At 38.0% G+C, this 144,179-nt stretch overlaps 3 protein-coding genes and 1 long non-coding RNA gene across 4 annotated transcripts; 2 read left to right on the top strand and 2 right to left on the bottom strand.

Moving 5' to 3' along the window:
• Positions 1-13,218: 13,218 nt before the first annotated feature.
• On the bottom strand, positions 13,219-35,182 carry LOC139730125 (sphingomyelin phosphodiesterase 4-like). The gene is made up of 15 exons (XM_071641027.1): positions 35,159-35,182; positions 34,287-34,502; positions 33,018-33,120; positions 32,188-32,249; positions 31,487-31,644; positions 23,042-23,378; positions 22,369-22,514; positions 21,375-21,465; positions 20,373-20,539; positions 18,853-19,013; positions 17,205-17,410; positions 16,583-16,804; positions 15,791-15,907; positions 14,740-14,868; positions 13,219-13,868 (listed from the first exon to the last, which is right to left on the bottom strand). The coding sequence occupies exons 1-15, from the start codon at positions 35,180-35,182 to the stop codon at positions 13,470-13,472; spliced, it is 2,538 nt and encodes an 845-aa protein (XP_071497128.1). The 3' UTR covers positions 13,219-13,469.
• Positions 35,183-41,182: 6,000 nt separating this feature from the next.
• Positions 41,183-44,938, top strand: LOC139730117 (uncharacterized). The gene is made up of 3 exons (XR_011710909.1): positions 41,183-41,259; positions 44,029-44,334; positions 44,682-44,938. It is a non-coding gene; the product is annotated as an uncharacterized lncRNA (long non-coding RNA).
• A 918-nt stretch (positions 44,939-45,856) lies between these two features.
• Positions 45,857-50,651, top strand: LOC139730123 (uncharacterized). The gene is made up of 7 exons (XM_071641026.1): positions 45,857-46,150; positions 46,426-46,473; positions 46,976-47,092; positions 48,179-48,374; positions 49,044-49,296; positions 49,620-49,764; positions 50,475-50,651. Exons 1-7 carry the CDS (start codon positions 45,956-45,958, stop codon positions 50,649-50,651), a joined length of 1,131 nt encoding a protein of 376 aa, XP_071497127.1. The 5' UTR covers positions 45,857-45,955.
• Positions 50,652-58,009: 7,358 nt separating this feature from the next.
• On the bottom strand, positions 58,010-124,402 carry LOC139730116 (rabphilin-3A-like). The gene is made up of 16 exons (XM_071641019.1): positions 124,280-124,402; positions 122,868-123,011; positions 78,615-78,744; positions 77,824-77,910; positions 75,754-75,889; positions 71,234-71,314; positions 70,308-70,532; positions 69,580-69,597; positions 67,057-67,488; positions 65,025-65,179; positions 63,679-63,788; positions 62,765-62,891; positions 61,690-61,844; positions 61,171-61,252; positions 60,397-60,493; positions 58,010-59,405 (listed from the first exon to the last, which is right to left on the bottom strand). Exons 1-16 carry the CDS (start codon positions 124,357-124,359, stop codon positions 59,278-59,280), a joined length of 2,187 nt encoding a protein of 728 aa, XP_071497120.1. The 5' UTR covers positions 124,360-124,402; the 3' UTR covers positions 58,010-59,277.
• Positions 124,403-144,179: the final 19,777 nt, after the last annotated feature.

Below are 144,179 nucleotides of genomic sequence, written 5' to 3'. Positions count from 1 at the left end.
TGTCTCCCTAAATAACTAAACCAACACGCATTAAACACACAACAAATATGCATATTGATAATATATTTTCCAATATTCTCACTGCTATCTTTTTTTAATGGTATAATTGTTCTGAAATATCTTACCATCTTCCTGTTTTTTTGCGATCTAGAAAAATGTCCCCATTTTACCTCCCGGCCGGCAAGTTGAAAGTCGAATGTGCAGAAAAGAAGCCAATGTCAGCATTGATTTATCAAATTTTAATTGAGCACAAGAGCAATGGTTAGATATTTACCAAGAAAAAATGACACCAATGCGGAATATGACAATTTATTCATAAATTCTTGTATTATATTATAATAAAAACATTCCTTTTGATCTAGTGAAATATCGTAAACGTGTAAAAAATCCTTGGATAATCAAAGGTATTATGATTTCCATTCAAAAGAGAAATCGTCGTTATGAAGAAAAAAAAAATCAATCAAACAGCAATCTTCAGAAAATTGTAATATTTACAGACGACACCGTAATACGATATCGTCATTGATTCGAGAATCCCCTAAACATTATTATATTTAAAAAATTAAGGCAATAAAGGTGATAAAAATTATCTTTGGCCCATTATTAATGAATTATTAGATAAGAAGACAGTTACAATTACTACAATCAAGAACAAGGGTCTACATATTAGAGATCCACAACAATTGCAGATATTTCTAATGCTTATCTTGTAAATATTGGTTTGAAATTGGATTCTGATATAGATATTACCAATGATAATTTCATTCAAACTCTTCCTGAATCCTCAGTTTGTTTGTTTTGTTTGTTTGTTTGTTTGTTTGTTTTTTTGTTGGGCAAACTAGCCCGTATGAGGATGTACATAAAATCTCTCAGAGATTTCAGCAAGTCAACTGGATACAATGGAATAAGTGTAAACCTTTTGAAAAAGGTTGTTCCTTTCATTTCATTTCCTTTGTGCTATGTATTCACGATTGTCTGCCCAAATTCCTTAAAAATAGCCAAAGTAGTACCAGTTTACAAGAAAAAAGATGATTCGTCAATTGTGTCTATACTATCGAAATCCAATCGGTTATACCAGCCATATCAATTTTTTTGAGAAAAGAGTGTATTGCCGTCTTTATGATTTTGAAATTTACTAATAGCAATAATATATTCGTATTAAATCAGTATGGTTTTAGAAAATTTAATTCAACGGATCAAGCTATAATTCAACACTATGATAGGGAAAATTTTGTTTTCCACGTAAAGAATATGTAATCGGTATATCTTATGGACCTTTTTAGCAAAGCATTCTATACTATACAACTGATTTAAAAACTCCTTCAATATGGGGTGCATGGCAATACTTTATTGTTGTTTGTATATTGTTTGCATTTGAATGTTCAATATCGAGCTAAGATTCACAAAGACTCACAATCAAATGTGGTCTCCCGCAGTGGTCCATTTTGGATCCGTTATTATTCATTTTATATATTGATGATGTTGTTTGTCTCTTTATGTGCCGTGGTGCAAACCCCCTGTGTGCTACATTCTTTTGAGACAGGAACCAAGGGAACGTTGTCATGCTTTGGGAAAACATTCTGTTTTTCAGATCTATGTAACTTTTAAAGAATTTTGTTACTCTGGACAGGTAAGGGTCAAATTGTACAGAAATGCCAGGCTTTACTTTGATGTATAGAATGTATGACAAATCTATGATTGCTTTTCTTCTAAAGTACCAGTAGCTACATTATTGTAGAGAGATGACTTTTGCGCACAAAATAGTGACAGCAATTAAGAATTTACTTGCAAATCCAGTCGGGAGCACCCCTTGATAGTCAATCACAACATTAAATGCAAGCTGCATGTGACAGGAATTGAATCTTGAGAAACGATTTCATTGTACTGTGGCATTTGGCGATTTATTGATCAGTTTGGGTGGGTTTTTGCGTTTGGGCAGAATATGAGGAGTTGGCACGCCGGCAACTGAGTCGGGTGTGCAAACATAGCTCATAAAGAGTTATTAAGCTTCATTATTACATTTCACAAGTCACATATATTGAGTTTTCTCACAGAACTTTTGATACCGTTGTAAGCATAAAATATAAATTACTGAAAATGTAGTTAGGCCCCTATGGTTTAAATGGAATAGATTATAATTGAATATATTTTAAAAACAAATTATTTGTATTTCAACGGTTCACATTTTCAACCTGATGAATGTAATATTTGTACAGATGGAAAATTGTAATTAGACGAATATACCACAGCACGCACTCATATCATCTTTTTCCGTCAAAACTACATTACTATTGCAACAGAAAAAAAAAATCAAACTACTTTTCATGAGAGGCAAAATTGAGCTATATCCCCAATGAGGCCATCAGCCCAGTCAAGCTATGTTTATGCTGATGGTCCCCTGCTTCTTTGCTGAATCAAATGTACTGCCTTTATTACATTATACATATAATATGCAACTATAAATGTTTCACAATGATTTTGTTATGCATGTAGTACAAAATTTTGTGCACTTTTGTGCTGCTCCTTTGTAATTTGGTTATGTTTTGTTTGAATTCGTCAAACCCATGTAATTTGTTTTGATTTGAGAAGCAAAACAAATACGGATGAGTGAACATATTTGATGAATGTTTGATATGCTGATTGTGATACATACATTTAGGTAAATTTAGCGTTGACAACCTTGAGGAGAGTTGTGCTATGCAGTCAGAGGAGAGTAGAGCCATGGCTCAACTCTCCTCTATGACTACAATGACCAACTCATCGGGTATTGGGTAACCATTTTTGTGTCGTTATTTTTCATTTGTATAGTTCTATTCCCCTTTTTTTATTTACCAAAAATAGAAGGAAAAAAATAAAAAAATAAACTGCTTTGCACACAAATCTCACTTCTACCTCTTCAAGAATATTGATCGCAATACAATGTACCACCTTTTGGCAGAAATTGGGAAAATCCCACCGAAAGTTGGCTAAAACGGGTACCAATAGCATCAATGATACACATGATGTCATAGGTTACTGTGCTATACGTTTAACCTATGACATCATAGGTTAAACAGAAATTGGGAAAATCCCATCGATAGTTGTCTACAACGGGTACCAATAGTATCAATGACACATGTGATGCTATAGGTTGATGTACTATACGTTTAAAAGTGAGGGTCTTTTAAAAACATTTTCTCTTTTACTGATATTTTATAAAATTACGTTTGACATGATACATTGGAAGGGAAAACCCCTTCTGTAATGTTATATCAGTCTCATACTATAAACATTATCCAGAGTCGAGGCTCCTCCTGCCGCTGTAGGGGAGATCTAGGGCAGTAGTGTCACTAGGAGAGTGGTGCCAAAAAGGTGAAAGCTCTTTTTTCTTTCTGTTGAAAGTGCTTAAAGGGATGGTACAGTATTGGCTGAGGTGATAATTAAGCCTTTAACTTCTTGCGAGATACTTAGACATGCAATAAGTATCTTTATGAAATGTTAGAGAGCATATTTTTTATTATAATATTCTAAGAGGAATTCAATGTTTATTTGATGAAAATCAATTTTGATATGGCTGAGATACTAAAAAACAGAGTAAAACAAAGTAATCCAAATGAAAGGTGGATCCCACATTTCATCAAAATCCATTTGTTTAGGCTATCTCAGCCATTTCAAAACCAGTTTTCATTAGATAAGCTATGAATTCCTCTGTGCATACGCTTTCCATATTTTATAAGAGGTTTCTCATTTTCTCAACAAACATCTCAACAGAAACTGCTCTTTCCCTTTTAAAAGATCACTGTCACTCTAGTACAATGAAACAGAGGTGATACACCACAACCACAACACAAGTCACCACAAAAAAAAGGAAAAGAAAATAACAAATATTCTCAAAGAACAACAAATAGTGAATTTCTCAGATTGATGGATGAGCCTTTTTCAATACTAAGATGGTAACAAGTGGTTAGTCAGCGATTTATGTGTTATCTTGTTTCCATTAAAGTCTTTCATCTTGGCATTTTGATGCTTGGTATCCTGATTTTGATACGTACACGTCGGTAATAGATTTTACAATGACCACCTTGATTAGAGTTAAAGGTCCAGTTTACCTTTGGGAGCAGTGATTTCAAAAATGTTCAAGATATCACATTTGATATATATGTGTAGGTCTGTTGCATCACAAAACATCCGACCACATAAAATTTTCACAATAAAGCCTAAAATATAAGGAGATGTCACTGTTTTTCTCAATAAATGATAACTGCATATGGTTTAGTCTGGAATCATTCTTATCATAACTATTGATCACATTTTGTGTATTTAACAATACTTAATATTGATTATACGGATTCAATTTTTTACAGTGGTTGTTTCTATCCCTAACTCACATTTGAGAACTATTTAAAAGCACTAATGCTGGGTTTTTGTTTCATCTGCAAATGGTAAATTATGCCTTTAAGTGCCATGCAGTCAGAGGTGAGTGGAGCCATGGTTCAGGTCTCCTCTATGACTGCAAGGCTCAACTCTTCGGGTATTGAGGTAACCTTTTTTGTGATCTTGTTGTTTTTTTTTGTCATTTTATACCTTTATTTATTTTTTTATCTTTTTCATTTCAGACCACCATGCATGAACAAAATAATGACCGGGAAACACTACGAAGGAAATCCAAGGATGTACTGCATGTTTTTATTTTGAAGAACTAAAAGAAATAAGAACAGAAATGAGAGCATAGAAATCATTTTCACCGAAACACCCATTAAACATCAATAGCCCACCCAGTCAGAGAAGTGGCACCTGTGAATGTGAAAATATTGAATTATACTCTGCTTACCATTTACTCCAATACGTATGAACAGATTGTGTAGAATTACCTAACTTTACAGAAGTTAAAGGTACATCTTTACTTTTGGGAGCAGTGATTTAGAAAATGTTCGAGGTACCACACATTTGGATGCATAAGATCAGGTGTATCACAAAACATCCCACAAACAATTTCGCAATAAAGCCTAAGATTATATATAAGAAAATATCACTATTTTTAAAAATAAACAATAACTGTAAACTATTAATTCTAGAGCTGTATTCTATATCGAAAGTTTTGTATAATCAACAATACTCAATGTAAATATTATGGACATTTTCACACTGATTGTTTCTATCCCTAATTCACACTTTATAAATATTAAAAAGCACAATGTTGGGTTTTTGTTTCATCTGCACATGAGGAATAATGCCTTTAATTTTCGTACACAAATAGGCTGCATCACGCCAAGGGGAAAGTTGTATCATTTTAACGTTCATTTCACACTATCACTTTTCAACATTCCGGTACAAATGAATGTCATATCATATGAACATAAAACAAATACTAAGTAATACGATTTGACAGGCAGCCACAAATAGTCCAGATAGTATGAATACGATTTCAGTTGATATTGGATACAAAACCTTTATCTTTTAGACGTTAAATAGAACTTATGGGAGACTCACAAAGATAGACAAAATGAAAGTCATACCGACAGAAAGAATGCAAACAACAGAAGAAATTCGAGACAAAATTGGAAAAATGACAATATTATGTGGAGTTGTCTAAATAGTTATGTACTTTATATCGTTCCACTACTGTGACACCACCAACGATATGGGCACCAAATCTGTAAAAATGAATAACTTTTAAATGGATTTTCCGATTTTCCTTGAACTCCATTGGTGTGTTCTGTAAAAACATTAACTGAATCGACATTGATTTTAGATAAATTCCTCTTTGATGCACATGTTTTACTTGCAACCTTTTATTACTTTTTGAGTTGCTACATTGTTTATTATTTGTGATGCAATGATTACTGAAGACGCTCAATTAAAGAATTTTGTTCCTTCTTTATACAAACTACAGCAAGAAAACCGCTTGTCTGTGCGGGCGTGTGCATTATTTTGTGTGGAGGTATGTGTCGCGAAATATCGCGATGCGTCGACACAATAGCCTGTCAATCCACACACTATGGAAGTTCACACGAACTCGCCTGATTATATTGTGGAACGGCAAATAAAAAAAGTCTTTTGTGATAGACGAAAGATCACTGTCTAGCTGTATCCTGGATAAAAGGAATGACTGTACAAAACGATATGACAATGAACATTCTTTAGTTGTGGTTGTCTAGTTCTGGTGAAGAAGTCGAATATATTATACCATTTAATTCTTCTCATTTCTTTTATGACGTCAAACATGACACGCTCTTATGCGCGTAGGACATTATTGCTGTTTTTGTAATTTTGAGGGTGGACTGATGAAAGCTCTTCTCCACAGACACATGACTGTCTGCTTTTGACAGGATGCTCCGAGGCAATTTCATGGCAACCAGTGACATGAAGTCGTTTTGGTGGTTGGGTACGACCGTAGCATAAATTTTAACCGAATTATCTTAATTACATATACATTTGTATATATGACAATTTACACTTCAGTGGTCACACTAACTGATTCGAGTGGTATTAAGCCTACAAGGATGACAACCATCAATTTGATTTTTTTCCTTAACACGCTATATGCCAGAGTGCCTCACGTTTGTGCCATTTACATGCACACACACACACACACACACACGCACACACACACACACACACACACACACACACTTTTTGGTGTTTAATCCCCTTGGGTATCTCGCAGGCGTCTCATTTCGAATAAGAATATGTTGAGGTGGCATTTATCCGGTTCATGCAGAGTACATGTACCTCCTTCCACACCATAGGTTGCAAATACGCACTAAAGGTGCAAGTTGATATTTTATTGCTTGCTCCTTTTGTTTGGATTCACGGGGGGGGGGGGGGGGGGGAGGGGGGAGGAGTAGGGGGAGGGGGAGTGGAGGGTTGAACACACTTCTTTATTGCCTGTCGTACATGCTTACCCTCGTGTAGAACATAAACATAGTACAGGCGCAAACAATCCGCCTACGCAAGTGCAAAGACATAGAAAATTATCTCTTAATCAGATCTGAATAGAGAGAGATTAAAATATGATGTTCAAAAATGGCATCGCGATGATCTGTCACATAGATCACGCTGTATCTGTGCATCAGGGAATGATTGGGATATGGTACGCCTCATTGACTTTTATAATATCACCCATGTCACGCAAGTTTCCAAGTGTGCTGCAGCTTTAAACCTTTCAGGCTCACCAACACAAAATGCTACATAGACAGCCTTGCCGGCTGGTAATCTACAGGTATGACGGGACGAATTTGATGAATTATCTTTTAACCCGAAAAAGGCCGGGGGGGGGGGTTGAATCAACCCCCCCCCCCGACATTTTTCGCGACTACTCCGCCGCGCGAAATTTTTTGACAGCGCCGTTTGCTGACTTTTTACTTTCAAGTCTCGCACATCTTTTGACACCATTTTCGCGAAAATCGCGCATACTGTTACGACGCTGCGCGACCTTTTATACATGCCTGTCAGACCGAAAATGGCTCAAAAACGTGATTTTGTGTATAAAGTCTATGCAAATGGAGTTTTCTCTTCTTATTCATGAAGATATGATTATTTTCACTTTCATAGGCTGAAAATGATTATTTTAGCATAATTATGCTTGAAATAGGTTCTGTCATCAATTTTGAGAAAAAAAATGATAAAACAAAAGGTCGAAAAAACAAAGAAATACATAAGAAATTCATAAAACAATAACATACAAAACAAATTGATTTTGATACCAGATTTTTTTTTCATGTTCATTGTTAGGAATGCTACAAAGAATGTTATCACCAAAAATTAGGATTCTAGGAGCTTTAATTTCTGATTTAGAGCAAAAAGTATGATTTTATGCATATATTAACATAATGAATCATTATGATGAAAATTTCCATTTTTTTAAATAGTTTGGTAGATTACGCCACAGGTAATGTATGTGCCAATTTTCATGGCGATTGCATGAGTGACGGCAGAGATCTCGGGGGGGGGGGGGGGGGGGGGGGGGGGGGGGGGGGGGGGGGGGTTGAATCAACCCCTCCCCGGCCACAGAACACCCAAAAAAAGCCCGGCTTGGTTTAATAGGGTTAAACGGTTATGAATATCGTACCCCCTGACATTCGAACATTAATTGGCCTTTTCGATACACAGTATACGATCACAGCACATAAAATGCTCGAGGAGTAGGCCTATACTGGCGGTTTTGATACTTTGCCCAGTTTGGTTTCAAACTCAATTCTCTTTCATAGCGTAAAAGACACACACAAAAACACCTCCTTGTATTTCCCTGAATTTATTGAATGCGGTTTTTTTTTTGTTTTTTGTTTTTTTCAGAATTGTCAAATTTGAACATGAACTTGGGATTCGCCCTTCGTTAAATTGCGTGAGTCCCTATATTTGTCAATGACTTTCTGGTCATATGATACCCCAATACACTCTATCCAGTACATATCGTGCCGAGTGTCTCAAAAAGAGATATCGAGATATAAATCAAACAACGGATTTTGGCCTTAAACAGTGAACTAATGATCTTGCAGTAATGATACGAACCACAATAGTGCAAAGTTTACAATGTGACAACACTGTCAAACTGCGATAGATCATGTCAGAAAAATTATGATAAGGCAATGTTCCACTGAGTTATTGGGTGAAAAGAAACATTATATACACTAGATCCTCATAAAATTTTTCAGCAAATAAGACCGCTTAACTGCTTCCATGTACCATATTTTTATGACACTCAAATAAATACGTCTTGTATAATAGTATAATCTTTCTTCCCTCTTTTTTTTTCATATGCAAGACAAGACGCACACACAGCCATACACAAAATCATTGTTCAACATACACCAACCACCCTGCAACATTGTATGGCAGTTTTCTACCTAATTTCTACACTCCAGTAATGTTGCTAGATTTCCCCTGAACTTTGATTGTAATACATGTATGTCTTACAAGACATTGGTTCTGAAGTAGCATTTTGACCACAGGCCAGGAATAGATCATTAAACTGAGGTGATGATGCAGGACATTAACTTTTGCGTCAGCTGCTTGTATTTTTTGTTTCACGGTTGTTTCTCTTTGCTCTGTTCCACATGAAGATGTTAAATGTAATGTGCAGAAAATAAACTGGCTTTGACAAATTGTACAGATACTCATCTTAGCATAACGTTACTTCCCAGAGGCAGTAGACTGTATCAGAGTTGATGCCAGTTGTATCAGGTAGTGACAATTTGACCTGTAACACACAACCCCTCTTTTGCACTTCTTGCCTCCCTTTTGAACCGTACTTTACCATTCATGTTCAATACACATGTATTCTCCAACATTCATGCAAATCATCACTGATTGCAATTCTCATTCACCTCATGGCAATTTCAATACATTGTTCATGGAATGTAGTGACTCAAACTTAAAGGAAGCATCTGCCTCACATTTTTGCCTGTCATTGTTCTTTCATGTTTTTTAATTCTGCATCAAAGACAAAATATGATATCAATAACATTAAAAAATATATATGTAATTCACACAAACGGTCTTACAGACAGTCTGACACAAAACTCAATACACCTTTGCAAAGTTAGGTTTTTACAGAGACGGTGAGATATCTCTGTAGTGTGTGACACGCCACATCTAGATAATAACAAAGTTACTGACATATGCTTTATCTGGAACACTTTCAGGGGAATGCTGACTACAAAAGCAACTCTTCAAAACTAGTTATAAATGCCCAATAAGTCTCACCAAAAAATACATACATAAAAAACAAATTGAAGTTGAGACGTTCTGAAAGTGCCAGCATGAGCAATTCTGTGCTGGATTGGTTGGGATGTCAGGGGAGCAAAGTGGCATGACGAACAGAGTGAGCAAAACACATTTTCACATTTCTCTACATGTTCATACACGGATGGTCTTTGATATCAATGCTGTAATTTTGCCAAGCAACGGCACGAATGCAGACTGTAAACACATGATGTTTGTTCCCCCCCCCCATTACTTTCTTCTTCCTCTCATTCTTTTTTTTTTAGTTCAGGAAGAAAACAGTGCATGTCTTACTTTTCAGAGTTTACTCATGATTCCAGATATTTGCCATATCTCAGAGCAAACAGACCCTATTCAATAGGAATTCTAGGCAGTCCAGACAATACCATCATTACAAGGAGGCCACAATACAGCGAGCTGTTCCCAGAATGGCAAATGCATGCCGGCATATTGACAGTGACTTTTCAATTGACAGTGCTCAAGAAGTGCCACGGATGAACGCTGTGCAGTCATGTGAGATGCAACACCCATCAGGTAATGAAAAGGATGACAAGTTATTGTTTCAAGAAACAGCCTATTGTATTCAAAGAGCATTCCTTCCTTGCACACAACTACTCCTCTGCTTGTGATCAGAGGAAAAAAAAAAGATACCCCCAATAGTGGCTAGTCACAGAAAGGTTAATCAATTGTTAGTAGCATGTTTTCTAAAAAGACCAGTATAAATGTTTTGTCTATTCTGATTTACGAACTCCTTTTGTTCCTCTTTACAGATTCTTTGTTCTCTTTAAAAATTGAACTGAAAACTTGCGACTTTTTGACCCAAAGTGACCAAATATATTGACATACAAAGAATGGTGCATGTCATGACAATGGCAACTGTATTGCAGTACATGCTCCAAGGTAACCATAATATTGCACGCACAATATATTTTGTGGTGTTTTTGTGTCTATAGATTTGGCATCCCAACTGCTACTTGCAAAAATTACCAACTCGCAAAACTACTGTCTCCTGTAACACAAATACACTGTTTGTCATCTCTACTGTGGGATTTCACTAACCCTTCTCCTGTAACAGAAAAATGATCATTTCTTATTCTGTCGGTAGATCTCAATCACAAATTCAAGCACTCGCTTAATAATGATACAAGTCCAAATTCATAAGATACTACTCTTGGTAGATATACAGCATACAGTAGATGATTTACTGATGTCCATGGGTTTCAGAATTTTCTGTCACTAGTAAAAGTTTTCCTCAACTTGTTTGTCCATTGTTTATATTTCTATCTTCCTTCAAATACAACATTATACCCAGACTTCAGTTTTGCTTTTTCCAAGGGGCTTTGCTTTGTGAACAGACAACCCTTAAAGTCACAAGATGACAAGCCTGGGCTATTTGAGACCAAGTTTTTACTGGGGGGGTCAATTTGACCCCCCCCCTTCAGATCTCGGCCGCCGATCACGCGATCGCCGCAAAATTTTGCCCGAACATAGAGCCGGATGTCAACTACAAGATTACATGGTCATACAAAAGAAAATTTTGATTTTCTATTTTTAGTAAATTAATTATGCACATTTATGCATGAAATCATAGTTTCACCTATAACTCCATTAAAAAGACTGAATGATTGCTAAATTTTTGTGTAAGAGTTCCTCAAGACACATTGAACAATTTTCATGTAAAAAAATAGCACAATCAAAATCATTTTTTTTTGTTTTTTATTGTTTTGTTAATTTCTTATGTATTTCATTGTTTTTTTCCTTTTGTTTTCTATTGTTTTTTTGGCCAAAATTTGTTGCAGGCACTTTTTCAAGCTTATCTACATTAAAATTGATTAATTTCAATGATTAAAAGTTGAAATAATCTAATTTATATCAATTTAACTAAAAAACACAATTTGCATTGGATTTGCACACGATATCGTGAATTTGAGCCGTTTTCGGGTTGACATGCATACGCAAAACATTACATAACTTCAGAACGGTGTATCCGGACATCGCAAATTTGGTCTCAAAATATGCGGGAGACTTCAAAGAAAAAAGTCATGAAATGAAGCAGCAAAATCTTTGCGTGTTGCGGAATCGCGGCGCGAAATGTAGAGGGGGGTTCAAATTGACCCCCCCAGTTAGAATAGGGTTAACATCTTGGTTTTAGGTATTCAGTTTTCAAAGTCTACATCATCACTCTCTTGTCCTCTTTCACAGTGAAAAATTATTGCATCATGTGTAACATAGAGATAGAGAGAGAAAAAGAAACGAATAGCACAGTACTGTATACACTACATATTTTGCAGAGTTTTATTCTTTTTTAATTTTGCGAGTGGTGTGCTGTTTGTGTATTCTAAAACATGTGAAACTATACATTCTGATCCCGACATGAATGTGTCATGCACATATAAATTTCTCCATCCATTGCTGTAATCCACAATCACGAAAGTTCCAATTCGCAAAAACTGATACTCGCTAAATATGTAGTGTACACAGTACTCAATGTATCGGTGAATGAAGTCTCAATGCAATTTTATCAGCTGGTTTTAAATGTAAGCAATATTAAGGCAGGGAAGTGTAAAGAAGAAAAGTTTTGCATTGTGCAATGCCTGAAATGAAGCTTATCACTGCGGATCAAACAACTCGCAAAACTACTCAATAGATGCAAGGAATCATAACAAGTGGAATACATGCATGTCGTACTGCTTCTTTAATAAATAACACTGTACACTTTTATTGTAGTTCACAGTTCAGCAGCCTGCTCATTACTATGTGAAATTGTACACAGTAAACATGAGTTTATCTTACACAATTCACTGGGCATGTCATTATTGTCGCCTAATTATCGACTGCAGAAATGCAGAAAGACGCTTGGAGCTGTGACCAGGATTAAAAAACGAAAAGAAACCCTGAAAATTGTGTACACATACTTGCAATACAAAAAGAATATCAATGATCATGTTCTCTACACTTCACGTGGAATAAGCCATCATTCCGCTACATCAGAGCAGTGTTAATCCTTCAACTAACTTTTATCCAGAGTTCATTGCGTTGCATACCACTAGCATGGGGGGGGGGGGGGGGGGGGGGGGCGCATTCTGTTGACATCCTGGGTCTGGTTTTTTGGCTCATTTGCTCACTATGACAACCGAACCAATGTTCAAAAAAGTAAATACACGCTCCCAAATCTTGCGATGGTGGCAGCATAGAAAACAATTCAAGCGTATCAATGTAGTGGGTGATGCCACGAGGTGCGAACACAATAAACACTGAGATTTCCTCATTCATGCCTCACCCCACAATTTGGTCCCTATTGTGACATTAAACTTCAGTTCACAGGAACATGTATGATGAAAAAACTTCACTTGTAACAGAAACATATGACAAGACATTAGAAAAAAAAATGGGTCATGCAATGTCAATGTTTTTACATTATGAATTATACATGATGGATGGCTTCCCTCAATGAACAATATTCACACTGGAGTGTCTCTTTCGGCAATGTAAACATATGCAGCACTTATAAGACTGTAACAAAAGAATATTGTAACAAAAACCATTGCACGGCAACATACCAACTTACAAGTCAAATGTAAAGAAATGTAAGGAACAAGAAAAAAGACAAGTGTGATTGTGGCTCCAAACTATGAAGGTGAACATTAAAACAAGTTCCTTTTGCAGAGGGGTGAGCACCATTTCACAAGGAGGAAGCACTTTCCTCAATTCGCAGAAAAAGATCTAAATCTCAAAACAGTCACTGAGAATTCTTTGAAGATGGAGCACTAGTCTACATGTTGATGGTGAAGGTCTTGATGGTCATGGTGGTGCCGGGCGTACACGCGGACCTGTGGCGAAAACTCCCCACTCGTCTCCCCTCTCAGGTAGTTGAACGACGCCCCGACAAACCCGACAAAGAGCATGACGACGAGCAGGAGCAGGACGAAGCCCGTCGGTGTCACGTCCCAGACATACCAGAGGAGGAGGTAGAGCAGGGCCAGGTAGGTCAGCGTGCGGTAGTGGGCCAGGAAGCGCAGGCTCAGCCGCGGATGGGCCCACGAGGGCACCCTCTCCGTCTGGTCGTGCCACTGGGAGAGGGCCAAACCCCGAGGGGCAAAGTACCACCTGGCCATGGCGCCCAAGAGGCCCCCCTGGCTGCACATTTCCTGAATCCTGTCACCAAACTATTGATAAATCAGGACAAAAACAAAACAAAACACAACAACAATATTTACAAAACAAAATGTTTCAAATATCATTAGATATACATTGTACACATTGTTGATTTTTTTTTTTTTTTAAATGTGTGTGTCCACAGAAATTTACATCAAACTTTCATTTGCTGTTAAAAATCAATCATCATCAGCTGAAGCCAGCAGATAATTTGGCATGAAATTGCCTCCTGGTAAGGTTTTGTGAACAGTGTTTGGTGATATACAACTGTCATTCTTTCACTTATTGATTCATTCATGTCTTTTTTTTTACACTAACTGCATCCTGTACATTTCATGAAAATCAGAAGTCTGTACCAACAATAGTGGCAAGAAACAAGTCAACGCAGAGTGTGGAATCATACATGTAAATAACAGCCCTGAATCATAACTTTGACGCTCAACTTGCGTGAGGCTAAAACAAAGAATTCCCGTAGTAAGCTTGATATATTAACAGATCTGGATGTAACACAGAACCTAACTTAACAACTCTTTTTCTATGAGGCCAGTGGCACATGGTCCTCTCTATATATAACAAACTACTTGATAAGATAAACTCAACTCCCCACTCCCATGGCTCATATTATACTGAATTTCTATTGTGCACTCCAGTAACAAAGGCATTTTGGAGAGAGAGATAGAGAGGATGGGTATTGAAAGAGGAAATTTTTATCTTATTACAACATACCTGATTCAACATCAGGATGACATATAGCAGCATAAACTACTTGTTACGTGTTATGCTCACAAATATAACTCTATATACCATGGAAAACTTACTATGACATATTTCATGCATAGAAAACTAATGAGAAGATTGATGTCTAACATTGGCAAGACTTACATTCTCATTGAAATGGCAAGACAGTGCATGCAACACCCGGACCAGAGCTGCGTTCTCATAGGTTCTTATTGGTTGAAGATCAGGGTCTCCCTGGTAGCAAGCATCTGAACTCCTCAATCTGTTAATTAGCTGAAGGAAAGTAAGCAGATATAATATTATGCACAGAGAGTAATCACAGATTTGCAGATCAAGTGAAGCATTTAAAACTAATCCAGTGTCAGGAGTCATACGCCTCAAATAATGTCAATGCATGTCAAACTTTAGAGTTGAGGTCATCACTGAAAGAAATTTATGATAAAATAGTTGAATAAATGAAGGGAAGATTACAAGAAGTTCTGTAAAAGCCCAAGCTCATGTTAAATTTCCACATGTTCCATCTGAAGATGCCAAAGAGCATTGAAACTGCCTTCACGTCTAACATCGCACTCAACTCTGCATTTAGACATGTAAACATTGAAAGACCTTCATACCACTTTCTCCACAAGTTTGTAGGAATTTCTGATGTCTTTCAGATTAGAAACTGTTTAATTCCTCATTTAAGAGTCAGCACTTTCTATCACAATCATTTAGTCAAATCCTATCCATGGGAGTAGTCTACTACTTGGTACAACATTGTGCAGGATATAAATCTTGAATGGTTATGTGTGAAGCGCTGTGGAACACAATCTTGCATGAGATGAAAGACACAAGAATTTATTTAACTCAGGTCTACTTCATTACATTAAGCATGTCATCTTTCAGCAAGACCATGTGGGAGCAGTATGCATGGTAAGTAGCATTATTGCCTGCTCTCCAAAACAGCTCAAGGGCATTTGCTTGTGAGATAGCAGAAGAGTGCAAAAGTATGTTTTTAACAAATGTTATGCAATAAGTAATCAACCAATCAGGTACCAAGAATCTTTCTGGCTGTTGTAGTAAAGACAACTGTTTATCAAATAAGTCTTTCATTGAGGAAAAAGGGCATTATTGGCTGTCATGGCTGTGCTTGCAGTACAACCCTTCTGTCAGGAAAAGCATCATCCGGACTACTATCAGTAGTTCTTGTCCTCACCTGGTATCTGCCAAGTTGTGTGAGCTGACCGTCCATCTTGTCTGGCGGCAGGTGAAGGTCACGACCCATCTGACCCACATTCCAGTTCATCATGTCCTCAGGATGGGGCATGGGAACCTGTTTGGGGTGGACATACTCAGATGGTCATACTGGACAAAATGGACATTGTTCCTCAGTCTATTTCTTAACCCGTTGAGGACAGACTGATTTTGCTATAACACATGTTTTCCATAGACACCTGCCCGAGTATACTCCGGACTAGTCTTCAACAGGTTAAGACAATTAGACTATCAGCCAAGGTACAAAATGCTGTATGGTAACAGGCTAATCTTTCACAAACTTTTCAGAGTAAGCAATATTGCATACAAGCATTGCATGAAGATGATATGAGTAAGTTCAGTCTTTCATATTGTTATTCAAACTCGTACTCTTGGGAGCTTTTCCATTTCAGTTGCTGGAGGAAGCGAATATAGCCGTTAATACCAATGAACATGATGACTTACTGGTACTTCCATGTATACTGCAATTACTCAAGATTGTAACATCACAACAAATTACATCTTTCTGTGAGTGTTGTGAGCTGAATCATAAGCAATTGAAATGAGAAACTATCACTTTACATAGAATGTCCAACATGGGTGTATGCAGAAATAATCTTTGCGGCACACACTAGTGGTACATGCTCACATATTACATCATTCATAGTGATCACACTTTCATGCCAGGACAGGCTCACAGCTATAAACACATTTCACACAACAAAGCACAGTCATTGTAATGATTGTTTCTCACATCGAAGGTATCTGACAGGAACTCCGCAGTGCTCTGGAGGTAAGCCTCAGTCTTGCGGGCGTCGACTGGCCCGATGTCGTCAAAGAGGACACTGTGGTTGGCATGTCTGTTGCTTCTGGTGAAGAGGGATTTGATCATCTGCGTGATGTTGCCCAGGCCGGGACCCGCCATGGTCTTGGCCGTCACCTGGGCCTGGGTGACAAAGCCTAGCAGCTGCTGAATCTGACGGCAGCAAAAAATAAACAAACAGAAAACAAAAATAAAGGCAACCCACAACAATTACACTGCCCGTAATAATCAATGACCTATTTTCTATGATGATTGTGCGTATCTAGATGTTGTGTAAAGTCAGAAGGTACAAAATATCTGAATTATTTTCCACCACAATACAGATTTCAGATCATTCCACTAGTGGCGATCACTTACTAATATTCAGTTAACTGGTTTCACTTCATCCTACTAGTAGTAGTATCTGTTCTCTGCAACAAAATATTTGGGCATAACCCCAATTTTCTGAATGTTGAAGTCTTCATAATGTTTTTTTTTTTGTTCAAATAGTGAAAATCATAGCAGGTAGAGTTTAGATTATTAAGCATCAAATGCAAAGTTGTTCTGTATTCACCAATGCCTTGCCCTCGTTGGAGAAGAGCGGCCGATACACAAAGCCAGCTGCCTCCACCTCAAAGAGGTGCATGACAGCACGAGGGGTGAGGGATGAGGCGGAGGAGGAGGACATTGGTGACAGGAGGGGGGTGAAGCCAGGATTGGTGTTCAGACTGCTGTAGGGCTGGGACTGGTGGCAGAGTAAATCAACTAGCTGCTCTTCCTCTGTACAATTAAAGTAGGAAAGAGGATACAAGTAGATCAAAGATGTCTACTTTTGTTAACTATTCACAGCGCTGTCCTTTGCAACAGTGCTGTACCAACGGCTGATCTCTAGCTTGGTGACTGAGTGCGATTACACAGATTTTGTGTAAAGTACATAAATGTACATGCACGTTTGGCAATTCAGACCTAAATACATTTTAATCTAATCTTGGTCACTTTTGCTTTGTTTCGGCATTATCGATTTTGAATTACAACTTACAAAAAACAATGATTTACTGCTTTGTCTACACACCGTAAGTTCACTTCTCCTCACTTGGTCAAGGTAGAAGTGACTCAGATGGTTATTGCTGCACTAATGTTTGAATGGCGCAGACAAGAACAACAGCTACAGTATATAATGCGCAAAACCTGCATCATGCACGTAGCCATCTATTTTGAATTTGTGCAGTGATGGACAGACAGGTTTATGTTTTTATTCAGTCAAAAATAGAATTTGTGAGAGTTAAACATGTGATAGTTAAAGCTGAGGTAGAATGTAGAAATTTTTAATGTTTTCCATCAGTAGTTTGATTGTGTCATGGGGTATCTCGATGAATGTGGACTGGTCATTGTCAGAGGCCTGGCGAAACATGGCATACAGTCGGGTTATGAATAGTGCATATTCCTTTGTATTTTACTGTTACATGTTAAGGTTTACATCATTCCAATGCCTTCTGAAAGAGGCAAGACAAGTGCTCTTTCCTTAAGCTACAAAAATGAAAAATACGTTGAATTCTATTCATATTCTATTCATACTGTTGCCCTATATGTCACATCATGAATTGCCATAGTCTTCTGGTCCAGCATTAAAGGACAAGTTCACCTTCATAGACATGTGGGTTGAGTGAATACGGCAATAATAGTAGAAGACATCAGTGAGAGTTTGAGGAAAATCAGACAATCCGTTCAAAAGTTATGAATTTTTGAAGTTTCTGCTCAGTCACGGCTGGATGAAAAGACTACTATAGCTTGTGATGTCACATGAGTACAACGATATAAAGAAAGAATAAAGAAAATTCAACATATTTCTTTTTTTCTCGCATGACAAAAGAACACTCGACTTCTCTCTTTCAGAAGGCAGGGGGAATAATATTACCCTTAACATACATCAGTAATAAGTCAAAGAAATGTGCATTTTATTAAAAGAGTAAAGTTTTGTGAAATTCTCTTTATATTTTCCTTATATCATTGTACGTATGTGACATCATACACTGTAGTAGTCTTCTCATCCAGCAGTGTCTGCACAGATACTTAAAAAATTAATAACTTTCAAACAGTTTGTCCGATTTTCCTCAAACTTTCACTGATGTGTTCTACTAATATTGCTGCATTCTCTCAATCCTTATGTATATGAAGGTGGACTTGTCCTTTAATGATCATCAATGACACTATCCATCACGTACCGTCCTTCAAGACAGCTCCAAGGTGCTCCTGGCCAAAGACCTTGGCCACACGGTACACCATGAGGGCGTTGTTTGGGATGAGGTCCTGGTGAAAGATGCGGGGTAGGAGTTCTTGGAAGAGCACCGTGTAGAAAGGAAGATTCTCACGCACGAACCTCTGCCTGGCATGAAATATATCAGAGCAATAACTTTGATGAGAGTATAACCAATAGATAGAAACCTGTTCGGTTTTAAAACACTAACTTATGTTGGTAATAATTTGCGGGGGGGGGGGGGGGGGGGACTTCCAAAATGAGAAGAAAAAATGATTCAGTGGGTTATGCAATGGGTGCATAAAGCCTCCTATTGATAACTGAAAGAGACATTAACTTAAAAAAAAAGCACCCAAACTGGAAAGGTATATACATGTAAATACATGAGGAGTTCAGCTTCTCGTGTCAACAAGCTGCTACAGAACCAGTTGTATTGTAGTTGTCAACTAAATTGTAAGATTATCTTAATTTTAAGCATACGTTACACGTATCTTCAAGCGATTATCATCATTGTTTTGTCTTAACTTGCATTTTGTTGGAAAGCAATCATCCATGAAAGTCAAGACACACATTTTCATTCAAAAGATAACACAAACAATCACTTGACTGCACATTAGCATTTGTAGATCTGTAAGATACCAACTTTGCAATATCGGCTTCATTAGAAAATATTTGAACCGATCTTCTACTGAAAAATTAGTCCATGCTTTGATATCCTCTAGGCTCGATTTTGGAAACTCCGTCTTATTTAACTTACCACAAACTCAGCTCTCCATGTTACAGAGGCTTCAAAATGCGGCAGCACGCATCATTACACTATCCAAGAAGCACACTCACATCACCCCTATTTTGAGATCACTTCATTGGTTACCAGTCAAAGATCGCATTATTTTTAAGATTTTACTTCTGACTTTTCATTGCATTCAGGGCGCTGCTCCTCAGTATAACATTGACTTACTCCATAATTACATCCCTGCTAGATCTCTACGCTCATCCAACTCTGGTTCTCTGATAATTCCAAGATTCACTACAATATGGGGCACACGTGCCTTTGGCCATGCTGCTCCCACCTTATGGAATAACTTACCTTCAGCCGTAAAAAATTGTTCTTCATCAGACTCCTTTCAAAGCAGTCTAAAACTCATTTGTTTAAAGCCTCAATTTGATTACTCATTACATGTATTTGATATTTGTATGTCTTTTATCTCCTTCACTTTCTCTTCCTTCTGCGCCTAGAGCACTCTGCAGAGTGGATTTGGTGCTATATAAATCATATCAATTATTATTAATTATTATTATAATGCATGACATTTAGGCCAATTTAAGAAAAGCAAATGCAGTAGTTGTGATGTATTGGGTTTTTAGCTTTTTTTTTGGGGGGGGGGGAGGAGGTGGGGGTTATTTATTGTCCAAGTTAGGAGTTAGACTGTAAAAGTTCTGCTACTTTTGGGAGACAAGCAAACAGTTTGTGAGTACCAACTAGCTCACCATCTCTCATCATTGACCGGGAAGGTCCTGGGCTCTCTAGAGTAAGCCCTGTATGTGAGGGCCTGGCTCTGTGGCGACTGGCCCAAGTCACGCTGGAATGTGCCCGCCCTCTGGGCCTCATCCACGTAGCGCCACGGCTGGATGTAGCTCAGCCACAGTTCCAGGATCTGGGCACGAAGGAGTGAGGAGCGAGATACATTGTAATGTGTGTCAATCAGAAAGTCCCTTGTCAACATGGAGATATTCAAGTGGTGCTCCACTCAATTACACCAAACCAAACAGGCAGCCTAGGGCTGGCATCTACCCACAAATTCAACACCCCCACCCCCTCCAAGTATGTGCACAATACACCATGGAAAATTGCAAATCAATGGCTGCTACATGTATCACAATGATACACAGATTCCTCATAATGTATGTATGCCCTGTATGATGCCAGATAGATATAAGATCAATATTTCACTTAGGACCAGTTAAGAAGTGACAAGAAATGTGAATGCCATCTCACCATCTTTGTTCAACTTTCAGTTTCTCGGAATCCCCTCTGAAAACTGCCAAGAGTTGCGTTCTTTCATCTCATATACACTGTGCATTCTGTCAATGCAAAATACACCATTTCTAAGGTCTTGAGTCCATGATCTTCAAGTTTGTGATCTGCTTGAATGTTTCTAATGAATAATAAGTGTTTGCAAATGAACCCGTTGAGGATGAGTCCAGAGTATACTCGGGCGGGGGTCCATTGGAAATGTGTGTTGAAGCAAAATTAGCTTGTCCTCAATGGTTTAACTTTCATAAACATATAACTGTCTGGAAATCGATCACTGTCCACAGCCATACCTCTTCCTATCTAATAGAGTGTACATTGTACCTTCTTTCAGGGGGAGGGCAGATCATAAATTAAATTCAGAAGAAAAGGAGACAAAGGAAAGGGAAGAAAGAAAGCATAGTAAAGGATGGATAGGGATAAAAAGAACTGTTGATTTTTTCCCCCCATGTCACTACCTGTCTGAATGATGAGTCCAAGGGGAAGTTGTCAAAGCCATGCCGCAGGAACACATACAGGGGCTGCTGCACAAACAGGGGCAGGATGTGTCTGTTGATACAAACACACCAACATACATGTACCAGTAACCAACAAGCATGTATCGTCGATGGGGAGACAAGACCTTGTACCTCAAATTTTGACGCAAATCACTTTTTTGGATTAATCGTCAGACAGGCAATCAATTGAGTACTGTTCTGTGCAAACCCTAGTTGTCTTACTCCCAAAATGAAGCCACCACGACATGTCAAAGGATATAAGTATGAAGTGACCCAAATTGTTATAGCGCTTTGGTTGCCATATTTTTCTGCTCTCCGAAACATTCAAAATTTTTAGATAAGAGGTTTTGTCACCCCCGACAGTGACATGTCAATCATTTGGAGAAACTGTTGAGGCTTGGTGGATGGACAATGCAATGGTCTCTCAGTGCAATGAGGTTCCTGCTTCATGGCGACTGGGCAACAGAGGTGACGCATCGAATAGGCAATACACTTCATCTCCAATGCATTGTTCATTGGAGGAAACTCATTTAGCTGTCAGTACAGGTTGCATGCATATTATAAGCACTTCATCATTTCTTTGGTGGCAACATGACAAATCCAAACTAGGGCATCTGCAGGTCAAGCAAGTATCCAGATATGTTTAGTATGTTGTTTGCTCCAGTAGAAAAGTTTTCTACAATTCCTGTTTACATATAGCTAAGTTCTCTCTCTCTTGTGTGGCACTGGTTTTATGACCCAACAGAAATACAAAAAATATGTGTATCAAGTTAGGATGATCCTTGTCTATTAAATTCAGGACATGCTTTGCAGGAGAAGCAATAGCAAGTTATCTAAAAAAAAGAGATAATAATAATAATAATAGCAGTAATAATAATAATAATAATAATAATAATAATCATAATAATAATAATAATAATAATAATAAATAATTGTCATATACAATAAAAATCACCTTTTGAGTTGTTCCAAGGCAGAGTCTCCCCTTTGCTGATAGGCAGACTGGTGCAGGGCGGGCTGGGCACTGTTCACAAAGAAGTGCAGGCGTTTCACCAGGATGCGGACAACGCGCACGTGGTCCTGGCTGGGCACAAAGTTCTCCTGCGAGTGAGAAGGAGAGAGATTGACAAACATCAAATTTCCTTTGGAACCTCAGCATTGCATTATACTATCAACATATTACTAGAGTACCAAAGTAATGATGTTGCAGTCTTCTTGTTTGAGCATGTTTAAAAAACATTGTGCTCACACATGTACGCTGTATTTGGGCTAGATGAGGTTGTTTAGAACCAGTTTCCATGGCAATGAATGGCTATGACATCACACTTTGGTACTCTATCAAGGGGCTTGGTCTGTGTCAATGCCCTAATATTTTCACATCTGAGCTAGAACTCTACGGTTCAAACATACCTCAAAGCGCTTTATTTATTTGGAACTGTAGCACTTAAACAGACTACCAGATATGATAATATGAGAAAACCAGGACTGGTAAGACTGAAAAAAGAGAACTTTTTCACATGAAAACAAAAAAGAGCATTCACACTGTACCCAGTCTTTGGAATTAGTATCCTTCTGATTCTAAACCAATACAAAGGCCGATAAAAAGTTATAAAAGCATTCTGTTCTACCTTGACCTGGGCCAGAAAGCTCTTCTCTGTTAACATCTTCAGTGAGTTCTGGTTGAGCCAGAACTCCGTCAGGGCCTGGACCAGCACCTCGGAGCGCCAGGTCTCGCCCAGCGGATCGTCCTGGATGGACTGCTGGAAGCCGAGGCTGTGTGAGCTGCCACCAGCCATGCCGTCCCCACCCCCGGGACTTGGCCCCAGGCTTGACCGCAGGTGGTGGTGGTGCTGGTGGTGGATGTGGTGGTAGGGGTGTGGGGACTGGGGGTGCAGACCAAAGCTGGAGTCCCCATGATGCATGGGGTCGCGATGATGGTGATGGGGTGCAGTGGTATTTGTGTGCCTGAAAATCATGGACCAAGACAAAGGAAAGAAAATAGTGGTATTGGAGAAAGTATATTCTTGTTTTTTAATCTGTTCCCTTCACCATACTGCAAGCAACTGAGAAGGCATTACTTTTATACCTATTAAAATGTGACAAGAGTTTGTAAAAAGAGAAAATTTTCTTGGGTCTATTGAAAGGATGTGTCCAAATAATAAAAACACATAAATTAGCAATCAGTGACTCGTATGAATTATGTACCAGGGGGAGGTGTTGCTGGAAATATAATTCTACATGGTTGGTAAAACTTCCAGCAAAACACATGAGAGAGAGAAAGAAACAGGAGAGCAACACAACACGTACTGAAATTCTGTCATTACAAAGGATATTCCCAGAAATGAATTGTAAGCTATAAACTACAAGTGGTTTATCAAAAAATTCTAGGTATTTTATGTTGCACATGCACAATACTTCCCATGGCATGATATCATATGCATCAGGTGGTTATTAGAGCATAACATAAAAGTGCAAAATCAAACCCACTCTATCGTTTATCTTGTAATATAGTAGTCATGAGAGTAGAAGTAGTAGGAGTAGTAGTACAATGTAGTGTTGAAACATCTAACTTACATATAGTGAAAGTGTAGAAACGCACAGTATATTACAACATGTTGATACATCAAATAAAAGAAAATGTCTGTGTGTATAATTTGAATGACGTGGTATTACATTCTTCCACCATTGCATGGTCTGTGACAACCAAGAACATATAACTACATGTATTTAAATACTGCATATCAATCGTCATACATATATACATTGTATCTTTAAAAGGTTATAGGGATGAATGGTGCAATATACAGTAGGCATACCGAGCTTGGAGTACATTAATGTTGTGTATTGGTAGAATAATTGGCCTTCAGATCCACTGTAAAAGCATGGCACCAGTGCATGTGTGTGTTTGTGTGAATACATACATGTGCAATATAATCTCATCAGTGAAAAGTGTGGGGAAAACTGTAGTATACACTGTGCAAACCACTATGACATCACACATCTAATAGTATTCTGGGGCATTATGATATATAAATAGATATTGCCCGAGCCAAGACCATATTGCATGAACCAATAGATTTGTTGCTGTTCTGTCAGCACCAAAGAGGGAACTAATAACATTAAAGATAATAAAAAGTTTTGGTACCTCAAAAGCTTCCCTGAATTTCCTTGTCTTGGTTTGTGTTTCAGGTTAAAGTAAGTTTTCTGTGAGAATTACTCGCCCCAAAGTGCTCTCATGTCTTAGTAATCATGCAATAATGGTTTCGTACCAGAGCCAACGCTGTACAGCGTCGATAAATATTGTACGAAACCACTGACTGCGACCAGCAGCGTGCAGCCCATTGTACGCATAGCTAACTGCAACCAGCAGCCCCATACGCATAGCGTAATGGGGCTTCGCATTGTAGCATTCAGAATCATGACAGAATTAGTATCGCGGGTAAATGTCAACTTAAAATCCAAAAATTTCTTCGAGTTGAAGACTTACCAATTAAGTTGAAGTATTGAAAACAGGCTTCGAACAACGTTTGGTTCTGCCAATAGTCCCTTTCTGTTCGAATTGATGACTGAATGTGACTCGGTCGAGAGGACCTTGGGAGAGCTACATACACTGGATACCATGGCCAGCGCATGCGCACACAAACATCTTATCCGTTCATGGATTTGAAATGTGTGTGCATGTGATGTGTTCGCGTGCACTGGCTGTAGTATTCAGTGTACTGTATGTAGCTCTCCTAAGGTCCTGTCGACCGAGTCACATTCAGTCATCAATTCGAACAGAAAGGGACTATAGGCAGAACCAAACGTTGCCCGAAGCGTGTTTTCAATACTTCAACTTAATTGGTAAGTCTTCAAATTGAAGAATTTATGGGATTTTAAGTTGACATTTACCCTGCGATACTAAATCTGTCATGATCCTGAATGCTACAATGCGAAGCCCGATTACGCTATGCGTATGGGACTGCTGGTCGCTATGTGTATGGGGCTGCTGGTCGCAGTTAATTGCATGATTACTAAGACATGAGAGCACTTTGGGGCGAGTAAGTCTCACAGTGTTAGTTATATGAAAGGTACTTTAACCTGAAACACAAACTAAGACAAGGAAATTCAAGGACACTTTTGAGGTACCAAAACTTTTTATTATCTTTAATCTCTTACTTATAAAGTAACATACCAAAGACAGAAATTACAGTTTATCTATTTAGGTTTTAACACAGGACAACATGTATAATACATTGCAGTGAAAAGGTAGAAAAAATAATTGCGTTTTCAACTTTCTTTCAAAAATCTGGCGACTGTGTGAACAAAAATTTGTCTTGGGCAGCATACTGTACATGCATTTTAGTTCCCAATATACACATCTAAACTTTTGCTAGCACTGGAGTGAGCTTAATGACGTGAATATTTCTACCTTTATAACACATGGATATCAAGCAATACACTAAAAAAATGTACAATCACTGCCTGAAGATAAGAAAATAAAACAGAGGTATTTAAAAGTTTGGCTGACAGTTAAAACTATGAGAAAACACATGCATTCTCAAGGCTGCCAGCATTCACTCGAGCCATCAGGGAGGGGATATCCAATGTTTTTGCGTTACGTGCATATCAACAGGCAATGGTACACACATTGTACTAATTCCATAATCAGACAGGCATTCATACTCATTTGTTTAAAGGGGCGGTATAGTATTGGTTGTGGTCCTAATAAAAGGTTGGTCCCACTTTTTATTAGGACCACTTTGTTTTTGGATATCTCAGCCATTTCAATACCAAATTTCATCAAATAAACTTTAAATTCCTCTTAGAATTGTATGCTCTTTCATATCTTTTAAGTGGTTTTGAAATGGCCGAGATATTAAAAAAAAGACAAAAACATAACCAGGTGGTCGTAAGGTGGGTTTCACCTTTTATTCAGACCACAACCAAAACCATACCATTCCTTTAACATCTAAAGAATTAATTAATTTTTCAGGGAGCTTCCTGCAGAATCTGGCAGACATGGCTGACCACTGCATTATCTTCTCTTCCTTCTTCTGCATAGATACACTGTAGTCTTAGCTTGCTTCTAAACTATTAAACACTGATGAAACTACTGAAATATTCCATTTCTTTATTTGCATTGGGTATGAATATGGGTGTGAACACGAAAATGTGCGCAGAGGGCGGCAGCACATACTTGTTTGACGAGTCACAAATGCTGGTGATGACATGCAGATGAAGGGGTGGGAGCATGGGGACAGTGACGAGGCAAAATGAAGAACTGGCTGAATGCGAACACTACACAATGCATCACTAAACAATGCATCACTAAACCTGCAGCCACTGTTTAGAGCAGCATCACCAACATCCTTATAGCCATGACGTGGATTACATTCACACATAGATACATTTATTTTATTTCATTTTTTTTTGGGGGGGGGGGGTTCCTTGGGCAGGTATCAAGGGCTTCATTGTGAAGACAGATGGCATCTGATGAACCAATTGAAACTGATGCAGATCTGGGCAACTTCCTGCTTCTTTGTGACAGCTGCTCTCCATTCTAACCCCACCCACCCACCCCCCCCCCCCACCCCCTTCCCTCCCTTTCCTCCTACCATGTCAAATCTGAGGATTACATTAATTTAAATCCAGTAAACATGGGGACAACTTCTCACACTGCAATGGCCACTTGACTTGACCACTTCTTTCTCAACTGCGACCTTAAATCCCAACAGGAGCACTTCATGACTGTGGCCTTGGCAAAACAACACAATCAATGTATCCCCATTTCCATGCAGGCACCGAGACTTATAGAAGTATATCAGAATGCTGTTAACAGAACTTTTTCATAACCTTTTGCACATCCCTGACTGCTTTGGTGCACCTCAAATGAGAACCCAAATACCTGATCAAGATCATGCTAACCAACTGAATGTACTTTCAGCTTCCTTCAGACACACATGAAAATTTTGGACATTACTAGTTAGACAACCTCAGGTTCTCAGCATTCATCTCTTGTGAAAATACAAAACAACAAAAAATGGCAAATTGCATGATTAACAAATTTGAATGCACATGCACATTGACAAAGCAGTTGAACATACTGCATGGGTAGAACAGAGGTTACATACAAGTATCAAATAAAATGCAGAACTGAACAACAACAAAAATGAGTATATGAATACCATGTAAAAAGTAAAAAAGAAAAAAGATCTGAATGACTGAGTAATAAAAAAATCCCATGGACAGTTGATTTTTGCAGTTAATAGCTCCAAGCTATGATAAATAAAGTGAAATATGAAGGTGCAATATTACAAACTGCAGATGTTATAAAACACAAAATTAAACTTGCCACACTGGAGGTAGTGTTAGAATAGCAAGAATGAGCATCTGGTGGGATATGCAAACCAAATCAAAGCGTGAAATGTGAAATCTAGAGTCCAAGGAACCCAAGTTGCCATAGGGAAATGTGTGGAATTATTACTAGCTCTTTCTTTTTCTATACCATCTATTATTTGATAATAACAATAAAAGAGAAGATAAAATGACTAGATGAATCCTTGTGCTGAGAAACTTGTAGTATGGTGACATGTCTTCAGAATTTCCTTGAATCTACCGGCAATATAATTCCCATGACATAGCAGGACTCCTAACCAAACATGTTGCCACAGAAATTTCTCTCAATTTGCTCTTTCTCTCTGAAGCAGCATTAATCATTCAAAGAAAATCATAATATCATTCATCTGTCTGCATTTAACTACAATCTTGTTTTAGGGTAGACTCACTGTAATGTAATAAACAGATGGACTGGATTGACGGTTTTCTGTTCAAAGTTTAAGACACTATTCAAAAATACTGTAATCCGCTCCTTTCACAATATTAATTGCGGACAAATTCTGCTTTCATATGTTTTGTGAATACTTCTAAAACATTCTATCTGGGACGGCATATTAAGTGGTGGACTTCAGTATATCTTTGACTGAATTGAACACACATTTCCCCATAAATTAGCAAAAGATGGCTGGTGGAAGTGCATGGACAAAAACATGACATGAAGCTCAAATATTCTGGAACACTTAGTAGCAGTAGCAAGGATGTTTTTCATTGGAATGTTGCTTGGGATGACTTACAGATAGTGATACAGAACGCCATACTGTGGAAGTCTGCAAAGGGAAAATGGTTGAATCTTTGTTTTTTAGAAGAGACTAAAAACAAGAAACTTCAAGAGGATTATGATACAAACTTTACGCACAAAAAAAGACAAAAAGAGAAGCTGGTTTTTCAGTGATGCTTGCCAACACAACATTACATAAGCAGTGTCTGACATGGAAAGGAACACACAAAATGATCCATCCAAAGGGTTTGATAAGCTATTGAGAGAAGTTACGAGTCCAAAGATGAAGTCAAGGGATTTTTTACTCCCCAAAATAGAATTTCAAACACGGAGGTAAGAACTTTTTGTGTACTCGTTCTCAACAATAAAAGTCACCATACTGAATGTTATATTGTATGGGTTAGTCAAAGAATATTTGAGTAACACAGATCTTTAGCTTGAAGTTTTCGCTGTGGTTTTTGCAGCATCAACAAGAAGACCACAGCGCGCCAGTTAGCTGGCTAGGCACTGCTATATACACCTTCAGTGTCTTTGCACACAGTGCATACTTATTGTACCTATCCTAATTGAGAGCTCAACTTTTATCGTGTGCTGTTTCTGTTGTTTGCCATTTGTTAATACTTGATAATGCTCTCTGGCATTAATGATCTAACGAAATGTTCTGCCTACGGGAAAATCACAAATGGTCCACTATCATCTGATCATGGTTATCTAACATCCAACAGCTGACTGGTATTTGACTAACCCATAACATACTGCAATAGATGTAAAATCCCTCTAAAAATAATTGTGTATAACGAGTGTGATATGATATCATCTTGTAGGATTTAACAAAATAAGAATGCATGATGCATGTACAACCTTGAAGAACACAAATAAACCCCCAAAATGCATCATTACACCTTTTAAACCTAATGGATGTCAAATCACTATGACTGGTGAACCTTGGTGTAAATAATGCATCAAACCCATGTACTCTGATGAGTGTCCATGCTGACTTTACATGTGTAACTACATTTCCAGTGACGTGTCATGCTGTGAAATCATATCAAATGTTCCTCATGTTATCATGGAAAACTGTGATAATGGCAAATTCACCATTTACCTTTGAACCTTGGTATGTAAATCTACATTGATAATATCACTTCCAAATTACAAATTAAGAACATGCTGTTTCATGACTATGGGTCTAAATCTAGTCAAGGAATTCATTTTCAAGATTTTATGTCACTGATCTGCTTTAGTTTCTTTCTTTTCTTTTTTTTCTTGAATTTGGTATTGAAAGGAAACTAAATCTGTACCTGGTTTGTAAGATTACAAATCTGCAAATTACACAATCACAATTTTACTTGATACACAAATGTTTTAAGTAACTCAGTCTCATTTTGCAGATACATTTATGCTCCTTTTTTGTGTATTGATCTGGATGATGCCATCTTGACCTGCCTTTTTCATTAACAGGGTTTGTTTTCTTTCTGCAACAAGTCAAAATGAACTGTGATCACAGCTAGCTTGAGTTGACAAAACTAAAGCGTTACATAATTTTCTAAACTGAACTTAAGAGTTTGAAGAAATAAACAACAGACACACACAGACACACAAAAGATCTCACTCACAAAGTCATATATAAAAGAGTGTGTACAGATACATGAGAGCAAAAACATCCCATAAAACTATCCGTTTATCATAAACTTCATCATTTTCCCATATAATCCTGCACACCATTTTCTTTCGTCTGTATGTGTGTTAATATTGAATAAACGAACAGTAAAATATGATTTTTAATACAAGGGGTTCAGTAATTGGGGTAAACACACAAGGATCTGAAGCATTTTGGCAACACTGCAACTTAAGCTTTCTAAAAAAATGTATACTGCAGAAGGATTGCAAAGCAAGTTTATGTAATATGTGCCCAGGATAAATGTCATGTTTCAAATGTCAACTTTTAAATAAATGTGATGTGAGATACCATGGGCCTATCTTAGCAAGACAACACTTTGGGAAGATTACTTAGGGAATATGATAGAATCATATTACAGGAGTAGTACACCAGGCACGCTTCATGAACTGTTGAACCCAAGATTCCTTCAAGCAAAGGGGGAGCACTTCTCCTCGACCCAAAGTGAAACATTACCCCAACCCATGAAAAACACTATCCCCCCTCCAAAAAAAAAATTAAATGAATAAAAAATAAAAAATGTTCCACAGCCCTTACAATCAACCTTTGCTGCCGGTAGCAACCACTGCTGGGGGAGGTCATGGGGTGAAAAAGCACTGTGATCACCGACTGATTTGGTAAACCATATCACATTAAAATCGTAGGTTGGCAAAGAGCATCAAGTCTACACAGACATTTACCTTGCTACTCTTTCAGTCAATGAAGATGCAATTCTGTACTCATGAAAAACCTTTCAGAAGATAAAAGTCAACAAGTGATTCCAACCCTTACACAAAAATTAGAGACTGCCCTATCAGGCCAGGTACTTTGAGCATTATTTTACTTAGACAACAGAGCAGGCACCATAAACAAACAAAACAATACTGTTTTCATATTTGATGATCCTCTTCATGTGACTTTGACAAATTAAGTCAAAGTGGAGGAGTTTGAATCATCCAAGGTAATGGTACATAGATTCACTTTCTTTACCCTCACTGTGATTGGGTGCAGATGCTCATATCAGCTGGCTTACTTTCAACACCGATTAGCACTAATGACCAAAGACAAAAAGTCTGTCAAAATGAGAAATGTTATCTTCCAACAGGATACAGACTTTATGTCGTTACACTTGGTCAAATGCTAATGAAATACACAGCCTGGTAACTCATGGCCATTAACCCATTGAGGACGGGCTGATTTCGCTATATAACGTGCATTTCCCATAGACACCTGCCTGAGTATACTAGGGACTAGTCTTCAACGGGCAATATGGGCAGGTAAAGGCTTTAAAGGCCTTGAATAGCTGGGAGGAGTACTCACCTGTAGGGTGACAGATGACTGGCATTAGGGCTAGGGGTGCTGGTTGTGATGGGGACCGGGGGTATGGAGCGGCCATCGCTGCGCAGGAAATAGGACAGGTACTGGTCCAGCAGCACTGGGTAGAAGCAGTCCTGGGGCTGAGCCCAGGTATTCATGGACTACATTAAAAAAAAATTATTTGTCTTAGAGTACATGTTGAAAGAGTAAATTAATTTTTCAAAAACAGGTATATCTTCCCTACGCTAACTTTTAATTGGACTTGTGCTGTGTTCAAATTTTCCAACTTCCATAATTTTAAATTAACTGAGTTTGTCCCATGTTTACTTCAATTTTTCCTTTTTTTCTTAAATCCCTATATTTCAAACCCCTAAGATATTACCGAGTTGATGCTCATGTTCTATAGTATCCCATAAGAGCCCTAATAATTACATGTACCTACTCATACTTACAGTGTATAACATCCCAAGTAATGGCTTGTTTCTTTGATTCTGAAGAGAAATATATATATATATTGATATATATGCACTAACATTTTTTCGCCAAATCTTTGGCAAATTAGTAATAAGGCAGAGCTGCAGAAAATATCATAAATCTATTTGGACCTGTTGCACAATACATGATTACCCCATTACAGAGTGGAAAGTTTACAAGTACTTTTCTGCCTGTGCATTTCACAAAAATGGTATATACATAATACTCACCTGGTGCACTCTATCACTGACAAGGAAATATGCAAATATGTACATGTAGTATTCAAATGCATCTGAAATCAACAGAAGTCAAGGATAAAAAGTAAAATTTTTGTGAAGATTGAAACATACAGTTTCTCTCTCTCCCCCCCCCCCCCCCCAAGCTTTAAACACAACTCAATGTTTCCTCAACAAAGACAATTTTGGAACATTCTGAATGGAACTTCACAGTTAGTAGTCCTGTAAACCACTGCCAAGGAGTGAGGACAAATCTGGCAGAAATTTACTTCAGAATGAGAGCAGTGAAACAAAAACCATCGATCATTCAAAGTATTGTACCCCACTGGAATATTTATCAAGTCATCTATCATACCCTTCCATACTTAGCTGAAAACAGTTTATAATTGTCTTTGTAACAGTTCTTAATGTTACAGTATTTCATAATTGTGTGACAGCTTTATCTTTTTGTATACATCTCAGCTCAAGCTGTGTCAGATGTTACAATCACTCATATTCTCCTTCATGACAGAGAAATTTAATGTCTTTAAACACAGAAAAAAAAAAAACCTTTCCTTATGTGCTCTTTCAAGGAAAGGCACATGGGAATTTTACATAAAGCAAGCATAATGGTCACAGAACACTCACTCTAACTTAAAGATGCATCTTGGTCCAGGACGCAGCACTTAACGACACCACATTATAACTTTTCTTTTTGAAACAACTCTCCCATTCTGGTTCAAACTTCATCCCTAACTCGTTTGATTTGCCCTCTTTCTTTTTCTATAAAGGATTATCCTCCTGCAACATAGCATAGAGGCAGCAGATGTACAGTACAAGGATACTGAGCATAACAGCAGAGGGCGCCCTTCCATGAGACTGGTAAGCAACCTTGCCGTGGTAGAATGGAGGAATGATGCCTGCCATCAGAGACTGCCTTGTCGGTGCCTGGTGCGGTGAAGATATAAGCATCAGAAACATAGACACAGTCAGTTATAACAGTCTGTATTAGCCACACGAAGGAAGTGGCAAAAATGTTGGGCAAGTTGGTTGACATTTAGAAACTATTCAGCCACAGTAATGCTGACATCATGACTTGTGATGGGCCTTCAGTAAGCACAATATACATGTATACAGCACAAGTTTATGCCTGTGATATCTTGAGTTTGAACAGACCTGAGTTGTTCACAGTATACAAGCACTGCTTTTTAGTGGATGCCTCATTTTTTTCCCCCTCAAAACATGGATAATAAAATGAGTTTGGTTTGAAACAATGTAGTGTATGCTTTCAATTTGCTAATCACCTCTAATTTTCATCATACAGTGAATGAACATGTGTAATTTTCATACATTATGCTCTGTTCTATTAAAAAGAAATGAAAATACATGTACACTGAAAAAGATTAACGAATAAGACTAGATATGTCTGTGAAGACTGCATAGAGTCTCCGAGATAATGGGCAAAGAAAGACATCTTCTACTACTTCTGAAGAAAATATTCTCATCACCCAATCCCTCCAGCAACTCTACCATGATATCAACAACAGCAACAACAACAACAAAATTGCTGCACAACTTTACCAAACATAACAAATTTGTATGGATTATACAATTGCAGGGGGTCGCACTTAAAATGATGTACTCATATTTTGGCCTTCTGCAATGATGGAGGCCAGCGGACCATTTGAACCCTGACAGATGAAAACTATGCCATGCAGCACACATTAAAGGCATAATTTACCATTTGCAGATGAAACAAAAACCCAGCAGTAGTGCTTTAAATTGTTCTAAAATGTGAGTTAGGGATAGAAACAACCACTGTAAAAATTTGAATCCGTATAATCGATGTCAAATGTTGTTAAATACACAAAATATAAACAATAGTTATAATAAAAATGGTTCCAGACTAAAGCGTATACAGTTACGGTTTATTGAGAAAAACACTGATATCTCCTTATATTTTAGGCTTTATTGCAAAAATTTTATATGGTAGGATGTTTTATGACACAACAGACCTACACATATGAATCAAATGTGATACCTTGAACATTTTTGAAATAACTGATTCCAAAGGTAAACTGGACCTTTAATGAATTATACATTGATTTATTTACAGGCAATTTGTCCACAGGGAACTCATATCGCAGGTACTGGTCACTCTGGAGTTTGTAGACCATTGAAAAGACTGGTCCACTGGGGGAGAGGAAATCCTGCAGAGCCTTGAAGTCTTCCCGGGAGATGTAGTTGGATAGATCGTGAAGGTTCCAACCCTGATGTCCATTCAGGCCATAGATGGCATCTAGGATCAAAGGGTACACTCCATGGAGATCCTTTCAAGAGTAAATTGAGAGAGCAAATAGAGAGAAAAAAAAAATCCTCATTACTCTCTTTGCTTTGTTTTGTTTCTTTTTTCTTTTTACTAGCAAGCTTCTTGACCCCTTTCCTTTGAGTAAATATCAATCTCAATTGAAAAAAAGGGCTAGCTTGAATAAATAGATAAATAAAACAGAACCCAACTGAAAACACAGTTAGTTTTATAGGATCAGAAAGGTCTTTTATGATTGCCATTTCAATGCCAAGAATCTGAATCAAATTGGTTGTCAGAAAGCACCAATATCAACGTCAGCATCAAGGAAAATGTTTCTTCCCAAATAAACATACAATCACGTAGGTCCTTCATTCAAGTCTTCCTCAAAGTTTCATCAATAGATTTCTTTAATTCGAAATAGCTTTCCCTTCAAATTTACAGGCACTATACGACTGACAAACTTTTATCAAACATCTTTGCCGAGAGACAGAGCCAACAGGTCTGCCGTCTACAAATGTATGACTACTCTTACCTTGCTGGAAGAACGTTTGATGAGACTTTCCAACTCCAAACATCTTGTTTTGACAGGAAATATTGTCGAGCAGTACGACTGGACCTGGGACTGAAGACAAACAAAGTTCGCGTGTTCAGTATGGTACCTTGTTCAAAACAACTCACTCTTCGCAAGAGATCGCAGCGCATGCTGCTTGCACAATCTAGAAGTAAAGTTAGCTGTCCAATATTATGCAAATGGGGACTCAATGCAGGGTGGGAGCTAAAAATCAATCAACATTGGGGTGCTCCTACACAGTCATACTGTTTGGGCTGGTTGCAGTTAAAAGTCAATGTGCAACGATTGTAGCTACTCCAGTCATTGAAAGAAGTCGATGTGTCTGTCTGTGGTCACGTGCGGTCTAGGAACTGCATTTCTCATCCAACAACATCAACTCGCAATAAAATTCAGTCGTTTGCGTAATCTTCAAGCATGAAAAAATGCAATTATTGTCTATCATTCTAAAGGAAGAACAATGTTTTGCTCACATACAGTTACTGGATTAGTTGAGAGATCTGTTAGCGTTGAATAATGATGGCTAACTTCAGTTTCTTCAGATTATTCGGGCAGTGTATGCCCCTTAAAAACAACAAACAATAGGGTCTAATAGTAATAACAAAATAGATCCTAAATAAAATAAAAATAATAATAATAAAATACCTAGATTTAGATCTGGAGTTCTAACGTTACTAATAATATGTTAGACAGAACTGCAAATTATTCCATTAGTCTAACATGTTAGAGCTAGGCAGTAACATTTAGGCACAGGCCACTAGCCCACAGCAACCTTCGTCACAAATTTGTGAAATTAATTATCATGAAATTTAGAGAGCGATACACTGCTACACGTTGCGTTGGTACAAACAGAATGTTAACACTAGCTAGGTTTGGATCGAGATTCCAATTTCTAGTTTATCAAGCAAAACCGTGTCACTACAACCAGGGGCAGGGCTGCCAACACTGGAAACTAGTTGAGGACGAGACTCCCACATAGTAGCCTTCATCCTAAGAAAATCAGATTTTCACCGAACCATGAAATGAGATCAATTATCCGTAGATTGATATGTAACATACACATAAACAGTGTTATAAAATCAGTCCATCTTTTCATTTTCTTGGAAAAATCTCGCATTTTAATAACTTTTCGCATACACGTAGGCCTGTCGTAGCGTTGGCTTCGATTCGCCCATCATCATACAGTGTATTCATAAGTAGAGAGCTCGCTAGCGCCGAGCCAGTGCGCGGCCAGTCTGCGCGGCGTCCGTGGGCAGTCGTAAATCACACAACACCTATAGCGACTCCCGTGGGAGTAACCGCGAAGCTCTCCACGGGCTGCGCGATCGGGCAGCCAATTTCACTGAAACAGGCATTGTAAGGTCCATTTCGTGTACCGTTCTTACCACATGGGCTTACTTGGGGTCAATAAATCTTCCTTTCAAAAAATCAGAAAAAACTTCAATTTTGAAAAAAGTTAAGTTTCGACACTGCCATATTTTGTGCAATGTGGATGAAGTACAAAATATACCAAGGTCACGACAAATAAGTGCGAAATTTCGACTTAGCGTGCTAACAGATCGTCCTCCTCGGGCTACCTTAGCGGTTCGTAGAGGCTCAAACCAACGTACAAGGAAGGCAAAAGTAGTTGAGGTTTGTGATTCGAACATGTCGTTTGACATAGGGCTGTATTACTTTTGAAAAGAATGATATCAATGCACCCTGTCATAACTGCTACAGCTAGCGATCATCGCGAAGAGTTGAGCACTGCGTGTGTAGAAAACGATGTCCTTGCGCGAGAGCGCCATCTAGTGCTCAATGACGCTAGCTACATGGTATAGGCCAATGCTATTAGGACTCAAAATGAGTGAGATCAATAGAATTTAAGAAACCATGCATGCAAATGAAATAAAGTTTTAGAGTGAGAAAGGACCAAAATGAGTGAGTCTCACGCTCAATGCGTGAGAGTTGGCAGCCCTGCTACAACACTAACAGTTGTTGAGTTGGGTTGACAATAACCGCACCAGCGACCCCAACACGTAGAGTAACTGCGTCAGTAAGTGGCCGTGCAGCCGTTCGCGGCAGGTACAACATACACGGTAATATACAGCTAAACACAGCATTGCACTGTTACATGCACACTGCACATATACACACTAGCAATCAACAAAAACCAACCGATAAAATGGGCACGATCTCTGACGAAAGTGAAATTTTCTCACCTAAATGACAACATATCGCATCCAAAATGAAATTTTCGGTACTTCTTAACATAACAGTTAAGAAACAATGGTCCAAGAAACTGGATTTTTTGTCGTTTTCTCGATGTTCATGGATTTTGAAAACATATCCTCACATAAAATAGAATTTTCGCGAGCCGATGTGGGCCGCCATTTTTTTCAGAAAGTGGATGTTACCATCCCAAAAAAAAACAACACCGCCAGAAGTGCGATCTTGTTTGCGGCCAATGCATGTGCGCACGCTATTTTCACGGCTCTCGCAATGGGAATTGGCGCTTACGCAATTTTCGCGAGACATGTGAAGGCGTTCAGCTAAAGATCGCGGAGCACGCGCGTATTGCATAGGGATTGTACATCGTGCCGCAAGCAGAAATACTACGTCGCATATCGCCCTTATCGGCGAAAATTGTGCCAGGTTTTGCCCTGGTAAATCATGAAAACTGCGTTGGTCAATGGTAAATTTCTTTCATGAAAACAATTGCGTTAATGAATAATCTTGTCTATGATATATGAAATGGTTGAAAATAATTTGCCTGATTTGTTTACAAGTTGGACAATCTCTTAACAATGCTTTAACTGCCGCAAACGGGATATTTTACTCTATACCGAGTTACAGCGCCCCGCGCCGGGGTTACAATGTAGGTTAACAATTGATCTAGTAATACTACCTCAAACACAATGTTTGGGACTAAGTAAATTCAAGGCCTGCTCTAGCTCTAACGTTTCTTTACGTCGACCTAACATGACTTTTAATTATATATAGATAAATCAAAGATTAAAGTTAATTCGTTAAATTCAGCACAGCATGTTCTGAAGCAAACAAACCTTGAGAGTGCTCAATTCATCACTGTTTTTAGGCAAAGAAGCACTACCGCCGGCGAAACTCGTCCAACTCATGGTCGCCGCCATTTGTTCAGATTTTGTTTGAGTCGTCACACTGCTGGCGCTCTTCAAGTTCCGATCCTCGGCCTCAAGCTACGCTGGATACGCGCAAAATGTATCGCCGGGAAATGTAAAAATCTCGTAAAATTGCATCAACGGGGAACGTTAAAACGTCTCGCCGGGAGATGGAAAAATGTTCAGTTTTGCCGAGAAATGTAAAAACGCTGCCGGGAAATGAAAAAAGTATGTATTTTCACGGTATTACGGATACATGTAGATGATGAATATTCATGATGAAGCGGGACGGGTGCCCAGATAGTGCTTACCCTAATCTCGACGGATGATGGCAGGGCGGTCTCGAATTGGGTCATAACGAAAATAGATACAGTGTATTTAAAACAAGCTAAATGTGTTGTTTGAAATGATGTATTCATAATAGTTTTATTGGACTCGACATTTTCAACCATTCTATATTCCACACACAAACGTATAATATCTTCACAGACATTCTATATTCTACACACAAACATATAATATCTTCACAGACATGTCATTTCCATTCACCCGATTTTATTAATAGTATGATAGACACACACACAAAAAAAACCCTAGTATTTTCATTTCAACATTTGTTTTCACACAGCAAGATAAGTTCATTCATTCCATTGACAGCATTTACAAGCAAACTATTATTTCACATTTAGAGAAAGTTTCATTGACGGTCGAAAACAGAGTTTTCATATTTGGCAGACATTACATTCTTTCATCTCCGGAACACCGTCGACATTTCCAGTCTTATAAGACATCAACCCGAGGTCAGGATGATTATAAACAAATTCAAATTATTTTCCTCGACGATTCCAAGGCACAGTCCTTTGGAAAAAAAAAAGGCTGGCGTGAGTCCGGTTCCTCAAGATCGCAAACTCTTTCCATTTGGTTGAATAACTTCATTTCTCTATTTCACCCATTGACAATCTTATTGCAGCCTGCTGTATCTATTTTTCTCGCAATCGTCCAAATTCGCATTCAAATCCCTATCCCCTTAAATACAACAGGCATGATCCGTTTGGCTGGGCTAGTCTTCGATGCAACCTTCGCAATATTCCATTGCCAGAAGATGAAAGATTGGAAAAAAAAAAGGTTCTCGGCTTGGCGTCGGACATCAGTCACTAAGTTCTTTCGAGTCTCATGCTCCGCACTTCTTCTTCTTCTTCAGTCTTCTTCTAGCTCTTTCACCCCTTTCTCTTCATAAACTAATTGAAATAATAGGGCCTATAGGCCTTCATTGGAAATTAAATTCTTTTCAAAGCTCAGGCACACTTCACTGTAATTACACATAAACTCACAGTTATTTTATCAGGCTTGGTTTTATGACTTTGCTGGAAGAGCGGGCCAAGGGATAAGGAGAGTTTACTTTCCGCTTCGCGAATTGCTTTTCAAAAAGGCGAAATTGTCGTTTTCTTTCGTGTTCAGTCTGTGTCATCTCCCTATAGAGTTTGCCGAATCTGACCTGAATATGCATGAGTTTGCTGAATCGACCAAATCTTTCCACTCCTCATATACCGCAAATGTATCCCTCTCTCGTACAGTTTCCATTGCAAGACACCGGTCCATATAGCGTTAAATTTAATATTCGCGAATAGATCAAGAAGCGTATAGGCCCTATTCGTATTGAAACTCAATGTTTGAACGCTTACAAGACGAACCTTGCTCCTCAACGAGAATGGATCCTTGCCAGCAGGAAAAATGGACAAATCTTGAACACCATTCTCCAGCTTCAAATCACTCCCTTCTTACACCAATTTATTCACGATGTGTCCCCCTTCGCTCCCACTACTCTCTCCCGCATCTTCCCCGTTGTGTGTCGGTGATGATGATTGTGAAAGGTGGAGGAAGAAGAAATTCCGGGGACTCTTTTCCCTGCACAGTCAGTGGTGTCTTGGCAGAAATGTGCCATGATGGAAAATTCGTGCAAAATTGAATAAAATGTCCAATTATTGTTAAAAATGTAACCTTTTATATGTTTACGCAGTTGCGACTCAACCCTATCAATCAAAATTAATACAAAACCCCATACTGTAATAGACAATAAGTTATTGTAGTTTAAAAGAAAATGGTCAACACACATGTATTTTTAAACGTGGTGTTTAACAACATTGTGTTTACCAGTGATCACCAGATGCTTTGTTCAAACAAATTTGATTGTCGTGTTTATCAATATACCCACCAATGTTTTGTTTACATACCTCTTCCGTGTTGATGATCGAATGTTTTGGTTCACACACGTATAGTCCATTGTTTCTGTTCACACAATGGTGGCCAAAATGTTTCGGAGCACGTGATGTGTACTTTTTGTTTAAAACGCCTGTCCCCAGCATTGCTCTGGATGGCGGATACTAATACCACACAACTTCTACTACGATTAACTTTTTTGAATGCATGCACATGCTTCTGCCTGAGAAGTGTGACCGATACATAGGACGATATAAATATCACAAAGTCCAAGCATCTGTCAATCCCATATCACATACTACTCTAGCTAAACGTCCATAAAACATGCGCAGATTAATGGTCATTTATCTTGTAATATTATTTTGCAGTAAGTTGCTATAAAAGGCACCGACATAATTGTTGTTGTAGGTATACTATATATACACAAAATATATTATTTTCAGCTTAATCATAAACGTAACACACACACATACGCAAACACACACACGTCGATCAGGATAATGGGTGATTTTGCGATTTGGGGCACAGAAAGACATGAACGTTTTAGACTCTTTCATATATACATGACAGCACGAATGTCTGCCGAACTTATTAATATTTTGGTGTAGAAATGTTTGTCAAATAAAACTGACGTGTTTCACTGTATCACAGCGGACTGCAGTTTATTAAACCATGACCTTGTGACAAGCAATTCATGCAATTCTCGAATTGGACTTTGATATCAACTTCATAGTACATGACATTGTATATGCGTCATAATATGCTCGCGCACATAATAATACAATCACATGATACGTGTGGAGTAAACGTGGATAAGGTAGGCCAATGCGCCCGCGATCTTTTCCCATCGTTTACTGCTGGATTCTGCCACCAATATTGTGAGTGACTTTTGCTGTTACATTTTGCACTTTTAGTACTTATAGTTCTGTTATACACCGATATGCTGACGCATGTGTTTCCATTTTGATGCGAAACCTGGAGAAACGAGCTCTGCTGTACTGTTAAGCGTATGTACATCAATCTGGTGTAAGCGAGCGTCGAAGTCGCTACGTTGTGTTTCCCATGCATTTTGGGAGGGGGAATATGGATTGACAACGCAAAGGCCCGAGCAAATTTTGGACGCGTTAAAAATTTCGTATTTCCCGCTTCAGTCCTTTCCTCACCTCGAACTGGCATCGAACCGTGTACAGAAGTGACATCGTGATTGCAGAGGATTCAATCGAAAGAAGACTCAGTGTTCGCAACTACTATCTAGAAGACACTTCTAGAAGGCATCGAAATATGACATTGGTTGCCTGTTCGATAGCTGCGAGTTCACTATATCGATGTCGCATGATATTACGAGCTACTAGTATACTAGACGTCCCCTGTAAGACGCTCCAATTAAAAGAGTAGGCCTTTAGAAACGCATGGGAAACGTGTGTTTTTCAGATGTCGAAATCGAAATTGACATCGAGAAGAAAACATTTTGGTGTGACCTAGCTAGGCAAAACAAAATAGTAAATTTTACAGGTGATTAATAACTGTACGGCAGAATAATTGCATGTATAGCTGGTCGTCATAATCAAGAGAAAGAAAGTCAGTTGACACAAGGTTTTCGGGTACGTTGTTATTATGTTCGCCTGTATACCTGTATAGATATTCGTTATACAATGTAGTATGAAAACAAAGTAGGATTTGTTATGATCCGAACATTTGTGTTTGTGGCGTTATTCCGAAGCCTATCGTTAATGCGAATATAAATTTAATAAGGTTCTTTATTGTGAATGTTCAAAAAATATAATGTGATTCTTTATTTAGAACGTTAAGTATATACACTCAACAAAAACAGAAAGTAAACACTTTTTCAAGATCATATTTTTCATAGAAGATTTTGATGAAAATCAATTTATTATATACCATATTAAAGGTAATTTAATTGGCTATCAAGTTAGTATGTTCACACAAAAGGAAATTTTACGCATGAGTGAACACATTCATTTTGCCTGCCAAGACACGAAAGTAAAAATTGCAAAATTTGACAAGTTGTCTTTCATTTGGCAATGCCCTTCAAGATAACAATGACAACAAAAAGCCAGTTTAACACATTGAGAGACATTAATGAAATAGCATCAACAAGTTTTTGTTCTCTTTATTTCTTTATAACCTCAAACAAAATCAAAATGGGAAACTAAAGGGGGAAAATAAGAATTTCCTGTCAGCTTAAACTTCAAACGACATAGGGAGTAATGACATAGAGATGATTAAATAAACAGAATTTCTTTATTTTACTCTGTTTATATAGTAAGTCAAGGATTCAAAAGATAGATTTACCAACCAAATATTATTCACAATTCTCCTAATTTGAAAATAAATTGAAATTTCTACCATTTTTATTAACATTGCTTCGTCTCTTATTTCATTTGAGTTTGGGCTTGACCCAAGATTCTTAATTTTTCTCCCTTATTTTTTGCCTTTATTGATATTTTGGGCTTCAAAGATATTTCAGAGATCAAAGGTTCATTTTTGTAACTCAATTCATGTATCTAATTGTGCTAAATTTGTCTTTTGTTCTTATTGTGCTAAATTTGTCTTTTGTTCTTATTGTTATATGGAGGAGCACTTGCGCATGAATGACAACTTGTTCATTTTTGCAATTTTTGCTTTTGTGCCTTGGAAGAGAAAAACAAAGGTGTTCACTTATGCGTAAAGTTTTCCACTTTATTGACCTACTAGGCTGATAGCCAATTAAATAACCTTCAATATGGTATATAATACATTAACTTTTAGCCAAATATTCTATGAGAAATATGAACTTGAAAAAGTGTTTACTTTCTTTTTTTGCTGAGTGTAGTTCGAAAATTAACTATGGTTCATTATTCCGAAGGCAAGTTAGTCCGAAAATTATATAATTTTATAGGAGTACAAGGAACCGGCTGCTTCATTTTAGCCTCGATAAGTATAGACGAAACGAATTTAAAGGTCATCCGGTATTGAATACAGTTTATTTTAAAACTAGTTGTGATTGCTGGATAATTCCCCCTTATGGGGGTAAAGCTATACGAAGAAAAAAACCCAGCCCTATTACGTGCACAGGTCGCAATGTTATTAAGAAAATGATACTTATGATGGATGTGGTCCATTATGCTTTAATATTTTCATTTAAATAATACACGATGTTCATCTAATTAACTGAATAGTCCATAGCGCTACACCAGGCCTTAATTGTTAACAAAAGAGTGAAGTTATAAAAGAAAAAAAGGGGCAGAAATTTCCTCCAAGGTAATTTCCTCATGCAGGCATTTACTCAGTATTCAACAAGCCGGCAACTGCGATATTACGTGCGTTATTTATTTTTAATTTTTTATAATTATTATCTTTCTTTCTAATAGATACACGGTACAGGGGCTGCTTAACGTTTTTCAGGGTGGAGTCTGTGGGGGGGGGGGGGGGGGAAGTCAAGGTCAATGGTTCGAACCCCTTCCCCTTACACGGGAAGAATCTGATGACGAAACATTTGGAAATTCATGGATCTTGTAAATTTTTCCCCGTTCTTTTTTTGAGGAGCCGAAAAAAGTGTGTGTGTGTGTGTTGGGGGGGGGGGGAGTCCATACAGCCCATGTGGTACAGTAATCAGCTAGTTTTCTCCCGTTTGTCTTTATGGCAAGATTATCACCTTGTCATGGGTAAAGCCAAGAAGAAAAGAGCTACCACTTCCAAAGCGACCACAGCCAGCAGCAAACATAAAGTAACCAAACGAACCACTCCGGAGTCCGGTACTCTTTTCCGGGGACAGAGGAAGGATTTACCAGACCCGGATGTCGCTTCACTGAGAGAAGAAGAGAGATACCAGCTGAATGTTGTCCGTCTCAGTAACACACTCCAGTATACCCCCGCACACAAAGGGCTACCAAGAGTTGGGAAGACAGAACACCCTTTTAACAGAAACCTCCTCCACACCTACAACAGCAATAGTAAGTACAACATTTTAATATGGCCTCTATTTGTATCTGAAATTTTTTGAAGGAAAATCATACATATATCACTGGGAGCGTGTGAGGTATGACTGTATTTACAATAAAATCTATTTATTCAGGCCACATATTATTCAGGAATACTGTTTACAAAAATATGTTCACAGGAATAGACCGGGATGGATGTATAAAGACGGGAAATTCTTTAGAAATTTGGCAATAGGGGCAAGGCAATAGATGTATAATTTGAGGGACTCGACACATAAGATCTCACTCGTTTATTGTCTACAAATAATCGATTTTGTTATTATGTACTTCTATTTTCCGTTGCCCTTGCCCTCCAAAAGTCGGCGGATGGAGAAAATATGGGGGTAGGACGGAAGCCTCCTCAATGCCCGAAGAGCTCAAAGGTGACGTAAGATGGGAGTACGATCCAGACAGGTACTGTCGGTGGGGCAGCTCGGAACAGTTTGTTGACCTTTTAGCCGAAGGACTGACTGAGCAGATCCTTGATGAAGTTCAACCAGTCATCTTTTTCTCACTATGGTAAATCACATAGTGTTATCATTTTAATGTACTGAGGCGAAAAACAGAAAAATAAGAAGTATGGGTCATGTTCCATGAAAACTATGGTAATATTTGACAAGCAAAATTATTCACCTGCTTTTGTTTTCCGCTAGTTTCTTGTTGCGCGAAATGCACGAAAATTTCAACACGGCTAAAATTCCTGCAATACAGTTATTCTACAATAATGGCAACTCTTCAATAATAGTAACCGTCAGAGATTTCTTAGCTTTGATTGGCTATGGAAAACCATTGCTGTGGTAATTATCATTGATTGCAAAGATACTATTGATTGTACAGAAGAAATAGTTAATATGACATGGGGCCTGTATCCTTTGCTTGAGTTAACATGTTCTTTTTCTCTTCAAATCAATTGTTATATTAAGTGATATTCATAAAAAAAAAGCCAACAACAAACAGTATAATCTGTATCAGTTCCACGTGACTTAGATGTGAATTGCTCATCAAAACGAATCAGGCATCGAGTCTACGTGGTACTCTCTTCTGATTGGTCAATTATAGAAAAGTTATCAATCACACTTTGCTGTAGTCCGCTCTCAGTTTGATATCTTGCAGCCATGAAGGAAGTGCGTGTGAGAAAGGACATCAGTATAATGAAGTTAGTCACCAAAAACATTACTTTCTTTCATTGAATTTGCCACCTCATTTTTAGTATTTGTAGTACATGCCGATAATAATGCTTTCTATTCCATGTTTGTAAAATGATTATGTAAACAATGTTAAATAATATCACTTCATGTGAACCTTTACTAGATTATATTGCTGGGAAATGCACCTGTTATAACTGGTGGAAAATCATAACAAAAGAAACAACCACTGATTTAAACTTAATGGAATTGTGTGCCGAAGTGTATTAAACAGCTAGACTGAGAATTTGAAGCACGGACCTCAGGATTATTATCTGGTAGGCCTACCAAAGATACTAGAAAAGCGACAATTGCAAAAATCCAAGTTTTGTGATACACTGCCTTTTAGAATGTGTGTAACTATAATATGAACAATAACAAATTTGCACTTCAGAATATTAAGAAATTTTATGCTCTTCTGGTGGTCTGGGTTTGTATATCTGTTTGGATGTAGGGTCGAGTGCAGATGCGCAGACAGCTGCCTGGGTTTGTTCGCATCAAAGGTTGCATTGATGAAGGAAATAGATTGTCTCCAACCTTTCAGTGCAACTTACGACATACCTTGGCGTCCTGACCAAACCACTGGCATGGTGGAATGGACAAAGGTAAAAACAAAAACAAAAACAAAGAAATATGATATATAATTGTTTTGGTATTGCAACATGTCAGCAGCTGTTATTGTTCTTGCGCACTCGTGATATTGATTTTTTGAACGATCTCATTTATAATGACTTTGTTCAGTTAGTCTGCGTGCATGAAGTACAATACAATGAACAAACATAATGTGTAGATTGGTATGTAGGTATATGCATGGGCATGTATGTTTGCATGTATATGTTATATTCACCGCATATCTTATTGTTGTTGTTTTTTCTTGCAGCCACATCAGAACGTTGAAAGACCATACTGTAACAATAGATGGGAACAGGTACACGTATAATACTAGCCTATAAAATAACTTTCTGTGAACATTCTTGCACTATAGCTTATTGTAACAATTTCCTTTTGGAGGATATTGATGTTTCATGATGATATGTATTATATAATCTGTGCTATGCATACATACATGTATATGGTTGATATTTCCTTGTAAAGTAATGTTGATGTTGCTATAATGAAAAAGTCTGAAGTCCACTTCAAATGGATACATACATGCTTTTTACTTTCCTCTTTATTATGATCCAAAGAACTATTTACCAGCAATCATATGGCAATAACCAAAACTCAATATTTTTTTTTTCTCAGGACAAACAGATGCCACATAATCCATCAAGAGTATTCATCACTCTGTTAATAGATTATTACTATATACCCAATGGTACAAATTTGTATCTTATAATGAAAATGACCCCCTTTCTTTGGATCTATGCTTCAGTCACACTTATTGAAGACCTCGACTATTGTACTTTCTTTTTGCACTGAGAAAGTAGATCTGGTGTTACATCAAAGACTATGGACCTGGAATTCGCTATGTCAGAGTCTGGTTTGGGCAAAAAAGCGTGTGCTCAATACACGATTGCCAAATGTATCGTGTGGCCGGAGGCCAGGTGAGAACACATTAATCATGTCCAGCACAACTGTCATAAAAGTTAATGAGATATTGTGCTTTACCTGTATTGTTTGTTATGCTTGACATATTAAACAGAGTTGCATGCAGCTCTCCTTCGAGAAGTTGTATGAAGATATGATCACTATTTGAGATTTAAGTCACATGCACCAAAACTTGTTTTTGCTTCGAGTTCTTTTGCATCATTTGTGAGAATCACATATACTTGTTCAGATTCAGTCTCAAAATCCACAAAATACCAAGGTTCCATAACAGGTTTCAAATGATTACATGTCTGCAAAGCTGTCGAAACATCAGCCCGGAACATCAGCTCCGGGAGCTGCAAACATGCACGGTTTTGTTTTCATTTCGAATGATAATGACATTCAGTCATGGAAGAAGGCAGTAGGCTAATTTCATCTTCTCTGAAATTAAGATATTTTTATGCCTCCGCCACAAAGTGTCACTGGAAGCATTATGATTTTTGGAACTGACACAGAAATGTGCAAGGGAAAGCATGCAAAAAAAAATATCTTCAACATGCAAAGAGGCTGTATAGATCTTTCATGTGTTTGATAGCTCCTATGGTTTTCAAATCAAGGAGAACAGAATGAAGTGATTAGACAAACTCCAACTTTCTATCTTTAAGCAAAGCTACATTAGTTCATTTCAACTCAATATAATTAATGAATGCATTCAAACATTGCTCTATTGGATATTGACTAGTCTGATGGAAATGAATGTTTTAAACAAAGTCCCATTGAATCTAACTGACTTGATCTGAGTGACACAACATTTCCTCCAGCGACTTTTGCTCCGGTATTATCTTCTCCAAAGACTTAAGTGTTTAGGTTTAGGGGTAGGGTTTTCGGAATTGATGTGAGAATTAGGATCAGGATTAGGGTTATGTTTTTGGATACAATTTAAGTTTGGCTTAGCATGCAAATTCTTCCTGTGAGCAATTGTCGCGGGAGAAAATGTCATGGAACCTTGATCTGAATAAAATTGGAATTTACCTAAAATAATCATGTGGATTACATGATTTAGTCCATTGATTGGATCATTATCACTCTCTTGCCTCAAACAGGTTATGGCCCTTCTGAAAGAGGATGATGTACCTGATACCAAGTGCCTTCAACCAAGAGGCAAGACAGCGAAAAGGGGCAGGAAACGGAACGCTGGCCGGAAGCGAGCACCCACCCTGAAATTGCAAGAGTGGCCAAGTTCAGCGTTTGACCACCCATTTACTCACAGAAACCTGATCAAAAATGGCAGCGCTCAAGGTTAGCATGCTGCAGATCTGATACTTCTGGCATTATCATGTTTGATGTTGTGTTACAGCTCAGAACAAAAGATGCATTATGACGTCACTGTAGGCTTACATATATTGTATAATGTTAAATAATTGCATGCAATTGCTCAATGTGGCGTGAAGGCAGATGTATTAGCATTTCAGAGCTGTCTAGAATGAGTCTATTTTAATGATCTTTGGACAAACTCCATCCACTGAGGAGAAAATTTAAGATTTTCTAAACGTAGATGGACCCTCTGTACTTGGATGCACCATTACAGATATAGCAACAATCCAGGTTTTGCAGTCTCAAGGTGGCATAAGGATATTTTATAGTCTCTGGCAGTGGTCAATCTTTGATGCCGTGAAGTTCCATATTCAACACATTTCATTAGAGTGTTAGTGATATGAAACTGTACAACTTTATGGGTGTTCTCAATTAAAGCATGCATCAAACACAACCTTTTCCTCTCCACACTGCTTATAAAACATATATGTTACTACACAATAGTAATATTACCATATCACTACATAAAGTGACCATTTCAGCAATTAAGCACAGGTTAGGCTGCTTGCTGCAAGCACTGCATCTCTATCCAATAATCTCTCACTGTGTGTAGATGTCTTGTTAGGTTGCCATGGTAACTTTTGTGTCTTTTAGATAGCCATGGAAATCAGGAAATGCAGAACTGGGTAGTGACTGCTAATGGTGGGGAAGGCTGGACGGTGGGGAAGAAAAGCGAGGATGAGACTTACGTCCCTTCGCAGCTGGAGCAGACAGAGGGGAGAGGCGAAACATTCTTCTGCACGTCCTCGGAGTGGTGCGCTCGGGAGCAGGTCATTGACCTCTTGGCCGAGGGATTCACGGAGGACTTCTTGGACGAGGTCCAGCCTCCAATCTTCGTCTCCACATGGTGAGTGTTCCAGACTAATGAAAACAAGTTTACTGATTCACCCAATTGCATAATTTGGAACGTGATAGATCCTGTGTAAAGCCTTAATTGAAGATTTCAACATTTTACATGCTGACCTTCAACACAGGTTATCCATTGGAACCCAAGAAATATAAAGGAGATGATGATGCCATGAAATTATGAAAATCTGTTTTGACATGTTAAAAGTTTGGTAACCTTTCTTGAAAGGGAATTATAAAAGAAAAATTTCATGACTTTGAAACAAAAACGACTTGCAAATTTGTTCCAAATTGTATCAAAAATCTTGTCTGGTCATCATGTAGGTACGCTGGCCAGTTTGACTGTGGCACAGAATACCAGATGTCCGCAGAGCTCTTGCGCAATCCCTCCCCAGAGGGAAATTCCCTGATCGATAGCCGTCAGTCTGGAACCCTGTCCACAAAGGCTGGAGAGTGGAGGTGGAGGCGGGTGAGTATGCTCTGTTCTACTCCCAGTGCTGCAAGTCTTATGTTCTATCCTTAATTTTTGTTCTATTGTGAAATTAATTATATGCTCTATATCAAATCTGTGTTAAAAACTCACCTTTTTGATAATTGTTGATTACATGTTTGAATAGAGAAATATGTGATAGATTTTGTTTTCATTAATTTTGTACACATATACAGACTATCTTATGGTATTATGCATTCTAAGAACTGAATATTATTATTTCTATTATTATGTTATATAAACAATTAGCAAAGTGTCACCTGTAGTTTATGGTAATTACAATGAAATTTGGCAACTGACCTCTGCAGTGCTTACTAGTTGCGAGGATGTATAGAGGTCCAACTGGCCAGTGAGTGGGAAAATGCTTCAAGCTGGAGTGGTCAGTAGTGAGGAAATATCACATAGTTAAAAGTGCATGGAGACTGTGGTTGCAATATGACCTTGGCAGACAATCTTTTTCTTTATAGCTGAGAAATTAGATAGGGTATTGCTGATGTTGCTTGGTAAATTGTATATGCAATAGTTATATACATGTAGGTAAATATATACATTATATAATATATCATGTAAATATCTGTATGGATTTTTTTATGTATGTTGATACAAAGATGAATATTATGTATACTTATACATTCAAATACATATAGGAAGAATATGATGTGTGTAAGCCTCATTTGTACCCAACCCAGATCTTCTACTGCTTTGAGGACTACCAGCCAGGGTTACGTTTCATCCGCTTCTCCGACCGGGGCAGGGGGACTGATACTGAGGGTGGGGCGGGTCACCTCGGTGCCAAGGTTACTGGAGCAGAGGTACGCTTTGTCTCCCCCAAGACAGTCTACGAGTGTTACTCTGCGAGCCATTGACTGGCTGTGTGCCACCTGCCAAAGAATGGCTCTTAAAGTTGTTGGGATGAGTATATCTATCACATGATTGTCAAGAGTATATCACATGTGAAACATCTATCCTTTTACCCATGATGATTATGGTTCACAATTTCTGGCTCCTGTCAGTTTTGCTTTTAATTACCTTGGTATGGAGGTAACTAACAATAAATTAACGTCACCAAAGTATTTGCTGGTATTTCTGCGGTTGTGGTGCTTGCATCGTGCAAGAATTGATCCTTTCTTGATGAGTACTGGTACATAATTGACATACATGTGCAACATTGTACTAGAGTCGATTGGGGCTTCATCATGGAATGTACATAATGATACGATATTCAATCAAACTCAATGCCATATAACTGCTTGACTGCATACACAACTGTGTATGTGTGTGTGGGGTTGGGCTTAACTCACCCTTATGCTATTGATAAACACAGTAAGGGTCATAGGATATATTCGATAACATTCAAACTTGCCACACTCTCACAAAGTAAAGAATGCCCAGGGGGAAAGGAAAGAACAAAAATCCACTCAGAAATGTTCAGTACATACACCTGTTTGGTTCTTTTATTATAAATATTTGAGCACAAAATGCTAACAAGAGCACAGCTATTGTCTTTGTACCTAGCTTTAATCTATGTGATTCTCATATGACATTCAGAGTTAGATTTATTTTTCCATATAGACTATTTTATATATAGTGTGGATCATATTATACAGAAGACTTCTATATTGTATCATACAAGAGATCACATCACAAAGAGAGGAACACCACCTATGTAACGGAGTGCAAGGGTGACCAACCTGTTATCAATGGGTTAAGCACACGCTGATCACCTAAAGTGGCCTCCATTTGTTTAACCCCTCTGCTATCATACACTGCTGCACGATACATGCTAATGTGATATTTGGTGCTTTCATTCACAACAAGTAACAACTACTAACTGTGCTTGATCACATGGATAATGACTAATATTATGCAGGCAAATGAAGCTGGAGTACGTCTTACAGACACAATAGTACAATATATCGACTATGTTACTGCTTTTACTGTAACAATGCTACCATCAGGGCAATTAATCATACTAACCAGATTTTCATATGGGTAAAAAACTGCTTACACGAACAGAGAAGAGTGGCAGTACCTAACAGAATTCAGCAATATAGAAGGTAACCTGGGGCACATTTACACAACGATATCTCTACTTTCCACTACAGAAAGATGCACTCATTGGAAATCGTCTGGACTACACACCAACTTGGAAAGCTTCTCACTTTTTCACATGGAAATACACATTCTGTATCACGATTAGGGCGGGGTCATGTGTCACAATTCTATGACTTATTGTGACTAAAATGTATCAGATTTCCAGTGATTAAAAAAAGACCGCAGAGCATGTTGCTGCATACTATAGTCACACTCATACTCACACATGCACACACACACACACACTCACATACATGATGCCATGCACCAGATTTAGAGGGTAGCATTTTGGAGCTTTCTATTGTGAAGTTTACTACTGCCCCAGACATGAAATTATCATATGTACACAGAAAGTGCAAGTATCTAATAGCTATACATCACAGGTTGGACACCCTTGTGTGGCATCAAGGCACATGAAATGAATATTTAATATGATATTTTTTTTTGCTTCATTTTTTCCATTTTCCTTTCACAAAGATACAAATTCAGGTGAGAATTTCCTATAGTATATTTTGCACCTATATCTAGTTATTTACATTTTTCCCACAATATGTCACCAACAGATACTGATTTGCCACAGTGTTAGCACATAGGAATGTTAATTTTCATATAAAGTGTTTTTCTTACTACATTTCAGTCACATTGAATGCAGGTATACAATGGAAATGAGCACATATTGCATCAAAGAGATACACACATAAGTATACTGCATGTTTTGTAGAATATACAATCCACTGTTAAAATTTGCAGATGGAACAAAGTACGCAACAGACCTCTTGCTTTGCGGTAGATAACATTTCAATAGTGTAGCTGCCTATAAGTAATAATAAACTGGTTATTGTAGACTCGTTATTTCAATAGGGGAGACAGATTAACATTCTAAACTTTTAATACACTAATACGCTAAAATATGCATCATAGTGGAACTGAGTTGACACTAAAACACCATTGATACAGTTTCGACCATGCATTAAAGTAGGAGAGTGAACTAGCCTCAACAGCTCTACACAAGCATTGGAAGTCGGCTTTATTATCCCACATGAATCTGTACGTGTACACATTGACAAATGCTCACCAGTCTTTAAACAAATATCATACAAGAGTGCCAGTGTATGATTTGTATCCTTCAATCACTATGACACAATTAAGATCTGTTGGAAAATCAAAACATGTTTTCTGAAGGCTTTACAGGCCACTAACAGATATTGTTTTTGTTAGCTTTCAGAGTCTATATCAGGTGTGTATATGACTTGTATTTTCATATCACTATACACTGTAATACTATCACACTTTTTTTTTCTGAACCACTAAAAATATTTTGTGAACCCAGCATATTCCACCAAAAGGTATTTCCATTTTAGTTTTCAAGTAGAATACAATTATTGAGAGAATGCCTGACAAGTAATGATTATTTGTCCATCTTCAACAAGAATGCAGGAGCAAACTAGACAAGAGAGCTTCTGAACTGTGTAGTGTAGTGTAGTGTAGTGTAGTGTAGTGTAGTGTAGTGTAGTGTAGTGTAGTGTAGTGTAGTGTAGTGTAGTGCAGTGTAGTGTAGTGTAGTGTAGTGTTGTGTTGTGTAGTGTAGTGTAGTGTAGTGTAGTGTAGTGCAGTGTAGTGTAGTACAGTGCAGTGCAGTGTAGTGTAGTGTAGTTTAATGTAGTGCAGTGAAGTGTAGTGTAGTGTAGTGTAGGGTATAACTGCAGTGCAGGTTGTTGTACTGTGTGTGCGCAATCCTACCATCATCAGCAGCAGGCTTTGAAGGAACCGAAGGCAGTGTACAACAGTTTTAGTGTTCTGTATAGTTGCATATAAAGCAGAGAGCCAAAGCTTTGTGATCAAAATTTGAATTTTACATCCTTTTTCACTTGCATCAAATGTACTTATTACAGCAATTAAGTACAAGCTCCTTGATTTGAGCTCTATAATGCTATAGTCTTATCCATCAGTATAATATATATCTTCATATTGGACAACTAGAAATCCTGCAATGCCACTCATCATAATCAATAAAAAAAAACAGGATTTGGAAAAAACCCAGAAGTTATCATTATTACTATTATTATTATTTAATTGGAATTTCAACTTACAGGTTGACTTTTGCATGTGAGCTTTTAAAACTTGATTTGTTTGGAGATGGGCTTCAAATACTGAGTATGAATATTCAACTCAACCAACTTAAATCTGCACCCTTTGCTCTTCATACACACATGACCTGTGGGAATAAATTTATGAAAGCCTTTGGTTTGTTTTGTTTTAAGCAAAAGGTTGACAAGAAGAAAACCTGTAATTTTTAGTGTTTGGCATCAGTTTTGACTATAATGCATTTATACTGTAATTTTCTTTGATGAACTGAAAAGAAACTGAAAAGAAAATGTAAAAGTCATCGTTACATGACATAGCACTGTATCATAGGCATTATTTATGTATTTCCCATCTTGGATTTCCACAATCAATTAATCAAGTAGAATATTTCCCTCCTTTAATGGGATAAATGTATAATCATTCAATCAAATATAATGATTACAATTTCTGATAAAGCACACATTCTGCTAGAAATTAATATTTGCATCTTTGTGAAATACAAACACTAAGCTTAGAGCAGCTTCATTTCTTTTCTTCATTTAAGGGCAAACTGCCTTACATAATTACAAATATTTTCTGATTACCGGTATGTGCTCAAACAAATTATACATTAATTTGGCAACATTAGCATACCGATGCCAAATGGCAGCATTTTTTTTTTGTTATAGAAAATTTACACTAAAATGTTACATTTGTGTCTACATGCATGGTGTTATATACATGTGAGAGAAAGAATATGGGTACCCAGTACTCTGTAACATCTAAACTATACACATGTGCGATATAGCCTATGCCTCAACACCTATAAAAACCTACATTTTTAAACTACTTTTCTGTGATTGAACAACAAAAAGGGTTTCACTAATATAATTAACTAACTGGGTGGAACATATGCCATAAGTTATCAATAACCATATACATAGTAACTAACAACCTGCTGATATGGAAAATACCATATATCAAGTGAAGTATCACAGAGTCATGGGTTGTGGTTATGAGCTTTCTTTCTCTATTTCCAGGTGTTTTGGGAAAAAAAAACCCATTAACCATACCACAGTATAACCTACAGTTTCTGAAAGAATTTCACTGTAATGTTATTGGCGATTGACTGTGAACTCTCATGCTTCTAATACAGTTTAATACTACTGTAAACAGAACTTTGTGTTTATTTCCACATTGAGACAATTGTATATTCAGGTGAAGGTTTTACCTAATCTATACTTTGGAACTCTTGAGCTGTATAACTGTATTTTTTGTATATTTTCTTGAGAAAAATGAAAATAAATTGAAATTGAAATTGAAATTCCACTGTGAAGAGCGATGCTTTATGGGTAATGGCTGTTTTGATTTCAGTCAATTTCCATCCTCTGAAAGTCAAACTTGAAAGTGCCTCTCTGTTTTGACACTTAAGGTAAGTTTCAGAGTATGACTGAACACAATAAATTAATCAAGCACATGCATCCCCTTGGCTTTTATTGAATACCTAATAAGCCATGATTATTCAGCATTGTGATGTGTAAATTTCAATCCCTTCACTTCTTTCTGCTCTGAAAATCAAATGTAAAAGTTGAAATATTGAGACAACCAGTGTGTGTGTGTGTGTAATCATGTATATAGTGCTCATGTGCCTAGGTTTAGGTTCAGAAAATCCCCAAATTTAATTGAATGTCATTTATCTAAATGCACAATGTTCATGAATAGTACTCCTATCTCCGTCTTTGTAGTAAATTGCTAGAATTTCATATACTTATTTCCACCATATACTCACTATAATAATGCAATATACATTTTTGTCCTTTCCTAAACCAATGAAGCTGCAGAATCAAATAATGCTTCCACCACCACTTTGTGGCGGAGGCACAAAAAGTACCTGTAATGAATGAATTATTTGCTTCATTAATCACTTAATCAATTAATCAATAAGTGAAAGAATAAATGAATGAATTACCAAATAGATATACATACTCTTACTTCCACATTTCAATTGTATCAAATCAAGTCCCATATCAAAATATGTCTATCACAATTCAATCAACAAAATTTAGTGTTTCCCTCAGGTGATTTTTCACAGCATGAATTTAGCATGTTTTCAGCAAAGCATTTGTTCAATGTACCTCCATAAAAACTTATTAATGAATCAATAAATCAAATATTGATGAATCAAATAATTATGTTTTTAAATGAAATGAATGAAATATAAGAATATAAGAGTGTATATAAGAATTATTGAGATAAAAACAGGTATAAGAAATAAATCACTCATATCATGTAATTTTCAAAACAAATTGGCACCTACACCTGTATCTATCAAAAGAGGATGCAAAATAATCAAGACATCAATTCAATTCAACACATTTCATGAAATGTTTAGACTATTTTTGCCTTCTCGCATATAGTGATAATGTAAGTCAGACATGTTTGCTTACATCAGATATGGAAATTGGTGTTCTACAGAAGCATTGCAAATACATATGAGAGTAAACATAAGAATATCTGGAAAATCTGTGCTCTGGTATTTTTTGTGTCAAATTTCATGCCATAGAAATTGGTATACAGATGAAAATAAAATGTTGATTGATCACACCCTCCCTAAATAAACAAAAGTCTGGACATGAGGAAATGGGACAAAACTAAATTGACCAATTAAGAATTTTTTCAAATGTTAAAAATTTCTGCATGGGATGCTATGGGAAATGGCAATTTGAATTGGTTTTAACTGAACTGAATTGCTGGACTAGTTCTCTCTTCAAAATAAATAATTCATTTGATGCATTCCTATCGATGAAAAATAAATTATATAGATTACACCTTACAAATACCATAGAATGAGAAGATAAAATTCAAAGTCTGCATCATTCCTATTCAAATATAAACAATGAAGTATGAGAAAGCATAGATTGTTGTTCATTACCCAGACTATTTAAATATATATATATATATATATATATATATATATATATATATGTATATAATAATTAATTATATATGATATATATTAATATATATAATATATTAATCAATGAATTATCTCTGTCTACAAGAGAACAGAGGCTGATATCACTCAGTAATGTAATATTACAGATATCTATGAATGTTTGTATTCATAAGGAGAATTTATGACAAACAGCATGAGAGATATGTACATTCGTACTTGGTGACTAAAACTTCCAGGGGATTTTGGCTTTGATTTAACTCCGAACTAACTTTGCTCTGAACTGCTCTGGTTAATTAATGCCTCTGGTAATATGACTTGTCAGTGCATGTTTAGCAGTTCTGCTGCTGCAATCAGTCAAACAAACCAAACTTGACCATCTGAATTAATTGTGAGAGTTTTTAACAGAAGAGCTGTCCATTAAATAGGTTTGACTGCTTTCCTTCATAACTTATGCAAAATATTACTTGTATGTCATCTCCTGTTGTCAGTTTTTTCTTCCATCATTTTCATTTAGCATTTCATGACTTCAAAGTTTGGCAATGTTTTATGGAATTCCTACTGCTGAAGAAAACAAACAAACATACATCACAGGACTGACAACATCCTGTGGAAAGTCTTACTGGCCACAATAGCAAAATATTACCTGTATGTCATCTCCTGTTGTCAGTTTTTTCTTCCATCATTTTCATTTAGCATTTCATGACTTCATAGTTTGGCAATGTTTTATGGAATTCCTACAGCTGAAGAAAAACAAAACAACATACATCACAGGACTGACAACATCCTGTGGAAAGTCTTACTGGCCACAATAGCAAAATATTACTTGTATGTCATCTCCTGTTTTCAGTTTTTTTCTTCCATCATTTTCATTTAGCATTTCATGACTTCAAAGTTTGGCAATGTTTTATGGAATTCCTACAGCTGAAGAAAAAACAAACAAACAAACATCACAGGACTGACAACATCCTGTGGAAAGTCTTACTGGCCACAATAGCAAAATATTACTTGTATGTCATCTCCTGTTTTCAGCTTTTTCTTCCATCATTTTCATTTAGCATTTCATGACTTCAAAGTTTGGCAATGTTTTATGGAATTCCTACAGCTGAAGAAAAAAAAAAAACATATATCACTGGACTGATAACATCCTGTGGAAAGTCTTACTGGCTACAATAGACTGCTTTCCTTACTCACCCATCCTTCATTACATACAGAAATACCATTTTATGAGGCATAGCATCATTAATTGCAGCCTGAACCTAAACAAGATCGATTTGATAGCTTAATGTGCTCTTTGTGACTTTACGAGTCATCTGACCAATAAATCTTGGAAAATGATACAATGAATAATCCAATAAAAACTAAAAAAGATAAAATATGTGGTTGTTGTTTTTTTAGGAGATGAAACCGAATATTGAGAACGTTGGTTGGTGCAGCAAATACCGATATCTTCAGATGTAGAACTAAGTGACCACCCTTCAAGCAATGAAACAATATTGAAAAGGGAAGCTAAGTATCTGACATACTGTAAAACATGATATATTCGCGGCATGAATTTTTCGCGAATTGGAGCCGATGGCTTTTTTTGTGGCATGAAATTTTCGCGAAATGCCACTGGCATTCAATGCATATAGTGTAGACGAGAATTTTTGCGTGAATTTTGATTTCACGAATCTTGGCACTCGCGAAATTCACGAAATTAAGATGCACGCGAACATTCCTCGTTTTACAGTACTCTGGTATTGTCTGCTGGGATGTGCTGAAATTCAGCTGAGAGCAACGAGACTCATGCTGACATTGTAGACCTAATGACTGAGTCTGTACTGCAGTCATCATACTCAAAATATGTAAGTCAAATTGGCGCACTCTGGGATTTCTTGGTTTGAGAGTGGGTGCAGAGATTGTCATAATGTATTTTAAGCAGATATATCTGTAGCACAATTCGAAATGGAATGTAGACATAATGTGACGCTGAATGTGTTGATTGTTAATGCTGGGTTGAAAATGCCACAAGATAGCACGTCAAAAATTTTTACTATCTGGTACAAGTTGTAGATAGCACTATCCAGCATATTTTGATGTATCTACAGACACTTTGTATCTTTAGATGATAACATATTTGTCCTCAAGAGTTTCACTGAAATGCCTGTGATTGTTAGATTGCACTGATATTTACCTATAGCATGCTTTGACAAGGAGGAAATATTACACCTTCACATAAATGAAGATGCTTCTGATATAAGTATCCTATTTCATAAACATGAGTGCTTGAACATTCATATAAATATTTCACATACCAGGATTTTTCTTTAGAACATTGAATAGAGTTAACTAACACTATTTCTTTTGTTTCTCTGTGAGAAAAAAAGTTTTTTCCCTCTCTAATCTTCTGAGAAGATTTCGTCTGAGAGAGTGTGCCACCGTTCATACTTCTTGTCGACTCCCTTGAGGGTCTCAAACCAGTGGCGGAGTCTCTCTCCTTTGCTGTTGATTCCCAGCTGCACGCCTCCTGTGGTGATTTGAATAAAAAAAAGAGAAACTGTTTTAAAAGGACTTGAAACATGACAGAACTCATTAAAGGGCAGGCGTATGTCATTTACTCTTTGGTAAGCAAATGCACTTTGTATTTTCTGACTAAAGTACCCAGAAATGTTTGCAGTGTTATCCTTGCAACCAGGTGACTAGTAAAATGGTTTCCAATGGCAGCAGCTGCCTATGGTGACCCAAACTATTGGATAAGCTTATTTTGATCTAAGGCAAAATTTAATCCTTGTTGCAAGACTTTTGGGGCTAATTATCTTCAACAAAGCCCGTTTTTTTTTCCTTTTAATAAGTAACAATACATGGCTGTGGTACATGTATATCACTTAAAATAGTAGTTTTAAGCTCAAGCCAGCTACCATGCTTGACCCAATTTTTCCTGGGTACATCAATCAGAGCCTATATATGCACTAAACCAGTGAATTGGACTAAGACTAAGATTGTAGGCAATGTACAGAAATATGCAACCTCACCATCATCAAATCAAAGCAAGTTAGTTATCGAATTTAAGCCCTTCTTTGCCAACAATTCTGAATAAACCATTGTTAAGAAAACAAATATGATAGAACAAATGTTGAGGTACAAAGGCAATTCAGGTTTATATTGGGATAGAATTTCGCAGATAATCAGTGTTGATTTTCATTTTACTCATGAACTTTTCTAAAAACAAAATCACACACTAGCTTTGTCAGACAAATCAAAGCAAAATCACAAATAGATGCATTGAAACAAATCAGAACATTTTGAAGACACACAAAATTATCCAATCAGTGCATCAACAATGTGTGACTTTAGAGAGTGAACAACAAAAATATTTCATATTTGCTGATACAAGAGTGCATGACAGCATGGAACTTGAGCTCTCAACAAAACCAAGAGTAACACAAGACTTTGGTCTGCACACTGTTAATATTTCTTATCACTGGCAGTGTGTGCAAGTATTTCATAGTCCCACTCACCGATATAATCATTTGCCTTGCCGAGGTCTTTGTCCCACACTGTGATCTCAAGGGTCTTCTTAGCCAGTTCATTGTGTTTCACTTCATAGTAAAACTCCTGTATGTTGAATATGGTTTGTACATGTATATTGTTACAAAAAGACAAGTGAGTTCTTACTATGGATGGCACAAAATATAAACATGAAACAATTATCTCTATGCTTGTTTTTGGTATGTTTGAGTGTTTTGCATAAAAGGAAAGCATTGCACTTTTGTCCTGTGCAGTGGTCGAGCAATTTAATGTGAAAAACTATATCTGATTGCAAATACCTTTAACATATAACTTGTTTCAGACTAAATATTTCAAATGTTTGACCCATGGAATAGAGGGCATATAACTATAGAGGCTCTAGAGAGGTTCTGTCTTGGGACTAGGAAATATTCTATGTATGTCCTATCCATTTTCCCTCTTGCACATCGTTGAACAAGTTTTTCTTTTTCCACATAAAATCATGCCATGCATCGCAAGGTTTTGAACACTGTGGCACAGCATAATGAGCAATTATCCTGGTTTCTGGCTAACAGTAGGGCCTACCATGAAGCACTATGGGATTCTCTCTCAACCTTATCACCAGTAGGCCTATAGTTGTAGTATCTTTATGACTCATTATCACTTCAGTGCCCTTTGCCAACTTTACAATATTTCCCTGCATTTTTGCTATTCAATATGTTCTGGTGATCCCTCTTCATTTTTTTTTTCTCTGATTACTGCCCACATAACAAAAAATATCCCACCTCATTGAACTCAGGGTTCAACGTCCTCTTCTTCACCGCCGTCTTGTGCTTGGTGCGTTTTCCTGCATCAGGTTTCAGATACCTGTCAAAAAATAAAGGTGTTGATTGAAATTTCAGTTCCTACAGCTCCATCTTTCTTAGGTACAACACCTACCATGATTATGATTAAAAGCAAAGGAAAACAATATTGTTGGTTGAGAACTACAAGGGCCTTATGCAGTTTTTTTTTTTGGTATTGTTTATCGGTATCATGTTGTAGAGCTCGACCTTCTCTACAATATGGTGTCAATTTCAAATTATTTTCATTTTCAGTAGAATGTAAGAAATTAAAACTACAAGGGCACTACTTTACCCTATATTTCGAACCATGCCTATAAATCTACCCACTTTTGATTAAAGAAACTTTATTTCAAGAATTGATTGTTTAAAATGCTCAATTCTTAGAACGTGGTAGCGCCCTTCTGGTTCTCAGCTGATGATATGAGAATCGGAGGACTATGTTTCAGCTCTAATACTCACACTTTGACATAGGGGTCTGAGTAGCCGTTAGAGTCCATGGCAGCCAGCCCCGCCCCCCGGATGATGCTGACCACCAGTGTCTGCCGGACATTGATGTACTTCAGACCGATGAGGAGTTTGCCCCTCTCACCAGCAAGCTCATCATCCTTCTCCAGCTAGAATGAAAAACAAATCAAGAAATAGTTGTGATCATCAAAAGAGGTGTGGTCTTTTGGATTTCTGTAGCGCACTTCCAATGAGAGAATGATGATGATGATGATGATGATTGTCACTAGAAATCATTTTTTCCCCTTTTTATCATAAAGTAAATCAATATACTATCATCAACATACTGCAAAACAAACTTCAGTTTCGGCAGAAGAAAATGTTCTTCTCACAAGTTTGTTGTTGTAGCAAAATTCACCCATACAGTGAGGTGTTTTTAACCCACATGGCATTTTCACACCAAAATGAAAGTTATATCATGACTAGGAAGACATTAATGTCACCGCAGTTGAGCTCTCCATCTTTGAGCAATGTCTCATGGATATATATGACTCTATAAAGACACATCAGATATTCATTGAATTGAATTAAAATTGAGTGTTTGACTTTGTTTTATGTGGCCACTAGAAAAGTGATGAATGCTTGTATGCAAACAACCATGGGACCAATGGCTTTAGGTCACTTCCGAAGGACTATTAAAAGCAATGGGGATAAAGTGTCATGGCCTAGGGGCACAACCCCTGCAGCCAGGGGATTGAACCATGGACCTTGTGACTGATAGCTTGTGGTCTTCTCAACTGAATCACAATAGGCAGTTAATGTCATGTCACAGATTGATTTAAAACAATTAAAGAAATCAGACAAGTAGATTATTGGGTGATGGATTCTTTAGCAGATCCAAAACTTATCATCAAATAATATGTAGCTCTACCACTTTCACACTTGGCCTTTGAAATTGTTTCTTTACAAATGCATGGTACATATAGTGAATCAACACCCAATTTAATGTGTCAAACACATAGAGTGAAGTAAAGATTGGAGGATTAATAACTCATATTATGCACACACAACCTATGACCTGTGACCTTACAGGAAGTGGTTTCTCCAGGTAGACACTGAGCGACTTGGTCTGGTATGGTGTGAGCTTCCTCAGAGGCAGCCGGTATTCCCCGATGAAGTCATTGTGTCCGAACCGATCCTCGTCCAGCACCGACAATCTTGGACACCAAAGGAAGACATGATTTACAAGTTGATTCAAAATACACTTTCCACATATCAACATGGTCTGCTAATAGCTAGATTAGTCTGCATAAAGCTCTGCATTTTGAAAAAGAAGAACACTTAAAAAAAAAGAAATGCAGCAATCAAATTGGCAACATTAAATATTTGGTAAAAACATCATGCAAGTGTGCAGAGAGACAGTTGGGGAAACACACAATTCGATTGCAGAAAGCAAACTCCAATACACATGTGGTGTTTCAACAGAATGCATGCCACATTAAATAAACATCCAGAACTCTTGATTTTGCTTTGATTAAGTACACTCTAAACCTGCAATTCGTGGTTTGGCACAAAGTGTAGGTAACAGCCTCGTCTAACCCACAACCAATTTTTCCCAAGGATCTGTAAAATTATTAACAAAATGATGAGTAGTAGATGAGTACTCAGGACTGTCAAACATCACTAATGATTCTGCAAGAGTGCTAATAATTTCAATAAGTGTCAGTGTTCAATTCCAACAAAACCTGAATTACAAAACAGCACATTTCAGAACATTTTATGTCGCCATAAAAAATAGAAAAAAACATAACATTCTACATCAAACTTACACCAGGAGCTGACATGCCTGTAATGCAGCCTACAGGTAGATAATTTAATCTATAAAACAATCATATACACCAACAGATGTCAGAGGAATGCGTGCCCAACTTGCTCAATTTCAAACTAAATAAATTTTGTCTAATGTCAAGACAGGAACAACAACAACAACAACACGAAGCACACCTGAGTGTTTTTCTTGAAAGGTCATCCTCCGTGACCCCATAGTAGGTCAACGTCTCGTTGAAATCTGGATTCAGAGTCTTGGCAACGGTCTTGGTACGTAGCTTCGTGGACTGCAAGAGGGGACGTCAAGAAGGAGGCATCCAAAAGAAATTATTCATAGGTCATCATCTGCTTATATGGTACTTCATAGAAATATAGCAAATGGACCCTGGTATGCAAAACAGATTACTGGTACTTGCTTGTTAATATAGTATTTATTCCTTATTTCACTGACCTGAATTTTGATCTGATAGCTGAAGGTATTGGAGCACACAGCATCATATGGTCCACAATGATACCAACATATTCCATACTGTATCCAACATTTACTCATAGCAATGGACCTAACTATGCTTGGAATGAGTTGGTCCTGTATGAGGTCAACCGCATTCTTACAAGAAAACAAATAATATGCCTAAACTGATACTAGAGGCTGGATTGGAGGTCACTTTCTAAACAAGCAGAAAAGAAAATAGTCACCTGTGCTGTGTACCTTCGTAATGATGTCATTTCTGTATCAAACATAATGAATACATCTTATCAGTACTTACACTGTACCTCATCTCATGACCTTTGACTCTAAGTGTGAGACAACTTAAACTCAAGATTATGGCAGTAAACTGTTGTCATGCATAATAAGTTTCTCCTCATACAGAGTATGAGTAAATGTAACCAGTCCAAGAAAATTTGCATTTGACCACTACCCTTGGCATTTAACCATGAAGACTTCCCAGCCTACCTTTGTGTGTTGCAATACACATTCAAGTTGTCTCTCATTACGATACTTCTTATAATGGAAAGACTGGCATACATTGCAAAAACTATTAGAAAACACCTGAAGCATAGCTGTGAGGCAGATTCACCAAATATATTATCCCCACGATCCTACTTTCAAATGGAAACAAAATGGATAATGAAGATTAGACTCCCGAGTTAAGTGAAATGATATGTTATAGATTAATGCGTGACAAATAAACACATTGAGAGCATAGAGAGAAAATAATGTGCAGAATTTTAAAAAGATTTCAAAAAGACAAATACATTCTTAATAAATATATGGTATCCTCTAGAGATAGCTCTCTCAATATACACACTCGCCTTTCTGTTTGCCTCAAAAAAAAAAAAAAAATCTGTAAAAACTGAATCTATGGAAGAAGTTCCTGGTGCCTGTTTCACTATAAAGCCGCAAGATCAATCCTAGGTTCAATTCAACTGATCTTGGAGACAATTCTTAATCATTCATTCAAACATTACTTCTAGTTCTGGTTCAACAACTCTCAGTCCATCCGCAAAATGATGATGATTACCTTCGTTGCTCCCGGTAACAAGTGGAGCTTGACATAAGGGTCTGAGAGGCCGTTAGAATCCATGGCCTTCAGACCACGAGCCTTAATGACGGTGCAGTGGAGTGCATTGTTAATGCCATCATAGAGGACTGAGAACTCTAGAGTGCCCAGAGAGCCTTGGTTAGTGGGTAGAATACAGTGATAAGGTTAGTCAAGAGCATGAACTGTTATATAGTTAGCATGTATACAGAGAGCTTTCACACTTACCAAAGACCTTGTTTGAAACCATGTATTTCTGATGCAGATTTCAATTATTACGTTTTATTAGGTGATCCAAGTATTTTAGTTATGGAATGTTCAGGTACAGAAATGGGTCTCCGCACCAACCACTAGCTGTAAATAATGTCCCATACAACAGCTGTTTCACAAACACCCATGACTTGTCAATGTAATGTGTAAATCTTTCATAGAAGGATATGGTACCCATACACATCCATTAGGGTAGATGTGATTCTCAGGTCAAGTTAGCCTCCATCTCCTCAGTCGTATCTTAGAGTTTAAACCATTCAGATTGCAAGCACACATCCAGAATCAAGCAAGACACAATTGAAAATACCTCCAGACAGGGTCTGGCCAAATTCGGTTTGAGAAACATATATGAAAGAAATGGGATACAATGTGATGTAGATTTAAAAAAAAACACATATTGGCATGAAATCTGTTTCTAACCATATTTATACAGTGTAAATGAGTTTCCTTGGTAAGTGTGAAAACCCTGAAAGTAAACTCCTGGACCAGAAAAGTGTTTGAATTAAGTTGACATAAAAACAAACTTCACACAAGAAAAAAACAAACACACACACTTCTAAGCAAAACTTGGAATTTTCTAGGTAGAACATTGAAAAATCAAAGGTTATGGTGATCTGAGAAGATAATGATCAGTTGATGCATCACCTCATTTAAACCACCTTGACATACTGACTGTTTTATGCTCAGATTGAGTGTGTTACTCTAATTTCATGTTGATTTATGAAAACTTTCATGTAGTATTAGTTTTAAGTTTTACTCTTTCTGTTTAATAAACTGAAACTAGTTAATTACTCTCTTTAAGTCTACCTAAGATTTGGTGATGTGGTATAATTTCACTGTGAATTTCTGCATACAGCTTGTAGCTTCAACATAAAGAACAATTAGTCATTTCTATAATGACAATGGCATACAATAAAGAAGAATACATACTTATACAAATATAAAGATTACAAAGCACAGATTAGGTGATAATTTTACCGGCATGTACAAAACTTCCCTGATATAAAATAAATATGATTAATTTACAGTTGCATTGGTGACTTTAAGCTCACAAAGTAGGAGAAATATGATGGGGCCTACATAAAAGCAATGATGACTGTTAGAAAATAAAATTTTTTTCTGCTGAAATATAAAAAGGAAAGCTGAAGTATTTAAAATCCAAAACTAAATTTCATAACATATCAGAGACAGAGTTTATCAGAAAAAGATGTGAAATGGAGATGATCATTCCAGTTATGGTAATATGAACCTGGATTATCAGTAACACCTTCGCTGCTTCATAGAGATGAAAATAGTTGCATGTTACCGGTATATAAATGAAAAGATTACAACATTATTTGTTGAGTGGATGAGATGTAACTTAAACTGTGCATGAAAGTAATGGGTAAGGTGGCGTAAAAGTTACAATCTCAGAAGGGTTTGCGTATTTGATAAAGGTTTGTACAGATACATGTAAGTTCCAAGTTGAGTTGGCAATCATTAGAAAGCAATGGTGGGGAGGGGGTGGGGAGAAGGAAATGTGTGTTGTTACGAGGATCACCATCACCGTATGAAAATGGAGAATTAATTTCATGTATTTGCAGTCATGAAGATTTGTATTTTGATGATATGATGTAGGGGTCATCATTGCCAATGGCCTGATTGTAGCTTTCTGGGGTACACAGTCTCCAAATCATCTTGTTAAAATACACAAGAACAGACAGACAGACAGACAGACAGACAGGGCATCACTGGAGATACATACTGCCCTCGTCTGGACTGCTGTCCATGGCGTCACCAACATACTCCTGTGGGTCATAGCCGTTACCATCGCTGCCACTACCAACACCACTCAGCATCATTCCCCCGGAACCCCGGCCTCCGTCTCTTCCTCCGTTGGTACCGACTCCGTATCCCGCACCACTGATGGATGCATACTGCCCACCGTACTGTCCCCCATTGTCGTTTGCGTCGGCGCTGCTGGTCACCCCTCCGTACTGGCTGAAGGCGGAGTCGACGTCGTCGTCGTCGGCATCGACCACGGAGTGCCGCTGCCCCGAGGGACCGTCATGGTGGGAGCCCCCGCCGCTGCGGTTGTGCCCCGAAGAAGTGGAAGAGGAATGGTGGTGGCCAGCTGAGGAACCACCTCCATGGGCGTGGCCACCTGTTGAGCGGGTGGAGCTCGTGCGGGAGAGCTCTGGACGGGGTGATCATTGGGGTAGGGAAAGGGGATGGAATATGGCGTGGGAGGGGGAAATGGGAGCGAGAGATGATAACCATGAACCCAGATGAAGGATAATCAACAATGAGTGATGTTGAACTAAGACTAGAGATTTTTTAAATGAAAGAAATATATTGTGAAATCATGACTGAATGAACAGTCACTTTATCATGTTTAAGAGCAAATGTGACCCGCTACAACAAAATGATCCTAAAGTCGGGCAAGTTCGATTATTTGAAAATTGCATGACACAATTCCCTAATCTTTCTGCTTTAAATTGATATATAACACATCTTATAAAAATAATCGGCTGCGGAGATATCGGTGTTTAAAAGAGAGCATGTCAAGACGTCTGGGAAATCACAGTTTCGAGAAAAGCGCCCTAAAAGTTCTCCTTCCGACGCAATCACGATCACGGGACACTCAGTCAGTATTCACCTCCGGACAATAGAAGGTAAGCCCTAGCAACCCCCGAAATGCTCATTCAAACACAGCGTCGGCGGTCTCCTCACCGACCAATCAGTGACCAGGATGCCAGGAGAAGCGGCTGGGCCGGCTGGGCCGGCTGGGCATAGCGCACCCCGCCAGCACACACCAGTCGACTGGGCAGTGTGCGAGCTTCACACTTCGGTTAGTGGCAAGCGGCAAACTGACCAATGAGATCACGCTGGTCATTGTTAGGGGCGGAGCCTTTGTGTGGCGCTCAATCCAAATGTTTGAACCAGTTTCTGCTTCGTTGAAACGCCAAACACCATGGCCCAGAAAAACGCTATTTTTGGTCTTTCCTTTCATCATTTTGCTTCAAAATTTCGACAGATGATAGAAGACATGTCAGACTCTAATGATATGTCAAATTCAGAAAATCGTAAGTTTTGACCAATTTTGATGCTCTGACTTCAAACTCGATTTTCACGGCTTCGACCGTGCGCGACTTTAGGACCATTTTGTTGTAGCGGGTCACAAATACAGTACTAGCTCAGTCAACACATCGGACTGAGAATATGTATTTTCTGTCATTTTTTTCCAAATGCCATTATTGCACCCTCTACCTAGATAGTTGTGATCGGAGCTAGCACGTATCAAATTTTGTTCTTTTTATAATCCTTCAAGGTAACTTCATTGATAGAGAAGCATGATGTAGCCGATGCCATACAGATTTGAATATCTTTGCAGAAAGATTGAAAATCTGAAAACTCCAATAACTGACACCTTTCTAACAATCCACATCATATCTAGATTTTTGTGCAGAAGTTGGAGCATATATTCTCTTTCAATTGCACAATCTTTAAGTATCTTTTTTTAGGGGGGGGTTGTCTCCTTTTTGTATTGGCACACCATAACAACTAAAGTCTTTTTGAAAATGAATCAACTCGTGTGTGGATGGCTGAGAGCGAATCAACTTTATTTATCTCTATTCTGTGTGAAGGGACCAAACATGTCGGGAGCAGTGATCCAGAAGGCAAAGATGGTAAATCCACAGTAAAGTGATTCAACAAAGCAATGGTGAGGGGGAAAAAAGGCAGTGTTTTTCCCAATGCAAATCCAAGACTTATTTAGGTACTGACATATTATTATTATTTTTTTTTGCATATCTTTATGGCAAAGGCCGTTTCTGACGACTGGTAAGCTTGCCTGAGAATTGCACGTCGTAGCAACACAATGCATGCAAACTTTGTTTCAAATAATGACATGCTTTGAGTAGGTGCAGATGGGTGAAATTGCACATTTAATACTTACTGTAAATATAGAAAAAACAATAATGTATATGAATATAAATACATCTGATTCAGTAAACCAGCTTGCTGCAAAGCCCCAAACCAGAAAAGTGCATAAATTTAGAAAAAAAAAGAAAGAAAAAACAACATACAAATGGAGTGTACTGTATGTGCTGTGAGGAGAGTGTGCAAAGATGTCCGATCTGAAATAATAGCTTGCTACACGCGGTGAGTTCAGTGGCAAAAGAACACGCTGTGAAAATGATACCATTGGGTGAAAGTGTTGAGATTTGAAGCTTTACAAGAAAAAAAAATCAAACAAACTCGTGAACCTTTAATTTATCAAACTTACTGTCCTTGCCAAGGGTACCTGTCAGTTGAATAGAGAGAGCAAAATGCATTACAAGTTTCCCTGTGAATTTATTATCATTCTAAATATATGTTGGGGAAAGTGCTGGTACACAAATCAAGAATATCACACAGGTTTGATAAGGAAAAAATACTTACAATGAAAAAAAAAATCATCTAAACTTTGATTTTAACTTTTTTAAAGGATTACAATATCAATGAAGACAAGAAAAGAGCTAAGCTGGTTAAAGAACCTGCATTATTCAGTCTTATCAATTTGATGTTCACTTTTGATGGAACTGCAAGTTTAAAGTTGGAGAACCACAATAAGATTAGCTACTGCAACAGCTGGAAGTATAAACTTATTATTTTGAAGAAAAAAAATTGAATGCTTGATAATGTAAACCCAACTCCTACCCCCACAAAAAATAAAGATTCATTTTAATAGGCCCCTGCCTTAGCAGACGAGGCAGAGTGTCAAATCATAAAGGAATCAGTGGCGGATCCAGAGGGGGGTGCACCGGAGCGCGCCCCCTCTTTATTTTTTTTTTTGCTGAAACAAAAGAAATAAAAAGAAAAAAATGGGGGGGGGGTGGTGGTGGCGCTCCCCCTCTAATTTTGTAAAGGCGCCTCCCCTTTACAGAATTCCTGGATCTGCCCCTAGGAATGGTCCATTGTGGGAGATGATGCAGTTAAAGACAGACAAACATACTACACTACACTGCCCCTTACCTCCTGGAATGCTTCGCTCGCTGTCCGAGTCGTCGTGCCCCAGCTCGCCGACGCTGCTCTCGTTGGCGCTAGTGCTGCCGTACCAACCCCCGCTGCCGATGCTGGTGCGGCTGCCCGCCATGTGGTTGGAGGCGTAGATGGTCCCCGCATTGCCGTTCCTTGTCCTACCCGGGAGGAGATTTGCGCTACTCAGTCCACTGCTGGAAATGCTGGTGTCATCCTGGTCTGCTTGACATAAATGACAGCCCCCACAATGAAATGAAAATATACTATCTAAAAGCAGATTTACGTGAATTCATTGTATACTGTGTCATGATCAAGTCTTGTCTTCAAGCATTTTCTTATTGCTGGTCTTGATTGTAGTAAAAAAAAAACAACTTTACTATTCTTGGACAACAAAAGAGTAATTAATCTAGCTTTTCCAGAGGGCATGGAGAAAACTATTTTTCCTACACATATTTCAATAATGAGGAAATGCATCCTTTGCTTGATAACATATCCAAATTCCTCGGTTATATATATTCTTAGTATCATCAAATTAATCTGACATCACAAATTATTGTAGAGTTGTAAGAACAATAATATTGATGAAAATAAATCCATTTACACTGCAGTCTCACACAAGTTGATTCCACTTGGCTTTACACAGATATATAGACGGCACGAAATTCAATTAATTACAAATTGCACAGAAAGGTCGGCAAGGATGTCATGTGTGATTGAAGCTGAATCAAGAGGCAAGGTGCATAATATTGGACATCATTATCATCTATTTCTGTAGATATTTCTGGAACATGATCGAAGAAGGGCGAGGTGAATTCTGTGTTCCAAATTAGAACTTTGAAGTATAGACCTTACATAATCAAGCTTCAAAACATGACATGATCTAAGAACAGAACTGGGGGAAATATTTCAATCGAACCAACCTCCATCCCTCTTGGTTCGTCGCTTGCGACCCAGGCTGACCTCGTCATCAGAACTAGAAGCGTCTGAGCTCTCACTATCGGCTGTTTGGCAAGGAGCAAGAAGAGAACAGAAAACACAAGACGGTCACACCATCAAAGTGCCTGTTTGTGGTGCAAAGTCCAGCTGTGAAAAGACTTGCGAGATGCCGAGGAGCCAGTAATGGAAGGATTTTATTACAGGTGGACGCATATTGTTTCGTCAAGGACAATAATGGAAAACCACACACATAATCTCCAACAGAGAATGGTCATATGCGAGTAGAATCTCAGGTTTCAATATTGACAAGCATGATATTTGTTTTACACCACAGCTGCACTCTTTGACTCTCTATGGAGCTGTAGATGGCATCAATTTGCTCCGTTGGTAGACAAGAGTCGGTTTTGCAATTCAACACACATGATGCTTGCTCTGGCTTGCACAAAAAAAAAAAAAACTGTGCACTGTGTACATGTAAATTCAAAAGACGAATAATCTATCCCAAGAGTTGTCCTGATACAGAGGATTTGGCAGGCTGAAAGTACAGGAAAGAGTGAGAGTATACATGTACTAGCCTTGATAGGCAAATTTTTAAATCATTGCTTGTAGTCAGAATGATTCAGATAGGATTTTTTTAATTCTGAAGGTTTCAAATATGACCACTCACTATAAAACTGGATGCTAACTATACAACAGTTTTGCACCATACTTTGCCCTGCACCATCAGACATAGAAGAAGGAGAAGTGCATGGCAACTACAGGAGGTTTTGGGTTGAGAGAAGGGAAGTGTACAGACATAATACATGATTGAAAATATGTGTGATTTTTAGGAACGCACATATCTAATATGAATAAATAAATAAATAAACAAACCATGGCTGTTTGTCAGGAACTGCCTACTTTTCTTGTGACTTTGTAATGATGGAGTATATCTTTCCTTTTAGTAGTCATTTATGTGTGAAAGATTTCCCAGATTACATAATAAAAAGAGCTCCCCAAACACTTTTGTGTGTTCCACAGTCTCTTTGATCTGTTTTTATTGAAATTTAGTGATGTGGACTAATGAAGTGCCTTCCTAGGGAGACATCTTCACTTCTTGTCATTTATGTGTGAAAGAGTTCCCAGATTACATAATAAAAAGAGCTCCCAAAACACTTCATGTGTGTTCCACAAACTCATTGATCTGTTTTTGTTGAAATTTAGTGATGTGGACTAATACTGTAAAGTGCTTTCCCAGGGAGACATCTTTACTTCTTCCATCTGGATGTGTCTTGTGTAATCAGTGATTCTCAAACATGTACATATCAGTATGTGTATATTCAGCTCATGTTTTTTTTTGACAAGACAACAAACTTCAGTTTCATAGAAGTGTTGCTTGACATAAAAGCCACACAAACTCACTGTCATGACTGATATACGTATGCCCAGATGACTTCTAGAAGAGTGACCAATATGCAGTTGTGAGCTTCAACTACAGTTTGTGGAATGGAAGAGCTTTTAAAATCCTATCATTACCACTCCTGGTAACCTGGGCCATGTCTCATAAAAAGTTGCAATCGATTCCAATCAATCATAAGTCCCTAAAATCAATCAAAACTTCGCAATTGGTTTCAAATCCATGTCATAAAATATCTTTATACTGGATTGATTGCAAATCTGTTAGATGTTGCTATTGATTCTGAATCAAACACAAGCAATTAAAAAAAGGGGCAAATTCTACGTTGCCATGGACACTGCAATCAACCAGTCATTCCTTATGTCAAAAAATGAATAGGGTGTCAATACGTAAAAAAATATTTGACTTTTCATCATACACATAATTTCAAAGTCACTGGGAATTTAGCCTTGTACTATGAAGATGCAAAATTTGGTAAGCTTTTTGCATCAGTGTTACAAAATAAATTCAGTCCACACACAGGTCGACTGATTGCAATTTGACTTTGATCTTTGTATACAATATGAGATGGATATTTGCAATTAACCACAAGTTGAAATCAGTTTCAAATTTTATAAGATGAGGCCCACCCCACAACAAAGTGAATGGCAGTTTGAAAAGGGGGCCCGGTCTGGGGCGGGTCAATTCAGTTGTAGGGTCTCAGCACCGGAAATTTTTTGAACAAAGCATTCATTGCATGCATTCCCTCAAATTGGTCTCCTCTGCTAAGGCAATGAGACAACTGATGTGATTTGAAAGGATACCACTGAAAATAAAGAGCTTGAAGCTGGAGTCAGCGGGGTGGCACAAATATATTACATCTGAATAGCAGGAATGCATAAAGCTGCTCACTGATGTGGCTGAAGTTGTCAAAACCGTGGGGGAGGTGAATTGATGACATAAGACATGGGAATAACAGCTCACAAATACCACCCCTCCTCATTTTAATGGGAAAGAGGAGGAAAGTGATTACTGAACAAAATCTCAGAGGAGTTATTTTGGGCTTTTACAGGATTAGAAATGTGGGCAAATAAATTAAATACCCCTTCCAGTTGTTTGCAACTTTAATTGTTATTTTCTTCCCAAAACCCGAGTTAATGCATTCTTGGAGCTGTAATTTTTTTTTCCACTTGCTCCACACAAACATAGAGACACACACACAGACACACAGACACACACAGACACAGACACACATACACACAAACACATGCATACACACACACGTGCACAAAAAAATGATACTGTAAAACGAGCAATAATGGCGTGCATGTTTGCGAGAGCCAGGATTCGCGAAATTAAAATGCACGCGAAGGCTCTTGTTTATACTATATGCATTGAATGCCTGAGGAACTTCACAAAAATTTCCTGTTGTGAAAAAGACCGTCAGCTACAATTCGCAAAAATTAATGCCACTAGAATATCATGTTTTACAGTATATAGGCCTACATGATAATATTAGGTGCATAAATTTTGTAGCTATTGTAAATAGAAGCACTGTAACATTGCCATGGCATGCAATTGCTGTATGTAATGATTTGTGCCACAGTCAAAAATGTTTGTTTACTTTATCACACTTGTTTTGCCACAGCTAGGTCTGGTCATAGTCATGGCACGTGAATACTCCAATATAAAGAAAATATTGCAATGGATCTAGCTTTAAGAAGTGATGTGTGTCTGATACTAGAACAAGGTAGCCCTTGGATTTTAAGGTGTAATTTGCATGCAGCATGGGATTGCAAATGGAAGCCATTGCTCGATGTAGCTAGAAGTATGACCTATTGATGATTTGCGAGAAAAGGAGGAATACCAAGAATTCAATGAATGAAATATCTACACACAAAAAAAAATCTTAATCACACCATTCTATGAAACTGGATTTGTCTTGACAGAGGACTCACATCTTAAAGAACACAAATAAAACAATCTAATTTTGCTTGCTTCGACTCCAAAAGTTTTGCCATACTTTACATGTTTTCAATTTCATATATAACAGTATTCATGAAGCCAAAAAAAATAGTCCTATCAATCCATATCAAAGTGATTTCACCATTCCCATTAAGAAGTCAATGTATTGAGAATCCTCGGTGCTTCAATGTGTATACTTGTGTGATGTCACTAGGAGTGGCACCATGTAAGGATGAGAAATGAGAGAAAGTAGACAGTTCCAACACTAAAGATCGCCCAAAGCAGGAGGTCTTTCAAAGATACTGGACAATAATGGAGAACCTTGATGCAGCTAGGCCATGAGAAGAAAATGTTTGCATGAGGTCATGAACAGGCAGTTTGTGAAATGTCCACTAATCAAGCCATCATTTGGAGTCACAGTTTTTTCTTTTTTTGAATTTCATTTTTTGAGGTTAAATTGTAACAAAAGGAAACAGTTGAAATGATAAAGACAAAAAAATCAGCTTGTGTCCTTGAGCTAACTTACAATCTGATGTGTCTTCACTACCTGTAAAATAATAAAGAAGTACAATACGGTTCAGACAAAGTGGGATATCGTTCATTATGGACAGGGAACAAATGATCCAAAGAGCTTATGTACTTGGGTATGCCTGCCTCAAATTATTCTTCGTTTTTTCTCCTCTTCCTCATCCCCCTGTGTGTAAAAAAGTTAAAATCTAGCAGATAATATAGACTGGAACGCCAGATTGTATAGTAAAATCGAATCAGCAAAAATTAAGAAGTAACATTATTATCTACACAATGCACATCATTTAAAAGTTGATAAGATGCAAATTCATTTCTTTTAATGCCAATATGTTTGAATTTAAAAGACGAATCGAAGAAGGCATGACTTGATTTATGAATAAATCTTACATCGGGTGGTAAACCTTAATCCAAAGTGCAATAATTATTCTTTATTCAAGAGAAAATCATTGCCAGATGCAAGTTTTAAATCGCAACGTATCTCCTGATATTACTTCTGGACTATAACTTCCATTCATGGCACTATGAAACATCACTCCACATGAAAAAAAAAAAGAAGCTAACAACTCACAACCTGCAATCTAAATACATATTGTGGGACCTCGTGTCTATGAGTTGCCATGGCGATGCCACACCTACCTCTCCTTCTCCTCATGGGTGGGACCTCTGTCCTCCGGAAGCTGCCGGGGTATCTGTGATGCATGTCAGATTTCTTCTCGGGAATGGTGTACTTTGGTAGAGACTTGAAGAACCAAGCTCCCGATCTCTTCCATAACTACGAACAGTTACAAAAACTGATTTAGTGTTCAAAGTCCAGGGCCCCACTTCATAAAAGATGTTAGGATAGCAACTCTTCCTGGAATGGCAACATCCCATAGCAACAGCCAATCAGGAAGTTAGATTCTTGTCATTACCTTGACAATTGCCATTCCAGCAAAAGTTGCTATCATATCAACTTTTTATGGATTGGGGCCTACGTGTTATCTAAAAATATGAAAACTCTCTCCCTCTGATTCAACAACTTGCCTTTGCTGAATGTTGGCTTTTTTTTTCTTCCAAAAGTGATGACCACAACATTTCACCTTACCATCTGAATTAACTACTATTCCTCTGTAGTCACTGACAAAATAAAACTGGCTCCACACTAAAAAGACGAGGAATTTATATCACTGGCCTACATGTACATCCACACTGTGTCAATATACTGCACACACACATTTTTCACATTCATGATGCTAATACTGAGGCACGACACGATGAACCAAATGGGAGTAAATTTGCACACTAAAGTAACAGGATCGAATCTTACTCATCTCTCATACGGTACTATTAATAAATATGTACAATTACAGGAACACATGAATGTAAGAAGCGTTTCCTCTCCCAAGTGCCTCCATTAAAAAAAAAAAGGAGGGAGAGAAATGTGAATACTCCTACTAAACAAGAAACATATATAATCCTGTAATATCGCATTTCTGACAGATATGCCTATTTTTAGGGACTGAAAAAATGCCCTTGCCAATGAAATAAATTTATTGGTAATCAGAATTAAGGACTGTTACTTAAATTGTTGTTTTAATGTAAATTTTAACCTCAAATAGAACCTGGTTAAAAATTCATCATTGACTTTTCAAAATAAAAGCATGACAGCTGTGGTTTTGTTTTGTTTTTGTTTTGTTTTTGTTTTTTTCTCTCTTTTTTTTTGGTGAGGTAAAAATAAACATGGTGAGGGTTCTACAATCATGCAAAAATAAAATCCCTTGTTCCTTCTGTCAGCTTCAATAGAGAGTGCCATGTGCAAGAAAAAATAAATCACTACAAAATTCACTTGAGGTGATTCAAATTGACCCCATATCTGGAATGCACAGGAGATATGAAGCATACATGTAACTTGCTCCCTACAAGTCCATGCACCCAGTACTGGACCTCCGTTAGCATGCATGTTGAATCATGTGACCCCACTGCTTGACTGATTTAACCCTTTAAGTATCTACCAGCATTCAGTATTCAGTATTCTATCCAAACTTGATGAGTTATAAATTTAGCAAGCTTACACATGTGTAGCAATGTGCCTCAGTCCAACAGAAGGTCATATGGAGACATAGGAGGGATAAGGGGATTAGTTAATCTCTATTCATTGAAAAATAATTTCAAGACACCCTTGCTAAATGGCAAAGAGAGCACTAGGCATGCATGCCAGTCAGCAAACAAAATGCAGTGTACGGGATAAACAATCTATTAAAGGTGCATGGTCCCTGTGTTTTAGTCAAATGCGTACGCGGGCGCACAGCGCAAGTTTCCTCTGGAGACCTACGCTATTGACTCCTCTTTAGCGCTTACGCTTTGGCCCACTTCCCCGAGTCTGAAGAAGTCCGATCCACTGTAGTCAGTGGTCCGATCACAGTTCGGGTCATGATTCGGCCGAGAGGAATGACAGCTTTAGCAAACTTCTTTTGTGAAGTCATAATAAGAAGCACATATGCACGCACCCTGGCATTACTACAGACTGCGCGATGCGCAGAGAAGACAACGAAGGCAACGTTACTTAGCAACACTTACGCACTTTACTCTTGATGATAGCTCAACTTCGGTGATCTTCGTATCAATGCTAACAGTGATCGGCAGTATCATCAACAGCGCCCTCTAGACTACCGGGACTATGCCCCTTTAAAATTTCCAACCACTGAGCCTCTATTATTGTCAACCCACCTCTCTTGTTTCGCTGCATATCTTACACAGCAGAATGGGCTGCTTGAAGCTGTTGGTTGTGTCCACGCCACACTTGGAGCACACAGCCTTCAGACAATCATAACATTGTACAGAGATGAGTGAGATATTGATATACATTGTGACAAATCTTTTGGGTAGATGAGTAGTAGGATAGACTAATACATACATGTACAAACACACACACACATACAAATAGATGTAGATAGAGAGATAAATAGATATGGGGAGATAAATATATGGAAATATATGAATAATATAAACAGAAATGTAAATCTATTGGGCCCTCTATTTTTTGAGCTCATGAAGCAGGAAGGATATTTGCTCCTACTTTTGTTCAAGTGTAAATTTCCTTCTGTAATCTTTACCATTAATCACCATATCATATATCTCAACTCGGATTACAAACTTACGAATGATAAAAAAGGATGTTACAAATGATATTAGCCATATCTTGTTCTTCTCTTCTGCTTTTGCTGAAGAGTTAACATCCTTCAATGAGCTTTGCCACTACAAGTGATCAGTAAAATACACATTGCTACCATATCATTTTTTTTTCTTTCAAAATGGATTACAAACTTACAAATATGATATTTTTCTGACCACAATTTTCATTACATTACATTTCTGCCCTGTATTTATAAAAGGGAGAATTAGGGATCCTACAGATAATAAAGAAAAAAGAACACATGACCAAAAAAAAAAAAAAAATTGAGGTACCTTATCAAATGCATTGCACATTAATGAGGGCAGGGGAAACATATGCATCTTACCTTGTAGCAGTCATAACAGGTCATGGGCGACGCCCCTAGCAACCCAAACTCGTCACCACAAAGAATGCACTGGGTGGTGCCGTTTCCAAGGGAGTTTTTCTTCATGTTGTCTAGCTTGTCCACCAGACGTCTGTCAGAGGAATTGAGGTGAAAAAAGGAAATATTTGCTAAAAGACACATTCCAAAATCAAAGGAAATTTGAAATGTTGCCTTCACATCAGAAATATTTTACATATTCATATCATACAATACACATACATGTAGAGTATATATCGGCACTTGACACTAACTTTTTTCTGTGGTGGCCCGTTTGGGCCATTACAATCTTTAAATCTGAACTTTTGGTGCCCCCCCCCCCCCAAAAAAAAAAAAAAAAAAATGTAGTGGCCTGAAATAAACGGAAATATAACAATCCATATTGAATCTTAAGTGCCCCATCAGGCCATTAAAAGATAGCCTTCTGGGAAATTTGGTGGTCCCACATCAATTTTTTAGTAGCCCCTGAGTCATTATACTGTAAATGTATAAGGAGCTTAGCATCAAAATCATGTTTAACAATATTAAATCATATCCAACATCATTGTCATGGTGTTGCACCGGTCATACTCAGATGAACAACGACAACGATAATTCACAATTCTGTTAATCTAATTGTCGAATAAGGACATCGATGCTTTCATGGGTCTGTGCAGGGCTCATCACAGTGGCCTAGGGCTGGATGTGCATAACGTAATTATCATTGCAGGGAGACTACATCACCCTCGAGGGAGATTTCAGCCTCAACCACACTGACACTTCACGCTTCATTCAATTACCAATTAATTGGGCAAACAGCACCTTGCGAGAATTTTTTTTTTCGATTTGTGTAAAAAGAAAGAAAGGAACAGATGCATGAATATCATCTGGCATGTAATCACCAGCATGTCTGATTTTGGCACCCAGACAAACTTAGAGGGACTGTACAGTACTGGTTGAGGTGGGGATTCATGTTTTGAACATTCTTAAGTGAGATAATGAGAAACCTCTTATGAAATATGAAAGAGCATGTAATTTTAAGAAGGATTCAACGTTTATTTGATGAAAATTGGTTTTCAAATGGCTGAGATATCCAAAAAAGTGATAATAATAAAAGGCGACAGGCCACAACTTTATTAGGATCTCTTTGTTTCACCTTGTTTTTGGATATCTCAGCCATTTCAAAACCGATTTTCATCAAATAAACTTTTGATACCCCTTAGAATTGCATGCTCTTTGACATGTCATAAAGTGGTTTCTGAATATCTCGCAAAACGTTAAAAGCTAAATCCTCACCGCGACCAGAACTGTACGCACCCTTTAAAACATGCTTCTATAGACACAGAATTGTATTACACAAAGCAGGATAGCAGACATATGGGTGTGCATGTAGCGACAGATAACTCAATATTTATCATTCTGTTTTGCTCATTTTGCTCACAAATCATATCAATTGTCTTGCCAGTGTCCTAAATATCCTGTCCCCATCACATAACAGGTTAACATATGAGATTAAACAAAATAAAAATGGCTTGATTGATTCATTGAGAGTCAAATCATGCTTGAGTTTTATTTATAAATTCATACTCATTCAACAGTTCTGTTTGAAAATATCTGTAATTTTTCTCAATGTTGAAAATAATTTCAGAGCCAGCTAGAGTACAAGTATACCTCAAGAAACTGCTACATATCATCATCATCATCATCATCACCATCACCATCATCATCATCATCATCATCAATATCATCATCATCATCATCATCACCAACATCATTATCATGATATCATCAATATCATTATCATAGTTATAACCATTATAATCCTTTTCATTATTATCCCGTGAATTCTCTCCATGGAAGACCCAGATCTTTGCTTCTTTCTGCTCCACCTAGTAAAAGCTAATTAAAACGTCTCCCACTTCCCTACAATTATTGCAGATATATGTCCCTGACATTTCAGTTCAGTAACAAGTCAATGCCTTTTTAACAAAAAGAAAGAGAGAAAAGAAGTATATCAAATGATCACAACTACCGGTAAACTAAAGACCAAGATAATTAGACTGCACACTTTCACGGTGCTGTGTGACACACATATAAACTAAGTCATGCAAACTCAATTAAAAAATAGAATTGGGAAATCAACAGACACTCTCGAGCAGCTCTTAGATGATGAAATGAGGCTGAGTCAGTGGGTGTAAGGGCCTCTCTTGCCCTCCTTATTGGCTGACACACTTATAATGTAACAACAGACAGCTGTAAAATGCACACAGGGTTTATGCAAGCATTGTATTAGTTTCCACTAAGTCCAATACAATCAACCCAACATATCAGGTCACCCATCCCACAATATCTATATCAGTGGCGAATGGGGGGGGGGGGGGGGGGGGGCGCAAACGGCGCATGCCCCCTTTACAACAACAACAACAAAAAAAGAAATAAAAAGAAAATATGAAATGAAACCCGGAAGTGGCACTAGAAATATTAGTTGCGCCCCCCTTTACAGAATTCCTGGATCCGCCCCTGTATTTATCTAGAACTGGTGGGCCTTCCTTTGGTCGAAGGTTGCCTAGTGAGCAAAATTTTCACTGCTCTCAAGAATATTTTTTGCATATTATTGACTGCATATTTAAAAGATGATTTGCTGAAAAACACTCAGCAGTCATTATCATCTAAAGAAAAAAAAAGATATCTCATTAACATTCAAATGTTTTATCTTTCTTGTGTTTCATACACAGTATTCTATATCACATGTCAGCACGGCATTATCACCATATTAACCAAAAAGCACAGTGCATGTTGTTGATAGAACATGTGCATGTCAAGCTCACAGGAAACGCCAGAATCACATAGCTCTTCAGTATATAGGCTCATTCACCAATAGGGTGCGAAATCAAATCGTTCAACGATCAAATGTCAAACATCTTTACAGCATGCCCTTAAAGGCATATCATACCATTTGAAGATGAAACAAAAACCCAGTACTACTGCTTCAAAATAGTTCTAAAATGTGAGCTTGGGATAGATACACCCAATGTAAAAATTTGAACCAGTTAAATTGCTGGTAACTATAATATTGTTAAATATACAAAATGTGATCAATAGTTATAATAACATATTCCCAGACAAAACTGTCTACAGTTACGGTTTAATGAGAAAAATAGTGATATCTCCTCATATTTCAGTCTTTGCAAAAAAATCATATGGTAGGATGATTTGTGATACAACTGACATACACTATATGCATCAAAAGTGATATCTTGAACATTTTTTCAAATCACTGCTCCCAAAGGTAAACAGGACCTTTAAGAAAAAAGATGTGACAAAAAAGAAAAGTGGAACGCCAACAGAGTAAACATGTTTGTTCACGAGGGGTGGATAAAACATCTCTTCTTGATGTGCAGCCTAGAGTAAAGAGTTTGTTTGACGTCTGGCCATGCAAGAAGACTTAACTGGTCGTCTCCTCATATTCTGGGATCAGACTGACGTCACTTGATACCCACACAGATCTGTTCCAAATTTGGCCACGAGTTGCATGTCATCTCCTCAAAATTCTGGGATCAAACTGACGTCAGTGCATCCGTGGATGAATTCAAAATTTCCGAGTTTGGCTACAAATTTGCATATATATATATCATCGTGCGATTTGCGTAAATATTGCCTACAGGTGCAAACAGCTATATCCTGTTTTTGACGGAGTGAAAATGTTTACCTATTCACATCTTCCATGGAGCACTTTCAGTCATGGATGAAAGTGAATTTCATGGAATACAAAACATTTGTCCAATCTTGAAAGAGAGTGCAAAGTGTTTGTAATATCTTCAACAGGTCTAAGAAATATGACATCCATATTCCATGGAACACTTTTCTGCACATTAGCATCTACTGGTCAATTTTCTGACATGATCTGTTTTTACATTTGGTTGTGTGAGTGAGGGTGTGTATGTTATGGAGTATGTACATGTGTGTGTGTGTGTGTGTGCAAGCACATGCTTGTGTTTGTTTGTTTGTTTGTTTTTTCTTTTGGGAGGGAGGTTAGAGGGATAAGTACAGTAGAGCTTCAAATGTCACAAGATCTTAACCTGACAATAATGGCTGTTACCCCACCCCTTTACCCTTTTAATTCTGTAGGTTTCTTTCTTTTTATTTCAAGAGGAGCTGTGAAAAGTCCATTAAAAACATATCACATGGTAAGCTGGAACAAGAACAAATCTGCCCCTTAAACACACAATGTGTTTCTGCATTGATTCTATACATACTGTGATATTTGTTTTTTTTTTTATGTGATGAAAATAAAAATGAATAAAATTACAAGGAAAATCACAGCAAGTTAGCAAAACTTAAACTACAGACAAAATGGCTCAAGGAAAGACTGTGCATTATGGTTAGCAAGCTTTGTATCATGTACTGCACTGCATCCACCATGGCTGCTGTATAAAGTCTGGAGTCTGGATTTTGTAGCATCAGCCAATCTCAAAGTCTTGTACAGTGTACGATATTTTGCAACGTTGGCCAAGAAAGCGAGGAGAGGACTACGTGATGTGGTTGATCATGAGGATTATTTCTCCAGGCTGCCTGTAATTTCAGAGCTGTCATGAGTGACTCCACAGACAAATCTACCACATCAGGCCACACCTCCCACTCCACAGCACTCCTCCTCCCCTCCCCAAAGATATGACATTATGGACTTGGAGGGTTGCCATGGTAACCAATCATGTGGGATTAAGACCAAGTGAAGCATGATGAGAGAGACAAAAGCTATTAAAAATAAAAGGTCACATCAATTGAGTGATAGGAAGCTTACTGGGGTTATATCAATATACAACAATAAAGTCTATGTGTCCCCTTTCAGGGCATAGATATGATTGTGCCATAGCAAGAATATACTGTGAAGATGGCACCATTATTTTCAATTACAGAAATAGTGGAAAAAGAATGAAAAAATAATGCACAATTTTGCAACATCCAGAGAAGGACTGAAGACAGAGTTAGGGCAATAAAACTGTTTCCCATGAAGACACAATCATCCTTATTGAAAGTCAGACTGCCATAAAAACACAATGATCTCAATTCAACATCAAAATGATTTAAATTGGATTCGAAGAAATGATCAAGATCTACTACACTATGAACAAAATGAGGTCAAAAGATGGAAAAAAGCACAAAAAAGTTTGAACATGGTCATTTACTCTAGCTTGAATACTCTGCAGTAACACAGGAATATTGAAAATAAATTGTTATTATTTAGAACCAATTTATAACATGTAAGGACATTTGCCATACTTAACTCTGAGAGTTACGAAATGATACAACCTGTGATATCTTTTGAAGGTGTGAACTCAGTCACCATATAGCCACTTACTCCAAATGAAATGCTTTGCAATAACAAAGTGATATAAAAAAATAAGTTGCAACTATTTAAAACCAATTTATAACACTGTATGGACATTTGCCAAAGTTAACTCTTGAGAGTTACAAAATGATATAACCTGTGACATCTTCTGAAGATGTAAACTCAGTCATCTCCTCTTTTTATCACTTGCCAGCAAGTATGTTTAAAGGAATGATATAGTTTTGGTTGAGACAGGACTTCAGGCTTCCAACCTTTTTTGCAAGATTATGACAAACCTCAATATGAAAGAGCATACAATTCTAAGAGGAATTCAAATTCATTTTACGAAAATTGGTTTTGAAATGGCTGAGATATCCGAAAAGCAAAGAAGTCCATTTATTTGGACCACTTTCTTATGCTCTGTTTTTGGATATCTCGGCCATTTCAAAAGCAATTTTCATGAAATAAACCTTGAGTTCCTTTTTTCGGGTGACCAAAATTTCAAATTCACAGATTTAAACAAGAGAAAAAAGTTAGTGTCGAGCCCTGCCGCGCACTTGGCTCTCCACAATTTGAACCCATTGAATGGACAGTGTATGCTCTATAATATTTCATAATTGGTTTGTAATCATGTTTCAAAAAGTTAGATTCTGAATCTCCATCTCAACCGAAACTATAGGGCCTATACCATCCTTTTAAAGCAGTACAGGGGAAGGAAGCAAGGAGGACAGAGATCACACAAGAAAACATAGATGTTGCTGGGAGGTTCAAGAAATTGAAAAATCACACAAGAAAAAAAAAGTGGAAATGTCAAAAGGAGAAAAAGAGTGAATCTAACAAAGACACAAAGATTCAAAGAGGACAGTGTATTGGAAGAAAGAGAGCAGGGAGAAATATGTAGAGAAAACCCCTACTTGAATTGTCTGTAAGAATCAAGATGATAAGAAATATAAAAGCAGTATTTACAAATATATACATGTATAAACCATGAGAGAAATTTGAGAGAATTGTCAAGGGGGAGAGAAAAAAGAAAGACAGATTGCTTGAAGCGTGATATTTTGAATAATGCAGAGAAAGAAATTGAGAAATGGTCAGGAGAGAAGAAAAGATAACAAAAGCAGAAAAAGACAGATGGAATATATAAGAAGGAAGGATACAATAAGGATGGATGGGTAAGGATAAGAAGGAGAATGATAGAGAGAGGGAGTTAGAGAGTGTATCCTTTATAGTTGAAAGCCACAAAGCAGATGAGCCCCAGACACTCACAAATGAAACCAGATAATACAGGAATCACCTTAATGCGTCTCGGTCCGAGGAGAAACATTTAATCAATTCATGTGATAGGGATTCAAAGGATGCTATGGTGCACAAAGTCTTGAGTCCTAGATGTGTTCAGCTGTACCCATTTCTTCCTTCACTCTATCAATCCCAGAGTGCCTGGGTAATATTCCTGATTTTTTGTTCTCTCTCTCTCTTTCTTCATCACATAGATCTATGAAAACCTGGATGGGAACATTGCTTGGATCAACTTGCAAGACATTTTGCACTTTGTCTAGGCAGAATACGACTGTGTCTTTGAGCAATATACTCGAAAATACATGCACTATCGGCTGCTCACAGTGTGTAGTGCTCATAGACCACACACTGCCAAGACAAAGTGCACAATGTCGTGCAAGTTGATCCAAGCGATGATGATTTCTTCAAATGTCTCTAATTCCTCACCCTTTTTTTGATACAGATTATAACCATCCAATGTACAGTTAAGTGTTGACTAATTGCCACATAACCAATGGCTGTTCTAAGGTTTGTGAGGTCAGGTCAAAAGAAACTTGATATCTTCCACATTTGGCTAGAAAGTTGAAAACATCGTATTTCATAAAAAGCCAAGGGAACTGAAATAAAACATATTAAATGCAACTTCATGGAAGAGTGCCACAATAATGTAATGTTACCATTGTTGTTTGCTTGTTTGATTACCTAAGATGATTAATGGAGTTTGAAACTGGATGAATCGTAGCTGAATAGGCAATCCACCAGCTCAAGGAAATATTGAAGTAGCATCAAGTATTATCATCATCATCACAATCATACATGTTGTATTTATGACACAGTTCTGGCCTGGCAAACTTGCCATCATCTGCAGGAAAATATGACCAGTGCAACAATCAAACTTAATCAACGTCATTCTTTTCATCTACCGTACCAGTGACGTCCAGCAGATTCGGCTAAGTGCATTGTTATTGTCTTCAAAGCTTCATTACAAATATTTGCATACTGTATTGTTTTTAATTTATTCAGTATCATAAGAAAACTAGAAATGTCGCTACAGCGACTGATGTATGCCTCTGCCATAATGCATGGTTCTCCTAATAGGTCTATAGTACAATGTCTTGACAATGTGTGATGACAGTTTCACACAATTGGCAAAATATTAAAATGACAGGTTTGCCACAAATGTGCTGAATGTTCACTTTCCTAGAACTAGGTTCAATTGGATGAATGATTAAAACGTCAGAGTGCAGGTATTTGGGGGAACTGATGATTTTTACTTGACTTTTGACACTTTTATAAGTTTATGCATTGAGTAATTTTCAAGGTATTGAGAAAAAGTATAATTTCAGTATCAAATGGTAAAATACATGTAGTATTATCTAAACCTGGCCTTTGACTTTTGACCTCACAGTTCCAAAGAGAATCACTGTTAGGTAGAACAGTTTCATGATAATACCTTGAGTTACTTTTGAGATATGGAGGAAGAAGTGCAATTTAGCACTTTCACTTGACCTTTGACCTTTTGACCTTTGACCTTTTGGCAAAAAACTTCCCACAGAATATATATTGGGTTATACATGCATACATCAAGTTTAACAAAAAAATCCTTCAGGCATTGCATAAATATAAGGAAAGTAGTGATATTTTGAGGAGTTGACCTTGACCTTTGACCCCTGACCTTTCACCCATGACCCCCAACTTCCCTAGATAATCACTGCCCATCGGTACACGCATATATACTAAGTTCCATGAAGATACCTTGAACCATTTGCGAGATATGGAGAAAAACATGAAATTTCAACCTTTTTTCACAAAATAACCTGTGACCTTTGACCTTTGACCCCGTGACCCTAAAATCCAAACAAAGTATTATCCCCCCAGGATATACCCTCATACCAAGTTTGATGCAAAACCACCTCACGGTTCTTGAGATATCGACAAAAACAAAACGGGACGGAGGGACAGACGGACGGACGACCCGAAAACATACTAGTAATGCCTCCGGCCACTTCGTTGGCGGAGGCATAAAAAAAAGATATGCTCAAGGCTTCCATTGTGGCTTGAAGCCTCTATTTAAAAATACATGAAATTACTATGACACGTATTTCAGATTTGCAATACTTTTCCCCCATCCATGGAAAGGAAATGAGAAAAGTTTATGCATTGCCTTGAAATGAAAAGCAATATTCTGCTCCTTAGGCTGACAGATGAGTTGCTTTTGTTGTTGTTGTTGCTGTTGTTGTTTATGTATATATATATGTGTGTGTGTGTGTGTGTGTGTGTGTGTGTGTCTGTTAGGGTGTGTGTGTTTTATTTATGACAGACCATACTGAGGGCTGGTGAATCTGTTCCCTGTGTACGTGCACACACACCACACACACACACACACACACACACACACACACACACACATCATACACAAACATATCATTATATTCGTATGTATATTAAGCCCTCAGATGTCTCACCAGGGAGGACATCTTAAGTCCTCCAAGCAGCAAAGGAGGGGAGGGAGAGAGTGAAGCATTAAGCTAAATGCTCTCCAGGAATGACATCTTTTTCTCTGCATCCTCAGGGGGAGGGGAGGAGGGGGGCAGGTGAGGGATGAGATTGCATCTTCTGGGCAAGGAGGAAGAGGAGGAGGAAGAGAAGGAGGAGGAGGAGGAGGAGGAGGAGGAGGAGGAGGAGGAGGAAAAGGATGAAAACAAGGGCTTTCAGATGATGTTTCATTTATCTCCCTGGCAGCACTTTAAAGATTACCCTGTCATCTCAGTGCTGGCTGACAGGAGCAAAGGAAAAGGCTGGGTTGAAATACACTGAGTTCAAGAGCTGTGTGGGTGATAAAATGTAATGATGGTTTTATAATGAAAAGCACTCTATTATCATAAGCCATCACTCTAGCGTACTCTTCTCAGTTATGCAGAGGTGCATTCTAAGATAAGCTATGGCATGCACGTCTGTGGAATCCGTATCACTTTGCTTCTCGCATTGTCACATTCAGGATCTGATTTTCTTGGCTGTGAGTAAAGGAAGGTCCCATGATCCTGTCCCACAAGACTGTATTACCATGACTGCATAATCAAATGCTCTGCTCCAGCGCATACATCGATATCACAACAGATAACACGTTAACAAAGATGCGGTTCCACTTGTTTTTCCCTAACGTAGGCAAAACTAAGCTTTACCTAACCTGATTCTGTCCATTAGCATCTAAATAGCCCGCTATAGAAAGACAGCACAAGGGGGGCTGTTCACTTTCTTTAAATGTCACTCCAAATATCAAAGTTACATTGTTCTGAAGAGACGAAGGGAATAACCTTTAAAGTGGGAGGGGAGAAGGAGGGGGAAACTCGGATGGTTGGCTGGCAAACAGGTAAAAACAGGGCCATGATATGGAGCTGAGATTTATCGGAGGGTCCTTGCCCATGCAACAACTAACATCTTCCATAACTTTTTCTGCAGCATAAAAGATGGAAATATCATGACACAGGCATACATGGCAATGTACACAGTAATCAACAAAATAGGAAAATAAATGCCATTTTGAAGACAAATAATAAAGCATAAATCCAAGACAGGGGAAAAACAACAACAACACTACTACTGTGTCAACTGCTGGGAATTCATGATCATAATGTATTATAGAAGAGTTAACTGATCATCATACTAGACAACAAGCCCTTAGAGATTGGAAAAGAACTTATTTGTAAATGTGCTTTTTAAATTTTTTTTTCGGTTAATTTTTGCTGAATTCTATAATGAGCATATTTGCAATCTCAATATTTTGCAGTCTGAATATCACCTGGTCTGAACTTCTATCCGCTCTCCATTTCTCTTTCACAGACACTGATTATTTGGGGCTGACAGTTAAAGAAGAGCTTGCATTCATGTAGGTCCTGTCATACTGTTCCTTGTACAACCCAACCTCAATTTCGACCAGTTATCATTAAAATCACTGTGTACATTATGTATGCATATTTTTTGTTTGTTTGTGAATTATTGACAAAGTACAATAACTTGTGCTATTACTCTTGATGTAATATAATTGATACATGAGAAGTATGAAATAAATTGAAATTTGAAACTTGAGCTCTTAGTCACAATAATGTACAAAAGTATGGGTCAGCTTGATGAGAATAAAAGAAATTAACTGGAAAATTAGCATCGTCAGAGGTAGTCATACTGCCTCAGTCATTCATTGTATGATTAAGCAGTGGTCCAAAGAAGATGAGGAACATTGTAATTCATGACCAGCCTACTTTCTCTAGTCTTTGGAAAAAAAAAAACCCAACAAAACACAGACTGCAGTGTACAGGCAAGAGGAAGACACAAAACCGAGATTCTGCTGCAAAATGTTCTTATTTACACTTTACATGAAGAAACATCAATCAGAACCATGCCTCATTTCCTGTAAGAATCATTTACCACTCCAGAAGAGTCTGCTCACATTGGTCAATGCTGCTGGGATAGTAAAACGACAAAAAAAAAACAACAACAACAACAAACAAAATTTCACTGTACTTCAATCTAGCTACCAGCATGAACAGGTCAAATTGCATCCTGCCTCCACAGGACAATAGTAAAGCGTGATATGTGGAAATGAAAATGTGATACCCATCGGCCAGCAAAGATTTGACAAGTCTGGTTTAGAGTCATTATGCATTTGGCTTTGAAAGAAATGTGAGAACACATGTAGATCAGGTTACAAGGTAGGAAATCTTTTAGTGTGGGATGATACCCACATCATATTTGCCTTTGTTGGAGAAGTATGAGGCTTAATGATAAAGACAACACTAATGATCATTCAGCTCAGAAAATCTTTGCGAAGCCTTTGTACTCAGTTTTAGGTTCAAAATTTGGTGTGCTTTCTTGTCACAGTTTTTTTTTTCTCATTTTTTGTTTTTTATTTTATTTTGCTGTCTGTAATTTGTGCAGCAAACATCAAAGCGGATACATTGTAGCTGTTTACTGGGACATTTTGTGTGTGCATAGCGAGGACGAGTTTACAAAAAATGGGCATCATTTTCAAAGAAATCACAAATATATGCCAGTCCCTCTCACTGTAGATTTGCTGACAAGTTCTGCAGTATTTATAGTCTGATATTGTGAACTATGCGAAAGTAAGGCTGGAGAATTAGCCCTTTAAAGAATCCTTGGATTCAAATTCTGTAAAAACCAGAAATGTTTATTAGCATTTTTTTCACAAATTTCACGAGAGCCAAGGTTTGCGAAATTAAAATGCATGCGAAAGTTCGCGTTTACACTATAGACATTGAATGCCAGTGGCAATTTGCGAAAATTTCACGCCGCAAAAAAGGCCGTCGACTCCACCTCAGGAAAATTTCATGCTGCGAAAAAGGTTGTTGGCTCCAATTTGAAAAAAAAAAATTCATGCTACCAACATTTCATGCTTTACAGTAAAGCTTTCTTCAAACAGAGGAAACCTTAGCATATTGATTCTTCATCTCTCTCTTTCCAACAACAGGAACAACACCATATACAGATCAAATGAAAAAGAAGAAGAGAGTGATGATGAGAGAGAGAGATCGAGAAGAAGAGGAAGAAGAAGGAGAACAATTTCTGTCAAAATGTTGGTACTAGACTCAGCTGACTTGAGTGATATTGCTTGTTTTGCCGGCAAGAAGGTTCATCTACCCCATGATGGATGCTTTGCTTGTCTTCTCCCGACACATCAGAATGCCATGAGGTTGGAGAGGCAGACAGTACTTTTTTTTCGAGTCAACGTCCAAGTTATTCCTCTCCCAGATAATTGCATCTCACTTTATATTACCCTTGATTTATGGACAGGAGAGCCCATCCAATAAAGTAGTTGGTCGTATGTTACATGGACATTGATGAAGGAGTAGGACGGCTCATGTTTATACTATACCAACAGGCTTTTAATTAGCTGTTGATACCTTTGACTGAGATATAATATAACGATAATGGCAATAATAATATGAAGGATTTATATAGCATCCATGTCAAAAAGTTTGTCAGTACTTTATAGAAGATAACACCAATGAACATCAACAACTAACAAAAGAAACAAATATGCAAATCAACTGTGAGTACATATATCCATGAACTACAAACATTTAATCATTGGTATCGTTCTTCAAATAAGTGACTCGAGTTCTTTTTGAAAACAGCGATGGAGGTAGAGCATTGCACATGAGTAGGAAAAAATATCATTAGTTTAAATTCCATATTTCTCTGTGTTTTTATCCATCACCATCTCAACTGAATTTAATACTCTATTTTTTTTTTCTTTCGACAAACTGCACATGCCTCAGAATGTTGATGAATCTCAGAATAGGCACCAATAGTGTTGGGTACACTGTGGGCATCTCTTCCCTCAGTGCTTGATAGAAATGCTCACTGTAAGCCCAGGGAGGTGGAAAGGAGATGCCATGTATCATGAAATATGCCTTGGCCCATGTGTGCTGGGCATAAGATGACCTTCAGTGTTGCATAACCTTCACTTGAAATACTTTGCAACTGCCTGCAACTGTCTGCCTTTCAAACTTGCATGCACCCTCTCTTAGCAGCTAACAAAATAAGGGGGAAGTCTTTTCTTTTCAATATTTTTGGTAATTGAATATAGTAAGATGCACTCTACTGTGTACCTTCCTTTATCAACATGAACGAACAATGATAAAATAAAACAAAATGCTGACAACAAACCAACTATACCTATACCTGCAGAGAAAAACAAAAGGCGGTTCTCTGAATTTACTAATTAAAAACTCTAATGTTCCTTACAGCTAGAGGAGTGAGTGTGTTTAGCCAGCATATGCAGACCCAATTAGCATTGTCTGTGTTTGCCCATTAAAGGCCTTTTAGGGAGCATGAAAGAACAGTGTCAACATCATGATTGAATGAGTCAACATGTTGCCATGAGTAAGTTCTTCCCTTCCTCTTTTGTATCCCTATCAGTGACACACACGACATTACCTTAATCCTAATGGAAAAACTTTCATTTCTGCTGACTGGTGACCACAATGTGTTTATTCAACAGATAGTGTTGGCTTTATTCCAGGCTTTATTTTTGAGATGTAACTTCTACTAGCATTTCACAAGCATTTTAGTAAGATAAATTATTTCACATATTGACAAAATTAGAAAGTAACATAACTTCAGTATTGAGAGATAAACACTTATGACTATGTAGTGAGATCAACATATTGATTACTATTTCAAAATAATTGATGCAGACTAATTACAGTTATATCTGATGCTTTATTAATTGATACTGAAATCTTGCACATTCCCAACTCATCCTAGCACAGCATAAAACATAAGAAAAACAAATGTCACAAATTTTATGATCATCATGATTACCAACTTATTGTCAATAAAATTTCACAAATTTAGAAAAATACTAAAACACAATTATCTTTGCATTTTAAGCAAGACTTTAATAGAATACATGCACCATTTGCTTAGTTGTGAAACTTTTTTTGAAAGTGGTCACTGTAAATGCTTCAAATCAATTGAATTCAACTTGAATGTTGATACACTCCATGATGTCAATGCATGTTTTCTTGATCCTTGTGCATAGCACTGAATACAAGTTTACTCATGTTGCAAGATGTGAGCAAATTTAAGTTACATGGAAATTCATCAAGACATTACAAAAACTCCTACCACTGCTTGAAGACATGTGAACCCTCACCCCAGATTCTTATCACCAAACAATTGTTTTTTTCTTAGAAATGGTAATCAGATTGCACCATCAATGCCTGGTCTAGCCAGGAAAAGTAGATTAAAAGTTAAAGGGACATTCCAGACGATTTTCATAATTTCACATCATGTAGTACATACACTTTAAATCGACAACTCCATGTATAGATTTGTGGAATTTATTGTGATTCTTGAGCAGAGAAACAATACTTTGAAAAACCTTAAACAAATCATACTGAACAAGGATGATGACATAGGAGGTTCACATATTACAGAAATGTAGCAGTGTAATTTCATTGACAATACCACTTGCTTGCGAGTTCACCTGTGTATAATCTATGCATGCCTTCTTCTTTTGTTCTGCTTCCACGAGCCCCAACTCATGCATTCTTATGGTGACTCTGCCATGTCATCATTCTTGTTCATTGCAATTTTTTCTAAATTTTGAAAAATTCTTATTCTTCATCCCAATTATCACAAATTCTGAAACTCTGTCCTCATTATAACTAATTTATAGTTGTTCAAATGTAAAAATCTGAAAATCATCCAGAGGTCTCCTTTAAGAATCCTCTGACTGTGGATGATAAGTAAGGTGCACTAATGAATGACCATCATGAATGAACTGTGAAGTATTGCATTGTTTGTGGGTTTCTTTTGATTGATCTAATATGGCCTCTACTAAAGGAGGTACTTAACTGCTTATACAAGCAAGACACCACTGGACTGAGACAGCTTTCATTAAATCCCATTCAAAGCACTTGGTAATGAGGATAAAGCATAATCCTCACTGCCTGTAAAGCCAGAGACCTAAAAATTTGGGGACTGTGGTATTCATATGGATGAGCTATAAAGCATCAACAGCTTCTCCTAAAGGTACAATTGTAAATGGCCACACGGTTTGATCCCACTTTGTCTTTATGCCTGTTTGGGCCCATTCAAAATAGTCTAACCCTGTGTAGATCAAACATGTTTAACTGCATTGGTGTTACACAATCTAAGAATCAGACTAACTGATATTAGACCAATCGACTACAAATCCTTTTAAATATGTGTGTGTGTTGTGTGTGCAGTCACAACCTACAAAAACACACATTCGCCAAAAGCAAAACAGAGTACTCACACCAAAACACACATAATTTTCTCATCATAATACAAAGAAAGACATGAATCATATGACAAATACTTAAGGCGGTGTCACACCTGTCCGGGCAAGCTACGCGGGCTTGTGGCGAGGAGGTAGTTTAAAGCACGTAGAAGATTTTCCGCGGGCGGACAAGAATGTTTGCAATTTTCGCACTTGTTTCTTACTTACTAGACGCGTGCTACTTAGCTTCTACTTGCGTGCGTTCCGTGTGACTCGCGTGAGAGCTTTGAAACCGATCCATTTTCTGTTAGGAGCGACTTACGGGGATTGCGAAGTACCTGCTTTGGAGTTGCCTGTGAGGTGCTACCGGTAAGGGTTTCCTACTTGTGTTCTGCGCGTACCTCTACGGGCAACTCCCGTGACTCTTCCGGAACAAGTTTTGAGCATGCTCAAGGCCTTGTCATACCGTATCTGGGGAAGTTTTGCGGCTTTACTTGCGGGGAAACAAATTTGCTACCCGGAGCTCTCCGCAGTTGGCCCGAACTTGACAGTACCTAGCACTTATCTCGTCCTTAGTTGCCCGAAGGTGCGCACACTAGTCCAATTTTCCCGCAGCAAAGTTTTGAGCATGACCAAAACTATTTCCGGATGAGTCACGAGGATTGCCCGAAGAGTTCCACGCAGAACACCCGTAGGAGGGCCGTAGCCGCCGCAATTCACAGGCATTTGACCCACATGAAGTAGGTAAGTTGCCCGCTGATCTATGCCTATGTGAAGGGAGTGCGTGCCATTTGTGGGCTCATTCTCTTCTTTGTCCTCTGTCCTCTGTGGCGTCGAGGACTACCTGGTCCCTTTCGGACAGGACTTCATCTGCCGAATGGACTTCAGCAGTAATTTGATGCATTTGCTGTGAATCTTCCGGGCTTTGTGGCTGTCCATCCACTGGACGTTCTCTGCCCTTGTACACTTTCCTTCTACGGGGCCATCTTCACTTCTTGAAAGCTAGTTGACAAATGATTGTTTCCCCATCCACTCGAACCAGCCTATTGTTCAGACTAGCACTCACCTCACAGGCGACTAGTACGCAGATAACACGCAGTTGTGGCGCAGGTACTTCGCAGAGCCCGCATGTCGTCCGTAACTGACATAAAAGAAGCTATCACGAAGCTATCACGTGACACCCACGCGCCTAACATGCAGTTCAACGGAATACACGCAAGAAGGACTTAGGTATCACGCGTTTATCATGTAATACCCACGCCAAACTCGCCCTAAACCTTGTCCGGCCGCAGAAATTATTCTGCGTGCTGAAAAATCCCCATACGCAATAAGCCCGCTTAGCTGGTGTGACAGGGCCTTTTTTGGCAGCGGGTAAATAGAGCCAGTGTGCGCACCTCCGGGTAACTACTTTTGAGATATATGCTAAGTACTGTCATGTGCGGGTCATCTGCGGGGACCTCCGGATAGCAAAAATGTTCTTCGGAAGTCGCACGCAAGGCTGGTGTGACACGGCCTTTAATATACATGCCCTAAACACATACAACTAGATATTCAACCACAAACAGTGGCCGATCCAGGAGGGGTGCACTGGGTGCATGCCCCTCTTATTTTTTGTTAAAACAAAAGAAATAAAAAGAAAAAAATGGGGGGCACCTGCACCTCCCTTTAATTCTGTAAAGCCCCCCCCCCCCCCCCATGGAATTCCTGGATCCGCCCCTGCCAAAGATACACTGCTGACACAGAAAAAGAAAGAATAGCAGACACATAAGTAGACAAACTCTTACTGACACTTGCTATACCCATATCCTGAAACATACAGACAGAACAAGTTGCTGGGTGTGCATTTTGTGACTCTCACAATAGATTGAGTCATTGTAGGATAAAAGAGTACCAGAACACAAAAGGCAATTACACATGTCTGCATCCTTGATGAATGTAGCAAGAGGAGTATGAGTTTCTATGGCAACTGCATTGGAAGAGACAACCATCACCCTATAGAGTTAGATCTTTAGAGGTGCATGAGATGCATTTTACATTTGTTAAGTCTGCTTTTGATTTCTTTACTAATTCAAACAGAATATTATGTGTTACCAGAGAATCTATCAGGTAACTGTAAGATACTGAATAGTAGATCTCATTAAAAAAAAAAAAAATCTTTGTATGAGTCTGAAGAGAGACTGGAGATCTACTGTGGCCATGCATGACTGATAACACATTAAGTAAACGCATCACATTAACTATACATGCACAGTCAGAGATTGGTATTTACATAAAACATTAAGACTCCCCAAGCTCACAGATTTTGGAAGGTAATGAAAGCATTCGAAAGACATTTAAAGGAATGATCAATGATTCTGTCTTTTTATGGCCTTTCCAGATGCACTTGTACCTTACTTAAATGTGATTATAAACTCAAACATTATGAGAAGATTTGACTTATGAGGGATTAAAATCAATAGAATACAAAGAGAAGAGGACTTGAAAAGACCTTTGACTTAGGTGATTATTTGACTTATGCGAGGTCGACTTAAGCAATGTTGACTGTATACAATGTCTGACCATGGACCTACTACACATGGCCATATATCGCTCGTTAATTAATTCATGCACCTGTTTCTGTCAAAAGCGTCACAAAAGCATTTTAAGCGTGCTTTCCTGCTTTGATCTTATCATCACCGCCGACAACCAGCCTGGATAAAAACAAAACGACGCTTTGAGAAATCTAAAAACTACATGCGCAGAAGATAGTAATTCTCTTAAATCAAGAAAAATGTATGTGCAGTTGTAGTGTACATTGGGAAATTATCGCTCGCATAATTTCATTTGCGAAATGCGCGTACTTTACAAGAGAAAGCAATTATTTTGACAGGTTGGCTGTGATTTGCAATCTAATTTTCTCCATTTTTCGCGTATCGTTCCAGAGTAAACATGGACAATAACCGTAGATGACATGTATGTCCCATCATTAAGTCTTGTTACATGCTTGTCCACAAGTGTCCACTTCAGTAATTTTAAATTTTGTGACAGGAAAACTTTCATGTTTTCGGGTTTGTTGCTCCCTTTCATCAGTGCTAATTCAAAGGCAGTTGAGTTTGAAAAGGCACCTCAGCAAAATAAGACCGCAACGAGGGAAATGGTTCTTTTGTCAGTGACTTTGCACGATTGCACAATCGTTATTATCCAAACACCTGAATGTAGTCATTTAGATGCAAATAATCGAATGGCGGCAGTGATAATGGGATCAAAGAAAGACCTTCGTTTCTAGTCCATATGTATGGTAGGTCCATGGTCTGACCTTGCAAACTGAGCCACTCATGTAAAAGCATTCACATCAAGAGTGGATTGGGGTTTTTAAACATAGCTTCAATACCCAAGGAATGGGACTACAGGCCACATAGATGTCTCGTCATTTTTAATCAGATTTAAAACCATTTACATAGCAAAAGAGGCAGTGAAGTGAAACATATCTAAATGTCTGAGTGAAGTGAGGGAATCAGCATGGTATTTAATGCAGAAAGGGCTAAAAAGGACAAACAAAGATTGAAGGAAGGAGTATGGAAGAAGACAGAGATAGGAATCAACAGGAAACGGAGTGATGGTTGGGTTAATGGGAGAATTTTTAAATAGTCACTCTGAAATTTTACCTGTACACTACGAAGTATAATCTGAGGTTTCATGGCAAATGGGGCATACTTTGTGACATGACCTGGCTTCAGACACTTGGATAAATGATAACAAATCTGTAATCTTCTATGTCATTCTGCCATCAACTGCATAAAAGAAAATCCTTATTTTATTCTGCTCACCTTGGATATAGTTTTGTAAAGAGCATACCATAATTCTTGTATGCTCTCTACTATAGTTTTCTCCTGACCTCTAAACACACAAATACATAATATTTTGGTGACAATGGCTCAAATGGATGAAGATAACTCTTGGTCTTCCATTAAACTAACTGCTTTTGCTGACACATTCTCCAATGAACTGATGACGACTAACTTCACATCTTGGAAAGATCAGCCTAATCATGAAAATTCAAATCAAAATAACAAATTTTTAATATGCATGCACCAAAGGGAGCTGCAATAACTCAATGGAAAATGGAACAGCCACACCTTGCCATGGTGTGACCTTTTCCTCGATTCCCCATAGAGAGAAGAGAGATAGAGAAAGAGAGGGAAAGAGAGCGTATGAGGATTAAGCAGTCTTAACTCTTCTGTATGACTGCTACTAAGAGACCAAAACAAACCCATTATTGCTGTCCCTAGAAAATGATTATGATATGAATTGTGATGGAAAAAGGTACTATGAACTGATGCAGTACTGCAGATATTCCCACATCAAAATCAGCGAGATGAAATCAAGCAAAATTGAAAATTGAAGATGTACTGTACACAATAGGATGAGATTGTAAACACAACCTTTCTGTCAGTATGTTTATACAGGGGGAATGGAGAACTTGAGAAAAGCCTGGGAAGCCTTGTACAGTAAATCCCCTTGAGCATAGAAAAAAGAAAGGCAGGCAAGGAACTGTGGCAAGATTGTATGAAATGGGCCAACAAGGTGCCTCTCATCGACATTAACTTATAAAATCACCAAGAAACTTTTGCAAAGTGCCACTGGCATTCAGTGTATTGTCTCTAGACAAAACCTTTTATGTGCATTTTACTTTCACAAATCTTGGCTCCTCATGAAATTTATGAAAGTTTCGTGCACACAAAAATGTCTGGTTTTACAGAATACATTTTTGCAAACAAGGAGATTTGTGCCTATTCAGAGAAAAGCAAAAGAATGCAGACAGGTTAATCCCTTGGTGCTTTTAGGAGGAAAATGTTCAATGAATCACACATTGCTAAATAAATTTTGCAAAAGTGAACTGGAGAATGGCCATGCCAGTTATTCATTACACAAAAAAAAGGAGTACCACTCTTCATTTATCCATCAATGCAATAAGACATATGTTTTACGTCACTTTATCAAACTGCAGGCTTTCATCAATGTGTGATATCTTGTTTTCTCCTTTATGGTCTCTTTAACTTTTTTTTCCAATCGTCATTACATAAAGCTTACTTGACTTGTACACCTACACATTTTTTATGACGTATATGGCATCAAGAGGAAGATTAATGTGGTACATTCCAAACAAAGAAAAAAACACAGGCCAGACAAAAAAACAAGTAAAGTTTGTCCACAAAAGCTCAGATGAATTGCCATCTTGTCTTCATCATAGAAATGAAAACATTCTAAGTATAGGTTCTCATATTTTCATCAATGTGAAAAGACATTTTGTAGTCATAAATAAAACCTACAAATATCTTACATTTCCTATAAAAAGAAGACACCGATATCTCCTCCTCAATAAAATTATTAAAGAAGCATTATTTGATGCTAAAATGAGCAAAGCCAGCCTATGCAAACCCCTTCCTTCCCCCACCCCAATCCCTTCCCATTACAGAATCAAGCATGCAATCAATTCCTGCACGAGGACAAATTGAAGTACAAAACGAGTCTCTTGACACTGGGCAGATAGATTGTTGATAATTGGAGAAACCTTACCTTGAGCTATCTCTCTGGCTGGCTCCTCTCTTTTTTTCTCTCTCTCTGTCCTCTCTACCTCTCTTAGTATCTTTCTATTCTCTGTCTCGGTCTCTCTCTATTGATCTATCTCTATTTCCGTACAACCCCTTTTCGCTCTTTCTCCTTCATTTTCTTTTATATAAATCTCCAAACTTAAACAACTCTTTCACTTCTTGCACTTAAAATGGTTTGGGATGAACTGTTATCATGTAGTTAGAAAGTAATATATATATGTATGTATATATATACATATACATATATATATATATATATATATATATATATATATATATATATATATATATATATATATATATGGGTCTAGGAACAGTACCCCCTGGAAAACCACCCTCCTGATAACTACCACCCGGATAATTACCCCCCAGGACAATTCCCCCGTAGGGCAACTACCCCCCGGACAACTACCCTCCAAGGGCAATTACCCTCCAGGGTAATTACCCCCTAGGACAACTACCCCTCGGACAACTACCCTCCTAGGGCAATCACCCCCCAGGGCAATTCCCCCTTAGGAAAACTACCCCCTGGATAACTACCCCTCGGATAACTACCCCTGGATAACTACCCCCGCGGATAACTACCCCCTGGATAATTACCCCCCGGAAAACTACCCCCTGGATAACTACCCCCCGGAAAACTACCCCCTGGGTAACTACCCCCAGGAGAACTACCCCCTGGGTAACTACCCCCAGGATAACTACCCCCCGGATAACTACCCCTCGGATAACTACCCCCCGGATAATTACCCCCCGGATAATTACCCCCCCCCCCCGGATAATTACCCTCCGGATAACTAACTCCCCCCTCCCCGATAATTACCACCAGGATAATTATCCCCAGGTTAATTACCCCCTCCTCCGATAACTAGACCCCAGATAACTTCCACCCGATAACTACCCCCTCCGATAACTCCCTATGGATGATTACCCCGGATAAGTAGGCCTACAACTCGCCCTCCCCTATAACTATCAAGAGGAAAATTACCCCCAGGACAGTGCACCACGTCAATTACTCCCTGGGTAACTACCTCCCGGGTCACTGCCCCCCACCCCTCCCCCGACTCTTACTTTTAATAAAAAGGATCATTACTACAGAAAACGAAGTTCTATTATTTGCCAGGAATCACGGAGATGCCATACTGAGACATCATCTTATGAAAACAACATCTTAAGGATTTACGATTTGTATCGTTTGCATTTAGGACGATTTATGTACAAGCTTAATTTCTCCCTCTGTATTTTGACTCTATGTTCATAAAACACGAAGCTGTCCCTTCATATCCTACCCGGTAATCCAGTAAATGTCAATGCCTTTAACCAAAACTATTTTCGCTAAATGTGTATTTTCTTTTACTGTTCCGAAATTTCGGATTTCTCTTGATAGTATAGTATAAAAGAAGTTTTAAAGGGTATGTACAGTTCTGGTCGAGGTGAGAATTTTGCTTTTAACGTTTTGCGAGATATTCAGAAAGCGCTCTATGAGATGTCAAAGATCATGCAATTCTAAGGGGTATCAAAAGTTTATTTGATGAAAATCGGGTTTGAAATGGCTGAGATATCCAAAAACAAGGTGAAACAAAGAGATCTAATAAAGGTGGGGCATGTCGCCTTTTAGTATTATCACTTTTTTGGATATCTCAGCCATTTGAACACCAATTTTCATCGAATAAACGTTGAATCCGTTGAAAATTACATGCTCTTTCATATTTCATGAGATGTTTCTCACTATCTCACCTAAGAATGTTCAAAACATGAATCTCCACCTCAACCAGTACTGTACAGTCCCTTTAAGTTTGAATGCCTTTACCATTGAATTAAAGACATTTTGAAGAAATGTTACACTTCAGAATGAGTTATACTTTTTGCAATATTTTTTTTAACCACAATCGTCTATCGTTTACCACAACTCCATGTAACACTTCTTTATTTTGAGGAGTGTATATCTCATGCCTCACGTGCCCTGGTTTTGACCCATCATCTTCCTCTTCCCTCTCGCTTTTCTCTGTCCACCGTGAAGGTAGTCTATTCCTGTCATTCATTACTCACCTTTCCTCTTTCTCTCATTACAAGGGATTTATCTCGTGTGTGTTCATGTCCAATGCACTCCCGTTAAAACGAAATGCTCAGGACCGGCAGTTTTTTGTTTTTTGTTTTTTTCGTTTTAACGAAATTTCATTATAACCGAACAAATATAATATGCAAGGAAAAGAAGGAAACCACGCATAAAAAATTATATTTGTTGAATCCTCATCATACGCTGGAAAGGTATGTGAGATGGGAGAATACCTTTTTAATTTCGTTTAAATATTACATTTTAAAAAGAGCATAAAGTTGTTTGTGTTGTCACACATGTGTAGAAAATGACAGTGTAGGATTTGGTTACAGTTCGCTATTCCAAAGGTTCTTTTCTTGTACGTTACTCCGAAGCCTCCTTATTCCGAAGTTTCGCCATTCCCGGGATTCCGATGGTTTGTTTATCTGAAGGTTTGCATTTCTGAAGAATCATTATTCCGAAAGTTCATGATTTAGATCAAAATAATATATTGTTCATTTTCCGAAGGTTCGTTGATCTGAAAATGAAATGAGGTTCGTCATTTTGAAGGTTTATAAATCAAAAAGTGAGAAAGGTTCACTATTCAGAAAGTCCGTTGTTCCGAAAGCTTTTTCATCCGAAAATGAAATAAGGTTCGTTATTCCGAAGAAATTTTGTTAATGAAAAAAAAAATGAGAAAGGTTACTTATTTCGAAGATTTATTTATCTTAAGACGATTATAAGGATTGCAGTTCTTAAGTTTTGTTAGTGTACTCTCCTTTTTTCACCATGGACGATATTTTTGTAATGTTCCGATTAACGAACGTTTTGAATTCCTATCATGTTCGGACGAACGAACCGTATATAAGAATGAGAATAAGGACCATATTTTATTATCGGATTAAAAAACCTTTGTTATGGAATAACGCCAAAATGTGCTTAATATTTCATTTCCGAACTATTACGGACATTTAGTTGTATCAGAATCTATGTGTTTTGTATTGAAGGACTTCGGAACAATGAAACAAACCTTATCTGAATTCAGATTATTGTATTACAATAATGCAAGTTCCCCTCGGAAACTGTACGTGATACGCGGAGTGAACATTCAATGATGCGTTCGCTCATGCAGAGACGCTTTAAAAATGCTTGTTCCGCTACGCATTTTCGAAGCGGCGATCCGCATTTCGTTATAACGGAGCACATTTCCTTTGTTTTTCTTTGTCAGTGGTGCTCAGAAAAGACTTCGTGATAACGAAAATCTTTTTATAACCGTCTTCGTTATAAGCGAATTTTGTACCATAGACTTTAATGGCGATAATTTTGGGACCAGAAGTTTTGCTTCGTTATAACGAAATTTCGTTATAACCGTGTTCGTTGTAACGGGAGTGCACTGTATCTTTATTTGTGTTCTTCGTCTCTGTCTTAATTTGCGTTCTTTGCATTGTTTCATCAATTTTGTAACTATTTTACTGTTATACCGTTAACGCTCATTTCAGGATTGCCCTACTGCATCATTGGGCATTAACAACTAGTATATCAAGAATGTGGGAAGAGATTGTCACCTCCTTGGTATGATCACCGCAGAGCATTACCTCCCTTGACAATCACTTCTTATTAAAATTAGGCTCCAAACAGTCACCCCTCTTACAATAACTCTCCCCCAGAAAATTACGTTTCTCATTGTTATTTTCGAACAACGTTTGCTATTTGAATTGAAAAAAAAAACATTTTTTCACTACATATCGTCTGGTTTTGGTCGAGACCTAACTTCAGGTTTTAAACATCTTTTGGGTGAGAAAATTAGAAACCCCTTACGAAATGAGCATGTTATTCCAAGAAGGATTCAAGTTTTTGTGAAAAAAAAATACTCTTGAAATGGCCAGGATAAAACAGAGCAGCCCTATAATGTAAAAAGGATTCTGTCAACTACAACTCTCTATAGATCTATTAAAAAAGAGGATGCAGGACAAAAGACTTCGTTAACAACTAGGGGTGTTTTGTAAAAAAAAAAAGAAACACCGTTAAACTCGTAATATTTTACTCTTTCTAATCAGACTAACTTAATTTGAACTGGATTTCCCCTTAAAGTGTCGAGGACATTTAATTTGAAAACTAGCACAATTCTACTTGTATGTAAAACAAGCTGTAATCTTACTCTTATGACAGATTAGGGCACCGTTTGATAAAAGTTGCCAGTTATGACATCTTGTTAGTCTCTAATAATTTCAATAAAACCATGGGTCCTGCTTGATTGATAAGCTCGAGTCACCGACTTGTTACCATGGACCTGCTTTGATCGACCTACAACGATTGGTAATTGTGTGGAACTGACAGCTTGTCAGGACTGACTTCATAAAACCGTGCCCGGATCCTATCAGAAATTATGGCTTTATATCGAAGGATCCCTCGCTAATGTTAAGGAAATATGAATTGCAGTGAAATCAACTCTCCTTTTCTTATGTTTATCTTCTAATGTGTTATAACGGTAGAAAATGACAAGCCAAAAGAGTAAATGATGACAGTGTAAGAGAAAGGTGCATCTTCTGATAATTATGGTGTTATGAACTTATGGAAAAATTACAAAGGGTGGTACTTCTTTCGGGGGGCGGGGAGGGAGAGTTGTCCAGTAGGTAAGTATCAGGAGGGGGCGGGGGGGGGGGGGGGGGTCGGGGTATGGTTATGGGAGGGGGGGTTAGTAATCCGGGTGGTAGTTATCCGGGGGGTAGTTATCCGGGGGTAGTTATCCGGGGGGTAGTTATCCGGGTGGTAGTTATCCTGGGGGTAGCTATCCGGGGGGTAGTTACCCAGGGGGTAATTCTCCGGGGGGTAGTTATCCAAGGGGTAGTTATCCGGGGGGTAGTTATCCAGGGGGTAGTTATCCGGGTGGTAGTTATCTGGGGGGTAGTTATCCGGGGGGTAGTCATCCAGGGGGTAGTTACCCAGGGGGTAGTTATCCAGGGGGTAGATGTCCTAAGGGTAATTGCCCTTGGGGGTAGTTGCCCTAGGAGGGTAGATGACCGGGTGGTAGTTGTCCTAGGGGGTAATGGCCCTGGAGGGTGATTGCCCTAGGAGGGTAGTTGTCCGGGGGGTTGTTGCCCTAAGGGGGAATAGACCTGGGGGGTAATTATCCGGGTGGTAGTTATCCGGAGGGTAGTTGCCCAGGGGGTAAGTGCCCGGATACGATATATATATATATATATATATATACATATATGTACGCAGAGAGAGGGAGAGACTATAGCAATAAATTCCATGCTGCTGGCTTATCATTTCTTCTAACATACCTCATGGACTTTCTCAAGTGCTTTAGGCTCCACCGACCCATTAATGTTAATGAATATTGAATTCCTGCCGTCATCTTTTCGAAGGAGGAAACCATTTCCCCTTTCTTTAGGTCTAAGTGATTGATTCATTGCATACACCTTCCATGGCATATGCCTACACTAAAAATCAATATTATATAATTCGATTTACAAAACAGAGGGGCATACTTATATAAAAACAACAACAACAAAATGGTTTTGAAAGATATGTTTCAATCTATTAAATATGAAAAAAAAATATGTGAATGCTTTTCATTTATGTTTTATTACTTCTTATACTTATTCATTTATGTAAAGAACCAAGAATATCATGAAGTTAATACTGAATCTTTGGCTGGAAACCTCTTGTATCCCCCCCCCCAAAAAAAAAATGACACAGACTTGCAAAAGTGTAGAATAATAATGTACCCAATGGAACAAATCCCTTTGCTATGCATAGGAATCACATTCATAAACCTGCGCTTCTTAGAAATATACAGACATCATCTGGGGGAGCCTTTAAAACATTCTGCACGGATTCAGATTGTTTGTATTCAGCTCTCAATCAAGGCAGAAAATATCAAACTAGAGCCAGACAGGTGCTTGAATGAATGATTTGACATGGAGATGCAAACATCTCATTTGCATTGGGACTAGAAATCTTGGTGACACTGCAGGTCTGTTCAACAAGAGGATCCAGCAGACCAAACATACACAAAACTCTTCTTTGTAGTGGGACTAGAAATATTGGTGAGAAGTCAGGTCTGGTCAAAAAGAAGATCCACATAGACCTCACATTGTGCATGAAGAGTACGAGATGGGATGGAAACACTATGCACAACCCCCCCCCCCAAAAAAAAAAAACAAAACAAAAAAAAAAACACACACATTATTCTAAGCACAATGCAATGCTTTATTCCTTGTGCAAACATTATACATACAAATAATAACTGATCTTGCCCTTCATTATACCACTCATCTTTCTCTATTCCATTCTCTCTCTCTCTCTCTCCATCTGATTCTGATTTTCCTCACCTGACAACAAACTAAAAAAGTAGGGTACACAATATGCAGCTTTTGAAGCACGACATGCATTCTAAGCACATCATGCACAGTACGCTAAATTCCTACTTCATGAAATTCATTCATAAATGATTTTCAGATGATATGAAACATAAGAACCTATGTCTACATCATATCACCATTGTGTATTGGTCAGGCCAAAAAAAAAAAAAGGTTGTATTGGCGTAACATGAGATTTTCAAATAGGGTCGGTCGGGTGGATTTTTTTTTTTTTTTTTTTTTTTTTTTTTGCTACCTGCATTTTACATGTAAAACTCGTGCTCAGTAAACAGTTACAACTGCTGCACCGTATGTGCTGTGTTCATCTATTCTACAAATCATTTATGAGGCCGATATTACTCGAATTATACCCCTTCACAGAATTTAAAGATGTTGAAATCCCTATCCTGAATGTTTTCACTTCATATTTTACTATTTTGACTTAGATAAGATAGATGCAAATTGACCCATATGTACGATCTTTTCATCGCACACGGCAATCTCTATTACAGTCCCACATATACAGATTCGTGTAAGTTCTCCACACAAGAAACCTATGGCAAAACTGTGCACAATACATTGCAGTCTGAATGCTAAGTATACACTGTATAAATCTTGATAGAGTACGCGTCGGTGTTGGAAACAGATGACGTACTGATCAAGCGAGGCTATGCGAGGCCCTAGCGAGATCTCTCCGGAGCTCCCTCGTACATCTGATATCCCCAGAGCCGTTTCCACTTCTGGGTTTTTTGCGATCGCAATCGCAGTCAACAAGATACTTGATATCGATATAAAAAAAAAAATAATAAAAAAACATAGGGTCGGCGGAATTTTTAGGGTCAGGCGGGTTACGCCAATACAACAATTTCTTTTTTTTTGGCCTCAGTAATCTGGGAAAAGAAACCCCAGAAAGCATGTTGTGCATAGCCTCACAGAGAAAAATAACATGATTTGTGCCTCTATGCATTATTGGCAACATGAATGCTCTGCAAAAATGGCTTAATGTTGTAATAGGAAAATTTGATCATTGAAGCTTTACTTGCAAGTTTGCCATATATTGAGCAACTGTTAGACCACATAAATACACAACAAGGACATGACGCTGAGAAAACCACAAATACAACCTGATAAAGTCTGATAACAAAATCAATTCATGAAGAAAGAAAAAAAAAAGAGTAGAAAGGTTGGTGCATTCATATGCCATTTAAAGCATAGGATTGCTATTTCTGTTTTCATGAACATAATCCATACATAATTGTGTGACTAGTATGTGAAGAATAATACTTAGAAAAAAGGCTAAAGTACCATCAAGAATGTGTAAAATATTATTGATTTGTGAGCCTGAGAAAAACAAGGCAATCGCCGAATTGTGTCTCGCCCATTCGCGTACAAGGAATTAATATTTTTTATAACTCCCACAAGTTAATTGACCTGCTTATGACCTTTGACCTTGTGGTGACCTTCAACACCCTAAGGGACATTCACCATCCAAGTTTGGTCACATACGGACATAGGGATCAAAAGTTATGAGCCACAATCAAAACGTGCCCTAAAAAATAACATTGGGCCCTAAAAGTTTGTTGACCCGTCTGTGACCTTTGACCTTGTGACGACCTTCACCTCCCCAAGGGACATCTTCCATCGAAGTTTGGTCACAAACGGACAAAGGGATCAAAAGTTATGAGCCATAAACGAAATGTGCCCTAAAAACTTAACATTGGGCCCTAAAAGTTCGTTGACCCCTGTCTGTAACCTTTGACCTTGTGGTTACCTTCAACTTCCCAAGAGACATCTACCATCACCCAAGTTTGATTGCCATTGTAGCAACATGTGCTGAGTTACGTGTGATAAGAGAGTCTTGCAAGTAAACTTAAACGTATGACCTCAAATGACCTTTGACCTTATCATGTGACCTCTTACGGCACCATAACATGAAGGTACCCCTAGTGCATCCATCACCCAAGTTTGATTGCCATTGTAGCAACATGTGTCGAGTTACATGTGATAAGAGAGTCTTGCAAGTAAACTTTAACGTTTGACCTCAAATGACCTTTGACCTTATCCTGTGACCTCCAACGGCACCATAACATGAAGGTACCCCCAGTGCATCTATGACCCAAGTTAGGTTGTAATCCAAGCAACTTATGTGAAGTTATTTGTCAAAAGAGAGTCTTGCAGGTAAACTTTAACATAGAAAAGAGAGTCTTGCACATACTCTTTAATTTATGACCTCAAATGACCTTTGACATCATCACATGACCTCTGACAACACCATAACATGAAGATACCCCTAGTGCTTCTATCACCAAAGTGTGGCTGCCATTGCTGTAACAGATGCCAAGTTATGCATCATAAGAGAGTCTTGCAGGTAAACTTTAACATTTGTGACGGACGACGGACGGACGACGGACGGACGACGGACGGACGACGGACGGACGACGGACGACGGACGGACGCCATTTGGATCCCTTAGTCTCGCCTTCACCTCCGGTGGGCGAGACAAAAAACAACAAGAAGGTAATAGTTGCAATGGGCAAAGATGCTGAAAAAGGGGACATGTATCTTCCCTACAGACCGTGGGAAAGTCACCTGTGATGTGTCAAGGCAATTTCTTCATTTTGTAGTAGCATTAGACAAGAAATGACGGTGCCTTTGGAAAGTACTGACTGATGACCAAACCAACTTGTTTTAGGGGGTGGGGAGGTGCTATTTCCTTGCATGAAAGTATTAATAATTTTGCTATCATAATACATGGCTCTCAACCAGAGATGAGAATAGATGTCATCAAACCTGGAAAATTCTGTGAGGAAGCTATGTGTAATTGTCAGTGTGCAGACATCCCTGTAATAAGATCCAGGAGCACACTTTTTAGTTCAGAATCAAAAGGGGGTTACTATCAAATTCATGAAACAGCTATGAACCAAGTACACTTTTGCTCCCACACTCACCATATCCATATCACTGTACAGTACATTGAAAATCCTTGCATAGGGATGTACATTTACAAATATATACACCTACATGCTGGAAACAAGACTACAATGTACAATGCATGTCTTTTTCTGACTGTGATATAATCTACAGAAGATGTGAAAATGTTTCATAATTCTTTTATCTTCTACTTGCTTTCCCATTTATTGTCTGGCATGGCAAGTTCATGCATAATGAAATGGGTCTGTCTTTATTACGTAAAAACAAATCTGCCTAGCCATTTGAGCTTAAAGTAATTTATAATATATGTCTTTCAAAAGATTACATTTACTTCTGAACAAGCCATGATTATTGCACAATAGCTTCAGCACTGATAAATTGATACACCATCAAATCGGATACAAAAGCAGGATATTAGTACTGCATTGTGTTATTATACCATATGGCTAGAAAAACATACCTTACACTGTGAAAGCTACTAATAACAAGGAATATAACTACCCTTTATACAACATGAGATGTACAACTAAATATATGTTACTTCACTTAATGAAGAACAAATTGGTGAGATAATTCACATATTATATTGAAAATGTTTATACCTAAAATATGTTATTATCAAAAATGCACATTTTCATATTTTGAATGAGAAAAACACATTATTGATATCATAAAATGATACCTATTTGACATCGTCATGACTGCTATGTTCAACATACTCATTTATACTGACAGGAAGCATTTGCAAAGAAGAGGCTTTGCATTCTAAGAAAATAGAGTTATTTAGAATGCAAAACTTTCTAAAAAATGCACAGGTATTCTTATACTAAATAAACAAAGGCAGCCATTTTTTCTCTTTTCTCTCATCTATTCATCTACAAGGCCAGAACTACAGTGCCACACTATAGGTCTGGCCTTGTAGATGAGTTGTGGGATACCATATTAACCTTTCCAAAATATTAAGCAATGGTGTCTGATGTGACCAATGATAGAAAAAAATGTGTAAAATAGTAGGAATAGGGATAATAATGAAAGAATGATTGTAAGAAAAATTATCACGGTAATATCATCTCAATGTAAGTATATCATCATTGTGATAAAACATGAAAATTATTATGATAGTCATCATTGTAGAAATTATAATTATAAGAATGAGTGAGTACTATTTCCACACTCAGTGCTCTAGATTTGCAGATTTAGCTGGATGACAGTGGCAACAGTGGGTCCTATGAGGCCTCAGCAACAGTCATTAGGGATCAATCAGGGGTAATCAATGTACCAATTTGTGAGCCAAGCTTGGGGCACAGACCACTAGATGGGGAGTGAGAAACAGAAATCACTACCACACACAAGCATGAGAACATGAGAAAGCCGTAAGTGGTGGTGGTAGTGTCTGTGTCTGTGTGTGTGTGTGTGTGAGCAAGTCTGCGAGCATTCACTTTTGTATTACATGTGTGTGTGTGTGTGTGTGTGTGTGTGTGTGTGCTAGCACTTGCGGATTTCTTCACGCATGAATACTCCCAGGAATACACACCTGCTAGTCATGGGGGAATCAATGTACCAATTTGTGAGCCAAGCTTGGGGCACAAAATTGGGAGTGAGAAAGAGAAATCACTACCGCAGACTAGCAAGTGAATGTGAACACAAAAAACTGAAGTTGTGGTGGTGTCTGTCTGTGTGTGAGCAAGGAGGTTCGAGAGATGGAGTTACAACTGACTATAATTATTCAATCAGCTGTCAGTTTTCTATGGATGGACAAAAGAATTCCACAGGTGCATTTGTGCCTTTGATGTTCGATGCTTGAAGCCGCCATCTTTCTGAGCAAACTGAAGATTAATTTTTAACGCTAACATAATATTGGGTATATGCTGCTCGTTTATATATCAAATGCAATGAAATTTCACCTAATGATAAAGCATATAAAACAAAAGTCAATTCCGTTCGAAAATATGTGCAAAAGTGTAAATCTGAGCTGTATTTTGTCAAAGTGTTTGAAATTTTACCCTCATGGAAAGCTGGTTTTATCACTTTTCTCCTTATTTCCGCCAAATGAAACTAATGTGGTATCATCTTCAAGTATAGTTTTTTATGAATTAATATGTCAGATTAGCGTACAAACACGTACAGTCGAGTAATTTTGATATCTATTTCAGCAATATTTGAGCAATTTCTATTCGCGCACCCCCGTGCCTTTACCATTGTCTACTGCCCATCGTTTGTAAGTAGGGACAGCGAAAAGTAATTACCTTCACAAAGACATATCTTCCTTGGAAAGTGGCTGGTGATTATGCAATGAGACACGAGTCAATTGTCTTCGCATCTGAGCGGCAGATCCAGTTTGACACATACTTCAAATATTTTTGAGTGGCGGCTTCGAGCATGGGATCAAAGTGAATAAGACTGTTGTGACTCCATTTCTCGAACCTCCTTGGTGTGAGCAAGTCTGCAAGCATTCACTTGTGTGTGTGTGCATGTGTGTGTGTGTGTGTGTGCTAGTATATGTGGTTTTCTTCAAGAATGAATGCTCCCAGGAAAACACACCTGGTAGTCATGGCAATCAATCAGGGGGGATCAAAGTAAAAAAATTTGTGAGCCAAACTTGGGGCACAAAATTGGGAATGAGAAACAGAAATCATTACCACAGACTAGCAAGTAAGCATGAGACAGCATTTTAAAGTGGTGTGTGTGTGCATGCATGTTTGTATGTGTGTTTGTGTGTGTGTGTTTGTGTGTGCATGTGTGTGCATGCCTGTGTTTGTCTTATTAACATTTTTGGATTTCTTCATGCATGAACACTCCCAGGAATACACACCTGCTGGTCATGGGGATCAATCAGGGGGAATCAATGTACACTGTACCAATTGGTGACCAAGTAGGAGGTACAAGATGGTGGAGAAGAGAACATAAATTTCCTACGGCCCAGTACAGTGTAGCAAGTGAACATGAGAAAGTCTGATGTGTCAGTATATGTGTGCGTGTGCACATGTATTTATTTGTTTAAGTGTTCGTTTGTGTGTGTACTTCCGTTTGTAGAATTTTTCACACGTGAATGCTTCCAGGAATACACACCTGCTAGCCATGGAGACCAATCAGGGGTAATCAATGTACCGATTTGTGAGCCAAGCTGGGGGTACATGCGCAATGGGGGAGAATAGAAATGTCTGTGGCCTAAATGAACATGAGAAAGTCTTAAATGTTAGCCTGTGTTCCTATGTATGTTTATGCACTTGCAAAATCCTCCACAAATAAATCCTTCCTGGAAGCCACACCTGATAATCATGGACACAAACCTTAATGGATGCCATTGATGGTTTAATGGGTGCCCTTGATGACTTAATGGGCGAAATAGACCTCAGGATACACATTAAGGATTCTAAAAAAAGAAAAAAAAACTGAGATGGGTCTTTATTTGAATGGGTAAAGGAAGATGCAGAGTTTGAATGTATAAGTGTCTTGAAAATGTTTACTTGTATCTGTCGTTATTCGAGTTCAAAGAGAAAGAGCTCTGCAATAGATGGTAATGACAGAAACCATTATCATCACCACCATCATAACAATACAGTCATCTTGTTATCATCGTCATTTGGTAATTTTTCTCCAGTTTTCAAATAAAAAAAAAGAAGAAGAAGAAGAAAAAGAAAATCCAAGCTGGCAACAGGAAACAGAAATGACCTTTTACAGGCCCACTGAACAACAAGCAACTGTTCGAATCTAGTAGATATGGCTGCTGGTTACATCACACAACTGCAACCTTCATTAACCCCTCTGCATCTCCCACATTAGGAAACAGATGGAATGAGAGAGAGAGAAGAAAAATCACACAAAAGGTCGGTTCTCTGCAAGAGTAATTTCATACCTATCACCAAACATCTGCCCTAAAGGTCAGTGAAGCACTTCCATATTATCTAAAATACCAGCCGAACTGGTTGCATGAACAAGAAAAGTGCACATTCATAAGCTACATTTTATTTCAAAGTAGAGTACAATATTTGATGCAAGCGAGCTCCATTTATGATGAATTTCTGGTGGATGAATAATACAAGGACTGAAAAGAGCCCAAATTTGTTTCTATTTGAGTGGATATTCACATAGTTTCTGCCAATTTGATGGATGTCATATGTAAATATGTTTGCCCTTTTCTTTCAAATTAACGTTTTGTTTGAATGCCAAATGTTAAAGGTTTTCTTTTACGTCTCTATGTTTGTCTGTCTGTCTGTTTATTTGTGTTAACCAGACTTGAAAGAGCATTGTCACATTGTTTGCTACACAGTGTCATCACAAGGAGTTATCATCAGAAGAAAAAATGATTTAAATATAGATGACTTTCCACAATGACATACTGTAATGTAAAACTGAAGTGACAGTGATCTGAAATTTCATACCAAGGGTAATGTCTAGGACCCATGATCTATGAATCCGCTTTCTCCTGGGAACCTCCTCAATAATTAGAATCTGACTCCCAGGGTGAATTCAGGACACGATCAAGCCATTTTGAGGTTTGGCTGTTTTCTTCAAACATGTGCATTTTATTGTCAGGCTCATGTATCAGCCTATATTCCTGATACTGAGAAAAAGAAAAAAATGTTGTAAGGTATGAGTTTTCTTCAATTTGTCTCCATGGGAGACAAATTGAACAAAACTCAGATGAAGATAAATGAAAGAAAACTCATACCCCATATCTTTACCCCTGTGCTATTCTAATAATCTCTTGCTTTCAAGAAAAATGTTATTGTTCCTTTAGATGCGATAGCACACCATACATTCCTTGAGTGATGTCCACCTCTTAACCCGTTGAGGACGAGTCCCGAGTATACTTGGGCAGGTGTCTATGGGAAATGCGTGTTGTAGCAAAATCAAACAATCCTCAACGGGTTAAAGGGGATGGCTAGTAACTGATCAGTGGGAATGAGTGGAAATGCTGGGGGATTATTGTTCCAATTCTTGTGGGATTCATTTAAGAGTACATTATATGTCTATTGTTGTGTGAACATTATTTGCTTCAGAACGGTCTCATATTCAAGTAATGTGCAGTTTAATGCCCCATCACTGTACAGGCATGCTAGCCTGGAAACATTAAACTGCACATTACTTGAATATGAGACCATTCTGAAGCAAATAACTTTCACACATCAATAGATATATAATGTACTCTTACATGAATCCCACAAGAATTGGAACAATCATCCCCAAGCATTCCCATTGATTCTCACTGATCAGTTACTAGCCATCCCCTTTAACTCTTCATGTGCCATAGTGGAAACCCCCTTTGTGCCACATTATTCTGCGACACTAACGGTTTCATGCCTTGAGGAAGCATTCTGTTTTTCAAGTCTATGTAACTTCTTTAGATTTCTGTTGAGCTGGGGCAAATAATGAATAAAGTTGTAGAGAAAATGTAAAGCTTTGCTTTGATGTATTATTGTATGACAAATCTATCATTGTTTTTCTTTCAAAATGACCAGTAGTCACATAACTGCAAAGGCTTGACTTTTGCACACAAAACAATGACAGAAACTTAGAAATTACTCTCAAATCCAGTAGAGAACACCTGTTGATAGTCAATCACTACATGAGATGCAAGCTATATGTGAGAGGAATGGAAGCTTGAGAAACGTTTTCATTGTACTGCCGCAGGTGGCGGTTTATCGATCGGATTAGGCGGATTAGTGCGTTTGAGCAGAATATGCGAAGTTGGCACGCCGTCGATTGAGTCGAATGTGCAAACGTGGCACATAAAGAGTTAAGGGAATTCTAAACCTTTTTCTATCAAGTTTCTAAAAAACTTCATAGACTTCATGTGAGGCCCAAAGATTTCTCTGGTTAAATTTAAATTGATAAAACTACATGTAGAACTATGACTATGAAATATTTATGTTTCCTACATCCACAGGTAAACAAATCAAAGTTTCCATTGAAATACATACTACCATGTATGTATACCATATGTAAAAAAAAAAATACAACAGGACCCTCCGCAATGATAAATTTTAAAATAATGAATCAATCCAAATACAATTTCAGGGTATGAAACTATAACTTATTGCTCACATCTTACAGAAAACCCCATTCGATTTGCTTCAGTGGTCAGGGAGAAATGAGGATCATTGTAATCCCTTCCCTCCCAGTTCTGTCCATTGTGTTCACACATTATGCAGTTCCAAGAGCATCCAAGTGCTAAACTTGGAAGAATCAGACCCATGACGTGCACTACAATTATCCACATTTCTCTGTGACCACTTAACCAAATTGAATGGGGTTTTCTGCAGAATATAGCTAAGATGTTATATTTTAAGACCCTGCAGTAGCATTTAGACAGTTTAATCATATTGGAAGTTATCAATGTGAAAATCTGATTGTATTTGTTTTTTTTGTTTTTTTTTTTGGGGGGGGGGGGGGAGGGGGAACATACTGTATAATCTGTTTCACCAGCAGTTGGAATCTGTGTCTACTGTTCACAACCCACAAATGAGATGAACCTGTCACTAATTGCCACAGTCTCAAGATATACATGTGATTATACTTCTACAACTGATATGAGTGGGTGATAAGGATGTGTGTTGCATCAGAAACTCTATATTTTGCATCCCTTGCAGCAGTATAATAAAGATCAAGAATTTAATCTATCCATTCTGAGAGTGCCCTCCCATATTCAGAACTCTAAGTGTACTCTCCATGGGTTTTGATGATCAAGTTGCTAGTGAGAAACAACTTCACAATTATAGGTAATCAACAAATGCCTTGAAAATGAACCCCACTAGTTGTTGAAGATGGTATACTATCAGGCTCAGCACATGCTCGACAAACTCTATCCTAATTGTTAGCACACTCATACCATTTGCAATAATCTCACTGAATGTGAATAAGGGAAGGAATCATATTCATATCTAATATTTCATTATACTTACATAAAACTTGGATCCTACTCTTTGTACTTTGAAGTCTTTGTAAATATCTTTTTTTTTCCATCTAGCATTTTAAAAAGTTACTAAATGGAATTGATTAGTACAAACTGTTATTGACACACCAACGTATTGTGTGATTTAAAAAAAAACAAGATACATTGAATAGCACAAGCCATAGAAAAAAATCTTCAATTTTCATTATAACTTTAGAACATCTAAACATCTAACTCATAACCCTTTGATTGTAATCTTTTTAAAATGGTCTATACAATGTCAGTTGAAAACCAGAAGGTTACTGATGCTGTAGTGAGCCGATGGGCTAAAGCCCTTTTATTTTAAAGTTTATGACAGCAATAGGGCTTGTACAAAATAAAATATTTTTGTCTTTTGAATTTGTTTCATATGAAGACCAGAATATTGTGACTATATTTTATCAAAACAAAACAATGATGAGGCTTCCCTACTTGATTAGAGGTGTTGCTTTCCTGGCATAGATAGCTAAATGTTCAAACTTAGATACCAATCCCTAATTTTAACAAGAAGCAATAATGAGGCTATCCAAATCATTGCAAGATAACATGCAATCTACCATTACCTCAGCTTGATTATCATGCACAGAACCGAAATGGATCACTAGACCAGTGTACTACAGTGTCAGATATCTGACGGCTGCTCCAAAACATATGGCTGACACAAATTTGGCATTGTTAATATAGCTGAAGTCATATTTCTGTGGTCTCATTAAAATGATTACTGAACACCTGACTGAAAATGGGCATGACACTATCATCTGCTGTTCTGTACTGGAAGGATTAATGAGAACTTTCAGGATGACATGGGAAACAATTTTCAGGGTCATATTTCTTCTTTTTCTTTGCTAATACTTACAGAGTCTTTTATCTAAAGAATAGCACATTCTCTCCTCCCATTCATTTCTATCCTTTTAAATAGGTCTCATGACTTTGCATCATACACATAATTTCCTTTCTTAGCCCTCTTTACCACTTCATACTTTCTATATAATATCTTTTCTCCATCTGTTGTCTATGTCCTTAAATGTCTTTACTGTGTGCCTGGAATCCTTTAAGCTGAAGCCTTGTAGAGGGCCAAGGATATGACACATGTAAACACAAGAACACAGCCTAAAAGGCATATCAGATGATGGCCATAACTTTCTAGAGCCCCCCCCCCCCCCCCCCGCCTTTATCATGAATTTAATAGCTCGTTCTGACCCCAGAGAAGTAAAGCAAGATCATCATCATTTCGTCAGGAGAATATCAAGATGAAGATGATTTCAGGGCCCCTCATCTTTCCCGCCAAGGTGAATCTACTCCAGTGCCGTGATTGAGTTAGCGATAAGTCTGTAATATCCTGTCGTGCCTTACGAGGAGGCGGTGGAGGAAGAGGGATTTCTCATCTAAAGGATGAGCACGACTCTGTCTCCCGCATCCAATTTCTCCCACAGAGATAATCCCAAGGGACTTGGGATAAGGCTCACATCTCAAAAGCTCATCCTCCAAGTGTACAGAGGCTTTTGAGAGCACGTTTACCCACATGCCACCGTGAAGATACTCTACGATAATAAGCCATATGGCAATATGTGCACTCTTATGAAAGCTCTTATCTGACTGCATGCATTTGATAAAGTTACAGGCAAGATGCATTTCTACATGGGAAGAAGAGAGGGGAAACCCGAGTAGAATCAAGATGTACATGGGCGCGGCATGCTCCATAATAGGTGGAAAACAAGAGAAGAGAATCCTGCTGGAGATTGCTGTTTCTCTTATCACATTCATGTTATCTTCCCTGCATTGGTAACACTTCAGCCTAGGACATTCACTGATATCGAGGCATTTGCTTTCGGGCCACTGCTAGCATGTTTGAATTATGCAACAGCCATACATGCAATTGCTATATGGCTGAGATTTGTGCAAATTTACAGCCATTGCATTTCTGCAAATCGAGGGCATTCCGCTCCTCTCTCCACTCCTGAAAACTACACATGCCTCAACATCTCAAACTTTGCTTCAAAGAAGATCTAAGATGTAGGCTGTACTCCACACCTTGTGCTGTGCACAGCGGCAGGGGCAGTTGAAATCAAAGAAATCTTCTCAGAAAACTTTTTCTGGGACAAAGCCAGGAATACTTGTAGGAGAAGAATCTAAATGAGAGAAATAAAAATTCTGCATTCTACATTATAAACAATGTCATATCCTGAGGGAAGACATTTTTAACTGCAAGAATTACAGCACAAAGTTTATATGGAAAACATTTGCCCAGCTGCAGAAAATTATCTTTACATGACCAATCTCTAAATCATAATTGAAGAAAAATACAAAAATTCAAAATACAAGGAAATCCAACAATAATGTTAACACAACCCCTAAAGGCATTTAAATTACAATTCTTTATATTTCTCTCAACCTGTTGAAGATGGACTGATTTTCCTTCGAGTTGCATTTCCCATCTACCCCTGCCCAAGAATACTTGAGGCCAGTCTTCAACATGTTAACTGTTAACTGCATTTTCAGCAGCAATGATGCCAAACTTATGAAATTTCACATAAATCTAACATCATGATCATGTCAATCATTGCCAACATGCTCTATAATTAACAAAGTGTTGTTTCACACAGTATTAAGTGCCCCTACTTCTCTTTTACAGACCCCCTGAAGCGGCCCACAAAATTGCCAATATGGCTCTTGAGTTCAAAATTAGCTACCAAAATATCCTTATCTTCACCTTGATAGGCTATTCTCTCTCTAAAAAAAAATAAATAAATAAAATGCCCTTTACCATAAGGCCCCTGGTCATTAGGAAGTGTTATTTGTCATTGTAACGACAAACATAAACAACCCTATGGACAAGAATTGGAGCTGTCAGTACACCGTCATAAGAACTGACGTCATTGCAACTCAATGTATCGTAAGACGTTGTGCTTAAAAAAAAAAATCAACACACATATTCTCTGGTTGAGATACTTATCTTGACACAGTGTATTTATAGACCAGTCCTCATCCTGTTGAATGGTAAATTGAACACCAGGGGGCATGTCAACTCGAAATGGGTACATTTTCTTCTTTAGGATACGCTAAATGGAAACACGGATATTGTTTTTGAGTGTTCATTCCGTGCTTTACTACCACATCCTGTTATTAAGGGATGCAAACATGTTCTTGTTGTTGTTGTTATACATATGTATTCACTTCTGGCAGAGTTTTCAAGTCACATCTAAACCATACAAATAGTATTTTTGAATAAAAGATTTCATGTTAAAAGGAGGTAGGCATCACTCCCATCATTTTCTTTTAAGAAGTAATTCTGTTATCATTGTCAATATTTTATGAACATCATCATTATTATCAGGTATATCACCATAACTACTCTTCCAATGTATGTGGTAACATCAAAGAGGTACTAGGCGAGCTTGCCTAGTACCTCCTTGGTAACACTGCATCACACACCAACGTGACTGTTCATCACTCTAATCCCTTCTGCATGAAGTATTTCCATACCTGCACACACCATGGAAAACAAAATGTAATACTGTAGTCTTGAGCTAAGGCTGTTTACTTATTTTACCTATTCTAACTTGAATATGTTTCATGTGATGAGTACACTCTCTGAAAAATTCATCATAATAACCTACTATAAGTACATTGTATTTGGAAAGCTGCTGCATATATTCATGGTTTCTTGGCTTTTGATCAGAGGAATAGATTAACTTGGAGTGATCAGACAGCTTTTGGGTAAGTAAGTCAGTTCACCAACATATTCAAATTCATGGGTATATTTCCCAAAAGGATCAACCTCATCACCAGCTTTTCCATCCATCCATCCATACATAGTCAGAGTATTTCGATACTTGCAGTGTAGTTTGCATGTATTGGTTGTTGCTACAAGTATGCAAGATAGGCAACAGAAATTCCTCTTAGTTACAAAAAGGGTGTGCATCAGGTCTGGTGAGCAAACTGGTTTATTCAATTCAGCCTCAAAGGCCCCTCACAGTGTGCAAGTACAGTGCAGAGGGAAAAAAGTTTAGCTAGCCAGACTAGCATTGCCCCACCCCATTTTTTTTCCCTCTTCCCTTCTGTGCTGTCAGGTGTGTGCTGCTTATTACTGCACCTGCCCAGCAGAGAGGTGAAAACTCCTCTCTATCTCTTCCGTCTCCTCTTATTGCACACAAGATTGAGCCATCATTTCATTATGCACTGGGCAATCAAATATTCCGACAAAGTCGTTCAAGAGAGAGAGAGAGAGAGAGAGGGAACACAGATAATCAATAGGACGATTACCAGAATATTAGAGGATAATTTTTCCTCAGATTACCCGACATGAAATTATTCTGTTCGTTTGCTTGCATGAATTAGTTTTTGCTCTGTCAGGCAAGCCTAGAAAGAGCTTTTTCACCTGTCAGGAACAACCTTGGATATCAAACTTTGCATGAGATTTGAATAAGTTAATATGTTAGCGAACCAGTTTATTCACTGTGTACAGAACATACATATTCCTGTTTCAACAGAAGTCATACCAAGTATAATTGATTCTATGTCTAATTTGCATTTGCACTGTATGTTCATTTATATATCTTGTCCTGGGCAATACAGTGCTGTAACAGAGACTCCAACTCTCCCGTTTTCGACGGGAGATCTCCCGCCGAAAACCCATTTTTGCAAAATCTCCCGTTCTCCCGCTTGTGATTTAATTTCTCCCACCCTGGCTCTGTGTCTCCCGTTCGAAAGGATTTCTTACTTATTGCTATTGTATGTTGAAAAAATAAGCCTTAGATAGCACCAGAGAGCATCTAGAACCCTAGGAACTTGGCACTTCGCACACATCAACTTGGAGTCTCCCGTTTGCTAGGGGTTTCAGGCAGGAGAATCTCAAGATCAGAAGGTGCTTTGGGTTGGAGTCTCTGCTGTAATAATATTGATATCTCTCTTGTGTTGTCACGTCTTTCAATGTTATCCTTGGCTATTTGATATACTTCAATAAAGTGATGATGTACACACACCCTTGAGATTCGCATGTACAAAATTTCTCTCCGGAGGCAGATTTGAGACGAGTGTCCTCAGTGTGAACGCACCTTGACAGCAGTGCATGGCTGGGAAGTGAGAGAGCTCGAAAAGTATGATCTTAGAAGGCACTGATTGAAAGCAAAAGCACACACTTGCAACCGCTCTAATGCCTTTATCAACTCATATGCTGACTTCATGAATAAAGCTGCACCCCTTGAAAATTCTTCCTATCGTCCACAGCTTTGCAATCTCTTCGGAAGATGTGGAGGGACGGGGAGGGAATACAGGATACCGGCTGATGGATGGTTGTAATCTCTCGACTGTGATGCGGACACCACTTTGGCAAAACAAGGAGATAGGGAAAGAGGGGTAATGAAGTCTGCACACTCAGTTATGTATGGAAAGAGAATCCTTTCGATTCACCTGGACCATGCCCATGCTATCACGTAAGAACCAAAAGAAGGCCAGTGTTCTGTATAAAATGAATAACATTGTAGGCTTTTGCTCTCAAATTTATACCGTTTGAGTGAAAACTAGGTTGTGGCATTCTTTGTGACTGCCACTAAACTACCCTTTGAATGAATTAAAAGTCTGTATGTTATTTTTGTTTTAAAATGTTCATGCCGGTAGACACAATGTGAAGGCATGGATTGTGGAATGACAAGAAACAAGTTTCAATTCTGTTGAACAGGATTAGAACTGTATTTCACTCATCTGTACATTTACGACTCCATTATAATTTGATTCATGTCCCTAAATATCTAGTTAAATTAATCTTTGTCCGTCCATCAAGCTATTCACCTTTTTCATCTGAGCTATCTATCAAGCTCCCTATCTATCTATTACCTCTTTTCCTCATCAGGCCATCCATCTATAATTACTTCTGGTCTTCAGACTACCTTTATCTTGCTCTTAAATGTCAGAGTAACCTGAATTTCTAAAGGTCCCTTCATCCTCTCTCCCTTGAAAGATTATGATATCCCAAGTTCCATGAAATATCACATATCGAGCACCCCAGCTGGCATGATGCTCGCAAACCCCCGCAAAAATGGGTCTTGTGCGCCAGTTGATTTGAACTCAAACTTTCTGTGCCATGGTGGAGATGAATAATGGAAGGAGGTTGCACCTAGATGTTAAGCTGCTCATCATCCCATGCAAATGAGCGTTTCCATGGGAACGGACACCAGATGCAGATGGATGCTCCTCCTGAAATGGGGTCGACAGAGTGTGCCTTTCTCCTACACCAGCTCAATCAAGATCTCTTAGAAAGACTTCTCTTCTGTTCTTAAAGGCACCAGCAACCTGTACAGTTTGCAACCCTCTTTCCAAAGCCCTTTAAATTTCCAGCAATTTCATATGTTCTTGTCTACAGATATGCATTGAATGCCAATGGCAATTCATGAAAATTTCATGCCACGAAAAGGGCCGTTGGCTCAAATTCACAAAAATTTCATGACACAAATATTCTAGTGTTACAGTATTTGCCTTCACAACACCTCACACTGATTCTTGAATTTAGTACGGAAATGGCAACCACCTTTTTTTGTGAAAGGCGAATGGGTGGCACAGAAAAATCAGTTATATGCAAAAAAAATGATCAGCTGCAGTTGTTGACAGTAAAATGAGTGACTACGCACTTATAACTTTTTCAGTGCACGTGGCAAAGGTATGTTCATTGTGATGTCAGATGTGTGCAATGGTGCAAATACTACTAGTATGGCCCGAATTCATGAAGGTGGTACAGTTGAAACCATGGTTTAAACCATGGTTTCAATTGTACCACCTTTGTGAATTCGGGCCTACGAGTTTATAATGAGCTTATCAAACATGGTAGTCAACGTAAATAGGTGACATCAGCTGTGCGCTATTCACTTTTGCTCAAACAAAATTTCACGGCTCAACAGCGACAGCATGCAATGGTACCTTTAATTGAGTGATGAGCAATCAACCAATCATATAGCTAGAATCCTTTTCAGTGTTGTATAATATACTAGTAGGATTTTAAGACTGCATTGTGACCTACCCTATCCTCTCTTGTTCTGAGACTTCCAGCTTCTCAGCTTTCTCGATGACCTTGAGGATGGTGTCCTGCTCATCGCGGTTCAGGCCCTCGCTCTTCTGGAACTTCTTGGAAGAGTTGGTGTGAAACGACCAGCCTGTCCCAAGTCTGACAGAAGATGAATTAAATGAAGGTGATATTCAATGACAAATAGATATGGGCCATGATGCAAGAATAGGGCCCTTGTGGCATAAAATACTGAAAATGAGTTTTCATTACCACATTGTAGAATGAACTCTGGCATAGTTTTTTATGCAAACCGTTTTCTGAAATTCAACTCCTAAATGCTCCAATTATGACATTTATAAAACCATGTTTTCTCCAAATCCTGCCACTTTTCGATGCGTCAAGGCATGAGTGTGCAGCTACCTAGCTGATCTTTTTTTGCAAGTATTGTTTGTCAAACATCTATGTCGTTCTCTGGCGTTTGTGCGTGACAGCACTAAGGGCCCTTTTCTCACATTACGGCCCATATACAAAGCATAACAAAACACTTAGTATGCTGTACATCCAATAAAATATTCTATCCAACAAATAATTCATACCAATATAAAAAAAAAATCATCATAAGGAGATGTACTGTAGATTGAAAATTTTTCAGAGGCATGACATTTTCTGATCGGGAATGCGAACATTGTACTAATTGAATGCATTCATCACATAGGCATATGCACGTGCAAATACAATATTGTAGTAGACCAAGCATCTGTGTGTAACTGCTGCCTGACCATGTTGCATGTATGCACGTCCGTCTCATACTTAGTAGGCCTACTCATATAACCAGAGGGGATACTATGGTGGGTTTGTTGAATTCACGACCCCCACCCCAAGAAAAAAAAATATACAGCATCTACTGTATTTGATCAAAGGAGTCAGTCATCCAATCACCTTCCTCTTTCTCCCACCCTAGCAAACTGCCCCCCCCCAATAAAAAGAGTAGAAGATTCATGGTAGTCGATATGTTTATCTTAAAAGTTTTCCAAGAAAACATCATTCAGATTAACTGGTGTGTATACAATTCACATATCCATATTTCCATATTTTACCACCACATGAATGCCTGCAAACACACACAACGTAAAAATTTAGTTTTTGATTTTTTTTTTTCGTTGTTATTGATCAGTAATTTTTTTTTTTGCACTCAAATGGGTAGGATGAATTTTGTGTGTGTTTAATTCCACGGAATCAAAATATGAAATAGTATTACAGACAACGAAAAAAATATTCACATGCTTTTAATTTCACACTAGTTTCATGTCACGTGAAATGCGTGAAAATTTCCACATCATCAAAATTTCCACTTTTACAGTAACAGCACAATGTATATTACAGAAATACATCTATGGCTTACAAAAAGTCATCCATGGGGTACTCACTTTGCCCTAAGTGCAAGTTGTCTGTCGTTGGGGCAGGTCCACCGGTCCACCGAATTGCCCCCTCCAAACTCACCCATCATGAAGAGGAACTAAATTATGTCACGCTGAGAAGGCCGGGATCTCTGGACGGAATCGTTTAGCTTGCTCAAATAGTGCAAGGACCAACGGCAGCAAAGGACCAAGGGCCAGTGAGGGTGGGGTACCCGGGCCCTGGAGTCAAGGTGATACAGTGAGGGGTGTTCCTTTGTTGGGGCCCCACTCAGTCCTCAGAAAGGGCACTCCTTCAAACATCTGCAGAAATGCAAGGAAAACAATGTCATACACACAATTCATCAGATACTAATGAGAACAACAACAAAAAGTAGCTCATGAAAAAAAATTCATCGGAAACTTACTGATGAAAACCTCCTCAAGAAGCCTGCTCCTTTGCTAATAAATCTCAGGAGAAATTATGAAATCATATCAAACCTGAAGAGTAGTGAGGCAAAACAATATCTACATGATAACAGGATGTGAGAATATTATATGTCACTAGTCATCCCTCGGCAAGCAAAACTGGGTTCATACAGCCCCCCTGGGAATAAGCGAAGCATGGCTGTTCATGGGTTTCTGCACTTTAGATGCAAAGAGCCAAGACAGGGCCACTGGATGCTGTATTTTACATTGAAAAAATGCATCTTGTGCGATCAAATAACCCATTAGAGCCTTGCTGTCTGAAGCAAATATATGTATACAGTCCCTCAAAAAAAAGATGCTCAAAGGCATCAACTTTAAAGCTGGTGGTGGGGTCTTTCTATCATTGTTGTATCTAATTTGCTAGTTTATCTATTTCTAGTCTTTTGAAAGCCTTACTTATCATGGGGAAAATTAATTCCTCCACTGATAACATTGTATCTTAGATTTTGACTCTACTGAAGTAAAAGTCTGTGAGAATAAATCATGAGGAATAACCTGAAATAGCAGATTCAACCTTCCTGTGAGAATTTCTTCAAAACAGAAGAAGATAATTTTGCTTCCAAGAAAAAAATATGAAAACTACCAGTCCACTATCTGATGTCACTATGGTTACGATGTGTGTATGAGCCAAAGTGCTTTGCAATGGTATGAATGTGTGTAAGCAGCTGTAAGTGTGTGTGCACACTGGGTATTAAAAAGGGAGCAGAAGACAAGGGTTGGTATGTGTTCAAGCAACATGAATCACATAGTGTAGGGTGTGATTAGGTGTCTGCATCTAGATTTCACTAAAATGTGACCAATCACTGCACACCTCTGCACAAATATGAGAAGGGTATTTTATCTCAATCATTACAAATGTAGTTTTGCTGAAACACACTGTACTGCAACTAAACACACTCCACTTGTAAATTATATGTTTGCCTGCAGACAGATAAAAAGGATACATGCCTTGGTTGGTAGGAAACCAGCATGTTCTCTGTACATCAGGTGAGCACAGTTGCGCGCACACACACACATACACACACAGACATATTATATACACACAGGTAATTTGCCAGGGGCAGGACTGTCAATATTTGCTATCTTCTTCGACTTTCCGAATACAAGCAGCAAACTCTGTGGAAAATGAACATGTGGCAGTTTTCCCCTCCTCAAGCAGGGGTCACTGCACTTTGGAACAAATTGTCATGTGAACAAATCAAAAGTCATGTGATACCCCCTGGCTAGAAAAATGATAATCACGAATCATAAATTCCTCTCTAGTACAATGACCATCTGTTCTGTTCAATAGCACTAGCTAACATGATACTACAAAGAGTGTAACCAGCTTTAATGAATTAATATATCATGATACATATGATAACATCTGCTGTAATATGCGTGCATAGGTAAACATGAACAGCTGATATACAACTCAATTCTCAATATTTCATGGGAACAAAATCAATGTTTCATAAGATTCTCACTTTGTGGAATCCTCATTTCTCTGTATAGCCAATAATGCAACATAATTTATGCACTGCTTATTGTTATCTGATTTAAGAAATACTGGTACTGAAAACACAGAAAAATAGAAATGTTATAATTCCTGTTTATCATACAAGGATGTGTATGAAATACAAAACAAATCATCAAAGATTTTGATAACATATTCTATAAGATCCATATGTTGCCTGACTGACTGACTGAAACAGTGTTTTGCAAATATGCCTTCTGGAACGAATTGTCTTATTTTCACCTTCATTTTTTAATTCTGATTTAATATTTCCTTTTGCGCAAGCCATAATACTGATGTTAGGTCTACTACTCGTATCTTTAAGGAAAGTCTCAGGCAAGCTTTCTCATTGGAAAAAAAAATGGTATAAATATATGCATTACATTGGATCATGATAGTGTATTTGTAGTCTATTGTATCTTAATGGGATATTACTGTTGTTGTTGCTTTTGTCAGTACTGTTATGATTTTACGTAATGTATGCCGCCATCAGCATGAAATGAATTCTACGGAATGTGAACACTATCTACCTATTTTGTCCCACTGTGCACTGCAGAGCAGGAGGCTTGTCGATAAAGTTTGATTGCATTCCCTGTGCCCGACTATATACCCGCCATGGAGAGTAGATCAAATGCGTACATGTATCAAACATGATTACTGTAGTATGCCTCTGGCAAAAAGGAAAAAAAGAGAGATTGAGGGACATGAATAATGTGGTCTCTTGTCACTTTCAGTCGCCTCCTACCAAGAACAGATTCATTGGTACAATCAGCAGGGCGGGCCTGTGATGCGTTACCGTGAATATATTGGATAACCAACATTCACATCTTATATCAAAATCAAGATGGGTTCCAAAGAATTATCAGGGAGATACTTGAATATTTCATGCACTTGAATGTGTAGTGAAATTTCTTAAATCAGGGAAAATTTTCTGTTTGTTGTTGTTGTAGTAAAAACAATCATGCAGAAATAATTGCAGTTTTTAGGAAGTCTCCTGAGCCTCTATCTCCATGACTACCATTACAAAAAACATGAACTCCACATATGAAATATCAGCCATTCGCAAGCACCAGCAGTAAGCAGACTGCAAGTTTTTGTTTGTTTGGTTTTTTTGGATGCATCGGTTGCAGAAGTTGGCCGGCAAATTCTATCAATCTACAACAAATCTTGTCTGCTTACGGATAGACAGGCTATGTCCAATTAAAGTCGATGAAACGAGATGTGCAGAACTCGCAGACGTCATAGCTACCTGTGGTCTGGCTACAACTTTATCTGCATAACATGCATTCCATGTTCTGGGAATGCTTCAGCTGTAATATGTGATCCAGACTGCCGCTACTAAGTATCGGGGGTTGATTTATGGGATCTCATCTGGCAATGGCTCCACGTGTATCATCCGCCACCGACAGATCTAATTCCATTATCTCAATTTACGGACACCGCACTCAGGCCCAATCCATTACCAACAGCGCTGATTTCCGGTGTTCACCCATATACACTGGGGGCTTTAATTTGTCCATCTTAATGCCTGCTTTAACATTTTTACAGTATTTTCTCTTGAGTGTTATGGCAAAGGAGATAATGGTTTTCATCCTATCCAGAAGATTGACACATATCCACGGACTGATTTTTCCCCCTTGCAAATTTGATATGCAGCATGTAATTCTAAGACAAAGAGGTGCATACTTGATATATGGAGTAGCAGAAATGTACTGTGACTGCTTTCATACTAAAGCAAAAGAGTTCTGTAGTTTTGGAGAAGAAAAAAAATGTACATTGTATTCATATAGGAAAAATGTGATGTTGGATAAATTCTTACTCTGCTAACATAACATGATTTATACATGAAGCCTGATATATCTATAGGCCTTACACGAATTTGAATCAGAATATTACATCACATACACAGAAAAAGTGGAGTATATATACTTGGACGAATGACATCTTTTCTTTACGAAACAAACAAACAGTAATTGAAATCAGCTTCATTTTTTGTTGAATGATTTGAGAAGGCTAAGAAATTGTGCTGACCAGTTTTGAGGAAAAAAAGTACAGATTACATGGGCTTGAAAGTCTGAATTTATTGGTATGTAATCATGTTTACTACATTATTGTACCATGTCCTGCACAGAGAGAGTGATAAGAAAAGCTGTGCATCAACATTAAGAGCACATCATTGTTGGGATTAAAATTAGATACCTTCAACTCTCTCCCTACATTTTTTTTTAGAGATTACCCATATAACTATGTAGCAGGGAGAAACCTCTGCGTGCCATTATTTTCCTCTTCTTTTCCTAGCTATCCTTTTCAAGATAGCCTGTTTACTGATTGCACATTAGATAAACAGATGGTACGGTATCTACACGAGTTGTTTATCAGTACAGACACAATGTACACTTCGGGCCATGCAGAACAATGTGAAAAGCAACACTGGCTCTAATTGCCCTTGGCCAATCATCGCATGCAGTGGACATGTCATGGTCAAGTACACACGGTGTTTGCAAGTGTGTGTGAGTGTGTGTGTGTGTGTGTGTAATGTGACAGATGGGTCTTTTCATTGAAAGTCATTCAAATTTAATTGATTTTAGCCAAAGCCTACTCACCTAAACCATGGCTTATGGAATATGAGTATGCCCTGTATAAATTCCACAGGGAACTACTCTTTCACAAAGGATACAGATTAACTTGGTGCATAGGCCTAAAGATCTCCTTTGGTGAAGAATACACAGCAATTTCAACATCTAAGGTACCATATATATGAATTATGATTCTGCCAGCTTCCACTCCACAAATTGATAATAAAAGACTGTATGTATTTGAGAAGACATTAAGTTAATTTTTGCAGACAGGTGCATAATTGCATAATCAATTAAGAATGACCCAATGTGCAATATTTAGTAAATGGAGCACAGCAGCAGCCAATTTAATCTTACCCACAAATTGAGAGAAGACCCTACTCTAGCCTAGACAGGTGTTTCAAGTAATTAACCCTTTTAGAATCACCAGGCTTGAATCCTTGTGACTTTACAAGTGTATGTAATTATGTTGTCACTGAGACTGAAAGAGTTTACAAAACTGTACTTCCTGCAATTGCTGTATAAAGACAAACTCTGATGCACAACATCTATGCAAATTATCCTTGCCATATGCATTACCCACATGACAATTGATGTACACTACAATCACAGCACCCTATACACTGCATGCGGAGCCCACTCAAAAAATTATAGACTTGCAAGGAGATTTTAAGCAAGCCACCTGCATATAAATTGCCACATTTGTGTGACTCCTATTAATTACAATGTAAATGACAAGTCTATTGGATGACACATGATGATGATAATATGATGATATTATGATGAAGTAGAACAAACAGAAGAAGAAGATGAAGATGAAGAAAAAGAAGCAAAAGAAAAAGAAGGAGGAGGAGGAGGAGGAGGAGGAGGAGGAGGAGAAGAAGAAGAAGAAGAAGAAGAAGAAGAAGAAGAAGAACAACAACAACAACAACAACAACAGCAAGAAAGAGAAGAAGGAAGGTTTTGGACACTTAGGGCACCACAGGTTTTATGCCACTGGTATTGTAATTGCAGCCGAGAGAAACTCATTGAATATTCACGAGGCCTGGTGGAACGCCATGTTTGACTCCTTCGCTTCATTCATACCAGAAGGCCTGCCCCACGTGACCTAACACCCATCGCTAATTTGCCCCAATCGATAATACAAACCTTGCCACTTTATGTAATCTCAATCACATAATTGGGAGGCAGGCTTCGATCAATAAAAGCTGCATACAATGTACATTGTGTCATGAACAATTTTCTTGTCTTTACATGCTATGCAATAAATACATGTTCATGGAACCATGCATTGCTGTAATGTCCCGAAGTGCAAATATTTTATCATTATGATTTACTAAGTCGATAAAAATAAACAAACAAACAAATAAACATATGAAATAGAACAATACATATAAATGACATAATTAGCAGAACACAGAAAAAGCTTGTTATTTTTCTGTTACATGAAATGTGTGTATTAAACTTCAATAAAATGAATATTTTGAAAGGTATCTCTTTTCTTGACAAATGGAAAACATGGGTGTATGATGCAACACTCGGTACCTGCAAAAGCTCTTCATGGAAATCATATCGGATTGGACATAGAAAGTCATGTTACCATAACGACAGAAATTTGAGTCTATATCTAGGAGGTTGTCATGGCTACTAATGGCTTTCTGTAACAATTATTGGCCTTCCTTACCCATCAAAAACATTTTGCAAGAGTGCAGCAGTTATTTCAGTTCAATAAAAGTATGAGAATACAAAACATTGAGAGGCGCTCTTCAATAAACATCTAGATAGAGAATACAAATGTGCCTTTGTATGTCATGCCATAGAAAGCCTCGCAGAAACTATTCACAAGAATACAGGATGTGGAATTGGATATTATTAATTCTTCTCAACACACACACAGAAATGGAAAAAAAAAAGATTTAAAGTATTAAAGCAATACGTGCATCTCTTGCATAAAGTCATGCATAGAAATACACAGGGGTGGCATAATTGATATTATCCTGATCTAATTCTGATGAGATATTGATAAAGTTATAGAGAATTTTCACACAGCAAAAACATAGGTGTTGGGGAAAAAAAGTGACTCAATCAAGTAGTATTTGTGCTACCTATAAGAAAAGACAAGCTTCCTCACTGAGCTGACACAGAATAAATCTTGACATTCAACCACAATTGAAAGTCATCTTCATCAGATTACATTTTTTGCCTTTGTTTCATTAAGCCTAGAGATGGCGCAAAGGGGCAGAAATTCATGGAAGGGTGACTCTGCATGGTCTAATGACCAATGCAGAATCGCAGCACTCTCGATGTTAATCTCATCGAAAAGCGAGGTAACAGGAGCTAAAAACCGCAGCATGCTGGTATATGTGAGTCCCGAGCTTTCAACCAGCTGTGTTATACACTTTCCTGATTTCACCTTGCCCATAGAGTGGCATGAAATCTCGTCAAAGTGTAAAGCGATATCGTCCCAATCCTCCTCATCTCGGCAAAGGACTGGTTCCACACGCATGCACACAGTGTACAACAAGATTTAGCAATTGCCTTCCTACAGCAAACCACTGGCGATTTCTGTTACACACCAACGATATTATAGGGCTGTGACTATTTAATATGCATCATAATATTCCCCATTCTGTATTATTTCTTTTAATCATCAGTACACAGGCTTAGACACTTTTTGAAGTCCGTGGAGTTAAGGCTTTTCAGCTTTTCAATGAACAATACAATGGCTTTATAATATGATGAAGATGCAAATCATTACCTCCACACTCTTATAAAGCACCTGCATAATGTGACTAATCCCTTTGAACACATCTGCACATAATCACAGCAGTCAACTGACAGTCATTTTCACTTCACACATTTCAAGCCAAAGTACACTCTGCAGGCATGACAACACATACTCTAAAAGTGGAAATTTTAGTGGAGTGGAAATTTTCATGCACTTCACGCAGCCAGAAATCAACATGAAATCAACATGAAAATGAAAACAAATGTTTTCGCACATCCTACGTTCCACTTTAATACATGTCTTGATTCTGCCGAATTAAAAACACGTGAAATTCAATTTACCCAGCAGAGTGCAAAAAAATTACCTGTATGAAAATAACCACTTTTACAGTTATCATGGGGGTGGGGTAAACCATTGACCCTTGGACACACCACCACAAACACACACACACACACACAAACACTAACAACATCCTGCATTTCCTAAAATGCACTGATGCAATACACTCATAAAGTACATAAACTTTCAGGTTGGTTTTTCATTTTTCCTTTAAAATTTCTCAGACACCACACATACCAACAAGTGGGCACACATCATCAACCAAAACAATGTACTTCACTGCTTTTACATAATGACTATCTGATTACACCATATAATCTGTGTAATCTGGTATGCATGGCTGGATTTTTACATGTACCACAGTGTATTTTATTGTATATTTTTTGTTTCAAAAATTGTAGTCAGTTCTAAAGATTTAAGACATAAAAGGGTTGTAGAACTGCAAGCTTTTCAATGAAAAACATGATTTTTTAAATGATATTCTTAATGCCTTACCAAAAGGGAAAATTGTGAGTTGCTGACATCATCACTGCTCATTTGCATACATACTTGTGGTTTTAACTACCAGTATTACTGTGAAACTTCACTATCCATAACTCCCTTATGCCCAGTTCAATAACAATTTTCAGGAAACTACATGCTCCCATTCTGGTCATTCCATTCTTATTTTACTTTACTCATTAAAGGCAATTTGAAGAAGGTGTGGAATTCCACTTTGTGATGAAGCACTGCATGAAATTACTGAAAATAGTATGGTTTCTCTCTTGATCAAAAATATTTTCAGCCGAGAAAAAAAAATTAATCCCTGTGAAAACAGTCAAGCTACACCCTCACAAATATGCAATTATTTTTGCTTTCTTTGGCATTACTGCAGACTTAAAGTCATACATCAGCCAACTAGATTGGCATTTTCAAATGAATCCCTACTCTGCAGTAGGCCCTATTCATTACTCATAATCAGAATGGAAGATACAATGTGATTATATACAAATTAACAGAATATAGGATACTACTACCACTTTTGTGAGTGCATGGGAATACAAAAAGGGATAGAATTCCTTGTATCAAGTTTATACCCATATTCATACACAAATTATCAAGCACGAAACAGCAAGCTGTGACACAGGAAAATCACGAACATACATAAATTATGAACAAAGCACCCTATGAATAGCTTGATTTCTTCTAAAGATATGAACACATTTTTTCTTTTATACCTATGTTCAAAACTATTGAGGGACAGCTGACACAATTAATTCATTTCAGAAGGCAAACTACTCCATAATATAAGGACCTTAAAAGTATAATGCATTGTTGGCTACATAAAGATGCATACACTGGAAAGTGGCTTTGTTTTTGGCAGTCAGAAATTGAGACTGCTTTGACAGAAAAACTATTGTGTGAATCACATTGAAACTTCAATATCTATGGCTTTAACCTCATTTGGGGAAAAGGAAATTGTCTAATTTTGGGAGAAATGCCTGTAACCTATTGATTTATCATATTTTGCTCATGTTTGCACAGAAATTACCTACAGAATTTTCTTTAAAAAGTTTTAGTGTGACACCAGATTGAAAATAAAGGAAACCTCAGTGACTCCCTTTCACTGTCAAGTTTTTGGTACAGGGTAGCTCTATCACAGCTCCAGGTAATTTAGACTGCAGAGTATGAGACTCTGAGCAAGCTTTCACTGAGTATTACAAAGAAATATCAAGTTTTGTCTGTTAACTCTCATATAATGTAAGGTGTGTGCCATCATACCCAACCTTACACTCCAAAAAAGTGATAAGAATTATTGGTGAAGTATGAGAAATGATGAAGTACCGGCACATTATTATGTGAGCACACATGCTTACATCTACTGTACATATTGGACTTACCAAACAGATTCAATTTCACCCAAGCAACGAAATCTATCGGCTGCTGATGGTCAGTCTCTTACATCAGTTGCTAGTGCCAAGGGAGAAAGTGCTATCCTCCAGACCCTCTTGTCAAAAACAGTCACACACACCAGAAAAGGAGAACGGTGATACCCTACGAAAAATGTAGATCAGACAGTAGCCGCACTGCCTTGAAATGAGAACGGAGGCGAACTCGATGTTCAATGCCGAGGTGACAGAGCTAAAACAAGCGTGCATCCACAGCGGCCTACAGCCAGCTAAAGGGTGTATCTGGGCATGCTCCGCAGATCGAGCTGGTCATGTAAGCGCGGCGCGGGGAGAGCGAGCAGCAGATGATGAGAAAGGGAGAAAGGGAGAGAGCGAGAGCGGCGCACACACGAGCTGACGAGGATAGGGTAATCATATGCGCAGGTTTAATTGCTTCTGGCTGCAGCATGAGTGAGCATGTAGCCGCTCTCATGAGGGAAGAAGAAAAAAAATTGACATAGTGTGTGTGAAAGGTACAGTAGGCAAAGAGAAAGTGTATTATGCACAAAAAAAAAAATGACACAAGGTCTATTGCTCTCTTTCCCCCTCTCTATCTATCTACATATCTATCTGTCTGTCTATCTATTTTTATCTCTATCTCTATGTATACCAATGTCCATTTGTCCATCTATCTATCTATCCCTCTATGCACTCACTTCTCTCTTTCTCTCCCTCTCTCTTATGTAATATCTTATATACATCACATCTATTTTGACATTAATTGTCTATTCATCTATTACCTCTCAGGCCTCTCCTCCCCCTTTCTAACTTCTTTCATTCTCTCACTATGATTTCTAGAATGTCTTGTGCTCGTGTTTTACCTTTGTTGTTTTTCCATCCCTCTCTCTCACTGTTTGTATTCATGTCTATAAATCTATGACTCTTTTTCTCTTTATTTCTGATTTTTTTTTTCTTTTTCTAGATCTTGTACAATATGTTTGACATTTTGTAAATTTATATAATTACTATTAAGGGAAGGTCTTAGAAGCAGTTTTTTTTTTCATCAGAATAATCAGGATAATGCTTCTGAAAATATTTCAGGGTGCACAATTTCATCTTTCACATCTACCTTTTTTGTCTGTTTTGAATTCATTTCTAAATGTAGTCAGACTTGACACTTATTCAGTGTATTTCTCTCATCCGAAGTGATTAGATTTCTCCAGGAAAATCACAACAGCAAGTGAGAGAGTCATATATAGTGATATCAAGGTCATAAGCTCGGCTCTAAAAGCTATTGACAAATAAACTTACTTTCTGAAATACAAAACACAACAAAGCCAAAAAAAAAATGCATAGGGATAAATTAGAAGAACATATTGCCTTTCCTTTCTCTTTCTCAAGGCTCCAGTATCAGGAGTTATCTTCTTCTGCTTTTTTTCCCGAAGAAAATATACTTACCAAGACTTTTACCCTTCTGCAGTAATTTTCCCTTTTTAAAAGTGAGTGAATGTCTACTTTTTCCAAAATGACACCATTTTACACAGCAGTATTAGAAATCATACAATTATACAGCAGCACAATCAAAATAATTCTCTTGAAAATAATGCTGCCAGTTTTTAAAAAGAATTGGTGATGACAAACATGACTTCATGACTTTTGTGAAGAGCGGTTCTTAGTTTGTATGTATACACCACAAGCGTAAGGCTCAATATGACTGCTTATTGTGCATGAAGTGACATAAAAAGGTGTCCAAATAAAATGCCCATAGCTATGAAAACAGGCTCTTATGCACAGCAACACTCCATTCTTATTCTTAATACTATGATTCTCTGAAATTCTTTTCTCTAAGACTCATGACTATATGGTTGTAGCCATGACAGTACGTTAAAAGTACCAATCTAGTTGTTCTGCTCAGTTTTCTTGTTTGTATGACAATCTATGAGGTGTACAAAGTCCAAGCTGCACCCAGTAAATCCAATGACAGAACGTGCAGAGTCTGAGAATGCTGAGAGCAATTAAAATCCCAAAGGACCAAACATGGAATGCATAATGAAGGAATCAAAAGCTCATTGGAGATTCTCTGGACGATTACACAGTGTGTACAGTATCAAGGGCTGCAAGATTTGGGACGGGGATGTAAAAGTTCTAACAACAACTGCAACTGGCTGACAGAATGCAGTATGGGAAGTACATTTAAAGGTGAGGAGTAAATAAGATAAAGAGCACAATATGCTTAATTCAGGTAATTAAACATAAATGCCATTATAAAGATTAAACAGCCCATGTAGGATATCCGTGACAGTAGCAAGGTCTTAATACGTGAATAGAATCTCTATGATGTGTTTGACCTTGAAAGAGTGCAGATAATTTGTATAGGATGTTCTTGAGTCTTGGAGTACGAATCTCTGTTCCAGAAATATATCCACATCTACACAAGATGTCCTGCAGGGAAAATGGAACCTACTAAATGTGATTTGGTATTTATGTGCATTTCATCTTCCAGCTGTGTATTTTCCTTACCCTGGCAAATTTATATGTGACCCGCGACAACGGTTTCAGGCAAAAGTCGCAAGAGCAAATTCCCTCCTAGGCGGGGTACAAAGATTTTGACCATCATTTTTGTCGATTTAGGTTTTTTGCAGAAATCGAATCTTTGATATGTTTTCTACATCTACACTAAATTTCATAGCATAAGACTAAGTTGTTCCTATCGAAAATGGAATTTTAAACACCCTATGTTGGATCGCACTCGTCAGTTTCGAGCTTTTTCAAACGCCGCGCCAATATCCCCAGTGTTGCTACAGCGCAGGGTCTCGCATGCGATTGGCTGGTGCGTCGCATACATTTACATAATTTGGCTTTTGGAGACACCAGTTGCAGCGTTTGGGGAATGCTTTGTCCACGCATGCACGATTACATGCTCCATTGTTCTTGCTATAGTGGTTTATATACGCTCGCTCTGTAGTGCGTGCTCTGCGTTTGGCTTTCTATCCAAACTATTCTACCGCAATGTTCGACAACGGAAGTGAAACAAAAATCATGTACATTGTAGCATGGCATAATCGTGTGAAAAGAAAACTAAATATTCTCAAATTTGTCTACTTGTACTTGTAGTAAAAATTATGACAGCAGACTGACTCAATGGAAGGTAGATGAGAGGAAAGGAGCGGTCACATGTGACCAACACGTCAAGATCGCACCAAAACTAATGAAACGTGTTTGTCTGTTTGTTTTTTTGTTTTAATTTAATTAGCACAACCGAACAAAGCAACATATGCATGTCTTGTAAAAGCAAAACAAACAGGAAGCGTGACCCTTGCCAGCACTAGCAATTTTCTGCCTTCAAAAGGGTCGGCAATGATAAAGACAAATCAACGACAATGAAAACGCGATTTGTAAATGTGTGGATTCGCCACCGCTCCTGTTGCATGCACATGGTCATGGCGTGTGGATGCCATTGCGTAATGAGTGCACCATGCACATGTACATGTACACCATACGTGCAATTATCGTATTCGCCATCTTGAAAGACGTACTGGTAAACAAACCCGAGCAAAACGCATTGTTTTCGGCTCCATACGCTGATCTCCGAGGAAGGTGCCCAGGAAATTTGACTCTCTCAGTGAGCCAATCAAAAGGCGATGTGGTTGCTAGAGGCGGAGCTTAACATCGATTGGCACCATCGTACGGATGGATGATTCTCCCTCGCATCGCCGCTTGGACATTGTCTTTGAGAAAGAGGTGAATCTTCAATACCTGTTTTCTCGAAATTTTGTCAGGCTAGCAACTTAAAAAGTGCATTTTATTTCTCTTTCTACGCCCACTTATGGTGCCGAAGAATACAAGTGTTTTATATCATGCAAAGCTTAGGAAATGGGCAATGTGATTCAGTGAAAAAATGAATTTTCAAAATTCCCGACTTTTGCCTGAAACCGTTGTCGCCGGTCACATATGGAGACAGGCAAAGGAAGTATCAACACTGTTAATATAGAATCAGTGATTTGCAAGTGGGTGTGATCATTTGCGTCATTTGACACCTCCTGGGAAATTTCAGTAAACATAAAAAAGCAAAGCGCATACTACATTGTGTCTTTGCAATGAAAAAAAAGTATTTTTTTCACACCTGAGCAATGACAAACTTAGCTAGATATTCAATATCTCGGTCGTTTTATAATGAGATGTTTTGGATAGAATATAAGATGCATAAATAATCACAGGAAGAATCATAACCTCACCAACATTGAAGCACAAATACTTACATATTTCACAAGGAAAGGCAGTTTGTGTTTAGAAAAAAAAAATCATTCTTGATTCAAGGTCTATCATTTTTCTTTCTGCTGTATATGAATATTTCATATTTCATAAATTCTTTATTATACAAAAGTACTTGTAACTAGTTCTGATCTGTATTCAAACTGATAAATACTTCCCAAGTGACCTCTGCCTTAGTGAAACTGTAAAAGTACAGAATGGAATGCTCTTGTCACATCACTTTTGCCTACTTTATATGACCTTCCACTATCTACCATAATCACAGAGTGTAATGGTTTCACAATCAGTCTCATCTCGATTAACTATAAAGTATGCCTATTTCAAGTGCACCTATTTGAGTCTATCTCCAAACCATATCACATAAACAACTGTGTAAACATGATGCAATGCAACTTCTGCTGTGGAAGTACAAGGTAATATAAAGAAAAAAAGCACATGCTCGTTATAAGTGGAGACATGCATGGCATGGGGGAAGTTATTGATCCCTCGAGTTCATGCAAATCTTCTCTAAATATTACGTGCGTGCACAGCCTAGATCGTCTACTGACAGCATGTGAGCCAGCTAGGTATTCCCGTGACCTTTCGAGGGGGGAAATGTCAATAAAGACTCACAAACCCTTCCCTTGTTGACAAAAGGAGGCATGGCATAATTGGAAAGTGAATCTAATGAGATTAATGATGCCAATGATGCCTGATATGATTATAAACTATACACATTGCTCCCTAATTTAATGCTTTGATAGGTAAACTGACATCGTCTCGCTACTACATTTCAGATGCAGTAAAAATCAGGGCCAGGAAAGGTTTCTGATCAAGCAAGTCATATCAGAACCAAATGAGATTGTCTATAAATAGATATGTAGGTTATGTCACATTTAAAAGTAATGCTAAAAACTTACAACTTACCAATCTTTTTTTTTATTGGTTAACAAAAGTATACAGGTATCAAAACAAGGAATTCATAATGATCTATAGATGATATTGTGAGGAAGATTTCATGACAGCCATAAAGTTATAATGGATTCAGTAATTACTTTGTCTTTTAAAACTTACTAATGACTACATGATAATGCCTCTGTTTTCCATAAAAATGTATACAATGCAATACAATACATCACATGTAAAATGAAGCTCAATAATTCTTGATCACTTACCGGTATAGTTGATTTCACCAGGAATGCGACATTGTCTACTCCCACCAAGTTTACCTCTTTATATGGTCTATAGACTGGTCATTGCATGGCATCTTAACCAACTAATCTCCCCTATTTTCCTTTTATTTTGAAACATGAGTAATATTCTTCATGGAATTATATACATGTCCCAATATCAATATACAGGGGATGCCAACATTTTAACATGTTAAATTACATATATTTGTTACCTATTGACAGTTATGTGCCCAAGCCATGGTCCAGGCACACAATGAAATATCATGTTGTCATCAAATATCAAACCGAGTCTTGATTTTATAAGCCTTGACATATATACAAACGTATGTTTTGAATATTTACTCTTATATTAAAATGCATTCTACTTCCTATACACACAAACACAACTTGTGTGGAAATATGAAAAGTAAAATGGAATTTCCCAAAAACATATAGGAGATGGATCGTATCACTAGATGCTTTTTTTTTTTTTTTTTGCTCTGAATTCTGTACTCAGTTCAGGATGAAATTTTGGCCAAAAAGTAACACTAGTTATTCACAAAGTCCTGAAAATTATAAATTTTGCAAAAATTATGTAAATTATTCACTCTGATTTTTTTTCTGAAATAGACTTCAAGTTAGTCCCTCTTGTAAATGTTGTCTTCTAGCATGGTGTAAAATTGCATTATAAAATATTTCCGTACATGATTTTTGCAACGGAATAATCAATGATTCATTGTACACAATCGTACCAAGCAGACAACAAAGAGAAAATAAAAAAATGAGGCTAAAATTTTGTATTGTACGGTAAAAGTTCTAACATAACGATCATTTCAAATAATTTACGCGATAAAATCTTGGAACAATTCAACATCTTCCTCTCAATCTGAGGTGAAATGTGAATTTCTAAGCATTTCTTCATTTTTGTGTCACATTTTTGGCAATTTCAGCCCATACAATGCTCTGTAAGGCTACTCTACGATGTCCCAGGCTTATTGAATGTCATTATTATATCGCAGAGATATTATTATTATAATTATTATATCGCAGAGATGTCCAGAGTAACCATGCTGTCTGGTAGGCCTATGTGATTTATACTTGGAGAATGACATGTACACAGAGATTAAGGTTTTTTCTTTAAATATTCATGCAAAGGAGAAATTTCTGGACCGACGAAACAGAGTTTCATTAAAAAAAATCATTCAAATGTTAGGAAGTAATCCTGCACATGGCATCCATTACAGGGCCTACCTGTATCCCAATTGCTGTCATGGTTCTGTGAAATATACAATATCAATTGATATTGATATATATTACTGGTAGAAACCATTGTTTCAACTCATGCATTACTTCCAAAAAAGGAAGAACAGAAACAGGAAGAATTCAAGACTATGAACCATTTTTCTCATTCCTTTTTCTCATTAACATATAGGCCTATTCTTTTAAAGGGATGGTTCAGTTTCGGTTGGGACGGAACTTCAGGTTTCCAGCTTATTTTGAAGATAATTTTTAGAGAGAATGAAAATCCTTAATTATAAATATGAAAGAGGATATAATTCTAGAGGAATTCCTAGTTTATTTGATGAAAACTGCTTTAAGAAAAGCCGAGATATCCAAAACAAAGCAATCCTAGTAAAAGGTGGGACCTGTCTTTTACTAGAATCGCTTTATTTTATTTGTTTTTGGATATCTCAGCCTATTCAAAACCAATTTTCACAAAGGGAACTTTGAATTCCTCTTAAATTGTATGCTCTTTAACATTTCATAAAATGGTTTCTAGGAATCTTGCAAAAAGTTAAAGGCTGAATCCTCACCTCAACCAATATAGTATAGCCTACCATCCCTCAGATAAGAGAGAGAAAGAGATGGAAGGGAGAGAGAGGGAGATGAAAATTGTTAAGGTTTATTTTATTCATCTTTCTAAAGGCTCTCTTTACATCTCTCCTTCATTTCTCAGACGTCATAACGCATGTAAAAAAGTGCCATACAACTTCTTATTGTGATAACGATAACATCCCCCCCCCCCCCCCAATAATATGCTATGAATGTCATTTTTTCCATGTTTGGTCACTGGCTCATCAATTAGCGACAGTACATTTGTACTGCTCGCATAAAGTATTGCACGACGGCAAAACAGGGCTTAGAAAGAATGAAAATATTTCACGTTAGAACTGAACCTAAATGGTAAGCACCAAATTATACATTACTTCGAGCTGAGCGGGAGTTAAAACTTACCAAATTGTCAAGTGCTGCTTGATCGTGACCACCTGCCTCGTACTAGAGGCGAGCTCCAATGCCTTTCGATGCAGGCAAGAATGACACCTTGGCTGCCGACACATTTAAGTTTCCAGATGGGGAGATCAACGCAGTTTTTCTCTCTCGTTAATTCATCATACTGGTGAACAATAAATGGGAGCTGAATTAGCACGGGTAGAATGGACGAGTAGAGTTTGGGGCAGTTCAAGTGGCATACATACGATTGATTGACCTGCTGGCGTGCTTGTCGAAAATCCACCGAGGAAATCTCAATGCTGTCTGCTACATCTCTATTGCTGTTTGTGCATGTGGAGCGTATCCGTCACGGTACCCTTGCTATGCTAGCCCCCAGCCGCCGCGCCGCGGCTCGGCTATCTTCGAAGCTTCGAAGCAAGTACAAGTGGAGACGCACGCGCATCATTTCTGTACCCCGTAATTAATAATACACACCTTCCCGCAAGGACCTCGCTGAACGTCGTACAGAAGTACAGTGTAAGTTAGAACGGCATGCATTAAAACTAAGATACAAAGTTTTCAGGAAGAAAAGATGACCTGTGTTTTGAATGACCAATTTGTGTCCAATCTGCACTGAGAATTTCAGAGTTGATGGATCTTCCTACAATGCTACATTGCCTACAATATTAGTAATCTTCTTTCGTTAGTTCTGCATATTCGGTACAGTCCGACTAATAGCAAATTATGTCGGTATGCAATGATGCAGTCAAACGCAAATGTATGCCGCCTTTTAATTTATTTCTTAAGCGTATTTTACGCGTAATGACTTGTAATTCAAGCCCGGGTTGTTCCCTTGTACAGTTTGGGCAGGTCATATTTGCAAACCTTTTTTGTTTTTGTTTTTGTTTTTGTTTTTTGCGGGTGCCTTCACCTTCAGTCACCACGTTACCCACCCAGATTGGCAAATCCATGATGATAGTAGTAGGTGTGAGAAAGAAGCTTTGTTCGTAGAGGTCTAGGTATTTCCTAATGATACTAATCAACACTACCAGGTAAACCTTAACCCTAAAACACAGCCTATCTCACCCTCTCGTTCACCCCAAGTTTCGATAAAAAATGCAGAATATAGTATAAATTTTAATTTAGATTCTAGATATATTTTTATTCTTGTCCTGTCTTGCCGAAGATGCCCACAATCAATTAGGTTGATTATAATGGCACTAGGGATGCAGACCAAGCCGGATCTGTCCTGTGTTGACCTTCGAAGCTGCTATTTACACTCTGTATAAATTCTTCACTTTTCTTTTTTTTTTCTTCTCTTATTTAATTCAAGATTGTCTTGTTCTACAACTAGTCTAGTCCACATCGGTCACTGACCTAATTTACCTATGGATACCTAAGGACGATCTTGAGCATAGGCTTTAGCCTCTATCTATATTCAGATCCAGCTTTGGTCCTTCATGAAGTATGCTGGGTCATGGCTCGGTGGAGTGGCGTTAAACTTAAACTTGATGCGTTTGTCGTTCCAGACCTGATCTATAAAAAATTTCAAAGCTATAGACACCTGGGTCCCGTTTCATAAAAAGTTGATATGATAGCAACTTTTGCTGGGATGGCAATTGTCATGGTAATGACAAGAATCCAGCTTCCTGATTGGCTGTTGCTATTGGAAGTTGCCATTCCAGCAAGAGTTGCCATCCTAATATCTTTTATGAAATGGGGCCCTGGTGCATCTATGAAGGTTTTTGCTATACCCATAAACTATTCCAGGGTTTCCTAATACGTATAAAGAACGAGTTTCTTCTTGTAGTGGTACATGCATGTATGTGATCTAAAAATGCACAATTTTTTACCAGATCCTCTTACATGTGCACTTTGTTATCAGACCTAACAAAAAAGTCAGGCACTACCTTTTCATCATGATTTCTCTCCCTTGGCCTTGGTTTTGTGAACTTCCCTTCTTTACTTTCCTTTCTCCATGATTTTCCAACCTTCAACTTCTCCCCCCTCCCTCCTTTCTGTTTCATCTTTCTCCTCCCAACAATTTCTGAACCTTTTTACCTGATTTCTCTATTCTTCCTCATGACTCTTTCTGTCCCCCCTTTTCCCCATATCCACTCGTGCAACTTCCACTTCCAGCTCACTGCTGCCCCCACCTGTCACTATTTGGCTTCCTCACATTCTCCCTATGTTGCTTCCCTCCTCAAATCTCCTCTTTCCAAATTCCAGGCTCTTCTTCCGCCATGCAATGTTCCCTGCTAGGACGACATACACATGGTGTTACTGCAAACCTTTCTCCCTTTGATAAAAATAATTTGATTTCTAGAGCTTAATTTCATGTCAAAATACCAGCACATACGAAATTCTTAATGCAAACCTTTACAGCCCAAAGGCTTTGCGTCAGCGTTGGTCGCAGTTCAAAAACACCCTGGTATCTTTAAATATTTTGGTATCACACTGCATGCACTATAGTCTACACTGAGCCTGATATGTGTGTGGATTGAGGTAATGCAGTAGAACATATCGAGGAAAGTTTCAAGACAGTCTACAAAATTTATGATTTTGTAAAGTTTCAGTGCCACCATTGCTGGATGAGAAGACTAGGCCTACTACAGTTTGCGATGAGGACGATATAAAGAAAATATGAAATTCCCCCCAAATGTCATTTTTGTAATGAAATGTACACATCCATATGTTAATACTGACAATGTTAAGGGTAATATTATTTCCCCTACCTTCTGAAGGAAGCAAGTCAAGTGCTCTTTTATTATGCTAGGATTAGAAAAGTGAAAAACATGTTGAAT

The sequence above is a fragment of the Diadema antillarum genome, unplaced genomic scaffold, assembly GCF_040938485.1.
Source record: "Diadema antillarum isolate AM-2024a unplaced genomic scaffold, OU_Dant_1.0 seq00000292_RagTag, whole genome shotgun sequence".
NCBI classification, from domain to species: domain Eukaryota; kingdom Metazoa; phylum Echinodermata; class Echinoidea; order Diadematoida; family Diadematidae; genus Diadema; species Diadema antillarum.
This window is presented reverse-complemented; position numbering and strand designations above follow the sequence as displayed.

Coding starts and splice junctions, on each gene's coding strand:
- LOC139730125 (XM_071641027.1), bottom strand. CDS start 35,182: ATGCGCTGCGATCTCTTGCGAAGA. Junction 22,515..23,041: donor GCTTTCTGGCCCAGGTCAAG/GTAGAACAGAAT, acceptor TCTCACTCGCAG/GAGAACTTTGTGCCCAGCCA. Junction 17,411..18,852: donor TGGAGCTGTCTTGAAGGACG/GTACGTGATGGA, acceptor TTAATTGTACAG/AGGAAGAGCAGCTAGTTGAT.
- LOC139730116 (XM_071641019.1), bottom strand. CDS start 124,359: ATGATGGGTGAGTTTGGAGGGGGCAATTCGGTGGACCGGTGGACCTGC. Junction 78,745..122,867: donor TCAGAACAAGAGAGGATAGG/GTAGGTCACAAT, acceptor TTCCTCTGACAG/ACGTCTGGTGGACAAGCTAG. Junction 61,253..61,689: donor TCAGACCCCTATGTCAAAGT/GTGAGTATTAGA, acceptor ATTTTTTGACAG/GTATCTGAAACCTGATGCAG.
- LOC139730123 (XM_071641026.1), top strand. CDS start 45,956: ATGCTCTTCTGGTGGTCTGGGTTTGTATATCTGTTTGGATGTAGGGTC. Junction 46,474..46,975: donor GTAACAATAGATGGGAACAG/GTACACGTATAA, acceptor CTGAGAAAGTAG/ATCTGGTGTTACATCAAAGA. Junction 48,375..49,043: donor CAAAAATGGCAGCGCTCAAG/GTTAGCATGCTG, acceptor TGTGTCTTTTAG/ATAGCCATGGAAATCAGGAA.